The following is a 144,179-nucleotide window of genomic DNA, read 5'->3' on the forward strand; positions in this document are numbered from 1 at the left end:
CCATATGGTACTTTTCATAGGTAGTATTCTTTACAAGTTGGTTTTCTTGGATCAAAAGAATCTGGTTGTTTTGCGGGGGAAAGGAAGTAGGGGACGCTTGCTTACTAGAATGGGATGCACTGTGAAATTGGATAGTGGGCATTCTTAGGTCATGTTAATGCACATCCTCCAAAACCAACACCCTAACCGCCCCCCCCTCAACTTGTCAGAGGTTTTGCATAGCCGAGGAGGGAAGAAAACTATGTGCAAAGCTCTTGGGTGGGAGAGCATGGACTAGTATAACTCTCCTGGTGGGGCCAGTCACTGGCCCTGGAAGACCCTTAGGTTGGATTCAGACAGATACGAAGGAGAAAAAACCACCACCATCAACCCAATATATATATTATTCCAACCCAATATATTTTTATTATGTATCTGAGAGAGAGAGAGAACGTGCGCGAGAGTGAGCACGAGTGGGGGGGAGGAGGGACAGAGGGAGAGGGAGAAGCAGGCTCCCCGCTGAGCAGGGAGCCCAACACGGGGCTCGATCCCAGGACCCTGAGATCATGACCTGAGCCGAAGGCAGACGCTTCACCGACTAAGCCACCCAGGTGCCCGCAACCCAATATAATCTTAATTTAGGTGATGTTCACTCAGTCTTTTCAAAGAACATTCTTTCATGCACGGCAACTACCATTTCCATCTCCCCTTGCATTTCATCTACAAGGTTCACTTTGGAGAGCAGGTGATTCTACTGGTGGTGTCTCACGCCCTGGCTCTCTGGCCAGGAGAGGTTGGGTGTGTGTAGACACCTGCGGGCTGGTCATTTCTTTGGTAATTGCTTGTAAGGCTGGGATGAAATCACTTGTGATAAGAACTTGGTGGTTTTGCCCGCTTCCTTCAAGCTCACGTTCGGTGACGGCACAGGAAGAATCCTTTTAGACAGAAACTCCCGCTGTACAAAGGACACACAGCCACGCCACATTTTTAGCCTTTTATTTAAGTAAAGAAATTCCATTGAATCAAAGATAACAAAATTACAGTTTTTGTTTGTAATGATCTTCGTTTACCACCACACAGAATCAAAACAGAGCCAAAAGTAATATGAGAACATAAAATGATCAAGGACACCGTTGTTTAGTATCATTTCTTAATAAAGGTAAATATCCTCATATTTAGAAAAAATTGCATTGCTAGTTGCAAATCTTATACGCCCCTGTGCTGGAGGATCCCGTACCCCCCGCAAAATCCGGCAGCACGGGGGCTTTCAGAACACAAACTCAAAAACACATGATTTTCAGGGCAGCATCGGATGTTTCAGAAAATCAAACCAAACCAAACAAAAATGAGGAATGTGAGAGTGATGGTTCTCAAAAATCAATCTGGAGGCAGAGCTGCCAACCGAAGAACGTGGTTGAGCGAGTCCAACCAGGGAACGGAGAGATGGAACCGGCCCCCCACCCCCCGGTGTTGCTAAGGCAGGTGCAACAGCAGAAGTCAGAGCTCAGGTAGAGTGAAGGTCTTCCTGAGGCAGTGGGAGAGACCCACATCATCTCTGGAACTGGTGTGGAGAGGTGACAGGACTCTACGTGGACTTGTGCTTTAGGAAAACGGAAGAGGCCAAAACAAAAGCCAGACAAAACCTAAGTCCTACCTCCAGGATGGACCAGGTCCCCGGGACCGGTCTGGGGGAGAAGCGGCCGGTGCTGGGACCGAGGGGGTCAGCAATTATTCTCAGTGACGGGGGACTCCTCAGCGTGGGTGGTCGGGAAGGAGCAGGCCTTTGAGATGAAGGGTCTCTCTGCAGGTGCTAGAAGTGGACTGTGCCCAGTTTATGGCAATAGATTTCTTGGCTAGTGGGGACCAGAATGGGGAGAAGGTAGGTTCTAGATTTCATTACTAACTGACCGGAGTCAAGGTAGAAGACTTACCCCCTGGTTCGAAACGGACTCCAGCCTGTTCATTAGAGATACATGAACGCTTTGCCCACATACATGCCAGGAAAATCAGTTCAGGAGGGTGGGGGGAGGCTGGCTCTTCGAGAAGGGGCATCTGTCTACTGTCTGGCAGGCTGAGAATGGCTGGCGAGCCGGACTCTGCAGCCTGCTTCCCAGGCCACTTGGGGAGGATGCTGGGCTGCGGCGTCCGGGGGGCAGCAGCGGAGAGGCAGGCAAGGGGGAACGTGGTTGTTCCGGATAGCCTCCCAGTTCTACTGCTAGCAGGGGCCCGCTCCCCTGCCCTTAGCTTCGAGTGCAATTTGGCAAAAGCGATCCTAGCTTATGAAGAAGGGGGTCCTTCCTTCTGCTTAGATAACGGAGGGAAAAACCTTTTCCTCCATGGCTCGGCCTCTAAATGCCACAGACAGGCCACATTTCATGGCTTTTTGAAGCCTCCAAGTAATCCAAAGTGGCTTTGAACAACAGAGCGAGGCCCAGAAGGAAGAGAGGCGTTGGCGGGGCGGGGGGGGGAGACACGACAAGACATTTGGCCAGTTCTGAATCATGCGTACTGTCGGGGGGTGGGGGGTGCCTGGCCTAACGAGGAGCACACAGGCCACATGAAGAGATTCTCTGGCTTTGCTGTGGCTTCGCTTCAAACTACCACAGCACGAGAATTTGAATTCCAGGGCCGCGGTATCGTTGGAATACCAGGGGATCCTCTAGGGGCAAGGTGAGGCTTTCCGGGCACAGAGAACAATGCGCAGATGATGCTGGGCATCCTATGCCAGATGATGCTGGGTGGGGGGGTCGTGCTGCGGTGAGAAATGCCTGGAGGACAAAGCCCTGAGTTCTTTGGGCTCCATGTGACGTTCCAGGGATCTTTACTTGGCCTCTAAGAATCGATGGCCCAGGAAAAGAAAAGCCCCCCACATCTCAGACATCTGCTTGCCTGGCAAACACAAACAAGAACCCACGCATTGTTTCTCTGGAGCTGGCAAAGGCGATCTCAAGTCACACAGTTACAAAGAGAGCCCTCATTCAGACGTCAGGCTTCGGAGCTCAGCTATCCAGAAGGCTCAGCTTTAAGGAAGATTGTGATTTCAGAATGAAAGCCTGAGCGGGAAGGATTTCTGCCCTGGGAAACAGGACTGTGAATCTCAACGCTCTGCCTGAGTCCCACGGAAGGTTGGGGACGTTCGCCTTATTCGGATGGTCAGCACCTGTCCCAGTCACAAGACCACCCTCGGGACAGCAAGGATATTGAGATGGCAACGGAGATTCTAAAGAGAAGCCACTCAAAGACACAGGGCTTTGGTCATATCAAGGGTCATATCAAGGGTCTTCACCGGCAAAGGCTTAATGCAGAAGCTCCCTCTCTCCAAGTCCCCCACCCCCCCAAGATGAGGCTGGAGCCTTGACAGGGCCACCACCACTTGCAAGGGCCATGGAAGGCAGGTGGGAACGCTCAGGCAAATGATGTGTAAATAGATGATTGGTCTTCAAGCTGGTCTAAGGTGAGGGCACTGGGGCTCAGCGAGGTGAAGTGATTGCCCTCAATCCAACGTGAATTAGAGACAGTTGGGATGAGAACCCAGGTCTCTTGGACCCTGGCTCCCTAATACCGGGTCAAGAAAGGAAGGCTCCTCTTTCAAGGCATATTTCCCCTCTTAGGGTATGTCACAGGGGCCCCTGCAAGTGCATAATGCTGCAGAGAGGTTAAAAGAATCTAGTGACAACAAACAACTTCCTGCTTTCATTCTGCTCTGGAATCACAGCAGGGAAGAGAAGGGCTTTTCCTGAAGTCTATTAAACTTCCTCCTAACAAAATGTATCAAGGGGACGTGACATCATTTTCTAGATAACCTTCATTTGGCCGGGATCCGTTACTCATTAGTGGTCTTCAAATTGTTTGAGAGGCAGGGAGCACGGCCAGAAGAAATGTGGGTGCTTTTCCTCCTTGGTTTTTAATGTGTTAACCCCTGCGATAGGATTGTCTAGGTCTACGCAACTTCTATCTTTATTCTGATTTTTAAAATATTCGAACACTCTTTGAAAATTCGGCCCTGTGTTAGGCCAAAGAGGACCTTCATAGCAAGAGCGCTCCCATTATCATCAGGAATGAATGACTTCAGGAAGAAAAGCAAAGAAAGCTGGAGGAAGGAAAAAGCTGACCTACATATAAAGTGCCGCTCCCTTGTTTATTAGGCAGGTTTGCATCTCTGTAAATTCAATGCCTCTGTGCTTTCATTCAGGGACAAACAAGAATTTTCCTGTAAGACCGCCACGGTCACATTCTCATTTCCATGCCTGAGAGCCTGACGCCCGAACAAAGGACTTCAGTTAATTTCATGTGAGCCAAAATGGAATGTGAGTGCCATTCAGAGTCACACACTAGAAAGATTTCAGCTGGGAAGCGGCCCCCACAGTCCTGTGGGGTAAATTCCGGTCGTGTGGTGACAAAGGCTAGGCCCCAGGCCCAGCCTCTCCTCCACCGGGCCCCAGGGACTTCTGGTCCCCCGCCAAACCCCCGGGGTGCGACAACAGGACTGTCTTTTCTCTTCCTGAATGGAGCTGGTACCTGGCCACTACGCTGTCAAAACAGATCACGAGATGTGACCTAAGGCAAAGGCAAAGGCCCCTCTTGCTTCCTGGGATGGTGCTTTGGCCCCATTCAGTTACCGCTTTGTTTACGTACTTTCACAAAGGGTCTGTAGGAAACAGGACTATGAATCTTCTAGATTACAGCTGGAGGGGGGAAAAGCAATGGAGGGGAGGGGACCAGCTTCCAAATCGAGGGGGTAGATGATAAAGTGCCAATTTGTGCTGAAAGAACATGGAAAGGAAATGCACCAGAAAAATCACGGTTGTGGGGGGGGTGCGGGGAAGGAGTCACAATGACGAATTTGGTGTGTGTGAGCGATTACAACAAAGAAATGGTGGGGACCACGGAAGTCTCAATCTTTTGAGACGCTGGCTGCTCTCGATGGTATCGATCAGGATGATCTGGTGATTGTCAGAAAACAACGTCAGGTTGCAGACCGTCATAGTCACTTGGACCGACACCCAAACCACATCCACCTGCGGCCGTGAGGGGCGCATCCAGGCCCTCAGGTGGCTCCCTTTACCCCTGAAACATCCACACAGACCCACTATTTATAATCCTATCTGTCCTGGAGCAAAGGAGATGAAGCAAGGACATTAAAAAAAAAAAAAGAAAGAAAGAAAAAAGCGTATCCAGGCAATTTCACTCATAGTTCCATTTAGTTCCAGATAGCAACTGCTGATTTTTCAAAGTGCAGGGTTTTTAGATATTCAAGTACCACAGGACTGGAGGAAAGGAGTACTTGAAACCTCGAATAACATTTTCATTTGAAAAGACATACTTTGGAAAGCTCTATCTAACAGAATATAAATATAGGCCATTAAATTAAAAATCTGGTTTCCAAATAACACCCTTTTCGGTTGAAAAGATCTTTCTCCAAACTCAGATCCAGCTTTCGAATTGTTTGGTTATCAAAAGCCAGAGCTAGAAAGACTTGGGTTAAAAAAGTAAAATTACCATTGAATGTCTAAAAAAACCCAAAAACCCAAAACACCTCTTTCTATGAAAATGAGGGACAGGAAAAAAAAAAAAAGGCAAACGATGACATCCACAGGTGTAGACGAGGAGAGTAACTCCCAGGCTTTCCTGGAGGGATGTTCTCTCAAACCTCAGCAAGCTGAGTTTGTCATGGATCATTCGAACTGGCAGCGGTCTCGGCCATCCGCCTGGTCCAAGTCCCCCGTTTTATCGGTGAAGAAACGGAAGTTCAGAGGGACTTGTCCAGGGTCATACAGCCAGGGAAAGGCAGAGTCCGGCGTCGCCCAAACTCTTCCCTCCCCACCAGGCCCTCTCCCGAGACATCACACTGTGGCCACGACAAGGCAGCTGGACATGACAGGGGCTGCTGCTTTGGAGACCCCTGGGAGCTAAGGGACGCGTCTACCCATACATTTCCATAAAATGAGCTACCGAGATGTTTCTCATTGAAAGGCCCTGCAGTAGAACAGTGTTTCCCAAATTTGCCCTGTGATGAGGATCACCGGGGGCACTTGTCAAAAATTAAAATCTCCAGACCCCTTCCCAGACCCACTGTATGGGCCTCTCCCAGGGGAGGGACCTGGGAGGCTGAATTTTTAACAAGTGCCCCAGGTAACTCTCATCATTGGCAAAGGTGTGGGGAGACTGTCTTAGGAGACTGTAAGGGAGGAACCTGGCTCGTGACTCCACGGAACTTTCTTGGCCACGTGAGGAGCCACACGGCAGCGTGGGAGGCCCAGGTGCTTCGCTCCCAAGCTGACCGGCCTCTTCGGCATCGGCCTAGATGGGCGAGGGCTCACCAGGGTCTCCGTAAGGACACATACGACCACCACAAAATAGCATATACATCCTTCACTGCTCTTGGGGACAAGCCTTTTTGATTGGCAAAGCAAAACTGCTGTTCAGACACATTTGTAATAGGGAAACTAGATGTAATTGGCTTAAAAGCAATCAAATGCTGAAAGTGGACAGGAGGGTGAGAACCCTGTCGCTTGTCACCATGGATAACAATGCAATGGAGAAAACCAGTAACGAAGCACAAAAAATAGCCTGGAGCTCCCAGGGACGGAGGCCTACTCCGGCACAGGTGTGCCTGGTGGGTCACCCCCGCTGATGGCGTGAGGTCAGATCCAGGTCACCGAGGGAGATGGGGGACCTGAAACAGCCGGTGAGGGACGCGGGTTCCAGGGGAGGCGGCTGGACCGCGCCAGAGTCCGGGAGGCCTCACTCCAGCTCGGCCTCCACCTGCTCCGTGTCAGAGCACTGGGACTTGTTACGTTCCCACTGGCAAATGGCGTTGGCGTACTCCACCACCAGCTTATCCATCCACGTCAGGGGCTCGGGGAACAGCACGGAACCCTCAAAGAAGCCCAGGTGGCCCCCGTGCAGAGGCAGCACAAACATGACGTTCTCCCGTTTCTCTGCGGGGGGGAAGGCAGCGGAGTGAGTCAGTGACTGGTTAGCTCCAGGGCCGGGGTGGCCCAGGCTTTCCCCACAGGTGCAGGTCAGCCAGAGGGCATCTGACTCCTACCCACTCAGCTTCGTTCACTAGAGCGGCAGGGAGATTAGGTGGGCTGGGCAGGGCGGTGGGATCTAGCAAGGACCGGAGCAGCAGCTTGGCTCTGGCGCAGAATGGGCACCAGCTTCAGAAACACTTCGAAATCTTAGTGGTTCTCAAACTTGGACATAGATTATAGAGAGAGAGCACTGGTATTGCTAAAGCTGACCAGGTGATTTCAGTGATATAGCCAGATGTTCCCCAAATTTCACCGTGCCTCCAAATCACTGGGATAGCACCTTAAAATGCAGATTCTGCTTTAATAGGCCCGGAGGAGGAGCTGGGATTTTGCATTTCTAACAAGCTCCCAGATGATGCCCATGCTAGGTGCCACGGGTGGGGGCCAGGCTTTGAGTAGGGATTCCTGGCATTTATGCTCTTATTTACTAGAGAACAAGGTCAATTCAGTGGAGGCCCCTCCCGGCACGCACGGTTCTGGCTCTGCGGGGCCCTTTTCTTGTCTGCTCCCCCTTATTCTTCCCTCTCAGTTATTATTTCATAAATTCTGTGTGACAGCATGAGAGCTATGGGTGTTGCTTTGGACATCGGCAGGAAACCGCGCGGCTGCTCTCTCTCACGGCCAAGCGCGGCTGAGCGGGTCGCTTTTGCGCAGGGAGCCTACGGTTTGCAAGCGGGTTGACGAGAGCCGGCTCTCAGGACCCAACACACGTGCATCACACACAACACCCCCTCGGAGCAGGGCCCCGAGCTCCGCCCGCCGTATTATGTACTCCTCCAGCTTGGGGTTGGGGAGAACCAGGAGTGCCCCCTGCTCTGGTGAATACACAGGATATTTACAAGGGAGACCTAACCACACAGGGCTACAGAGGGCGGGGATCTGAATCGCAGCGCAAGGTGTCCTTGCAGGAATTCCCAAGTGTTTCCCTCGGCTGCCCCCCTCTCGTTCCTCCCTCAGCTCCCCTCCAGCGTGCAGCGAGACCCGGCCGGCCGGCCTGAAGCGCAGCGACGTTCCCATGAGCAACGTTCTTTGCTTTCTCAGTTGCTTATATTTTTAATCCTCAAAGCAGATGGAGAGGCTGTCTGTCAGAAGAGGTAGTAGAACTGGCTTTTCTGTTTTGCTTTTCGTGTCAGGTTTTAAGCCGAAATATCTAAGTCCAACTCTCAGACTTAATGGAACCCTAAGCCTGACACGATAATTTCAGAGAACACCAGGGGACTCCCCCAAACCCCTCTTGGCTGTGGATATAAATGAGGGTCGTCTCTGGCACCAGGATAGGACAGGAGAAGGCTCTGCCCAGGCCCCATCACAGCCCCAGGACTATGAGGCCAGGCTGAATGAGAACTCTGCCACGGGATGTCCTTCCCCACAGAAGCTGGCCTTCAGGAGGTGACAGCAGGGTGAAGGTGACAGAATTTACCAGGGCAATGTGCTGAGCGGCCGAGGGAGCAGCAGGAAGGAACGCTTACCTGAAAGAGATTTTGGAATGGTGAGGAGGCTTTCGTGCACCAGGGGGTCATCAGCTGCGTTAACCAGCATGAGAGGCACATAGATCTGCAATAAGAAAATAAGGCAGAAATAAACGATCGATCCCCTGTTTTAGACGCCATTGATTCAAGGCTCAAATTCACTACCGGCCACGTCTTTGAAGCAAAGGGAAGAGGGTCGCTACTCAGTTTGCTGCACGGGTGGATTGAGGGTGCCCCGTCTTCCCGGGCAGCGGCATGAATCCTAACCATGTGCTCTCGTGGCTGCCTGGCAGGGGGGCACAGGAGCAAAGCTCCCGGTGTTCTAGGTGACCCACGTGCTCTGAGGGAGTGAGGGCAGGGCTCAGTGGGGCTCCCTGGCAAAATATTTCTGATGATCCTCCACAGTATCTCAGGTTAGCCTACCTTTCAGAAAAATGACCTTACGAAGAGTTATGTACCTATTCATTCCGTTTATACTGTGGGGGAGGAAAAATGGGAATATGCTCCTCTCCAGACAGGGGAGACTTTCTAGAGGAATCTGAAGGTGAGAAACAGGAGGAGGCTGGTGGATATTGGGAGGCAGTCAACATCCATTTTAGTAAGACAGGCTTTTTCCTTTTAGTGCAGACAGGCTGACGGGGGGCACTCAGACGCTCCTGAACAGCGAGGCCCGGGAGTACAGAGGCTGGTTGTGCCGAGCTGGAGGCCTCTAACACCGGCTCTAGGCAGCTCAACGCCTGTAGTGGCTTAAAGGAAGATGCCCAAAGCCTGGGGGATGATGCTAACTGAGCGTGGGGGGAGGGGGTGGCCAATATGGCAGATGGCAGGACTGCAATTCACAATCACCTGCTTCCACTGGGTGAGCGGTGGGCCAAACCAGCAGGTGGACACTGACGGGGATAAATGGGAAGTCCTGTGTTTGAGTAAAAGGAGCACCTGTACAAAGAATGATGAAAGACCGGTTTGGTGGTGGTGCAGGTGAAAAACATAGGGAGTTTATGGTTGGCCACAGACTTCACGGAATCCACTCTGAGTTGATTGCAGCTGCTGAAAACTGCATTCATATAAGCCCGTCTACCTTGTCAACAGACCTGTTCCTCCTCATTTGGATACAGAAATACATCTGTTTTCCTCTGCGCTCACCAGATCATGGCAGGAACCTTGAGTTTAGTCCTAGCCACCACACTAACAAAATGCACAGGGGCCAAAACAAGGGTCCAAGATTGCAGGAAATCTACACAGATCTATGAGGAGCCATGGCAGGAACGGGGCTAGATTTCACTGCTAAAGGGAGACTGAGGGACAGATGGGTGTTGCGGCAGTTTCCAGGGCTTTTTCACAGCCATAGGAGCAGACTGGTCCCGCTCTGCACCGAGGGGCAGCTCTGGGATTAATATACGGAGGTCACAGAGGGACAGGGTTTGGTTCAGAAACAAAACCCAAGCCAACAGCTGCAGGGGTCCGAGCCCGATTCTTCCACCAAGGGTGTTGGGGAGCGTGCTTGGTGCACGTGTGCTCGCTGGAGGAAGGGCCACTGACTGGGAGAGGCTGCTCGCTCCGAGCTCGGGTCACCACTCACCCTGTGCAGGTACCGCATGCAGCTTTCCTCCTCGTAATATTCCTTCAGGGAGTTATAGCCGTGGAACTTCCTGCGACACACACACACACACACACGCAAAGGAGAAGGACAAAGCCTGAGTGCCTGGCCCACAGTCATGACTCAGGAAGTGCCATCCACAGTATTTACGAGCAGATGTTAACACCCTTCGAGTCAGGATAAAACCAGAGGACTGTGGACACTAGGAAACTGACATTCAAAGGCATTTACGAGAACTTTCTCTTCAACAGAATTCTTCCTGGCAGAGGAACCCCGACCCCTGTGAACTGGAAAGAAACGTGTCTCAGGTAATGGATGCGAGACAGAGATTCGAAGTTGCCAATTCTGCGAACTCATGGAGCAGCAGTCAGAGGGACTTAACAGAACCCTCCCTGTTCCCGCCCGAAGTCCAGCAGCTCGGCTCTGCCCGGTGCTCTGTTCAGCCTGGAGCTCTGACACCAGCCGGCCGACTCAGCCTCAGGCCGGAGGATCTCTGGAAACCTCTTTCTGACACACCTTAGGGCCTCTGGTTTCTGACTGGTGGTTTTGTTCTCTTCTGACAATGAGGTCAGAGATCAACAGTTGCTTTTTCCAGCTAAGGCTAAGCTCAATAAGCTCAATCAGAAATTACATGTACCAGGGAAGAGGACGTTGTCAGGGTCTCAGCCTCAGGTGCCTGAAGGGGGCGGACAGGTGAAGGGTAAAGGAACAAAGTGGGCGGGGTTTGCATAGGACACTCAGAGGAGAAACTTCTTGCCCCCAAAGAAAGAGGCTCTGTTTTCTTGCAAAAGACAGCCCTCTTGGTCTACTTTTGTTTGTTTTGTTTTGTTTTACTTTTGATAGAGACATGGACAGGTACAAGAAATATTTCCTTTTCCTGCCAATGCAAATTATGTGGCAACTGATCCCTGCCCCAGGGTCAGAGCACAACAGGTAGGGTAAGGACTATGAACAGCAGGGTGTACGCACCCCAGCTCCCCAGTTCCAGCTCAGTTATGCCACACAGGAGTGCAGAATGAGCGGTGAGATCCTCCCCTTGTTTTCTAAGAGCAACTAGAAATCTGGATTTTTCTGTGCGATCTTCAGTTTTTAAACACCAGACATTTATTCAAAGAATAAAAAAAAGCCCTGGGGCCCCCGGGTGGCACAGTCGGGTAAGCGACTGACTCTTGGTTTTGGCTCATGATCTCGTGGTTCGTGGGATCAAGCCCCACGCTGGGCTCCACGCTCGGCAAGGAGTCTGCGTGAGTTTCTCTCTCCCCCTGCTCCTCCCCCGTGTGCTCTCTCTCTCTCAATAAATAAATCTTTAGAAACAAAAAACAAAAAAAACCCCTTTAACACTAAAGTGGGCGAAGAAAGCCCTCGTGCTGGGCAGTGCTGGCCTGAAGCCTCCCGCCCGCACCCCGTCCCCGAGCACGCGCATACCTCATCACGTTGTCATCGATCTGCATCAGGGATGTGGCAGTGTAGAGGCGGCTCAAGTCTGTGTCCTCCAGGCTCTGGGGTTTCTTAACATGGTCTCCAAAAAGAGCTTGCCTAGAATGAGACACAACAGTAGACAGAATAAAAAGCAGACGATAAACCAAATCATCATGTCGTACACTTGAAACAGCTGACAATTTTGTCAATTATACCTCAGTAAAGCTGAAAAATATTTTAAAGAACGGATGATAAACACCGACAGCAGAGCCTGCTTCCTGGCCCAGAGGCAAGCCAGGAGAGAGTCTTTGGGAAGGCATATGGGGGCAAGGTAGACATAGATGCCTTCAGCCTTCAGCATGTCCCAGAGGATAAGCTGGTAATGTTGACTTTTGAATAACTGCAAAAAGATGATTGTCAAGATCTTCTTTTCCTTTTCAGGGGCAGCTAGGCAGAGACTGGGTTTGAGCCTAGGTGAATACAGTTGACCCTTGAACAATATAGGGGTAGTCACAGTCAAAAATCCATATAGAGCTTCTGACTCCCCCCAAACCTAACTACTAATATCCTACTGTTGACCTAAAGCCTAGCCCATAACATAGTCGATTAACACATATTTTGTATATTACACATATGATATACTGTATTCCTACAATAAAGAAAGCTAGAGAAAACGTTATTGAGACAATCATAAGGAAGAGAAAATACATTTATGGCACTGGCCTGAGAAAAAGCCACGTACAGGCGGACCCACACAGTTCAAACCCGCATTGTTCAAGGGTCAACTGTATTACAAATCCTTCGCTGCAGGGGAGGTCTTAGGGTGGGCTCTGTGGTGAGTGGGAGGTGGTCAGCCAAACTGTGAGGGGGCCTTCATCTACGGTTGTGGGGGCCTGTCTTCACACTGGAGCTGACACTGCCCCTCCCTTTCTCTTGAGGAGGTGTTTTTGTCACTTAACAAGAAAGCGGTAAACCCATCTAGTGTTGGGGCAAGTCAATGGCTCTCCAACATGTCAGCTCAAAAGCTTACGTATACTCAGAAGAGTCATCATTTCTCTTAAGAAAAAGATCCATCTTGAGAGGATGATAATAAGGGTAGGGATCAAAATGTGCACATTTAGACTTTTCATTCCCTGTGAGGTCTCAGGCACACAGCTGATGTAGGACTGAGTTTGCGGCCTGGCCCAATGGTGAGAAAGGTCGTCATGGAAACTAAACGTTCTGGTATCTACTCACAACCTCTCTCAAAGAGGAACACATGTCCTTAGCATTTGCCCCCCAAAGATTATTGGGAAGATTATATAGCCAGAGTTTAGAATTCACGGCTTAAAGTGGCCCTAAAATTTCTAAATATTTCGCTGTCTGTAGTAAATTTAAAAAATGTAGATACACCTAGAACACATTCAGAGGACTCTCTCAATTTGTTAAGAATTACATGTTGGACCTTCTGGACTAATTAATTAGTGGCAAGACTGGGCCCTGTAGCAAAACAAACGTTCTCTGGGAGGAAACTGCTTCCCATTCCAGAGGTGTGGAGAGGCTGACAGAGGCACTTGGTGTCAGAGGCTTGGCTTGGTCCCTTCTGGAACCTCAGCAAACCTCCAGTCCCATCTGAACCTCAGCTGAGCCACGCCTGACTCAGGGCCCAAACACCACGAGCTGAGAGAAGACCGTTTACATCCAGTGAGCCCAGGGGACAGAAGTCTCCTGTCCTCCACCCACCCGTCACAAGGACCCAGCAGCTTGGCAGCCTGAGGAGTCTGCGAGCATCAGCCTTGCCCAGACTCCCCGTGAGCCCCGCCCACAGGAAGCCCAGTCCGGGGTACTTGGCTGGGATGGGCGGTACCCTATTTTCTTTGAACCACTGAAATAAATAAGCAGGTGATCATTCAGCCAGATTGCCTTTCCCAGGATGACATCAACCCCCCACCTAAAATTGTATTGTTTGAGCGCCCATGATGTGCCAGGCTCTGGGGAAATCAAAACCAGCCCAGACCCTCCCCAGTGCTTTACAGTTTAGTTCAAGACGCAGGATTCACACCGGGGAAGCGACAGAAACACAACTTGGGGGTGGAGGAGTTGGCTTCACGGAGGAGACCTGAGACGGACCTTAGAGTGTGGGCAGACGTGATGGGAGGGGCATTCTGGGCAAGGCCCCAGCGGTGTGGGAGGGGCCAGAGGGCGTGTGAGCCTCCGTGTGGCCCAGTCCAGCTAGAGGGAAGGCAGGTGCGGGGGAAGCGGGAGGGACGGTATCCATAATAACAATCATAACAATAAAACCATCGCTAATATTTATTGACTTCTCTAAGCGGTGGTCAGAGGCTACCCCATGGAAGGATTCTGAGCAGGACTGAGGCAAGACGAGCATGGGGAACATGCAGAGGTGTGAACAGGGCAGCGTGGACACTATGTGGTGCCCAACAGCTAGACTCCCGTCCTGCAGCTGCTGGTCAGAGCCCCACGAGCCCACAGAGGATGACGATGCTTGATCCTTCAGCACAAGAGTAGCCCAAGGAGAAAGGTTCCTAAACCATGACAAGCCACCCTCAGGATTGCTCCAACTGGGGAAAGAATGGTGTAGAAGGGTTTCTCGTGTTGGATGTATCGGGAATCATGAAGGCAGGATGCAATCTGGTGGATTTGGCAGCTCGGGACAAGTTTGTTTCTAAGCAAGTCACAAAGCAGCCGGCAGAGAAGCGGAAGCACCCCTGCCTTCATTACATTTTTCTGGAGAAACCAGAGTTCTGGCTTTTAGTGACTCGAAAATAAGCTCAGAAAGGAACCGTCTCCTGGGGGAACGTGGGAGGCTTGGTACCTGTGTGAGAGGATGATCTTCTTCATGTTGTCAGCCATGAGGAAGTTATAGAAGCGTCGGCACTGATCCCACTGCATGAAGGTCTCCTGGGCCCTGAAAGAACAGCAGACCAGAGTGAGAGACCACGCCTGGAGGGACGCGCGGGCGCCCCCACCCTGGACAAGGTGCTCGAAGCACTTCTACCCCGGAGAAAGCGGCGCTGGCTCCCGACCCCAAAACACGGGTTTCTGCGCGTGGACTCAGACTCTCCGTAGAGACAGATGGAGACACCAAAACAGCCTTGCTGAACGTGAGGCCCCAGCGAGAAAGTTCTCTAGCGGCACAGGCTTTGGGGGGTGACAGTCCCGACACCCTCGTCCAGCACGGTGGCCTTCTCTTTGTCACAGAACCTGCCAGTACTCGTGTTTGAACATTTCTATTCGGCTTCCTACTCTGCAGGAAGGTTTTTCTGGCTTAATAATGGGAGTGTGTAAGGGGAGGGTGGGTGTGGAGAGGCACAGTGCAGGGAAAAACCTAAAAGAACTTCTTTTGTTGCTGTTTGAGAAGCAAAGGGAAATCATACCATATGAGCTCTGTTTTTTTTTTTTTTAAGATTTTTACTTATTTATTTGAAAGAGAGAGAGTAAGTGAAAGAGAGCATGAGCAGGGGGAGGGGGAGAAGCAGACTCCCCTGCTGAGCAGGGAGCCCGATGCGGGCGGGACTCGATCCCAGAACCCTGGGATCATGACCTGAGCCAAAGGCAGTCGCTAAACTGACTGAGCCACCCACGCTCCCCATTTGAGCTCTCTTTTGATTAGCCTTAGAACATTCAAGGGGCAAGGAAACGGAAGAAGTAGAGCGGTGATCCACTCCTTCTGGGCATGGCTGCCGGGGCTGGTTCTGAAGTCTTTTTGCCCCTAGAGCTAGTGTGTGCAGTCGGCATGACTCGGCCTACCTGACATGAGGGTCATCGCCTGACACCCCAACAGCGGCACTAGGCAGGTAATATTCTCCCCACTCCAGATTAGGAGACCACCATGGACTCAGAGAGGTCAAGGGACCGGCTGCGGGTCACACCAGGGCAGTAAGGTGCAACTTTCTCTATGTGCCGGCATGGCAGATTTCCTTGGCCACGTGGCAGGTGACAAATAAATGGCAATGTGCTACCTGCCCCCCTCCGCTCCCCCAACCCTGGATCAGCCCTTCCCACTCAGTGTTCTCTCCCTGCATGTGAACCCACAGCTGCCACGGAGTCCATGCTAACCCCCACTTTGCAGATGTCTGAGTCTCGAGGCCTGCTCCAGCCCTGGGAATGAATCTGGGTGTCACCATTCCCACACATCATCCATTGGTTTCATATCCCAGATGGCCAAAGAGGGGAGTGGGTGGTTCACAGGTATTTTCAAAAAATCCAGGGAGTTTATAAAGTCATTTCCCCAAGGCTGCCACATTTCAGTTTTGGAATGGCAAACATTTCCTGTAATATTGTGGTTAAAAAATAAGAGGTAATGGGAGGTTAAAGGTGAAAGGGTTTGTGGCTTTCATGGTCTGTGACATGCTCCTAAACCATGGGCTAAGGCTCAGAGGGAAGACTAAGACTGCCTTCAAAGGTCAAAAGGCCATTCTATAAATGCACAAGGGGCTCCCCAAACATTGCAGAAACAGAAAGGATGGGCCAGATCACTGGGAGCAGGACCCTGACTAAGGCAGGGATCTGGACCCTTGCCTCATGGTCTGTCTGAGCAAGGAGGGAGGAGGGAAGTCACCCGATCCACGAACCAAAACCTGCTTCCTCTGCCAGCACCCCGTCCTCTGACCTTGGACCCAGGCTCCCCTTCCTCAGAGAGCTGACAGTCTCATTGTCCCAGCTTTCTTTGGCCCTGGGCTGTTTCTGCCTTTGCTGACTTCCTAACTTTGGTTAGTATGTCCTGCGTATGGATGGGATGCAGAGGGAAGGAAGCAGGGGGGTGGGGTGGGGGGCTGGTCATACACGTAAGACATGAAAGCAGCCCCAGCACTGCAGAGGATCTCGAGATTGACGACCACCACAGGGGCCACTCCCTGAAAGGCTCTGGGGACCCCCGGGGGCCCAGGGCTCAAGGAGGACCGGGATGAGGGTGCTGCAACCATTATCTCGCTCAGTGCTGGCGGACACGGATTCCTAGCATCTCTGCTTTACCACTCAGCATACGTAGGGGCTTTCACCACCTTTGGGTATAAAATTACGGAACTGAAACTTAATTTTATATTGGCTTAATAAAACCTAATCAAGAGTAATGTGTTATAAATACATTCATTCCATATATTTTTTAAAAGGCCTGATTTCTTCAAGACCAATAACAACATATGGAAGGAGATCACGGAGGGGCATCTAGAGACTCAAAGAAACTTCTGAGACAGATCAACAAATGCAACGTATAGGCATTACGTGGATCCTGATTCGAATAAGCCAACCATTAAAAAACTTCTGTGAAACAATCAAGGAAATCTGAACCCTGAGTAGAAATGGGATATTAGGGAATCATTCATTTCTCAGTATGATAATGGTATTGTGGTTATATTTAAGAAAAAGTCCTTAGAGTCTTTTAGTGCAAACTAATGACGTATTTTCAGATGAAATGATATGATGCCTGGGATTTGCTTTAAAATAATTCAGTTTCGGGGCGCCTGGGCGGCTCAGATTGTTAAGCGTCTGCCTTTGGCTCAGGTCACGATCTCAGGGTCCTGGGATCAAGTCCCACATCAGGTTCCCTGCTCAGCGGGGAGCCTGCTTCTCCCTCTCCCTTTCCCTCCGCCTGCCGCTTCCCCTGCTTGTGCGCTTTCTCTCTGTCAAATAAATAAATAAAATCTAAAAAAAAAAAATTCAGGTTCTGGGAAAGGGGATGTGCATGAGGTGTAAAGGGAACAGAGCAAGAATCCCAAGCAGGCTCCCCACTGAGCATGGAGCCCCATGCAGGGCTCAATCTCATGACCCTGAGATCATGACCTGAGCTGAAACCAAGAGTTGGACCCTCAACCGCCTGAGCCACCCAGGCGCCCCAGGAGATGGATTTTTAAATCATTTAGAAGAGGGTCCAAATGAAACGGGCATCTATAGTCACGTCCAGGGCAATCCACTAGGACAAGGAAGAGCTGAGCCAACCGCTTCATGCCGCTGGGGGGCTGCTCAGAGAAAGCTCAACTTCCCAACTCATATTTTGCACAATGAGTGGACCAAGCATTGACTAAAATGAACTGAAGTCAGAAGAGAATGAGCTGGGGAAAGAATTCAAATCTGACTCAGGTAGGATCTCAGAGTGCTGAGAGGCTGTGAGAATGGCCAAACCGCTTTTCTGGAGTCTTCGAGAAGACATGGAGGGTGACAGTGGGAGAGAGGTTCTGTGAGACTAGGTGTCCGTGACTCTAACAGTCCAGAAAGGAACAAGAAGGCAGGCGTGCTGCAAATTAGAGCAGGTGATGAATTTACAGGGTGTGGATGTAGGCAATATGAAAACACACCTTGAAAGTAATATGCTAACAAAACTGCAAAATCACGGTACATTAAGTATTTTCCCAGAATGTTACCACACCAATGTAAGAAAGCTGTTTTTATTTGCGGAGGGTAGTTTCTCTTCCAGGCTTTGCCCATCTACAATCTTTTTTTCTTTTTAGTTTTTAATCATGGTGGTAAAAAACACATAAGTCTTTAACCTTCTTAACCATTTTTAAGTATGCAGTTCAGTAGTGTTAAGTATATTCACATCGTTGTGTAATAGATCTCCAGAACTTTTCCATCTTGCAAATCTGAAGGTCTATATCCATTAAAGTAGGACTTCCCATTTCCTCCACCCTACTATCATACTTTTACATGGTTGCCTTCCTCACTACATTTCCCCCCATCTTACTATTTTATTATCATTATTTTTAAGTAGGCTTCATGCCCAGCATGGAACCCAATGCAGGGTTTGAACTCACGACCCTGAGATCAAGACCTGAGCTGAGATCAAGAGTCGGAAGCTTAACTGACTGAGCCACCCAGGCGCCCCCCTCACTACTTTTAATATATACATTCAGTCATGTTACATATTTTCTTGATTTTTAAAATATAAAATCTTCCTTGTTTGCCACTGTACTTTGTGGATCATAATTTACGATTATCTCTCATGCTGGACCTGTGCTGGTTATCTCTAGCTTGGCCCTACAAGAGAGTCATACCGTAGTGGAGGCAAAACCAAGACCAGCCTTGAACAGTGTGGCTTTTGGGAGGAAGGAGAGTGGAGCCTCTGGACCCGAGAGACCCAGGCAAGGGGGCTCCGGGGCAGAGAGGTCAGCTTGAGAGTGCAGGCAAAAGAAAACCATCTCTGTACTGGGACTGGGTCCAGAATCCTTCATTGCAGCCTAGCTTTGGGGCAGGACGGGGCTTGGAGCTCAGACAAAGGTAGGGATGGCCACCCACTAACCTGCTCTCTGCCTGATCAGGATATTTTCCCTTAGGATGTACTTTTATAGGAATGTGATTACTAAGTGAAAGGGTCTGTCACACACCCTCGTTTTTCTGATAGAAAAAAATTAGCAATAAAAACAATAAGCAAAAATCCCCAAGATGCCATGGGCAAGCCATTTGGTCAGCTTCACAGCCCACTGGTGGAAAAGCCAAGCTGTGTCCCAGGTTGGAGTTCTGCCCACAGAGTTTTGTCTAAACTCAGTGGATTCTCCCCCTTCGCTTGGCTCTGATACAAAATTACTGATTGCTAAAACTGTCATACAGCTCTTCCACTGTAAACACAGGTTTGATGGAAGGGGTAACTGGATAGAAGGACTGTATGAATAGCAGCCCTTGCCCCTTGCTCCTGTCATAAATGCACCCACAGTCTGGAGTCGCCCATTCAGAGCAAAAGAAAGAATATACACACCATTTGGCCAGAAACGTGGGGCCTGTCCTTCTCTGCAGCAGGAAAGCCTGCTTAAAAACACCATGCTAAGACCCAGCGGTGCTCAGACACCCACTCAGCCAGGAGGAGGACGAGCTGTAGGGAGATCTGGTAACTTCTCTATTGCCCTCGAAGGGCCCCCCTCTCCCCCCCCCGCCTGGGTCCTACCCCACTGATCTCTCTACCCTCACCTCCTTCCCAAATCCCTCCCCACTGGACTGAGGACTTTCTCAGCACCATATGCCTAGTGTGTAATATTTTATTTTACTTATTTATTTATTAGAGAGCGAAGGGGAGTGGCAGAGGGAGAGGAAGAGGGAGAATCCCAAACAGACTCCACACTGAGTGTGAAGCCAGATGTGGGGCTCGACCCCATGACCCTGAGATCAGGACCGGAGCTGAAATCGGGAGTCAAATCTCACCAGACTGAGCCCCACAGGCGCCCCACCTAGTGTGTAATCTATTAGTGACATGTACTTGGTTTGCTGCTTTGCAAACATCATTCTATAGTCGGGAAGTGCTGTGAGGTCCTCAGACGCAGACTATCTCCCATAGCCGGCAGATTCTGCAATGCAAGATTGTTGAGGGCTTCCTTAGGAATGAAGAATGGATTTTACCTGAAACCGGTCCAAAAAACGCTTTCCTTCCCTTTTCTTTAAGCCCCATGAGGGCAGGGAATTTTTCTGTCTTGTTCGCGGCTGTGTCCCCATTACCCAGAAGGGTGTCTAGCTGAATGAACCAAATGAGTCACGGGATGATTTATCTGCAGGTCATCTTCTGGTACCACTTCTTTTCCCTCTCACACTCCTGTCTGGTCACCACTCACTGGACGAATTTATAATCAAAAGTCTTCATAACAAAGTTTCAAATGATGAATTCACCCGGAGTTAGGCTGAGTCTGACCACACACATTTCCAGGACTAGCGGGCAGCGGTTTGTGCTGAGGGAAGGCGGCTAAGTCTGGGGGACCTGTACCCCCCTTTCGGTGGCTCAGCACATCACAAACATGGGCTTCTCTAGCGGCAGCGAGGCTTTGCTAACTACGGCAAGCGGGCGCTGGCTTCTGGGCCTCGGGTCGGCTCTGGGGTGAGAAGCCAGCGGGTGGGGACGGGTCACTGACAAGCGGTTCCCGGGACTCAACTAGGCGAGATTTACCAGCGGCATGGACTCCCGTGCGGCCCCTGCTGAGGCAGGCGAGCCCTCCCCGCTCCGCCTCGGCGTAAACGAAGCATGGCTGCCACGTCCCAGTGCTGAAAAGGCTCATCGCCCTCAAGCCTTGGCAGGAAAAAAAGGTGACACTGGTTTAAAGTAAGGCACTGTCCTTCGGTGAGTAGGTCTGGTTACGCTGTTGAGGGCACCTGAGCCCTGGGCAGCGCCCACATACCCAGGGCCCACCCCTTCCAGTGTGTCGGGGGACAGAGCTGCCGCTTTCTCTCCTCAGTGGACGAGGTGGATGTGACAGTAGGTAATCAGGAGTCTGAAGATCTCGGAGGTCTCAAAGAGGGGTGGTGGGGACAGCGCCTCACAGACTCTAGAATCCCCGTTTCCCACCCGGAGTTCACGAAACACGCATTTCACGTGCTCTTGCCAACGGCAGGTGGCGCTCGTGCAGCAAAATGAAATGCAGCTGCTGTCACTTAAGATTTTGGGCTTTGGGGGGGAAAAAAAAAGAAAACAAACTGGTCCCGCATCCTCCTACTTATCAAATGCTGTGCTCTCTGAACACAAAGTCCGTGCTCACAGTGATTTCACACCACTGGGTTTAGGAAGGGACCCGAGCGATTCCCATTTTACAGGTGATAGCAGGCTTGCTGAAAACTGGGCCATTCGTCAGGTGAGAGCAGGCAGGGTCTCATGCCAGGCCCTGCTCCCCTGAATCCTGCGGTAGGCCCTTTACTCTCCCAGCGACTGGGCACGGTGGGACTTCGGTTAACCCCGGTTACATAACGGCTACGAACTGGGAACTGGATATTTCTAGTCAAGCCAAGATAAAGGGACGAGTCCTTTCAGCCGGCTCTCCAGAGCACAGAGGCGACAGAAGGGGAGGATTCCCGGCAGGAGGATGAGGGGACCAACCTCGTCCGGTGACAGCAGAGCTGGAGGGGCCACTGAGGTCCCCAGGCCCACTGGCTGCTAAATGTGGCTACATAACAGGAGTGGCCTGTGAAATGTGTCCAAATGCAGATTCCTAGGCCCATGGCCCAGATTCTTGAGTCCGAATCTCCAGGGCTGGGGCCCAAGAAACTGAATTTATTTCTAAGATGATCCCCCAAGTGATTTTTAATGAAGTCAAACAGTCACCAGTTCACCAGACTGGTCTTTGTGACCCACTGGCCTAACCTACACTTCTCGTCTCACAGAGACTGAGGATCATTACCGGACACCGACTTACTTTCTACGCGCCTGTCCTGCCTACGCATTCGCTGCTTTGACGCTCACCACAGCGCTGAGGTGGGTACTACTTAGCATTACTGTCATCCCCATCGTGCAGGGGAGGAAAACCGGAACCCAGGCCTTGGCCCTTGAACTCAGGAAAGGCTCCATCGGGGATGTGTTTCAAGTCTTCTTTTGGGCACATTTAAATCCTCCTTTTGGGCCAGCTGGATGCCTCATGGGCAGAGCCTGAGTTCTGGGCCCGCATTTGCCCTTTGGACGTGCTAGCTTCCAATTCCAGTAACATATATTTCTGGAACTAACAGGCAGCCTCTAGCTCTCAGAAAATGCTGAAACAGGTTGAAACTCTACAGAGAGAGATACAGGTGAGGCAAAAAGGGGCAGGAATCACTTATTAACTGTAAGGACTGTTTGGCATTAGGTTGGCTCAATAAGGGAGACTTTCTTATGCAATTCTGGATTTCTTCAAGAGATCTTTAATAACTGGTCATACCCATTTGAAATATAGAAGACATTATCGTGAAGAGGGAGTACGGGGAAAAATGTGAATGCATTTGAAGAGTCTGGAGAGGTGTGTGTGAATGAAGGGGTGTGTGTGTGCGGTGACTCTCGAGAGATCTGGGACAACACTGTTTTCGATGAGGAGGCAGAGCCGATAATGCCCTCCTAGGGCTCATCCTGTGGGGCTCTGCTGGCAGGAGACTAAGGGGCGAGGTAAACCTTTATCCGCCAGGTCATCTCCTTTGTGGTGATGTCTGGGAGGTCTATGAGAGATGGACACTTGAAGGTGAGGGCACAGATTAAGTGGTTTCGAGAGACCCCTTCCCCATGCCATCTGAGACTCAACGCTCCCGTAGGCAGGAGGGCTCTGCCATCATAAGGCCCAGCTCTCAGATTCTGGCTCTTGAGTTCTTCCATAAACCCACAGTCCTACAAAACTCCTGGAGCATGAACAGGTTAAGTCACCTCACAGAGACTCCATAGGGAAACCGCAGCTGTTATGGGGGCCTTTGGCTTATTCAGTTACAGATCTGATCCCCAAATATAGCTGCAGATCGGGCTTAAGGAGTCTGGTAAGACAGCTCCAGTGTATGACGTGAAAGCAAGACAGGGTGACTCCAGGACCCACACACTTCTGCTCGCTCCGCCACCGCGTTTCCTCTGGTCTTCACAGATGTGTGCTGGTGTCCCGGGGCATCTCAACAAAAACCCGAGGGAGGGGAGAGGTGGGGGCGCGGACGTCACTCACCTCAGAGCGCTGTACCCTTGGCATACGCTGACGCAGCACAGGACCTTCTCTTGGTTTGCCTGAGTCTCCCCCAAGTATTTACACACGATGTTACCACCCAGGCTGAAGCCCACGACGACCAGCTGGGTCTGGGGATACGTCTTCTTGATGTAGTTTACCATGGCTCCAAATTCCCAGGTGCAGCCTGTGGGCAGAGAGGTAAGACCACTCAGTCATTTTAGGTGCAACAGAATGACTGCCCTGGAGAGAGAGCTGGAGGGTTCCTGAGTGCGTGCCAAGATGCTAACAGAGAGGTGTGTGTGTGTGTGTGTGTGTGTGTGTGTGTGTGTGTGTGTGTGTGTATGGGTGTGGGTGTGTATGGAGAGAGAGGAAGGGAGGGAGGCATAAACACAGACAGAGACACTTCTCTTTGGCTACCTGGAGAGAAGTTTCCAGGTGCTCCTCTGTGTAAGAGGAGACCCAACCTCAGTGGTGCCCATGAGGGGAGGGACCATGTATCACACAGATGTGCAATGCTCTCTGAAGGTGGGTTGTGGAAAAACCTGTCTAGAGGCACACGGAAATGAAAACAGATATCCAGGGTGTCGTGAGCACAGTCGTTCGCACACAGATACAGAAGCAACCACAAAACCCTTTGGGATTAGCTTCTTCGGCTACAAAACAGGATGCTATACCCATGTGTACGATGACTCATGGTGTCAAGAAAAGAACCAAGTGGATGTTATTTGCGGGAACTTCTTGTCGGCGTGGGGGAAGGAAGGAAAGACAAACTTCAGTCTGGAGGGACGGCCAGGATGCTCTACAGGATTAGGATAAAATGTCCTTGGTGACGTAAGGACAGAGTGCCGAGGGAGGCAGGCTCATTGAGAAACACACAGGGGAGACCTCTGTGCAGAGAGGGCCTTGTTTGTCTGGGAGGCGTGATCTCAGTTGGTCCCACTGGGAAGCCTGTGAAGCCGTGTTCTCTCCACAGCTTTGCTAAGAGGAGGAGGTTAGTGCCATCCACGGGTGAAGGGATTTGTCACATCCTTCTGAGACCCGACCCCAGGCTCCTCGGGGAGCCAACTTAAAATAAAACCTAACAGGGAAAGTTACGGATGTTGGCAAGACACACGCACATGACAGACCAGCAACGAGGAGACTGTGGGTTTATAGTGGAAACAGGCTGCTGACCCCGGCACGGGCTCAGAGGTCTGGCCGTCCCTCAGGAGAGTTGAGCAGCTTCTTCCCTAACCAGCAAGCCATGGGGGATACTGCCTTTTGAGCCTCGGGCAAGCGCCTCTTACAGCTTCCTTTCATGGAGGGACACAGCCTCAGGCGGGCCAGCACAACCCCAGGTTGGGGGGGCGGTTCTCAAACTACAGTGGGTAGAGGATCACCTGGGAGGACATTGGACATGGGCAGCCCCGGGCTTCACCCCCAGACGAGCTGATTTAGTAAGATGGGGGCCAGGCCCAGGAACCTATATTTTTTGAATAGGTAAAACATGCATATGGCACAAAATTCAAATAACATTAGAGATGTGGTAACTGGTAATTTCTCATATTCCTTGAAAAAATGTCAGTGGTAGCACACAGATTTAGTACCGTGTTTACTTTTTCTTTCTTTTTTTTTTTTTTATTTTAGATTTTTTTTATTGTGGACATCTTTTTTCTTTACTAAAGTAGCACTGGAAGTATTTCTAACATGATCAAGCATGCGCCATTGCTTTTATAAACCTAAGTTCATACTTTCTTTTTTTTTTTTTAATTTTTTATTGTTATGTTAATCCCCATACATTACATCATTAGTTTTAGATATAGTGTTCCATGATTCATTGTTTGTGCATAACACCCAGTGCTCCATGCAGAACGTGCCCTCCTCAATACCCATCACCAGGCTAACCCATCCTCCCAACCCCCTCCCCTCTAGAACCCTCAGTTTGTTTTTCAGAGTCCATCGTCTCTCATGGTTCTTCTCCCCCTCCGATTTCCCCCCCTTCATTCTTCCCCTCCTGCTACATTCTTCTTCTTCTTTTTTTCTTTCTTAACATATATTGCATTATTTGTTTCAGAGGTACAGATCTGAGATTCAACAGTCTTGCACAATTCACAGCGCTTACTAGAATACTTTTTCTTTTTTTAACAATGTCTTGGAAGCCACTGTATAACAATACACAGAAATCTGCCCTATTCTTTTTTTTTTTTTAAGTCATCTCTACCCTCAACGTGGGGCTCGAACTCACGACCCTGAGATCAAGTATTGCACGCTCCACCGACTGAGCTGGCCAGGCGCCCTTGCCCTGTTCTTTTTTATTTTTATTTGACAAGGCATAACATAACACTCAGGAAAGTGCACAATGAATTTGTACACGCTTACACCCATGTAAACACTGCCCAAACTATGTAAACCATGGTTTAAATTACTTGAAACAAGTCATTGTAGCTTAACAGTCAAAAAGGCTAATCTAGGTTTCTAGATTTTTCTCCAAAACAGTGTTCTTCAATCCGATTGCATTGATCTGACGCCCATTAAAATCACCCAGGGATCTTGTAAAACACCAATACCTAATGCCTGCCCCCCCCCCCCCCCCCCACCGGCTCATTGAATCCGAACTGTCTGGGCGTGGGGCCTGGTCTTTTACCAGATCTCCAGGTGCCTCCGAAGTGCAACCAGGGCTGAGAACCACTGATGCAGGAACGGGGAACACTCTGGCTCCGACAAATCTGGGAAAGGTGTTTCCGGAGCTACTCTCTGCCTCGGGGCCATCCCTTCACAGACCTCCTTTCCTGTCCGCCTGCAGTAAGCGACCTTCCCACAGGGAGGCACTACTCCACCTTTTGGAAGTTACCGCAGCGGGGCTGTTGGCCTGGTAGCAGCTTTCCGAGTATCTCCTCAAAGCCAGGTTTCTACACAACCAGACACCTCCTCCAGGTCCACCAAACGCCCCCCTGGAATGGTTTTATTATGTACAGACACCAGTTTTTCAATAAAATTCCAGCTAGTTAAAAAGCCCGGCGAAAATAAAGAATACAAAAAATATGTTTAAGTCCCTTTAGGCCAGTCTCAGCTAGGCTCCAGACACCCAGCGTGTCCCTCATGCTGGAGAAGAGGTTTGCACAGCTAATGATGAGAACGTCATTTGCTCGCATGAGAAAGGGTATCAAGGGACTTATTTTAAATTGTTACTAAAATCCTCACTTTTCCACTATTTCCTTGGGGTTCTGCCTAATTTCATTCATCCCTTGGCTGTTTTTAACTCTATGTTTTGTTCTAATATGGAAGGAACCTCTACTAGGTGATGCGCTCCGTGCAGTAAAGACATGCTCGGTCTTGTTCCCCACTTCATCTGTGGGGCCAGGTGCAGGGTGGCCACTGGGTCAGTACCACCTAAATGAAGGGACGAAAGCCTGGGTGCACTGTGCCCCAGGCCCTGTCCTGGGAACGTAAACACAGCGGAGGAAGCAGATCCAAAGGGATGGAATGACTTGCCCGACCTCACACAGTGAGCGGGCGGGAAGCGCAGGACTTTGGATCCACATCTAACCCCAAACCCAAGTCCTTTGCCTCATAACACAAACCGACACAAGTAATAGTACTGCAGGGATTTATTTTTTCATTATTAAAAGTCTTTGCTTTCTCATCACCTGATTCCTTTTAGACCGGTCTTTTTCTTTTTTAAATAGTATTTAAAAAAAAATTTTTTTTTAAATAGTATTTAAAAAAAAATTTTTTTTTTTTTAAGTTTGATTTATTTCTGCAATCTCTACACCCAGCGTGGGGCTCAAACTCACAACCCTGAGATCAAGAGTCATGTGCTCCACCCAATGAGCCAGCCGGGCGCTCCTGGACCCGTCTGTCTGTACTCAGGTTTGAGACTAATTATTTGAGGCCTAGAGCAGATGTTCAGATGTCACTGGGGCAGGTACAAAACTCAGATTTGCTACACTACCGGGGAGCAATTACAGCTAATCGTGTAGGCACCTGGGGAGCCTCAATTTAATTAACTCCAAATATACCTGATCTGGGTAAAGGGCCAGCTCTACCTAACGCTGGACAAGCTGTTGGGTGTTGTGTGAAGAGCTGCTCTCCCAGGCAAGGGTATGGTGTTCGCCCAGCGCCAGGATCCGCCTTCTGCTAGGCGCTGGGTCCTCCTGGGATTTCCACCTGATGAGAGTTTACCAGACACTCTCAATGGCTGGGAGCCGCTCCCTGGACTGTTCTACTAAAAGCTACCGCGATCTGTTATTTCATATGAGGAGGATTTTAATGAGGCTCTGGGTATTTAATCCTTACGGGATTAGCACCGGTAACAAGATTTGGGTATCTAATCTTGCGGCAGCTTTTAAAGGCAAGACGAAACATGAGACACTAACCTGGCTTTGAAGAGATGCGTACCACAGGGCCATCTTGGAAAGGCAACCTGCTGAGAACAGGAAAGACCTTTTCTTCAGCCTCACACCCCTCAAGAAAAATAAGGCTAAGGCTACCCGAGAGCTACTTTCATGAAAGCCATTTCCCAGTGGCGCTAACGTGACTAAGTGGGCTCGAATACGGGGATGCAGAGTCGGTGCTCCTTGTGGATGGAGACTCTGAGTCATCTCTATGTTTCCCATGCCAGGCCCGGGCCGGGAACGTGGTGGGTGTGTCACACGTGTTAGCAGCGTAAGGAGGAGGTTTGAATCCCCTGGCACGGAAGCACACGACACTGGCCAGTCTGAGTGTGGTGACTGTGCTGCGGACAGGAAAGAAGTAGCTCAATATCTTTCCCACTAAGTGTAAGCCAAGAGAATGATCTGGACAGGCTAACGAGGTGGCTCCCGGCGGGCGTCTGGGGGCCAGCAGGCCCTGTCGTTTCTCAGAGCTGTGAGAGCCACCGCACAGCTGAGTCACTCAGGAGGAGAACAGCTGCAGGAATAAAGCGAGAGCCCTCTTTGTGCAGTAGATGAGCTGGGCTCGTCCTTATCTCTGAAACGGATTTTCACAAACGAGTGCTTTTAGCTTCGTTTGCACACGTACAGAATTACCTAACCCCGCCCTCTTCGGGTTAAGTATCCAGATCTGATGCTGGAAGCCAGAATCTGCTTCTCCACAGTTCTACTCTGGATATTTAACTGCCTCCCCCCCACATTCCCTAACGTTGGCCCCTTGGCACCATCTCAACGCACAGTGACTCCCAGCATATGATCTCGCCAGATGGTTTACCAAGATGCTTGAGCTTCTGCAAATTCACCACCTTCACTGTCACGTTCTCTCTCTCTTCACCCATCTCCTCCTTCCTCCTCTTCCCACCGTGTCCTTCTGCCGTCACAACACTCAACTGTTGTAGAGGCCATGCGACTTGTGGTTGTCAATCTGGAATCATGAATACGACTCAAAATTGAGTCTGCATCAGTTAAAATGGTAGATATGAGAAGCTTATCAAAACGTCTATGTTCATGATCTGATCAAAGATCTTCAGATTGATTGAGCAGTATAAAAACAAAATAGAAGTTCCTTAAAAATCGCTGTTTGCACCTCCTTACAGCAAGATGTCTTGGATCCTGGGTGATCTCTACGGCGTGCTAAGTAGGGTGGCTGTACATCCTAGTTTGCCTGGGAGAGTCCTGGAGTTTGTCATTCTAATGCAGTCATTAGTAAGGTTCTCTTTCACTCTCAAAAGTAATGCAGTTGGGATGTTAAATTATGGGGTCGCCCCAGGTACAGGACCTCCCTCCCTTCTAAGACTGACATGCTGCCTTCTGAGCAAGGCAAAGTTTTCTGGCCTTCCCTTGTGGTTCCAAAAGATAGTTCACAAAACAAAAATTTCCAGTATTAAACTCAGCTGGACATTACAGAATTCCTCCTCCAAGCCACAGAAGACAGTGCTGGGATTTCAGACACCTCTTCTCAGCTTGACATCTGATGCCAGAAATTCAAGTGTTTAGAAATAAGGGAAGGGCCCGCTTCTTTGTATAAACCCCTAGGGAAGGCAATTTAAATCTTTGAGACCATGTTCAATGTCACAATGCCCCGGCTCGGTGTTCGGTCAGAGGCTTGTGACCTCAGGACTTGGTCATCTTGTCGGGGCCAATGCCCAGGCTGTTTTTATTCCTTTCACCTGATACAGAAGTGACTTTAAAAATCCTCAATTTTCTCTCTTAAGATCGGACTCACGGTCTCTTTGTCACCTGGCTCAGTTTCAAGAGCAATCTTTGAAATGGAGGTCAGAATAACCACAGCTGGATGATGCTGGTTTCCAGTTCTTTCCTTGGCTGGTGGACTGGACGCAGCTGTACTCTACTCTGAACGTGAATCCTGGACGATTAGGATAAGGCATTTAGCCAAAGACAGAAAGATGAAACAAAATGCTTCCTTAATTTACCGGTCTCCTGCATTACCACTGACAAAAATACTTATATTCCAAACAGTGTCTGGGCTAGAAAATCAATTCAGTCAACAAACAGTCAGCCAACACGTCCACTGCTATAGTTTTTCCATTAAAGATGGGACGCCTGGGTGGCTCAGTTGGTTAAGCGGCTGCCTTCAGCTCAGGTCATGATCCCAGGGTCCTGGGATCGAGCCCCGCGTTGGGCTGGCTCCCTGCTCGGCGGGAAGCCTGCTTCTCCCTCCCCCACTCCCCCGGCTTGTGTTCCCTCTCTCGCTATCTCCCTCTCTGTCAAATAAATAAAATAAATCTAAAAAAAAAAAAAAAAAAGATTAGGCTCTTTAGAATAAGTACACTTCAGAAAAATCTTCAAGACTTCTACATCTTCTATAATTTTTAAGTGTTATTTATTTTGTTTTATTTTATTTTTTTAAAGATTTTATTTATTTGAGAGAGAGAGAGACAGACAGAGAGAGAACACAAGCAAGGGGAGGGGAGAGGGAGAAGCAGGCTTCCCGCTGAGCAGGGAGCTCGATGCGGGGCTCGATCCCAGGACCCCGGGATCATGACCTGAGCCGAAGGCAGACGCTTAACCATCTGAGGCACGCAGGCACCCCTTAAGTGTTATTTATTTCTCATCCACGTGATAGGGTTGTGTACTTGGTCTGATCCAGTACGGTACCCAAGCTCAATAAGAAATTTAAAAGACTGATAAATTTCACTCTTGTGGGTTCCACTCTTGTCATCCTAATGGTTTCACATTTTATTTATGGTCAGATCAGCTAATGTCATTTCATTTAATCCAATTTAATTCATCACAAAAGAAATACTTAATATTTTCTAGCTTAAAAAATATATGAACTATAGGGGCGCCTGGATGGCTCAGCCGTTGAAGCATCCAACTCTTGATTTCGGCTCAGGTCATGATCTCAGCGTCATGAGATTGAGCCCTGCATTGGGCTCCATGCTGGGTGTGGAGCCTGATTAAGATTCTCTCTTTCTCCCTCTCCTTCTGCACCTTCCCCCTGCTCGCTCTCTCTCAAAAAAAAAAAGATATATATATATATACAAACTATACTGCAGCAAGTGGTGAAAAAAAATTTTTAAGAATGAAACGAATTTTTAGAAGGCTGAAATACAGCGAAAAGAGCATGTGGTACAATAAAAACAACTCGCCCATAGTGACTCTCAGAGCTGGCTGTGTAGCCAGCAGCCAGCAGCACTGAGTTGGAGGCGGCTGACCCCAGCCCCAGCCCCAGCCCCGGGGGGCAACACAGTCAGAAAGCACGAACTGCGTCCTTCAAGGTCACCGCCAGGGCCTGGCTGTCTCTGTACAGAGTTCATAACTTAGAGCATACTCAAGCCAGAGAGAATTCTCTGCTTGGCAAGCACAGCTTCTCAACGGGTCCTTGCAAAAGTTCACATGCGCTCAACTGCATGAGGTTGAGGCAGAGGCAAGATCATCTGGCTGTTCACGTCAACGTCCGCCTTTTCTCCTCTAAGTTGGTTCCCGGAAAACACAGAGCGGAAAACAGAAAAAGTCATTGCTATTTACTGCTACTTGCTGGACTCCGTGCTACGCACTTTTATATTAATGCTAACTTTCTCAACAACCTGGGGGAACTAGGTGTGCAAACCCCCATCTGCTGGACTCTAAAACACAGGCTCTTCCCTTATGCGGACATTTCCTGAGCATCTCTAAGTGATATACCACCTGCGGGAGACGAATGTAAAAAAATCACATAAGAATTGAAAACCAAAATCTGGTCCCTGTTCTTGAAAAGGACAAGGTCTGGTCAACGTTCTTTTTAGACAAACGCAACCAAGAAACTCACACTGATTCTGAGTGTGCTCCCCACCTCCCCATCCCATGTCGAGCAGCTCCTCAAGCAGCCTGGGAGCATCAAGGTGGCAGGTACTCTGCACGCCCCCTGTGTTCTCCTCACAGGGGCTGGCCCCACGAATGTCCCTCGGATGCCGGATGAACAAAAGAGCAGAGCCCGAACCCACCAGGCCCACTGCTATGGCTCTGAGAAGCTCCCAGATACACTTTTGCCTTCAACCTAAAATGTGTCTGAGTGGGTGGGAACTCTCTCCTTGCTCCTGAGAAGTGTCAGCAGGATTCGGTCTATCACATAGAGAGGCGATGTAGCCCGTTGTTCAAAAGCACGAGCTTCAGGACTCGACTGTCTGGGTGGGAAACCTGGGCCACCTGCTCATCAGCTTTGTGATCTGGAGCAAGTTGCGCAACCTCACTGGGCCTCGGGTTCCTCGTCTGTAAAAGGGCAATGGCTCATTTAATACATCCTATCAAGTACTCAGAACAGTGCCCGCCCCACAACAAACATTATTCATATAAACAGTAATGACCACTGCCACCAAAGTGGGGGAAAAGTCTTTTGAAATGCTCAGCTGCCTCCCTGCTCCTGTCTAGTCCTCACGAACAATATCCTGCGTAGGACATGTGCACCACCCCAGAGCTGCTGCTGACTGGGGTTGAGGACCACATAGTCTGAAGCCTGGTTCTGTCACTTACGAGTGGTGGGACCCCGGGCAAGCCTGTGGAGTGGGGACACTAGCACCCACCTCCGGATGTCAGTGGGGTTCAGGCGAAGCAGCTCATGCACATGCTCAGTGTGCCCTGGCCCTCGTCAGTCAGTGTGAGCTACATGGGAACTGCTGTCATGCAGGATTTTCCTTAATGACTTCATCCTTCAAAGGCAGCATGAAGGACTCTAAGTCACAAGAATGTGAAATTCTTCTGTTTGCGAGAGATCTGTTTTTCACAATTTCTAATCACATCAGCCAAGACGTCCAATGGCAAGGGACTGGTGCTTATGTGGTCTGTGGAACAGTCAGTCTGATATGTGGGGAAAGGTCCTCTACGATGTTCTTGGAGAGATCTGAGGGGGGTTGTGTAACAGGAAAAGAAGAATGGAAGGCTTCCTGTTAACACCCTCTGTAGTTTTCCTCTGGTCAAGATCAGTCTCCAATCGCCATAAAGAGGTGTCCGTGGTGACTTGATGGCCCACCATCTGCTCAAGACCAGCGTGGCTTGCACAAGGGAAGGCTCTTATGACCATCAGGGGCATGGGTTGGAGACGTGGTTTGCCAAGATCACCTTACAGACAGTCATTTCACGGCCCTCACCTCCGTCCCCAGTCAGCACCGATGCAGCGAGCACCTTCTAGGGGCTGAGCAGTTTTCTGGGCACAAACACCACTGGCTCCCATGGAATGGACTCGGGGAGACCGGGGATTAGAGAATGGGGGGTGAGGGCAGGGGACAAGGACCTTCCAAGAAGGTGACATCTTAGCTGAGACCCGAACGACAAGAAGAAGCTAAGTCAAGACCAGAGAAGAGCCGTCCAGACAGAGCTGGGGCAGACCTATGGTCGGCAGCCCTCAGGCTGGTGCCTGGTGTCGGCGGACGCGCTGCATGTCCTGGGAACCAGAGCCCCCTTAATGTCACATCCGGTCCTCCCACACGGACGAGGCCGACGTGGTTGGGGGTCTATGAAAAGTGAAGGGAAGGAGATTCAGAAGAGGCTTAAGATGGCTCTGCTTTCTTTTACCTTTTCCACTGAAAAATAGAGGAAGGGAAGAAAGAGGGAGGGACAGTAATACTAAAAATAATAACAAAATAAAAGAGGCTTAAGAAACCTATCCCCCAACTGCAACGTATGGAACTGATTTGGATCCTGAATCCAGTACAAAGAAAGAAGTCAGTTGGGGAAACTGAACTGCTATTAAGGAATGCTGGAGTCTCAGGTGTGATGGTGGCATTGTGCTTATGTTCTTTTATGAGCTGAACCGTGTCCTCCCCAATTCGTACGTCGAAGTCCTAGCCCCGGCTGCCTCAGAATATGAATGTATTTGGAGAAAGGGCCTTTAGAGAAATAATTAAGTTAAAACAGGGTCATTAGGGTTGAGCCCTAATCCAACCTGACTGGTGTCTTTGTAAGAAGAGGAGAGTAGGACACAGACAGAGGGAGACACACACACACACACACGGATGCACAAGACAAGAAGACAGTCACCTACAAGCCTGGGAGAGAAGCTCAGAAGAAACCAAGCCTGCCCACACCTTGAACTTGAACTCCCGGCCTCCGGAACTGTGAGAAGATAAATGTCTGTAGTTTGGGCCACCCAGATGGTGGTATTTTGTGAGGGCAGTCCTAGCGAACTAAAACAGTTTACAAAGAGTCTGCGTAGCTTAGCATCATACACTAAAATAGTCACAGATGGAAGGAAGGGCTCTCTGGGACAAGCTCCAAAATAATCTTCGAAAGGGAAGGAAAGGGCAGGAAGGGGGTTGTGGATGAAACGAGATTGGCCATAAATTGAGTAACTGTTGAGGCTGAATGGTGCTCATTTTACTATTCTCTCTACTTTTGTATATTTTGAACATTTCTCTAACAGGAAGGTTTTTTTAAAAACTGAAGAGGAAACGTATCTTCTAGGTCATCCGCCTTTCTGGAAAACTACTGGAGTACAACAAACTATAGGCATTTACTTCTAAAATTCGAAACAAACTGTTAACAACAAATGAAAGGAAAGAGTTAACTGACTTTGAAAACCTTGGGGGCTGAGCTCTCCCTGGACGGGCTGACTTCGCCCCGTGGATTCTCCTTGTTGGGATTCAGCTCACCAGCCCCGACATACCACACTCTTAAGAGGCAGCTATGTACGCCGTCCTCCCCCGGAGCCCACTCCCTTTGGTTTAGGAGCTCCAACCCATGGGACCCTGAAGACCCAGTTCAAATGCTGTTCCTGGAAGAATCCTTCCTTCCGCAACACCACTGCTTCCCTACAGAGACAGGCTGGTTTCCCTCTGCTGCGGCCTCACCCATCACCCTGTGGTGTGATGATTTACTGATGGAATGTATCTTATTTATCTGGGCTGCAGAGAGCACGGCTAATCCCTCGCTCGCATGAACAGATCTTCAAGTATTTGAAGAATAAACTGAACATTTAATGGATGGCTACTATATGTGAGGCGCTCAGCTACCTGCTAAGGCCTTAGTAACCCACGTTTAATTGTACAGTTGTAACCCCCATTTGGGGCTGTTGAAGAATCTGGAACTGAGGTTAAGTCAGCGGCAGGGCGGGGGCAGGGACCGTCTCTGTGCCACACCGAGCCTACTCTTCTCTGCTCCTTCAGCCAATCCCCCGGCTTGTGTGTGAATGTTTCCCAATCTAGTGTCCCTTCCTCACGGCCCCTAGCACGGCACTCCTGGGGGCAGGGGACCTGGACCACACACACCCAGCGCTTCTACTAGCTCTGAGATGATCCTGGACCCTGGAGCAGCCAGATCCAGGCCCTCCTCTTAGCTCTCCTGCTTACTGGCCCTATGTGTTGCCCCAATTACTTAACCTCTCTGTGCCTCTGTGTGCCTTTTCATCACAATTTCACTAAGTGTCCCACTGGTTGCTGTGCAGATTAAAGGGATTATGTCTGTGTAAGACATCAGCACTGGGTTGGGCACACGTTAAGTGCCCTCGGTGGCATTTCTTGTCTTGTTTTTGGCAGATGGTGCAGTTAGATAGCACTCCCAAGTCTGTCTCTGCCTGGGGTCCCGAGTGAGGCCAAGCCATGCCTCCCTATCCTCAACTTGTGCAGACGGATTTTTATATACAAGTGTGGGACCTTATAATCATTCCCCATTGTTTTCATTTTTGTAAGATTCTGCCTGTTTCTGCCTTTTGGATCCGATCCGTCTCCCACATGCTCACTCTTCTCCTTTTCCTGAGTTGTCTGTACGTCTGGATCTTCAGGCCACCAACCACACTGTTGAACAGAAGAGTGTGTAACATGGTGTCTTTAGTCGTGGGAGTGAGTGTGGAGAAGCAGTAGGGTGCAGGACAGCCTGCCTGGTACGAGCAGGTGCCCCCGCTCACGCTCCCCTACCCGCACCCTACACATCACCGGTAGCAGCATAAAGCGCAACAACCTTGCTGGAGGACAATCTGACAATATGGACAAATAGGCATACCAAATGTCGACTCTGAAATTCTAGTCCTGGAAATTCGGCCCAAGGTAGTCATTAAAGAGAAAAACAAATTCTAGGCGAAAGATATTTATAGCATCATTATTTAAAATGCTGAAAAACTGTAAATAAGCTAAATGGACTACAAAGAGGAATGGTTAGATAAACAATAACAGAGTAGTAACAGCAACGCGGCCCGTAAAAAGATTAAATGTAGTGACTACGCACCTTTATGTTAGTGAATATAAGATTATTTAAATTAAGTCACCATAGATATACACACTCTGACTGCATCTAAATAAAAACTATGTACACACAGATGAAGGAATGGGAAGATAAACAAATAGGAAATTATAGTTATGGTGAGATTGTAGATGCAATTTTCAGTTGTTTCCCATTAAAACGCACCGTAATTTATTTGGTTATAAGCAACCCCAGTGTTTGTGCGTATTCAAACACATATTTTATGTATTTATTATTTATGTGTGCATCTATAATATGAAGGGAGATTTAAATAAGAATCAAGGACGGGCAATCTGGAAGACAGAGCCTTCGCCAATGCGGGACTTCAATTAAAGGCAAGAAGCATCTGTCTCAAGATGAGATCCAGTTCCTCTCTTCAAGGAACTTGGAATTCAATGAGTTGTTGATGTGCCAGACTCCCTTCCCACGGCCACACGTGTGTCTCATCACAACCCTTGCCAGCCAGTCACAAGAGTCCTGAGGAATGGGCGTCAGGATCGCTCAGTGGTGCAGGGCATGGGCTATGGGGCTCCTGGCCCTGCTCTGACACCTACCTACCAGCAGGGGGCCCCGGGGGAAGCCCTGCCCCTGTGATTTTCACACTCTGTGTCCAGGAGGCAGGATGAGCTGGGGGTAGCTCCGGGGCCCATCGGAAAGGCTGATGTGAAGCATGGCATCATAAACGCCCAGTACACCCTGGCTGCTGGTATAACCACGTGCCCCACTGCCTCTCCAGATGGGCGTAAATTCTGAACTCAGAAAGGTAAAGCAGGACAGAAGTAACAGCACACTTGTGGCGAGAACAGTCAGGGGGACTCCACTTGGCCGTGCCGGTACTTACCGTAGGTGAACATGCGCGGTGAGGTCAGCTCAATGTTGGGCAAGGCGCCCAGGTGGTTGAGCACGGCGCACCGGTAGCCGTTTTTCTGGGCATAGTCGACGAAGGTGCGGATGTACTGCTTCTCGCTGTGATTGGCAATTCCAGGGCAGATGACCATGGTAACGTCATCTACAGGGTGAAGAAAGAGAGCCCAACATAGCCGATGAGTAGTGATGATAAATGGCCACGATGACACGTCACTGGCTTAGAAAACAGTAGGAGGGAACCTGACATACATCTTTTTACTCAATTCTCTGGGAAGAAGCATCTTTCCCTTCTGGCTGGAGTTGTCCCGATCAGTGCCTCTCAAACTATTTATGCTGAAGGGTCAGTTGTTAAAATTTCCGATCATGGACAGATAATTTTGAAAAATGCGATAAAAATTAATTACTCGAAAGATGAAATGAAAACAATTTAAATCTCAATTTTTTATTATTAGATTCAGCAGATACAAAATTACCCGGCCACACTGCTGTACAAGTTTCCAAACCTTACTTTTAATTTCTGTATGAATGACAGGATGCATGAGCAGAAAAATAAAAAGTAGTGTTTGCACAGACTTCTTTGATCAAGCAATTTTACTTCCAGGTATGTGTCTACAGATACATCTGTACATAAGCAGAGCAAGCTACGTACAGTACAGGTGATAATGGCAAAAGAATGAACACAAGCTAAGTGCCCAGAAACAGAGGTCTGGCTAAATAAATTATTGCACATCCAAGTGATGAAATGTTATGTAGCCCTTAAAAATAATGAGAGACATCTTTACATGTACTGATAGGATGAGCTCTCCAACATGTATTAAGTGGAAAAAAAGCAAGGTGCAGAAAAGGGTTATGATATGCTGCCATTTGCATGGAGGGAAAAAAAACATCTATGTTTAGAAATGCATCCACTAGCTCTGGAAACATACACGAGAAACCTAACAGTGGGTACCACTGGGGAAGAGCATGGGTGGGGAGTAGGAGTGGAAGAGAGACTTATACTTTCTCTGTATTACCTTTTTTTTTAAATATTTTATTTTATTTATTTGACAGGGAGAGACAACAGTGACAGAGGGAACACAAGCAGGGGGAGTGGGAGAGGGAGAAGCAGGCTTCCCGCTGAGCAGGGAGCCCGATGCGGAGCTCGATCCCAGGACTCCGGGACCATGACCTGAGCTGAAGGCAGAGGCCTAACGACTGAGCCACCCAGGCGCTCCTTCTCTGTATTATCTTAAAGGTACCTTTTGAATTTTTTATCATGACCATGAATTACCTACTGAGGGAGTGGCAGGTACTCTGAAGGACTAACGCAGGAAGGTATGATGGATTTATTGGGAAGGGAGCACTAGCGAGGGGAGGCAGGGGCCGTCCCTCTGAGGAGGTGACATCTGAGTTGAGACCCGAACGACAGGAGGAAGCAGCCATACAGAGGTGGGGGGATGAGTGTTCCAGACAAAGGAAATATCAACTAAACCTTTGTCACCAGCTCGTCAGCAGTGCTGGTTACTGTAAAGAATTGGAAGGTACAACAGGTTTACTGGAATTTCCTCCCAAGTAGTTACCGAGCTCCTATAAAAACCAAGGTGCCTTGGGATGCCTGGGTGGCTCAGTTGGTTGGGCGTCTGGCTCTTGATTTTGGCTCCGGTCATGATCTCAGGGTCGTGAGATAGAGCCCCTCATCGGGCTCCACGCTCAGCGGGGAGTCTGCTCAGGATTCACTCTCTTCCTCTGCCCCTCCCCCACCCCTTGTGCATGTATGCTCTCTCTCTGAATAAATAGATGAAATCTTTACCAAAAAAAGCACAACCCCCCCCAAACCTAGGTGCCTTGCACACTACAGAACGGAGCAGACATGTCCTCCTCTACTAGGAGTGGCAGTCAGAGGCAGGTGCCATCCTAAGTCCACTCGCTCGTGAGTCCTCACTGCGAAGCTCTTTATCACGGCTGCTTACTATATAGGCTGGACAGAGCAATGCCGAGTTCCAGCAGCGGCAGCGATCGGAGTGGTTTCTGACAGACAGGTATCCCAGAGCCCTGCATAAATGGACCCGAATGTGTCTTTTTGTCCGCGGCAACCGACGCAGAGGGTGCCTGAGAGCCTCCGCTATCTGCTATTGCCCAACAGACAAGACCACCCGCTCCCGTATCTCTGAGCTTTAGTTTCTTCATCGGCAGAGTCGGGACAATAAGGTCCCGACCTCTCAGGCTTGCTGGAAGGCTTAACTGAGGTAACAGTATCTATAAAGCTCTTAGATGAGTCTGGCTTCTATTGCTGTCATCAAACCAGAGGCCTGGTCCTGAGGGGCCTGGGCTCCACGTTCTCCCTTGTCCCCTTACACTGAGCTTCTGTATTTCTGAGAGGACTAACAGTTGCATCCAGCATTGCTGTCTGAGGGGCCCAACGTGGTGACTGGCAAGCACGTGACAGCGCGGATCCTTGCGGGCTGCCCCTGAGACAGGTACCGCGGTGGGCTTCCTCCCGGCCCCCGGGTGTGATGTGGACTCGGTGGCACGAGCACGTACACCATGCTCCCTCACTGCCCAGTGTCCCCTTTCCAGGTGATGGCCCCACCGTATTCCTGCGCTAGCTCACCTCCAACACAGTGCTCCGCCAAGGGCTCGAAGAGGTCGAAGGTCGAAGTGGCTCCGTCGGACATGGTGATGAACTTGCGGTGCCCGTAGGGGTGTGGCGACCTCACCCTTCCCATCTTCCCATACAAGGCGGTTTGGATGTGTCCACTTTTCCCCCAGATCAATGGTGGAATGTATCTAAGAAAGCAAGAGAGGAGAGCTCAATTTCCACCACCCTCCTTGAACAATGCATGGAAACATTTTCGAGCAAACATCTTTCAACCTACTTGAGGTCTTTTCCTGACAAGTTCTGCATGCGAAGCGTAGATATGGGATTTTCTTTACCTTACATCCATGCCATGATTGGCCTCCTTTCCCCATTTACTAATACAGCCTGTATCAGATTAGCTTTAGAAATCACTGGAACATGCTTATACAGACAGGATTTCAAATTTACAGTGTTAAGTAATTCAATATGAGTTATTTCTGTAATGTAGATGAAAAAGAAAGCAACTAATACATTTTGAACACATGCTACGTGACAGAGTTAGCCTCATTATCAAATGAGCTAATGTATATAAAACAGTTAGCACACTGCCTACACTCAGTAAATGCTCACTTCTTTGCCTTCCCCTGACAAGACCGGCCCCAGCTACACTGGTTACCCTGTTAACCAAACCTGCTGCTCTCCCAAGAGCCTGTCAGTGCCTTGGGTGGGTGTTGCGGGGTGCACTCTACGCTCTGGAGAACGTGCTGGAAGGGCAGAGCAGTGTAAATATTTGTTGGGCTAAATGAAGGGTAAAGGCTTGTTAGCCTAAGCAAGTCATGACGCCACCCTAACAACCATCTTTCGTGAAAACACGGAGTGACTCTGGTCCCCGGGAGTCAATGCAAAAATCCCAAACTAGTTAATTACTGGGAAAACAAGGTACTCTGTTAGAACTAAGAAATGATTATAGTTCACAACCACAGCACAGGATGATCCCATTTCCTGAAACTGCCACTGTTTTCTCTTGCCCAGCTTTGAGCCCAGGCCTGGTGGTTGGCCAGGATTTGTGTTCTATGTAAACTAGAGTCATAGAACATAAAATATGGTAATGACATCCGTCCTTCATCTCTGTATTCTAGCACAGTGGTGAGCACTTTTTTAAACATTTATTTTGAGAGAGAGAGAGAGCAGGGGGAGGGGCAGAGGGAGAGGGAGAAGCGGACTCCCTGCCGAGTGGGGAGCCCGACGTGGGGCTCGATCCCAGGACCCTGAGATCGTGACCTGAGCCGAAACCAAGAGTCAGAGGCTTAAGTGACTGAGCCACCCAGGTGCCCCGTGGTGAGCATTTTCTTAAGGGTTTACCTTAACCTATTTCCCAATTCATGCCTATCATTTCTATCATACCAGTTGATCCTAAAAACCCTCCTTAAATTAAACCAGATTTACTTTTTTTTTTTTTTTAACTAATTCAGGAAGTCTCCACAAATTTAAGAGAAGTTAAGCTATCACCTTAAACAAGCCAATTCCCAGGCAAACTTCCTCGGTGAGGGTGGGGAGGAGAGGAAAGATTATTTTAAGACCTTACGACATGAAGCCACTTGCCAGCATGACACCACAGGTACAAATCTTCGTGCCAAGGCGACGGCATTTGGGAGGCAGAGAGAAGCGTTTATAAGAGATGAGTGGATTATGACAGCAACAAAAAGCAAGCCTATAAAAATAACATCAATTGGACAACTCAGTATTACACAAGATTTAGCTACAGCATTTATAAAGGGTTTCAGACAATAAATTATGCATAGGGGGAGAGAAGTGATCCAAGAAACCAAATTCCTGGTTGCTCCTGGAGGAAAATTCAAAGATAATTTTGTTTATAATATAAATTAAAAATAGAAATGTGCCGAGGTTAAACAGGACAGAAGAAATATGAATTAAATTTCATATATGTATCTTCTGATCTTGTTTAGAATACAATATAATGTCAGAAAATGACAAAAGAACAAAATAAAATCTTCTCTTGGCTAGTCCCAGATTTCCCATGTAATGATGACACGTGTGGTCATCCTGATACTGCCCCCGTGATTCAGGGTCATGTCACCTCTCTGAGGTGGCCTCCAGCCTCTACTCTCCGGCCTCCGCCTGCCCATGGAGGGAAAACAAAACACGTGAGCCCGGCCATCCCCCTCCACAGCACGGGTCCTAAGTTGGCCTAGGAAGCCCTCCATGCCCTTCCTGCTTACATCTTTCTGTGTAAGTTCCGATAAACCTGAGCCACTGGCCCGTCCCCACTCCAAAGAGGCACGCCTCCTACTGCGCTATTTTTATCCCAAGAGCCTTTGCTCAAGCTGTTGCTTCTGCCTGGAATACTCTCCTCTTCTCCTTGCACACCCAATTTTTCTGCTCCCCAGCTACTATCTGTTTTTCAAGACTCCCTTCCAATCAGGCTGCTGGGGGAGCTGCCCCTTCGCTGTGCTCCCCCCCCCCCCCCCCCGGCAAAGCACCCTGTGCATAGCTCCGTCCTGGCATCCAGAGGGCCTGATTGATATGAGGGCTCTTTTCAAGCACATTCCTCCCCACCACCTGCAGGAGCCAGGCTTGTCCATCTTTGCGTCTATCCCCGGGGTGCTCCATACACTGAGCATGAAGGGAGGACGGCTGGATGAACAGACAGCAGACCCACATAGTAGATCTGAGAAGGCACAGAAAAAATAACATGCACCCTAACAATATGAGTTGGACTATAGCACGATTGGTGTTTGGTTACTGTCCTCTTTCCAGGCCACCCAGCACCATTCTCAGAGAAAATCCTGAGGCGTGCGTGTGTCTGTGCGCATGGGTCCGTGTGCGTGTGCACATGTGTGCGTGAGAACACGTGACTGCCTCAGGATCACTTGGGGACTTTCTCACTTCAGTGTGAGGTCAGTTGTGCACAGTGGGCGTTTCCCAATCCACCTACTGATAAAACGCCATTTTCAGTGAACTTCACAATAACACGACACCAGAGTTTACCAAATTGAATTTTTAGACAGCATTTACTGGGGCGAAGTTTTGCTGTGTGTTTTCATTTGTTTATATAAGTTATCCACAGGTCACACGAAAAAATTAAAACACGAAAAACCAGAATGGGTATAACTGGTTACATGGTTTGGGTCAAGGAGGAAATACGGACCAAAACAATAGAATATTTTGAAATTTGTATAAACATATAAGCACTTAAGAGATGCTGGCATCGGCTTTACTCTGGGTCTGGCCCTTCAGAGAGAAGCCTAGCAGCTTCTGCCTTTACCTCCTTGGGAACCTGGCGCCATGCTCTAAAGGAGCCGGGGCTTGCCTACCCGGTGACGAGAGGCATCCCCTAGGGGGCTAGAGACACAGAACTGAGCGCTGTGTGCGTTTTAAATTCCCAGCACCATCAAACTGTCTTCCAAAACAGATGGACCAATTTACATTTGCAACACTTTTGCACGGAAGTACCTGTCTTCCTCACCTTCATCAGTAATTAGCACTGTCAATCTTTCACATTTTGGCCATCATGATGGGCAAAAAAATGGGCATTTAACTTCAATTTGTGTTTCTTAAGATGGACCCAATCTGTGGAAAACAAGTTTCTTATTTGAATTTGCATCTTCCCAATTCATATGTTTACTGGGCATTCCTATTTTTCTTATGTAAACTGTTGTACCCTTTGTCCATTTTCCTGTTATATATATATATATTTTTTTTATTTTTTTAAAGATTTTTTTTTATTTATTTGAAGAGAGAGACACAGCGAGAGAGGGAACACAAGCAGGCAGAGCGGGAGAGGGAGAAGCAGGCTCCCCGCTGAGCAGGGACCCCGATGCGGGGCTCGATCCCAGGACCCTGGGATCATGACCTGAGCCGAAGGCAGACGCCTAACGACTGAGCCACCCAGGCGCCCCTTTCCTGTTATATTGTTTATCTTCTTCCAATTGATTCATAGGTACTGTTCTTATCACCCCCTACACCGTGTCATTTTCTATTATATGTTGCAAAGACTTTCTCCCAGTTTATCGTATATTTTAATTTTATATTATATAACTTTCATATTTTGTGGTTAAATTTGTTAGTGTTTTTTTTTTTTTTTAAGTAATCTCTCTACCCAGCAAGGGGCTCAAACTCACGACCCTGAGATCAAGTCACACGCTCCTCCGACTGAACCAGGCTGGTGCCCCAAATTTGTTAGGTTTTTCTATTAAAACCTTTGTGTTTTACATTTTGTTTTAAAAAGAGCTATTCTTGGGGCACCTGGGTGGCTCAGATCGTTAACCGTCTGCCTTCGGCTCAGGTCATGATCCCAGGGTCCTGGGATCGAGCCCCACGTCGGGCTCCTGACTCAGCGGGGAGTCTGCTTCTTCCTCTCCCTCTCCCTCTGCCTCTCCTACTGCTCATGCTCTCTCTCTCTCTGTATCTCTGTGTCTCAAATGAATAAATAAAATCTTTAAAAAAATAAATAAAAATAAAAAGAGCTATTCTAGCACCCCTTTTTAAATATATTCCCCAGTATTTTCTTCTATTATGCCTATAGTTTTAAAAAAATGTATTACCCTTAAATCTGCTTATTTTTGTAAATGATGCAAAGTAAAGACAGTTCATTTTTTCCTGACAGTTAGCTAATTAACTATACCATAAATGGTTCATCCTTTCCCTACTGATTTTAACTGTCATCTTTAATATATACCAAGTTCCCAATTAAACATTTAGATATTTTTCTATATTTTCTTTTCTGATTCATTGATCTATTTCTCTATTCTTGTGCCAATATGACTCTGGCTTAATTAATACAACTTTCTGGACTATTTCGAGTATTGACAGTGCAGGCCTGTACTTTTCCTTTTCAAAATTTTCTTGGCAGATTTTCGGCATTTTATTTTCCAGATGAACTACAGGATTAGCTTGTTCCATGAAAATTTCGGGATTTCTAATTGTTAACGCACCAAACTTATATATGACCTTGGGGAAAACTGACATCTTTACAGTTTTTACTTGTCCCATTAAAAGACATGCTGTATCTCTCTATTATTCAGGCATTTATGTCCTACAGTAAAACTTTATAGCTTGCTTCACATTGCAATACTGTTTTTACTATATGAATTTGCATGCATTTCTACATTTTTTAAAAAAGCTATTCTTAGAGTTAGCATCTGGGCATGTTTTACTCCGAGCTCCCTGAAAGGAGAGGCGATATCTTGTGTACTAACACTTAGGCTAGGCTGTCCAATGTTGTGCTGTGGCCAGTGATTAATAAATGCTTGTTATAAATAAACGATTGTTACGAAGAAAGAAGCTAGACCACAACAAAATCTAGAGGCCGGCATGTCCTGATCTTCTGAACCTATCTGTAGGCAACACCTGGCTATACTAACAGAACTGCCCAATGGGAAAGCCCACAAGGGAAAATCGGGAACCCGCCTCCCACCCATGTCCCTCCATGTACACACACACACACAGCGTTCGGGCACATGGAGTTCACATCAGCAAGGACAGATGGTTGCTGGGCTGTTTACAAAAGAGCTGGAAAAAAAAAAAAGTTGACTACTGCTTATCTTTGCCCTCAATCTGTGAGTGACCAATCAATTCTTTCCTATGGGACCCAGGTTCTTTGGTTGACATCAAATGACTTTATAGCAATCAGATCCAGTTAGCTGTCATTCCCTCTGATTCTCTCCAGCAGCCCTCTAGCAAACTGGCAGAGGGCTGGCACCCATATGTCATCTGAGACTGTGCCCCCCGCCCCCTCTCCCCGCATGCAGGTCCCTTTCCGTGAACCAGATGCTCAGCAGCAGCTACTCCTTGGCTAAAATTTTATGTTTGTTTCAGACAAGATACTAGGGTTAAAGTAACACAATCCGGGGCGCCTGGGTGGCTCAGTTGGTTAAGCGACTGCCTTCGGCTCAGGTCATGATCCTGGAGTCCCGGGATTGAGTCCCACATCGGGCTCCCTGCTCAGCGTGGAGTCTGCTTCTCCCTCTGACCCTCCTCCCTCTCATGCTCTCTGTCTCTCATTCTCTCTCTCGCAAATAAATAAAATCTTAAAAAAAAAAAAAATTGCTAAAGTAACATAATCCGACCCCAACTAACTTAAGAAGGGACTATGCTGGGGTGCTCACCAAATGGACAAGAGGCTGGAGGACCAGGCTTGAAGCGGGTAAGCTCTAGGAAAGAAACTGGGGCTGCTGTATGAATGTGCTGTTTACACACTCAGCAGCACCCCCAGGAGGCATGCTCCAGGAGTGGGGTGTCTCAAAGAAGGGAATTGGGGGGGGCGGGGCACCTTGATTTATTAGCTGCATGCAATAGGAGAGAAGGACTTCCCCAAGAGGAAATTTGTGTGCCCTTGGAGAGGAAGAATGGATGCTGGGCAGCCAGAAAGTGACACATGCTTCCCACAGGTTTTGGGCTAGACTTGTCTTTGCTTCAAGAGGCTGCTTTCGTGCCCCTGATATCCCACAGCCCTCTTCAAACCATCATGTTCCCATCTAATTCCTCCAAAGTCTCTTCTTTCGGTCCTTGTTCCCAACGTTGGTCCCAACTCAGCATTTCCCATAATTCCCAAATTTACTTTGAAGCATCTGCTTCCCCTATAACACAGTGGAGATCAGAAATGGGCACCTCACTTGCTCAAGTGCTCTTTTCTCGCACATACCCATCTTTCTGAAAGCAAACTTACAAGAGTTTGTGCTGTTTTCTTCAAAGGAGAAATCTAGAAAAGTAGAGTTTTTATGACTCCTGGTCAATGATCTCTGCTGTCTTAAAGTAGCACATTTTGTGCGACCCATCACTTTGCCCCACTATTTTTTGGAGGTAAAATTCACAAAACATGAAATTAACCATTTTAAAGCTCCCAATTCCCTGGCATTTGGTACATTCACAATACTGCACAATCATCGCCTCTGTCTGGTTCCAGAACATTTCTTCGCTCCCAAAGGAGACCTCATAGGTGTTAAGCAGTCACTCCTCATTCTCCCCTCCCTACCGCCCCTGGCAACCACTCATCTGCTTCCTGTTTTATGGAATTACATATTCTGGATATTTTACATAAATGGAATCATTGAATATGTGACTTTTGTCTCGTGAGTTTTCACTTAGCATAAAGTTTTTGAGGTTCATCCATGTCCTAACATGGACCAGCACTTCATTCCTTTCTATGGCTGAATAATATTTCATCATATGCATACACCAACCACTTTTTCTGTATCCATTCATTAGCTGATGGATATTGGGTTGTTTCCACCTGTTGGCTATTGTGAACAGTGCTGCTGTGCACATTTGTATACAAGTTTTTGTTTGAATACCTGTTTTCAGTTCTTTAGGGTATATCTAGGAGCAGAATTTCTGGGTCATATGGTCATTCTATGCTTCACTTTTTGTGCAACCTCCAAACTTTTTTCCATAGTGGCTGCACAATTTTACATTCCCACCAGCAATACATGAGGGTTCCAGTCTTCCCACATCCTCACCAACCTTTGTTATTTTTCTGTTATTTTTTTTTTAATTGTTATAGCCATCCGAGCGATATTGAACATCCCTACTACTTTGACTCAAGGCCATTTCCTTCCACTCTGTCTCTACTTCCATCTCTACTTTTAATATTTATCACAATTTAAAAAATGAATTTGTTGATAAATAAATACACATAACCAGTCTTGTTCACTTCACAATGGCTATTGTCAGTAGAAAGGATTGAATCGGAATAAAATTGGCAATAGTCAAAACTGCATGTGGTATAATTTAGCACTGTCTAAAAATTGACAAAAGAATCCAGTCTTCAAAAAAATATTAGAATCCAGTTTTCGTAAAAGCATTTAGACTTGCAAAATTTAACCTAGAGAATGGGACTTGGGAATAACAGCCATGAGAGAACTTGCTACAGCAGAAGCTTTGGCCAGTAGCTTATAAGATGGACAAAAAACCGATTCCAAGCTTTGTAGAAAAATTTAAATGGAAAACAAACCTGATGAAGATAAAATTTAACTGTATCATGTTAAAAAAATCATCACGGAATCAAATTGTCTCAGTAGAATTTGTTCCAGAAAATATTCTCTGAAATGATTTGTTAGCCTAACTTTGATGAAAATAATTGTATTTTAAATATCCTTGGGTTCAGGCCCTCCTGACTTTTCCCGATGGGAGTGCAGGTGGTTGGAACTCAGCTCACACTCTCTTCCTACATGTTCCCCCTTCCCGGGCCAACCAAGGCAAGAGACTCGGGACCAACAAAGAAGATGATAGGAGCTGGAGAGTAAGGAGCTGGATAGGGGAGAAGGTCTATAATGCAGGGGCCATTCGGGGTCTGTGGAGGGGTGGCTGGGCAGGCCACTTGCTGAGGAACTCCAGGGAGGTCACCTGAGTAGTCTTGCTTTTACTCTATTAAGAAGGAAATTAGAGGGCTCATGGTTTGATGGAGACAAAGGGAATGCAAGGGAAGAGTTACCATGCTTTAATTATCTGCAAGAATGAGATACAGGCGAAGGCCAAGGCCTCTGGAATCTTAGTACAGCTCAGAAACATCACCTGGAGTGAAACGTGGACCTCTCCTTTAGTGACTGTGGGCACATTAAGGGCGTTCCCCCAGGCCCTTGAACAGAGAAAGTCAAGGGTGTATGAGGTAATAACCGTGGCTCTATCACCATGAATATATTGACCTCCTTCTTTGAACACGGAGCATGATAAATTAAACTGCCATTTTATTTATCTGTAACACACTTTATTTATCTGAAATGGCAGATGTTGTTAGCCTCGTTTTATCATGGGGACCCGGAGGCCAGACAGTTAATGGCAAGGCCCTGGTCACCATGCTAACCAAGGGCAGAATTAAGACTTCCCCTGGGTCCTTGCCCACTGTGTCCACAGTGCTTACTTGGATGAGAAAATAGGCACGATGAGGACAAGTAGATGTTGTCATTACAGAAGGTCCTATGACTCCATTAGTCATCCTTTAAAAATATTGAGTTATCTAGAACCAATGCAAATGGGACTTCACATATCTTAAATAGTCAACAGCCAGCCTCTAGCTTTAAAAATACATCCAATTAAACATATGCATGTTCTGGTGTTGTCCATTTTTAAGGCCGCTGACAACCAGACACTTTTCAACAACATGGCAAGACCTGTTTTTGTTTTTTTGTTGTTTTAGATTTTATTTATTTATTAGAGAGAGAGAGTGTGTGTGTGAGCAAGGGGAGGAGCAGAGGGGGAAGGACAGAGACAAGCAGACTCGGCGCTGAGCGTGGAGCCCGATGTGGGCCTCGATCCCAGGACCCCAAGATCATGACCTGAGCCGAAACCAAAAGTCGGACGCTCAACCGACTGAGCCACCCAGGTGCCCCGAGCCCTGGTATTTGTTCCTGATATAGATCTGCTTATTGAGAAACAATGAATAAGGTTTCCAAGCGAGAAGCTGACAATAAACAGGAGAAAGGACAAACACTCAGACCAAGTTCTGGGGCTCCCACAAGTACAAGACAACAATGGTCATGGTGAAGGGGACCATTTGGGAGTGACCCCTTCCTCCACTGCAGTGTGGTGTGGTCATGTCTCACCCACAGCTTGGTCCTCAAGTTAAAAGGCGAAACTACGAACTATAGTCAACTAGCCCCGAACATCCCTGAAGGAGAAACACACTGTCTCAGTAAGTGGGGCTCAGGCGGCTCTCCTCCAGGGCTGGGCAGGTGGCTGGGGCTGCACTAAGCACAGATGGCACGGGGGGCTTGAGGTTAGGGCTGTGCTGTGGGACAAAAAACCGTGTCTTTAAATGCAAGGCCTGCTGAGGGGCCAGCACGAATACGGTGGTGTATGAGAGTGTGCATGTGTGCATGCACGCGCACGTTCCCCTCTCTCGGTGTACAGTCTGAATCTGCAAATGTGAAAAGTACATGGGCTGCAACTCCACCGTATACTAGAAAGAATACCAGGGTAATACTGTAATGTTAAAAAAAAAAAAAGTAGTAAGGAGTTCCTCTTTAATTTACACCCTGCCTAAATTCAAAGGCATTGGGCAGAATAAGGAACCCTCAACGCAGAACAATCTCTCTGCAGGATTCCGTGGGGCATCCACGGCCACCTCGGCTATTCATCTAGAACTTAGTTGAGGCTTAGAAGGTCACCCAACAAAATGGCCCTTTTCTCAAGCGTTTGTGACTTTAAAATGTTAGCATTTGTGAACACAGCACTTGACTGGAAGCCTCACACGTCCACAGGCCTTGACTTTGTTCCCTATGCGGGCTGCTCACTCCACAGACACGGGTCCGCCATTTTATACTCTGCTCCTCATGCTTCCCTCTCCTTCTGCAAGCCCAGACCAAAGGGACACTTCAGTGACCGGGCAAAAAGCAGGGGAGTTACACTGTCCTGGGAACCTCGCTTTCGGGTGGCTGATAGTGTCCTTGGCTGGCTTTGTGCCAAGCACCAGCCAGGGAGCAAGGCAGGTGCTGGGACTGTTCAGGAGACATGAGCTCAGGACCCTTCCTCAGTTGCCACAGAGAATGCCCATCTCAAAAGGCCCTCCGCTCTGCTCAGAGCCCACACACAGATAAACAAATTTTCCATTTCAAGGAAAGTATCTGTCCACTGAGCAGAAAGAACTCTGACCAAGAAATTTGTTTTGAGAGCGACAACATGGACCAGAAAGGCCTCTAGGCTGGAATCTGGGACCAAACCAAAGACCTGTTATCGGGATGGCCTGCCTCGGCCTCTATGTTCTTTTGGCTCTTAGAAATTGAGTCAAGCAAATTCAGAGATTAACAAGACACAGTGCCTGCCCTTGTAGGGTTCCCAATCTGGCGGTGGAAGCACGTGAGAAATACACAGACAATCCCTGTCACGGAGGAGGAGTGGGCACTGGGGTCAGAAAGGCAGAATGGGGTGATCTGATGGGGAGGCTTAGTCACGCAGCTGAGAAGTACCCGTTTAACTCAGCGCATGATGGGGAGCGTTGAGGACTGAATGTCTGTGCCCTTCAACTTTCATGTGCTGACGCCCTGCCCTGCAATGTGATGGAATGTGGAGGTGGGACCTTGGGGAGGTAAGCAGGTGTAGACGAGGTCATGAGAGTGGAGCCCCAAGATGAGACTAGTGTCCCTATAAGGAGAGGGGGAGAGACTAGAGCTCTCCCTCTCCGCCACGTGTGGCCACAGCATGAAGGCAGTCAACTGCAAGCCAGAAAGAGGACTCTCACCAGGGACCGAATCTGCTGGCACCTTCTCTTGGACCTTCCAGCCTCTGACAACAGTGAAAAATAAATATGTGTTGTTTAAGTCACCAATTTTATGGCATTCTGATATAGCAGTCTCACTTAAGACAGGGAGTCTAAGGTCCTCAGAGAGCAGGGACGTTTCTGAGCATCTAATCTCTGTGTCAAGTACTGAACTAGTCCGGTCTCTCACCGAGTCCGCACTACGGCTCTGAGTGAGGACATCGCCCCCAGTGTACAGACGAGGAAAACAGAGCCTTGACTTGCTTTGTGTTGCAAGGTCAGGATTAGAGGACAGGTGTCTAGCTTCAGTTCAGAGCCTTTCTCACTGCGCCCCAGTCAAGACACATCAACTCCCTCAACCAGAGGCTAAAGTAACAAACATCTTTGCGCCTGGTTTATCCTATCTGATCATTTGTCTGACTGTTATATTAAACCATGTTCCTCTCAATCGAGAATTGAATTTGTTGGAACTTCTCTTAGGTTTTCTTCACATACATTAAACAAAAAACCATTTCTTTGATTTTACATGTTTTTCACAATTGTAACCGACTCCCTAATGTTAGTGAAGTTTTTTCATGCCGGAGATCCATCTGGAGGGTAACTAATTTGAATATTCACATTTGATTATTTCTAAGACGAGGCCAGAATGTTAATAAAATCATACTGAATATTCCCCAAAGGTAATGAGACCCAGGAGAGAGGATGGGAGGTGCTGTGGGAAGGCGAGAGGTGTCCGATTTGGGGAAGCATTTTTTATCCTACATTAATGAGGGAGAATAAATTAATTAGGATGAGCATCAGTGGGGGGGGGGAGGTGGAGGGTGTGCACAGAGGAAGCAAAGCTTTGTGGCAGCTTCAGAAGTCAGAAAACTGAGCTCCAGGCCTTCCTCTGTGTGTGTGTGTGTGTATGTGTGTGTGTGTGTGTGTGTGTACATGCTTGTGTGCACACAGGGGAGGTAAGGAAGCAGGGAAGGTGTAGAAACCTTTTGAGGTCAGGAGGACATTTTATACATACTTATCCTGGATCCTGACCTTCCAGAGCTTCCTCTCCACAGGCCTTGGTTCCCTTTGTGGCCTCTCTGCCCTCATCCAGCCTGGCTGACCAGAAGCCAGCAGGTCTGTGTGAGCCCACCCCACTGGGCCTCGGCCTTCTCCAGATGTGGAGCAGACCGTGAACACACCACCCTAGTCCTGCGGGGGAGGCAGGGAAAGGACTTCATCGTTTGCTTCGAGCCTTTCATCTCGAAGTGGCATGTGGCATATTCAGCTTCCCAAACACCCATTAATAGGCTCATCAGAAATCTGCTTTGCACACAGCATTTTCCCCCACTGGAGGCAAATAATTCTTCACAGATGTCACACATTACATTTTCACTGTCGTTGCTAGATGTTCTATTCCTGAATTGCAGGATGATGCACAGGAAAATTCCAATGCAGAGATGTTTTGTTTCTGCCCGAAATGACCAAAAGTGGCCTGAGGAAACAAGAGAGGAATCATCTTCTGTTCCTGGAACTGGCTTCTAAACATGGGATGGAGGCCACCAGGCTGCAGGGGCACACCTATGACCCATCCTGTATCCTGTGCGAGCTATAAAACGTGAATGTTAGGACGGGCACAGGAATTACAATAAAACCGCTTAAAAAGAAACCACACTCTTTTGTTTCAAGGAAAAATAAACTCAGTTCTAAAGTTCAAAGAAAACCAGTTAGAAATCCTCAGAATTGTATTCCCAAGTTATATGCATCCGATCCCATTATCTTTCTGCTAAACAAACAGCTCTTAGGACTGGCCACACCCCCGGAGATGAAAGCGCGATCCTCATTCCTGTCTATCCCAACCTGGTCTTGACACTGCTTTCAGTAGGCTGGGAGCTTATTAAGAGGCTCCATCCAGGGTTCCACCCGACAAATGCCATCCATGAAAGCTAGTCCCGCCAAGAGCCAGTAGGAGACTGTAGTGCAAACTCGCTCGGCTCACCCATGCTTTGCCCAGAACCCGCTCCTTCCTGGTCTCACCCTTCCTGTTGCTAAATTATGGATTTGGAAAACCTGCTCCTGCTGACCGAACAGGACGTGTGCTGACGCACAGCCCACGGAACACCTCTGTTTTGTCCGCGTCTCCCCCGCAGAGACCCCTCTCCTGTCACCCACACAGATGTCAACCATCTGCTCTTTGCCCAATCCACGACTGTCTTTTGTCCGCTTCTCAGCCCAAGGCCACCTCAAAATCTGTGCCCGGCCTGGGCAGGATGGAAGATGGAAGCCAAAAAGTCCCACTGCGTTTGCTACTATTCCGAGTGGGGGAAACCCAGACTCTCTAAATGTGAAGTTCCTGGAAGATCCACCTGGGATGTCCTTTAGAAACCCTTGAATCAAGAGATGGCGTCTAAGAGTTAAAGTGTTGGCACGCAACATCAAGCACGTGTCTTGCTTTTCTTTCACGTGCAGAAAATAATTCACAAAATGGCAAGCCGTGACATTAGAAAAAAGAGGGGTTCTTAAAAGATTAAAAAAAAAACAACGCTTCTTTGGTCAGTAATTATTGATATCATTACTAAAAACCCACATTCAAAACCTGACTCCATCCCTGTTCCCAGGGAGTTCACAATCACAAGAAGGTAAGAAGGAAATTGCGTAAGGCTCCTTCGGGCTCTGGAGAGATTGGAACAAATCAAATAGCGTTGGAAAACCCAGCACTACAAACATGTTAATTCTCCCTAAATTATCTATAAGTCTAACAGATACACAGTAAAAAAAAAAAAAAAAAAATCGTATTTGGAATCAAACAAGCATTCTAAAGTTCATATGGAGAATTGAACGGGCTATAACTGCCAAGGAAATCCTGAAAAAGCAGAGTAGCAAGGGGGGATTAGCAGCACCCGCACTGCCTATAGTAAAACATATTTAAAAAGTACAAATCTGCGAATGGTATATATTCAGGATTATCAACAGAATGGAACACACTGGAAATGTGCCTAAATACATCCAAGAAATGTAGTAGGAGAAAAAGGTGGCATTTCAGTAAATGGGGTAAAGTTGGACTGTTTAATAAAGGGTGTTGGGTAAAGGGTAGCCACTGATGAAAAATTAAGTTGGAGCCACACTTCGTGCCAGGATACGTTCCAGAGAGACCGAGCGTTTCAAAACAGAGAATAGTACCATACATGTGCTAGAAAAAAGTGTGGAATTAAAAAAAAAAAAATCGTACAATGAAGGCCTTTCTGAGAAAAAACAGAAACACCCGAAGCCAAAAGAAACAATCAAAAGATTTGACTATGCAAATATATATATATTTTAAATCTGCATGGCAAATACCACCATACGCAAAATCAAAAGACAGAGGACAAACTGAGAACAGATATTTGCAACTCATCCCACAAAAGGCTAATTTCCTCAGCACATAAAGAACTCTCCCAGGTGATTGGGAAAAAGACCAATGACCATCAGGAAAATGGGTGGTGGCTCCCAATAGGCAATTCATAGAAATGGAAATAAAAATAGTTCTTAAATGTAAAAAAGATGCACAGCCTCTTTCATAAGAGGAAATACAAATGGCAGGAAAATATTTTTTACCTACCAGATTGGCAAATAGAAAAAAGTAGGAGAACCCCTTCTGTTGGCAAGGTGTGGGGGGGAAGAGACGCTTCTAGTGTATCCTATATGGATATGTGGGCATCATAACATAAATGCAAAATTACGTTACAGCACTGCGAAAGTAAAAGGCTAGAGACAAGTGAAGCCTCCATCAGCAGACGAATGAAACAAAGGGCTCCCCACTATGGAATACCAAACAGCCTAGACGTACATGGTGGATACGCTTCGTACACTCGTGTGGAAGAGTCCTGCGGTGATATTTCATGAAGAAAAGCAACGTGCACAAGAGTATGTATGTGGTATGCTACTCTGTGCAATAAAAGGAAAAGAAATAAGTGAGTGTGTATTGTGTACATAAGTGCTGTTTTTGCGTGGAATAATCACAAAACTGGGAACACTGGTTCAAGGCATATGCGGGCTGATTATAAATTTCCTCTGATAAGCGTGGGAGCCCACGGACAGCGAGGCCAACACTCAGGAGAGAACAAGGTCACACACTCTGCTGCTTGGGGAACTTCTGGGAAACAGCCACTGCTTCTTGAGCTAGGTGAGCCCTGAGCTGAAAGTAAAAAGAAGGAAATGATGCAGCTGCTCTGGAGCTTTCAATGAGAGGAACACGGTTCCAAAGAAGCTGAAAGAAGCCACTGTTGGCGGCTGTGGTTGAGCTCTGTTAAAATGGCCGCCCTCTCCTACGGCATGAGAACACAGAAAAATATTTCCTCAAAGAGTCAACAACTCCACCCTCGTGAAGACTTGCCGCAGCTCAGGCACCAAACCTTCATTCTTGTCCACGTGACAAGACGGAGCGCCGCAAGACCACACAGATAAGCACGTTCTAGAAAGTTCTGCTAAAGCAAAGTCTATCTCTCTTTGCACGTGAAGGACAAATGCGAAAGGCAGCAAGTGGCTGATGTCACTGCTTATACTTATAACCGGCAACGAACTGCACAGGACTTTCAAAACCACGAAGGATGAAACGTATGTTCAGAGGCCTCTTGATTTTATTTCGTATCAGTTTGAAACAGCTAGAAGAAATAAAAAAATTAAAATTCATCCAAATCCTCACGACCTTTACAAAACTATTTTTTGTTTCCTTTTTACCTGTGTCTATTTGAATACAGAGGATTTAACGTAGTTTTAATAATAATATGTATGTATTACGTAATTTTGTCTTATGCTTATACCCCCACTTTGTCCGTTTTCTCATACACGTGGTCATCATCCTAAGTTCTAGATGACCACACACAATTCTGTCCTGCTTATCAGCTACAGTTTAGGGAGCAAACATCTATGCAGCACCTTCCATGGGCGCATTACATAATCTGACTTACCCCTTACAGCAATCTTACTGTTGGGAACCAACCCCCCCTTCATTTATGGACTAGGAAACCGAGTGTCCAAAGATCTAGTAAGTAGTAGGCCCTGCCTTTGAACCCCGTGGTGTGTCTGACCTGAAACAATGCCGGGAGGAATATCTCCCCATATTTCGTTTTTCTCTTTCTAGATTTTTTTTTTCATTTCTGCCAACATTTGTGTCCAGAGTCCAACAAGATGCCGCCTCACCTTTCTCCACTCCCAATTCCTGCTTCTGAGAGACAGCTATTTTCAAGTCTTTTAGGGTCCTTGTCACCCCATCCTTGTCTCCGTATTTCTGGAGGCCAGGCTTGGCCTGCTGGCTCTTCCATGCCAGTTTCTGTGTCACCTCCTGCATTTGCCACTGTGGAAGCTGTCGGCTCTCTTCCACCGCCCGGAACATACAGTGTCTCTTCCTCTGCTCTTTTCAACCTTGTTATAGCAATTATCAGTGTTCATATGATTATGTAAATATTAGTCACAACTAAGTCATGTATTGTATCCTTTTGTGTGTGTGTGTGAAGCTCTTTATTTCCCCCAGGTTTTCACTTTTGGCATTTCCTCATTAGCTGAGCACACCAACCACCAGCTTATTTCCAAACTCCGAGCGACAGTGCGTTTCTGCACAAAGGCATGAGGCAATCAATCTGGGGAGCCCTCCCTCCATCCTGTGAGGCCCCTCGTCTCCTTCCTCCATCTTGGGCCCCATGGCCACTCTTCCTTCCTTCCTCTGGTGGAGGCTGGCTGACTTTCACTAGCCTCTTGAGAAAAAATGAATTGGGGGGTGGGGAAAGCCTTTTTTTGAGAGCAACGCTCCATGTCTGAAAATGCCTTTATTTTACCCTCACACTAGGGTGAGTCTGGCTGGTATAGAATTTTAAGTTAGAATCCATTTTTACCCCAGGATTTTGAAGGCCTTGCTCCACTGTCATCCAGTTTCTGGTCTGCTGTTGACATCTGGGGTCATTCTGACACCTGATCCTCATGTGCCATCTACGTCTACCTTCTGCAAGTTTTGCGATTTTGCTTTGTTGCCAGGGTTCCAAAATGTCATCAAGTGCCTCCACTGGGTCTTTCTTATTCTCTGGATTTCAGAAGCTCTTTCAGTCTGGAGTTTCAGGCCCTACACTCATGGGCCAGCAAGGGGATACTTCTCTGATAATTTCTTCCCTTCCGCTTTCTCTAGCCTCTTTCCGGAACTACTATTATTTGGATATTAGATTTCTTAGGACTGATCCTCTGATTTCTCTTTCACTTTCCATCCTTTGTCTATTTATTCTACTTTCTGGAAGAAATCCTCAATTTTATCTTTGAATCCCTCTATTGACCTTCTTCATTTGTGCTCCAAAAGCTCTTCCTGTTCTCGGAATGTTCCAATTTTAGTCTCTTCTTGCCACATGGATGGCAAGTATGCCCATTACAGGTTTTCTTTACTTTGGCTCATTTCACTGTGTTTCCTCCACTTCCTTTCTTCCACTTGCTTTCGATCTGTCTTTCTTGTTCAAGGCTTTCCTCCTCTGTCCAGCGACTCCTGGTTGTCTGCTCCTACTGCAGGGTGAGGTGCTAAAAAGCAGATGCACAGTGCGCTGACTACATGGGCAGACCTGTCCACCTGTGGGTTCCAGCCTCTCTGTTAGAGGACCCTCAAATAATAGTATCTCTGGGACTTTTCTCCTGGGCTGGTCAGTTTCCCCAGAGGCGAAGCCTCCCACCTCCTGGGGGAACCTGGTCGTGGCTGCGGCCTTCAATGCACAGACTCTATGGCCTGGTGCCTCACTCTCACTCTTAACCTGTCATCACCTAGCTGTGTGAGAGGGGAGGAGACTGGGGAACTTTCCTCCAATCTGCACATTTTCAGATGTGTTTCACGCCCCATCCTCAGAGGTACCTGGAGCTTCTGGTTCCTGAGCCTTCAACTCAGCCCAATTCTTGTAGGGTTCTTATTCTGCGGGTCTGGGTTTCTGCTTTCTCTGGCCTTCTAAGTTAGTTTCTGCTCGTTCATCTGCTTTCCACCCATCTGCTCCTATCTCCTCTCCTGTTCTCTATGTTCTTGAGAATTTGTGCCTTTTTACCCTTTAGTATCACTTTGGTGGGGATTCAGGAAGTGGTGAAAATCAACATGTGTTCAATCTACCACTTTTAATCAAGACTTCTAGCTTTCCCTGTGTTTAAATGATTCCTTTGGGTTAAATTCATAATAATGGAATCAACAGTTTTACTCCTTTATTTAGGATCTGTGTATTCATGTATTCACTCAACAAACACTTTTGGAGCAGCTGCTATGTGCCAGATCCTACACTGGGCAGTGAGGACACAAGGTACAGGGAAAAGAACAGAGACTACAGGGTCCGGGAGACCAGGGTCCAGTCTCAATTCTGACACTTTGCGACTCTGGGCAAGTCAATTCACTTTGTTGAGTCACATTTACTTATTAGTTAAAAACAAGCGTGGAGGTGGGATGAGGAATAACGACAGCCGTTCATCCATTGTTTAATCTGAAGATGAAAGGAAACATACTGAGATCCCTGAACTTCACAACTAAAGGATAGTAGCCACCCAAGTCATGATAGTATTTGCTATTTTTGTTGTTGTGAACAGTAACTTACTTCACAACTTATCATGGGATACAGACTAATAGAAAACCTTAATGCAAACGAATGTGCTTCTGTGATGGAAGTCCCAGATGCTGTAAGACAACAGAGAAGAAGCACACACTCTGGGTGTGGAGGAGGATGTCCAGGGAGCCTTCCTCCAAGAGGTTTTCTGTGTGCTCTCAAATAAGGAGGCTGTGCAAAGGTGTGGAAGGATCCCAGGTGGAAGGATCGGCAAGTGTGAGACCCAGGAGAGAAATGTAGGGGGACCTGATGTGTTTAGAACACAAGGCGTGAGGAGAAGAAGCCAGGCTGATGCTGGACCTCACCCTACAGGCAGCTTAAAGCAGGGCTACGACACCATCACATTTGTGCATCAGAGGGTAGCTTAGTGGCCTGTGAGGTGAACTAGAAGGGGCAGCGAACAGAGACGCGGCTATGGCGTCATTCCAAACAAGGGATGGAGGCAGAAGCAAAGGAATGGGGAGGAGAGGCAGACCGAGGAGGTTCAGCTTAGGACGTGGTGACTTTTGTTGCCATTTCGCCCCACCCCCCTAGTATTTCCTCTTGCGAAAAGTACCTAGGCATATGCTGTACCCACTTATCCATGGCGGTCTCACCAATGTTCAAGCTAATAATACTCTTAGGATAAAAACAGCCCCAGGAGTGCCTGGGTGGCTCAGTTGGTTAAGCGTCTGACTCTTGATTTTGGCTCCGGTCAAGATCTCATCAGGGTCCTGCGATTGAGCTCCGCGTCAGGGTTCCCTGGCTCGGGGGTGGGGGGAAGTCTGCTTGAGATTCTCTCTCTCCCTCTGCCCCTCCCCCCTGTTCATGCTCACACACTCTCTCTCTCTAAAATAAATAAATAAGTCTTTAAAAAATAAATAAAAATAGCTCCGATAATAGCAGCTATGCTTACTGAAGTCTTACGCATGCTAAGCATCCTAGAAATCATTTCACATGCTGTCTCTCCTTATCCTCATACCAAACCTATGAAGTACTATGACCTCCATTTTACAAGTGAAGAAGGAGAGACTCGGCGGGGTGGGGTGGCCTGGCCAGTGGGGGGCAGAGCTGGGGCTCTGGGAGGCTAACTTCCCCCTGGCACCTCGCCCGCCCCTTCGCGATCATGGTGCCAACTTCAGCTAGTCTGGGTTTCTTCTCAGCCAATCGGTTGTCTGTCTTTCTCCTTCCTTCCTCAGCTTTTGTTCCCACACCCATTTCTTTGGTGGCTCTGAGCTGACTTCTCTCCTCACCCTACCTTGGAACAGTCAGCCTCAAGATCCCCTCATCATTCCGGCCCAGCTCAAAGGCCTCTGGTCCACCCTCGCCCTTCCTGACTTTTTGCGCTTGATGCCTTCCTTCTCTGGCTTCTGTGACACCCAAGGTTCCTGGTTGCCCTCCGAACCTATCTTCCTGCCTGTCTCTGGCTCCCTCACTGGCTCTTCCTCTCACCCGAACCTGCCGTAGCCACCAATCCTCAGTCTTGCTCCACTCTCTGCCTTCCCGGGCTGGCGGCTGATCTGGGACCTGCACGTCTGGCCGTCAGCTCACACCTGAGCTCTGCTGCCACATTCACGCCTGCCCACCTGCACGTCCCACAGAGCGCCTGAAACTAAACCACTTTCCCTCAGAAGGCAGCTTCCCTGTGACTTCTCTATTTCTGTTCCCCAATCTATTCTTCTCTCAGCTGCTCAGTAATCTTAACATTCTCTGTGATTCAGCCCTCTCTGCCAACACCCAAGGACGTCCCATTATCCACCACACCTACTGATTCCCATTCCTTCCTAATGCCACAAGTGCTCATGGGCTCAAACCCAAACTTCTTTCTGGAAATGTGAGAGCCCATGTGATCTGACCTCTTTCTCCCCCAAAGACCTGGGGCTCTCAGCTATAATCAGACAGCTCTTGGCATGCCACATCATGACATAGGGACTTGGCAAGGAGCTGGCCAGGAAGCAGCTGCGGAGACCAAGCTGGTGATGGGGCAAGAGCACATGAGCAAACAGAATCAAGGCACAGTGAGCAAAGGGCAGAGAGAGTGGCAGGTCCAAAGGCCACACAAAGAGCACCAAAAAGATCTTTAGGAATCACAAGAGAGATGGTCCGAGTCCAGCCAAATGAAGATCCATGGACCTGGGGGGAGTGGGGGAGGAGCAGAGTGGCTGTGGGGTCAGGGCAAACCAGTGACAAGGGGGAAATGTGCCAAATCATCACCCAAGCAGGCTGGCTGGAAGGCTGACAGGACAAAGAAAGAAAAGTGGGTAGATGAGGAGTGCTGGCCTGGAGAGCCAAGTCCGTTTTTTACCAGAAGTGCTTGCCTAAATGATCAACTCTGCTGGCTCCTGCTCACGCTGACCTCTCTACCTTCTCCCCTATTGCCCCACTCCTCCCAATCAACTCATCTCACAGGGTCACTCAAAACCTCAACATCCAAGCCTCCCCAGTACTTTCTCCCTCTTTCTCTAAACTCCTTTAGCATTTAACTGCATTGCTCGTTCTGACACTTCCTCACATGGGTTCCTACCAAAACTATCTCCAAACATTAGTGTGCGCTCAATGTGTGCGACGTAGCGGCCATAGAGAATTCAGAAAATTTGAAGATAGTCGCTCTCCTTAAGCCTTTCAGAATAGAGGTGGCCTGAAGAGAGATACGCACATGGAAAGATATCATTTACCTTCCTGTTGTTAGGTGGGAGCCACAGGGACGGCACAGGGTAAGGGCGAGAGAGTTCTGGAAGAGCCGGCATGTGAGGCGGCCTTGAGGGACGGACAGGATTTTGATGGACATGGAAGGTGAAAATATGAGAAAAAGGATTATGTGTGTGAGAGAGGGGATGAGTGTGATCGCCACATGGTGAACAGACTGGAAGAGCAGGTTACTGAAGAGTAACTGACTAGCTCAAAAAATACGTATGTCTATTTATTCACTGAGAGGAATCTTCCTTTACTGAAATGCCAAGGAACGAAAAGTCCCAACTGTTATGGCTTGGCAGATTTCAAATTAAAAAGAAACATATACAGTTTCTCAGTTCCTATTAGTAAGGAATTAGTGTTCAAACTTTTGTGATCTGGCCGAAAACACGAGGTCGAGGGTCTTGCCAGCAGGAGAACCTGGTGCTACCAGTCACAGAAACGTCAGGCTGGTTGTGGCAGCGGCATTAGTAGTCAGCGGAAAGGGGTGGGGGGGGATATGTGACCTGCTGCTTCGCATGGATCTCTCCCCTCCCAGGAGGCCACAGATGGTTCTGGATCAACCACTGACCTCCAGGCGAGATGGTTTCCCAAATGCTCTGGGTGACAGCCTCTTTTAACGGCTGCCTCAGAAGGGAAGCTGTCTGGCTTTATGCCGTGCACACATGCTGACCGAGAGTCCTCCCTTCATGATTAGAAACTGGCATGGGCAGAGATTTAGGGTGGGCTGACTCACTTCCGTGGCTCATGGTGACACTGCACCCCAGACAGCCACCTTGGGCAGCGGAACAGCTCTGAGGGGCGCAGAGCCCTGGTGGACAGTCATTTGGGGTGACCACAGGGGGGACATCACACCCAATCACACCAAACATCAATCCGTCAAGGATTACAGCTTTCTGTAGCAGTAAAAGCTTCGTTTCCTAGGATCTTGTGGAGGGGCAGATCTCCATCAGAAACCTTGGAAAATTCCTTCCTTGAGTAAATATTCTGCCACCTGGTAGACTGTGATCCCAAGGCCCCGTGCCCCCCACAGAATCCATCTGCAGGGAAGTTATTCTCCAGGCTGTTGAGGACTGGACTTCCTGCATTTGTGCTTCAGACGAGGACGAAGTGCAAACTGCAGTCAGTTCTTAGCCCCACAGCGCTGCATGGAAGCAGTGATCCTACTCGCTCACCCTCTAGAAAACACTGTCCACGTTATTGTCTTAATTATATTTTACCAATAAAGTAGATACTGTTCTGGGGCGTCTGGGTGGCTCAGTCGGTTGAGCATCCGACTCTTGATTTGGGCTTAGGTCTTGATCTCGGGGTCATGAGTTCAAACTTGCATTGGGCTCCACGCAGAGCCCACTTAAGAAAATTTTTTTAAAAAAAGCAGATACTGTTCTATAGTATGAAGCACATTATCTGTCATAATGAAGGGAGATGTGCCAGGCAGTGGGCAGAGAAAAAGAACAGTTTGAGATCAAAATTGATAACCACTGAATTTACCGGGTCAACAGAACACGAGAAGCTGATAAAAGGTGGCCACTCTTAGAAATGTTAGATTTCTAGAAAATAAGGTTCATTTCCTGCTCCTGGATATTGGGCCAAGTTTCAGCCCAAGTGAGAAGGACCACAAAATGGATCTGATCCCTGGCAAGTCCTATAAAGTAAATTTGGTTTAGTAAAGTAGTTTAAGTAAAGTTAAGGATGATTGGTGGACAAATATGGACTCTGGATCCTAGTCTGGGAAAGACTGGAAGGGGGGATGACTCAGCGATGAGACAGGGTTGCTCGGAGCAGAGGCCCATCTGCCCATCTGTAGGTGCTGGGTCTAACTCTGTGTGATGGCATCAGTTGGTAGCACATGACTCTTTTGCTTTTTAAAAGACATAGTAGAGTCCTGAAGAATAAACCCAGGCTGACAACGGGGCAATGGGTTGGTCATAAATTTTTGGAAACTGGAAGCGATTGCTTTAAGGAGGGCAAGGCACATGGAGATGAGCCTCTTTCCAACTGAATTAAATCAAGGGAGTCTTGAATAGTTTGGATTCTGAATCTTTTAGATCTTTTAGCAATTCGTGCATGAAGGCACAGTCTCTAACAAGAAGCTACAATCTCGGGGCGCCTGGGTGACTCAGTCGGGTAAGCATCTGACTCTGGATCTCGGCTCAGGTCTTGATCTCCGGGTCATGAGTTCAAACCCCACATTGGGCTCCACACTGGGTTTGGAGCCTACTTAAAAAAAAAAGAAGCAGCAGCAGCAACTATAGTCTCTACCTAGGTTAGGGAAAATGTATGAATTTCTCCATAGCCTCAGCTTGGTCATCTTAATTCAATACAAGTAGCCCCCAGGATGACAGCACTTTCCTCCTGGCCCCCTGGATAGGTGACCTGCTAGGGCAGAGCCAGGGCAGGAGGGCAACATCTAAGAGTTAAATTAAACCTGGCCACTGCTGAACTAACCACCTGCTCCCAAATGCATACCCACTTATCAAAACTTCACTATCTGATGGCAGAAGACGGTGAGTAACAGGGAGAGGGACCAACTCATCCCTGTTTGGTACTTCCCCGGTTTTAGCATTGAAAGCCCCATGTTCTGGGAAAACCATCAGCCCTGGGAAAACCGGGATGTTTGGTCAGCAAAGGCACAGAGGATGGTATCCCGGGCTTAGTGATTCTCATCTTGACAGTTTGGGTTGGGGTCCTTTCATTAGAAACACAAGCAATTTTAAGATGAAGTCACCCGAAAACGTGACCTGACTGATGCTGACCATCAATAATTGGTCGCAGTAAAGATGATTTTGAGTCTTTCATCTTCCAGGTGCTCTTCTACAGTGTAGACTGTAAATGTGCTCTGAAGGTCTGGCGCCTACAGCAGGAGCGCACAGGGAGCACTACAGATCGACTTACCAATTGTTAATGGTTCACCACAAGCAGCTAAGGAAATATTTGCACAGTTCTTAAAATGGGTAACGTCAGGTCAATGGAATTAAGCCACTTGGCAATTAGGAGTTTATCCTATAAAAAGCACAAAGCTTTAGTGTTCGGCCAAGGAGGAAAGGCTGTAAATCCAATCTGGAATGTCTCTGTGAACAAGAGGGAATTAAGAAGAATTTAAGCCCCAAATAATGAAATTCTTTTCAACTTGAACTCACTATAAATAAGTTGCGCTGGCTCCAGAATTTCCACCCAGGAGGGGGCATAGGGGCGGCAATCTGACTGGAAGGGAATGTGCGAAGCTGCATTTACACAGTGTTTTATGGACGACTGCAAACGTCAGATGTCCGTACCCAAGCCCCTTGCCCTAACGTCTCCCCTGGCACCACCCTGCAAAGAACCTTATCAGAGGAGGCAAGGAAGGAAAATGCAAGGAGTGGAGGGTCTCTAATAACTCCATATATTGCACTATCAGAGCGATCTGAATTAGTGCTTTTCTCTGGAGTGTACTTCTATTTATTTATTTATTTATTTATTTTAGAGAGAGAGAATGTGCACGAGCAGGGGGAGGGTTGGAGTGAGAGAATCTCAAGCAGACTCCCAGCTGAGTACAGAACCCCACGCGAGGCTCTATCTCATGACCCTAAGATCATTCCTGAACTGAAATCAAGAGTTGGACTCTTAACCGACTGAGCCACCCAGGCTCCCCTCTAATTATTTAATATGACCTTGGTACATTAAAATCATGTATCTTGCACATCTGTGACAAATACAGTGTCTTTATATATAGAATCAGGCTTTTATTGGGGGTAGATAAAAGAAAAATGAATATTTACTGTTAGGAAGTAGAAGATGTATGAAGCAATAGGGATGGAATTGATACTGTCTGAGAGAAAAATCAAAAGCTGATCTGCTCTGCTGTCTCAGAAATAATTAGGAAGCACAGCTGTGCAGAAACCAAGTTAAAAAAAAAGTGCCTCTGGGAAGTTTCTACAGTGAAAAATTTTTAAAAATGATCCTCCTTGGGGCACCTGGGTGGCTAAGTTCGTTAAGCCTCTGACTCTTGATTTTGGCTCAGCTCATGATCTCAGGGTCGTGAAATCGAGCCCTGTGTTGGGCTCCACACTGGGCGCGGAGCCTGCTTAGGATTCTCTCTCTCCCTCTACCCCTCTCCACCCTCTCTAAAACAAACAAACAAACAAACAAAAAACCCAAAAAACCCCACACATCCTTCTTTAACACCTCCAACAATGGAATCCGATGAGCAGTTCCTCAGATGTTGGTTAACAAAGACTCGTGGCAGGAAACCAAACATGGGGACTAATTATAATGAACAGAACAGTTCAATAGGATTCTTGTTTGGAGTTTGCACTCCGGTGAGTGAGTGAGAAGAAACTGGGAAAAGCACAGAACACAAACCCATGAACTGTCTGTGAAAAAGGTCATGATGTTTCTGCCATTCTCTTCCAAGTATCTGAAGCAGCCTCAAAGAGGAAATGCGCAGGGAGGGCGCCATGCATGCAGAGGCAGCTACGATGTTCAACTTTCAGCTCGGTTTGGAATGGGTAGGGCCCTCAACCCCACCTCTCAGGTACTTCCCCCGCACAGAGAACAATAACACCCAGCTCTTCTGAGTACAGGGGGCAGCTGGTTGCAGCAGAAAGCTAGTACGTTTTAGTCTCCAGGAAAGAAAGGGCCCACAAACATGTGGCTGTGGTTTTGATCACACTGCTTCCCTTGTCCAGACCCTGCAGGGGCTCCTGGATGTCTCTTGTGCCCAGTGAAATCTCAACTATCTGTTTCTTGGCTGGTCTATTAGCTAAGCACTCTACCACGCTCCTCCTGAATGCCTTCGTCTTTAGCTAGACCACGACCCACACCGACAGGCTTGCTCATGAGTGAAAAACCAGAAGCCTGGATTCCCATAGGGAATCTGTAAATTTCAACAGCAGGCTTCCAGAGATGGGGCACCTGCTTCCTATCTTCACTTCCTAACCAGGGCCTGGTGATGGGAACTTCGAGGAGGCCCAAGGGAAGGGTGGAAGCTGCAAACTGCCTTTATGCCTATCTGGGGTTGCCCTGCTTTAATTTAAGACTGAGACAACAATCCATCTTCTTTCAGAAACAGGGTGAGTGACTTCCCCCAAAATAAAATTCCATCAGAGCTAAAGGCACACCTGATTTCCTGGAGCTCCTGCACCCTGGGCAGTGCTGGCTGCATGAGCAGGAGACAGCCATGTGGTTTCTCCTGCCCAGCCACCCAAGACACTCGCCAAAAGGGGAACATCCCACACCTACGCCTGTCGATGGAAAACAAGAGACAGCATGGCATTATACTTAAGATCTGGGAGCGCTAGGGATCCTGTTCTGTCTCAACAAGAGTGTGGCTCTGCATTTGGGATACACCTCCTTTACTGACGAAGAAAAGAGAGATACGAATTCCCCCAAAACAAGGAAGGATGTGCTACATGGACACAGAAGGTACACGCTGGGGAAACACACAGGTAGGAAGAAGGAAGAGGGGCTCCTTCTGACCGAAGAGGAGAGGGAGAAATCAGGGAAAGGTTCTCAGAATAGATGCTAAGGTTTTCTTACAGGAGAAGAGGCACTTTGGTAGAGAGAGAAAGGAGGGGATCTGGGACCAGCCCGGGGCGGGAGCTCAGGAGGCGGACACTCAATGGGCAATGGGAGAATGCCCCACAGGTAGGTTGGGGTCACCCTGCGGCACGTTAGGTGCTGGCCTGCTTGAGGAAGTCGATTCAAGTGGTATTGTGACACATGGGTGGGGCAGAGGCAAGGAGGTGACTCAGGATACTCCTGTAAAAGCCCAAGGGAGTGGTAGTTACACAAGTGAATACATATGCAAAAGGTCCTCAACCGTATACTTAAGGTTTGTGCATTGTACTTTATGTAAATGATAGCTCAAAATACCCTTTGTATTTAGAAAGAGAGGGAATGACCCATCCCCCTCCTTTAGATTGCATAACCCCTTGGGTTTTTCCGGGCCTTACACAGAGCAGGCTGGAAAATCTGGGAGGGGAGATGTTATTTCCAACTAATAAGGCATGTGGAGCTTTAAGGATAAAGTAGACAAGGAAGAGATGCGATTGCATAAGCTGACTTGTTAAGTGGGTCACAATATCACCTTTTCAGACTCTCTCTCTTATTTGTACTGAATGTAAAGTGATTGGCTTGATGTCTAGCACAGAATAAGTCAATGGTGGAGGGGGCAACCCCAGGAGGGGCTGAAAGAAGCCACAGGAAGACACAGAATGGCAGGTTACTGGAAAAAACTCCCACCAGGACCTTGGAACTTCAAGCTTCTAATTCTTTATATAAACCATTTTCACATACTATTGCAATCTGTTTTCCCAACAAGCCTAGGAAGTGGGCAAGAATTGTATTACTATCATTATTCCTGTTTTGCAGATGAGAAAACAGAGGCTAAAATATGAAGAAAAGAGAAACCAACTATGCTGCTGAGATTATAACCTGTAAAAATCCCTCTGGAAAACAGTTTGGCAATATATGTAAAATTCCTTAAACTGAGCACATCTTTTTATATAGCAAATATATTAACAAGAATTTACTCTAGGAAGCAATCAGATCTATATATGCATCCACCACAGCAATGGTTATAATTACAAAGATGTAAAAATGGAAAAAAAAATACCCAATAAAATAGGAAACTGGTTAAATATGTTATGATGCCTTATACAATGAAATGGCATTAAATTTATCAGCGGAATTTTTTACACGATATGTTTCTAACTGAAATTTTCAAGTTACCCAACAGTTTGTATAAGTATCAATCAATTTTGTTAAATAATAAACATGTATGCACAAAAAAGACTGGGGGGAAAAGAAGTCCTTAAAAAAACAAAAGTCAAAGGGGGCTAGTGACAGCCCTTCCTAGAACATGGGGGATGGAAACAGAAGAGGGCAGATATACAAGAAAACCTTCTCTTTGTCCTTATTCTGTAGCCACAACCCCCAGCCCCAGGATCCTTCATCTAAGTGGACTTATCTGATGCTTGGTGACAACAGTGGTACTAGACTCAGGTTCCTCGTGCTAAAAGGCATCACAGGAGTGCTGCCTATTTCAATTTACACAGGAGGAAACCAAGGGCCAGGAGGGCGGTCATTTGGTCCAGGTTTCTGTGGCTAGTTTAGAAGTAGAAGACCTAGGTTTCCATTCTAGTTCAAATTTCAATTCAAGGCTTTTTCTCTACACCACTGCTGCCAACAGCCATTAGGAAATTTGAATAGTTGACAGAATTCTGCAGCTGTTAAAAATCAAATGTTAGAACATACACAGCATTGTGGGCAAATGTCCATGGCATAAAGCCCGCCACCCAACACTATATAGACCCCTGATTTGGGCGGGTGAGGGGGAGTCTGCAGAAGAAAGACCCAAAGGGATGATCACCTAAGTAATAATGGGATATATCTCTGAGTAGGAGAATTATAGATGATTTTCATGTGCTTTATTTTTCAGTTTTAGAAAATGAATACACATTAAATTTTTAATTCAGAAAAAAGTGGAGATTTGTAGCATCATCTAGATCTTCTCATAATTTCTGAACCAAGCTTTAGTCCGCCGGTTCCACTGAAAGCAAACATTTCTTGAGAACAAAAAAAGTGAATCACTAGGTAAATATTGATCTGTTGCTAAGTGAACAAGAGAAACATCATCCCATGTAAGCAAAGTTTTCCTCCAGACATTAAAAGATGCATTTCTAATGTATCTTTGGATAGATAATCATAAAACAGATTCAAAAACTAACTTTAATGCAGAAAGGGAGGAAGAAAAAACTTTATTCTCATAACATGTTTTCAATCTTCACCTTTCATCGGCTTTTTTTCTATACCAGAACAGCAGGGGGATATGCTCTGATTCCACACATAAGTCATAATAACCGGCTGCCTTCAGTCAGGGTTATTGAGTAACACCATTAGCTTGCGGTAAATCAGTTAACTGAACTTTCTGGGCCAGAAAATTGTTTGTGAAGGCTGCAGACAGGCTTCCTCTAGGAAAAAAAATCTTCAAAGTCTCAGGAGAAGCACTTTTACCCATAACAGACATGTTTCCTGCCCTCAGCTTCAGATATATGGGAGGCTGTTTCAGAAATGTGACACAGAGAAAGAACATCAAGGACAGTGGCTTCCGACAGAGTGATTAAAATAGAAAGAGGGTCACGTGGGAATTAGAAGGCCACTCTGGGGCCAGTCCTGCTAAAGACTCTCATCTCGGGCTGGCCCCTTACTGCTCTCTGCTCACTTCTCTCCTCTGTACCCTGAGAAGTCAGTCCACCTCCCCATGGATAAAAGGGGGACCAATGCTGGTTTTAGTCATCCTCTCTGCTCCTGGGAAGTTTCCTCAAAATGAGAGGAAAAATCAGTCCAACCTCAAAAGTCATTAAGAAGATTAAATGCATAATATCTACGAGAGATACGAAACAAATTTAAAATGCAGGAACAAGGACAAAAGAGGGTAACGTGAAAATATTCTGCTGAGAAGCTACATGAGTGGAGGATATAGTTATTCCTAAAATTAGAAGCTAAATAAAAAATAAAAGGTTAGTTGGGGCATCTGGGTGGCTCAGTTGGTTGAGCATCCAACTCTTGATCTCAGCTCAGGTCTTGAGCTCAGGGTCGTGAGTTTGAGCCCTGTGTTGGGCTCCAGCGTGGAGGCTACTTAAATAAATAAATAAAATAAGAGGTTGGTTAAAAGATGGAAGGGAAAAAGTGAATCCTTTTGTCCTTTGATCATTTGTCATGTTCAAGTCAGAGAGCTCGGATGTTTAGAATTTAGCTGTTTAAGTAATGTTCCAACATGCTCAGAGGAGGCTGGTCCTCTTCTCAAAGGGATGGGTCTTGGAAGGGAACAGTTTCTGGGCAACTTGTCCCTTTGCACCTACCCTCAAACCATAGCTAAGTAACTAAGGCTGATCTCTACCCTTCCCTAATTTGGGTTTTACCAGGAGGGGGCAGGTGACTGGTTAACGACAGGGGTGGTGCAGTGGTGGACACCGCCACGAGGTTCAAGGAGATCTGTGGCCAGGGACACACTTCCACACCAGGAGAGTGGGTGCGGCCATCTCAACAGAGTCACATGGCGCCATACCAGCATCTTAGGCTCAGGGAGAGAGTGTGCCAGGGAGGAAAAAGAGCAAAGAGAACTGTTGGATTTAATGTTTCTGGGTTGTTTTTTAAAAGGAAAACATGAAAAGAGGTAAAAACCTGCCATAATCAACTTTTTTTTTTTTTTTTTTTTTTTTTTTACTTTGAACAATTAGTATGGGATCAACCATCCATGATGTTTTTCCTGAGCCCGGACATTAGCGGCTTTTCCATGACTTCCCCTAGCTACTCAGGAACCCATGCTGGGTAGAACTTTGCACTCATCTACGTTATTAACTTACATATTGACCCAATACTTTCACTTTTTTCTTTAAAAATGAGATAGCCCAGGAACTTGGGTCTAGCTGGGTCCCACTCAGTATGAGAATAGGTGCAAATGTCACTTGCCAGTCAGGACTAGTGAATTCTCTAAATGAAGTAAAGAAGAAAAATGCCAGCCGAAGTGGAAAGCACACAGATTCTGTGCACCCTATTAGATGAGGAGCTTTTTCAGTGCATACCCTGCTGAATAAGAACGCCTGGTCTAATGCCCGGTTGTGGGGCTACTCTATCCACACGGTGATATAAAGCGCCCCCCCAGGAGGGGCAGTTCCAAAGTCAACATGATGACACTTATCCCGTACGCAGCACTCCCCACAAGTATCAGGCAACGTGACTGACTTATGAGTCACTCTCGACTTCACAGTAACTTCTGGGTCCTGATATCACTCTTAAAAGTAAGAAAACTCCACACAACACCCTAAACACCCAAAGCCCATGATGGCAGCTCTTTGGCCTTGGCTAAGAGCACATAAAAATCAACTAGACAATCGCACAAGACAAAGCAAGAACCCAACCTCTCGGGACGCCTGGGTGGCTCAGTCAGTTAAGCGGCTGCCTTCGGCTCAGGTCATGATCCCAGGGTCCTGGGATCGAGTCCCACATCGGGCTCCTTGCTCGGCGGGGAGCCTGCTTCTCCCTCTGCCTGCCTCTCCCCCTGCCTGCCTCTCCCCCGCTTGTGTTCTGTCTCTCTGACAAATAAATAAATAAAATCTTTAAAAAAAAAAAAAAAAAGAACCCAACCTCTCAGATGCATCTGCTGCCCACTTGTCCACTCTGAGAAGAGAACCATTTACCCAATGTCACCAACCCCCTAGAGGGGATGAAAAGTTATACCAGGAGAGGGGGAACGCCCCTACTACTATCCACTGAGTATGAGAAACTCCACTGAGTTTAGTCCTCATGCTGAGCGGACACCGTTTAGTAAGACAGTTCTAGAAGCAGCTGCCAACTTAAGGCATCCGTTTGAAGACGCACAAACAGTGCAGGAGCCATAATCAGCAAGGTGGAAGGAATTCAGACCCAGGAGAGCAGGGAATGCTTCATGCCCCAGGCTTGGCCTGAGCCCTGAGGGAAGACAGATTTACTCGGAGGACATCAACAGGGACACAGTGTGTGGAGATTCTCTGCACACTGCACCGGCCAAACAGACCAGCGGGTGGGCATACGGTGGGTATGGGGTCTACTCACTCTTTGGTCAGAAGAGGACAGGACTTGAGCAGAAAGCGCGAGAGCCCCGAGTCCTGGAAGTAGAGGTCAGGCGGCGCTGTGGGGCTCTTCAGATTCAAACAGCGGACGATCACGTACAACACGGCAGCCACGGCAGCCAGCTTTACCCCGTCAAACACGGCCGGGAGCTCGGGGGTCTCTAGCATGGCATTCATCTTGATCTGGGGAGCAGAAGCACACAGCTAGGGTTAGAAGCACACTGAGGAGGGGCGGAGCCCACCACACTAAGAGGCAAAGCCGATGACAAGTCACAATCCGGATATGTTCATAGGGCCACCTAGGGCGATGGCCATCAGCGTCTTCAGGCCACCAGTGGCCTGGCAACAACCCAAATCACAAACAGGCTTGTGCACTGATAAACTGGGTAAGGTTTTGTTTTGTTTTAAATCGAATGAGCTCTTCTAAGAGAAGCAAATTAGAAAATGTTGAGAATAGCATCCTTTGGGGAGCGGGAGAAAGAAGTCCCGCCAGAGGCTCAAGCTGGACTAGAGGTGGCCCACTGATTTCCGTGGGCTGGCAGCCCTGAGTGGTTCTGCACCAGGTGTTTGTGAAGCACCATGTTTACAGCCCGGGACAGAAATGTGGGAGGGACCGCTACTGTCCACAGGTGTGACGGTACTGCTCCCCGACCCCCCCGGGCCCCCCACTGCCACAGGAGGAGGAAACAGAAACAGAGCAAGCTGGGTCTGACTCGGCCATCTGCTCCTGGTTTGGGGGGGGAGGGGGCAGCCCCGGTGCTGGAGTCAAGTTCAGACTCGGCCCCGGGGCGGGACAGCGATCCTTGAGCCTGGGTTTCAGGCAGTGTGAAATGGAACTCGGCCAATTTCTTTCCCCACGGAAGGTATCTGACGATAGCCATTAGTCCAAAATCCAGACCAAAATTAAAAATTGGGAGTGCAGAAAACGTGTATGCAGGTCTGGCTTTGCCCGGAGCTCTCCTGATATTTTGTTTTGAGGTGGCTTTACCTTATACACAACACACACACACACACACAACCTTCCAAACATCAACAACAAAAGTAACAGCAACAAAAATCCAGTTTTTTCCTTGCTGCTCAGAAGAAAAGCAGAACGTTAGGTGTTACCTTAAAAATCAGGAAAACCACGAGCTTAACGAAAAGGAGAAAATGGTAACTCACAGCCAAGGTAGCTATGGCAACAGCTTCTCTGGAATGGTGTCAAGTAGCCTCTGCTAAAAACAGTCAGCATGAGAACTCTGGTGGCCCACAGTGCAGCCACAACGGGCAAGACAAAACAATCTCCCGAAAACGTGTGCGGGGCATGACCGAATGAACTCTCTACAGACCTGCAGTGAGGCCAAAGGGGTCCGAGAAACCCTTCCCTGAGGTCAAGGTGACATTGGCAAATACAGGACTGAACACACTGCCGATGACCTCTGGCAGAGGTCCCAATTCAGTGAGGAAAGGCAATGAAAGATCAGGGCTCCACTAGCCTTCCACCATGGGGGCAGGAAAATAATTTTAAAATACGGATCCTACATGATTTTGACTCAAAATATACTTTCAACTGTATCAATCTTTGAACCTTTATGATCTGAAAGCTGCCTTAAAACCTAACTTCTGGAGAAGTGTCACCTCGCTCCTGCGGCCACGTCCCCGAAAGGCTGGCTATTTATAAACCCTTCAAACAGGATTCTTCACTTGGGGTCTGTGGGTTCCCTACAGGATTCCAGGGTCCAGGAACCCCCTGCAATTAGATGTAAAGGTTTGTGTGTATGTGGTTTTCTGTGGCAAGGATCTGCAGATTTCAAGATTTATTTATTTGAGAGAGAGAGAGCGCACGAGAGCATGTGCTCTGGGGAGGGGCAGAGGAAGAGAGAGAATCTCAAGCAGACTCCTCGCTGAGCACAGAGCCCGACGCGGGGCTCGATCTCACGACCCTGAGATCGACGATCTGCAGATTTGATCAGGGTCTCCAAGGGGCGTGTGGCCTAAAAACACAGCTCCCAAAGTGCTCCACAGGTTTCCCCTGCAGCTCTGGTCCCCCACCTTTCGGGTGCCCCACCACCTAAGCCAGTCAAACCGGCAGCGGACAAACACCCAGGACGCTGCTGTTCATTAATATGGATTTTCAAGGCCCCAAACAAGGTCCAGCAGGAGTTCCAAAGTCTCTCTGACACGAAGCTGGTAACACGCTCTTTCCCGTCCCCTTTGTTGGAAAGACAACCGAGAAACGCAGCAGGTGGTTTTACAGGTTTCCTTGTTGGTCAAGAATTGAAATTTTATGGAATTAAAAAAAGAAGTCCCTCCCACCATCCCCACTTCCTCTCATTACTTCCTAACATAAGGGGAAGTGAAGAGGAGAAACAAACAAAAAAAAGTCTGGGCCATACATACCTATGTCCCTTCTTCCTCTCTACTGCAAATATTGACTGTCCTTGAAGAGTTGTAGAGCTGGGCCACTCGGGTCAGATCTCCTATTCAAATTAACCTAAAAGCTGAAAAGATTGGATGGTCACGTTCCATTGGATGAGAAAGAAGCAATTTAATTAAACTAACAGTACGGTCTAAGTCGCTCTTCATTTCAAGTCTTTGGGGAGAGAGACCATTTCTTTCGTTGATATGAGTGCCACACTCTTGGCCGCTTGGCCATCTGAACAAACCTGCTGGGGGACGTCTTTGTGGAGCCACAAACTCACAGGCTCTTTGGTTTCCAGGACGAGTTATCTGCTGCCTTCAGAACTCTGGCTAAAGCAAACCCATACGGCTTTCACGCTTTATCTTAGAAAGTCCTATCTTCACCAACGCCTGAGAGTTATCATCTGGGCGACCGAGGAGATCACTTATTAGCAAGGCCTGAGGTCAAGACAGCAGTGGGTTGACGCATCCCTTGTGTCCCAAACACCGAGCAGTGACAGATGAAATGTGAGCTGAGAGAGAGAAGCCTGTGAGCATGGATGGGCTTGGAAGCCCAGCACCGGGAGCAGAAGAACGCTGAAGGCACGGAGTGGGAAGTCACACCGCCTGCCAGGGGTCTGGGTCAGGGCTGGGGGCCGGGGGCTGGGCGTGCCAGGAGCTAAAAGTGCTCTCTGTGAGTGGGGACCCAGAGCCGGGCCCACCGTGCTGTAAATGCATGGCTTCCAAAGCAGAAAACAGAAAGGGGTGGGGGTGGAGGGGACAGCTGGTATTTATATAGCGCTACCTATATGCACCAAGCCCTGTCTGGGCTACTTTACCTCTGCCATCCTTACTGCACCCTGTGGAGCCGGTACTGGTCTTATCCCCATTTCACAGACGAGGAAACTGAGGCATAGGAAATTTGAGTGACTTGCCCAAGGCCACCCAGCTAGTAGGTAGAGAAACCAGGATTCCTATCTGGCTCCGGAAGCCCTCCTCTTCACCACCACGCTGTGCTATTTGTAAGGAGGAAAAGTAAAGAGAGAGAGAGAAAGAGACAAAAGCAGGCAAGAAAGAAAACCGAAGGGACAGAAGAGACAGAGGAGACACCAGCGGCTTGCCCAAAGTCACACAGCAGTGAGAGCGGAGCTGGGATCCGAGCCCAGGGTTCTCTGATTCCATCACATCAAAATGACTTCAAAAGGAAATGAAAGCCACTTGAAGGGGAGACTCAATTAACCTTCAGAGGAGTCTTGCTCAACCTCAAATTTTTATTATTTCTTCATATTCTGAGACAAATTAGCCACAGAGGACCAGGCTTTGTTGAGGTGGGGACCAAAGAGCAAAGTCTCCAGCCACATCACAAGGCACTTGACCTTTCCCAGGCTCGGCTGCCAACTGGAAAACAAGGATGGAACAGACCAAAGATCCTAAATCAGCAGCCCATGGGATTGCATTGTGTTCGACTAGCATTTTAAAAAATTAAGTTCATTAGCCACCAAGTTATAAACACCAGGGGACTTAAAAATCTGGATTTCTGGTTCCTCTTGGGAAAAAAAAAAAATAGAAGATTTGGCAACACTGAGCTTGTGTTCTCACCTGAGAACAAGATATGGAGCTGAAAGGCAGCTGCCCCCTCCAGACAGGGCCTGCGATCTCTGTGCTGCCACAGTCCCCACCACTCCCTATCGTGGCCCCCAACACTGGACCCCCCCCACCCCCCGCTTAATCATTCATGGTGCTGGAGTGGTTCCTGTGGCCATCCGAATACGGGACCCTTGGAGAAACCTGTGTTAAGATCCCTCTGGCCCTGGATAAGTCTGTGCTGACTGAATATTCAAAACATACACTCATCAGTATATGTATAAATAATAAATTCACAGAAAAAATTATAGAAAGACAGAGTGGTACATAAGATGTGATGTGTTTTGTTGTTATTCACACGGATGTTTATCTATCTTGACTTTCTCCACAAACTATTTGAGGAGGTTTCAACAAAATGCTGAATGGAAATGCATGTAGAACAACCCAGAAATGTGGCAGACGGCTGACTGCTTCCCAAAAGTCTCTCCTTCTCCCTAGTAACAGAGACCTGTAAAATGAGCCTGCCTCACTGGAAAAAACTGTAGATCCCAGCTGCCCTTGCAGGTAGGTGAGTCCATGTGACTAAATTCTAACCAATTCTGAAGGTGCTGGTCTGATTTCTCTGAAGCCTCCTTAAAAGGCAGGAGGTTAACTCTTCTTCCACCCTTTTCCCTTCATGTATTCCAGGAATGCAGACGATGTGACTGCAACCCCAGCAGCCATCTTGGGCCATGAAGTGACCTTAAGGTTGCTCTAGGAGCCACATTAAGAGGATGGCAGAGTAGAAAGACAGAAGCCTGGGGTCCCTGATGATTTCATCGGGCCACCATGTCAGACCTAGACTGCCTACCTCCAGGTTCTTTTATGGGAGAGAATAATCCCTCGCATGTTTAAGCCATTGTTACTTCTAGACTTTTCTAGTCTGCAATTTTTTAAAAAGATATTATTTATTTATTTATTTGAGAGAGAGAGAGAGCGTGCAAGTGGGGAGAGGAGCAGAGGAAGAGGGACAAGCAGACTCTGCGCTGAGTGTGGAGCCCAATGTGGGGCTTGACCCCCAGATCACAACCCAAACCGAAACCAAGAGATGGATGCTTAACTGACTGAGCCACCCAGGCGCCCCTAGTCTGCAATTTCTAAAAACACAGAAGGAAATACTATATACTCAAATCTTTCTGGATGCTACAATCACTGGGTCATTAGAGTATAGGTAATTTTTCCTTTTTTCTCTTTTCCAAAATTCATAATAATAATATCGTTCTCAGAAAAAAGCCTTAAGATAGCAACTAATAAAATCTAAGAAGGGGGGCGCCTGGGTGGCTCAGTCGGTTAAGTGGCTGCCTTTGGCTCAGGTCATGATCCCAGGGTCCTGGGATTGAGCCCCGCATCGGGCTCCCTGCTCAGGGGGGAGCCTGCTACTCCCTCTGCATGCTCCTCCCCCTGCTTGTGCTCTCTCTCTCTCTCTCTGTCAGATAAAAAAATAAAATCTTAAAAAAAAAATCTAAGAAGGTATTACGAACATCTAGACAAGAAAAACGCCTCTGTCAACACACACAACAATTACGGATGTGAGTAAGCCTAGAACGGACCTGAACTTTCTGACTACAAGAGCAAAGAGGGGAAACCCAGTCAAACCCCTGGTTCTCCAAAGTGGAAAGAAAGGTACTGTGATTGTGCTCTTATCCCACAAAGCAAGACAGATAAGAAGGGGAAGCAGGGCTTTTCTGACACAGAATCACTAAAAAAACAAAAACAAAAACAAAAACCTCTGCGGGACTTTATATAAGGGGACCTTGAGCGACGTGATAGGCAATGTCCTCCTACAACGTTTTTTAACAGCAAATGCAGTAGAAAATTAATTTCCTCAAGCCTCAAAAAACACCAAGAGTTTTGAATGGAATTCGGTTCAGTGAAGGCAATCCTATGAGAGATTTGTAATTATTATGGTCCAAAGATGCACCCTTGATCCAAGGCTTGAACCAGAAGTCCCAAGAAGCAGGGCAGTTCTACCACATGTCCCCAGGGCTACGTCCCTTGAACTTCCGTGGCTCAAGGACCCAGCAACCTACCGTGTGCCTAGCACTACACTGAACATTGCGTTGGACCACAATGAAGTAGAATTCTCATTTTACCTAGGGAGAAAAGAAGTTAACCTTTTTAAAAATTTTTATTTTAATTTCAGTATAGTTAACATACAGTGTAATATTAGTTTCAGGTGTACAGTATAGTGATTCAACACTTCCATACAACACCTGGTGCTCATCACGACAAGTGCCCTCCTTCGTCCCCATCCCCTATTTCACCCATCCAGCCGCCCACCTCCCTGCTGGTCACCATCAGTGTGGTCTCCACAGTTAAGAGTCTGTTTCTTGGTTTGTCTCTCTCTCTTTTTTTCTCCTTTGTTCATTTGTTTTGTTTCTTAAATTCCACATGAGCGAAGTCATATGGTATTTGTGTTTCTCTGACTGACCTTTCGCTTAGCATAATACTCTCTAGCTCCCTCCATGTTGTTGCAAGTGGCCAGGGTTCATTCTTTTTGATGGCTGAGTAATATTTCAGTGTGTGTGTGTGTGTGTGTGTGTGTGTGTGTGTGTGTGTGTGTGTGTATGTATACCACATGTTCTTTATCCATTCATCTACTGGTGGACATTTGGGCTGTTTCCGTATCTTGGCTATTATAAATAATGCTGCAGTAAACAAAGGGGTGCATGTATCCCTTTGAATTAGTATTTTTGTATTTTGGGGGTACATACTCAGTAGTGTGATTACTGGATCATAGGGTAGTTCCATTTTTAACTTTTTGTGGAACCTCCATACTGTTTTCCAGAGTGGCTCCACCAGTTTGCATTCCCACCAGCAGTGCATGAGGGTTTGAAAAGAAGTTTATCTTAAGGCTCTCTATACTTCAGAAACTTGGGGACAAGAATATATTCGTCTAGGAAAAAATTAAGCAGGGAAAGACTCATGGAGCAGCTAGATCTACAACTATAGATAGACTCCTATAGTATAGGATCTACAATCCTATACTTGAGTATAGGATTTAGAAGAAGCATGTATAAGTGTGAAAGAGAGTGTGTGCATGTGCACTTACAGTTTATATCAATTATATATAAATACATATTTAATACACATATTAAATCCATATATATACGTGTGTGTGTGTGTGCGTGCGTGTATAAAACCAGGCATTAATGAATTGGCGATTTCAGAACAAAACCCTTGACATTCATTTTAATTTATCTTGCAGCACTTGATTTTATGGGGTTCTCTCTTCCCAAGTTTGACCTGCCACAAAATATTAATATTCTGAACTTGTTCCAGACATAACAAAGTAAGCTGCCATTGTACTATTTCATATGCCCCCTCTCCCTTTTCTGGGCAGGCAAAATCCGGTTAATAGGAACATCAGGCAGCCCAGGTGGGGAAAAGAAGGCACACAGAACAGCAGGGGGGCTGGGTGTGTGCAAGACAGAAAGGAAGCATCGCCCCACCCCCACCCCACCTCCTCGAAAGGAAGAGCTAGGGCTGGGCTCACTGCACACCAGAGAGCCACACCTCCCCTTCTCCCACCGGTCATTTTATGAGTGCATTTACTCATAAAATGCTGTAATTGATAGTTAAAATTCTGTCTGTCGGCTCTACATTAACGGGGGCCCCTAAGGTGCAAAGGGCCACGAAATGCCCACCCGTGTAGGAACTTTCAGTAGTGCCTCAGTCTCTAGGATGTGCTTGACTAGTCTTTCCACCAGCGCGAGGGCCCAGGCTTCTCACTGCTCTCCCATGGCTAAGGGTGTTATTTTGAGATGGAAACACAGATGCAGGGAGAGGTGGGGCCCCTGGGCTGGGAGAAGCTCCAGCCTTGGGGTTCTGAGACCTGGGTCCTCGCGTCTGCTCTGCTCCTTCCTAGCCAGTGACCTTGAGTAAGTCACTTAACCCTAAGGACCTCATCCGTAAAATGAGAGGATTAGGTTAGAAGCAGATGATGGCAAAGGTCTCCTACGGCTCGAAATTTCTGAGATTCTAGGGATAGAATTGCAGTCCTTGGCTAAATAGCACAGGAAAATCTCTCTCTGCTCTGTAACAAGAGACAGCCCCCGCCTCCCAGCTTACTCTGTGGACCATTAACAACAAAACTCCCAAGAACGACACCCCTCATGACCTTTGTTCTTCCTTCAAGTAAGTTAAACAGTTATACATTTTCAGCCGTGCCATTTATGCCCATGATTCTGTCATATTCCTTCCACCTGCATGGGTGAGCGATGATTTCAGCCTCAGAATATTAATGTTCACTGACGATACAAAACTTACAGTGAGGAAAGAAAGAAAAAACCAAGCAGAGACCTCAAACGTGGAAAATTCATTACATGGTGTGTGGGATGCAGAGTGTCCCCCGCCCCCCCAAATTCACGTCTGTCTGGGACCTGTGAATGTGACCTCCTTTGGAAATCAGTCCTTGGCAGATGTAATTAAGTTAAGACGGGGTCACACTGTTTAGAGTCGGCCCTAACCCCAGGACTGGTGTCCTTGTAAGGGCCGGGAAGTTTAGACACAGAGACACAGACATGCAGGGAAGACCTTTTAAAGGTGGAAGTGGAGACTGGAGCGGAGCATCACCGAGACAAGGAATGCCAAGCATTGCCAGCAACCAAGAGAAATTAGGAACAAAGGCCCGGAACAGACTGTCCCTCCGAGCCCTGGGGAAGGAACCCACCTTGATGATACCTTGATTTCAGGCTTGCTCAGAACTGTGACAGAATATGCCCCAATGACCTCTCATGACTCCGTAATTTCCCACCTCTGTCCTTCCAGGCTGAAGAGACCCTCTGCCACGTCCTCTTGAAAGGTTCCTTGTTACCCAGACAAGCTCCAGCCAATTCAGACCCAAAGCAGCTAACTGACATGAACACTCACAGGCTACTTATTAACACAATACAAATGGGATTTTGTGCACAAATATTTATTGGCTTGGCTTCTTTGCCTCTGTGACTTAGCTGTCAGACCACCCTTTCCTCTCCTAGTACCAGTGACTTATGGAAACCCTGAGACAGAGACATCTGGGGAGGGGGTGTCTCCTTCCCTTGCAACCCAAGAGGACCTGACGAATAAGCTCCGCTACTTCTGTGGGTCCCACGGTAAATACCTCGTAAGGAAAACCAAACCGAACCAAACTCCTAAAGAATTTCTCTCTTCCTATTCCACTCTGGTGTGGATGGGGATTTCATTTAGGTCCAGGCCCTGCACTGAGTTGGCCCAGTATCAGATCCTGGCCCCACCAGTTACGGAGCTTGTCCTTGGGCCTCATCCGAACGTGCTGATACAGAGATGGGATTTTATAACACTCCTCAGATACGGTAAGTGCCCCCAAGTATTAGCTGTACCATCACCACTACTAAGCTGTCCTCCAGTTTTCCTTAGTGAACTCCCCCATCTGGCAGAAGTTAGCCCAAAAGAGATTCTTTCCTACCTGACACAGAGGTACTATGAGGGGTTACTGCACCAACAACAAGTAACTGGCTGGCTGACTGGGTGGGCCTCCTCTAACAAGTCTGCAATTACCCCCAGGACACACTCTTCTTGATTCTTCTACCGGGGAACCATGTTGAACTTAGTGAATCACTGGATAGTAAGTGTTCTTCACCAAGTTGTGTTAACAGTTCCGAGATGTGTTCTTGTTTCTGTGCTAAAAGGGGTTCCAGCTGTGCACAGCCCGGAGCCCTCTCTCTAATGCTGGGGCCGGGGGGGGAGTCCCTCCTTTCCCACCGAAGGGCTGTCCCCTCACCCCACCCCCTTCCTGCAGGTAAAACTACTCTTTTTTTTTTTTAAACAGGTAAACCTACTCTTGCCTGGCTTGGATCTGCTGCCACACCTCTTCAGGGGCCTGAAATAAGACCCCAGGCCAGCACTGGAAGCCTCGGACAGGCTCCGCTCCTCACAACGGCCCCGTGAGTAGTGTCAGGAGAAGGACAGCGGAAGGCCACAGCACACTGCCGACGAAAACCTCACGTCACCCCAATCCGTTAGCTTTGTTGGTGGCAGCTTAGGAAAAAAACGCCGTCGACCCTAGATGGAGGCAACATGACATCTTTGAGGAGAAGGCCGGGAGGAAGAGGGCCAGTCTCTCCCTCACTTTACCTGCCATTTCCCTAAAGAAGTCACAGCAGTTAGAGAAGAGAGAAAAAATAAAATAAAATAAAAATGAAAAGCAACTCCCTAGCAGGAGAGAAACAAGCGCAGAGCAGATGCTAAGAGAAAGCCCAGCCATGCCCTCACGGCCACGGGGCCGGGACGAGACAGAGGCATGGCCGGAAGGCGCCAAGGGACATCCTGGGCTACCCAGAACCGTGCCCTTCCGACAGCTGGGCTGCCTCAGGCCCTGTTCTCGCTCACAGTGAGCTCTCAGTGCCCCGGGTGAGCCCCTCTGCCGGCAGCTCACAGAACCATCTCGGCATGTGCAAGCTGTGCCAGGCCTGCCTGTTCTCCCCAGGAGGGTTCTGTTGGAGGAGTCCCCAGGGTGACCGCCTCAAGCCCGAAGTGATGGGGGGGCCCTGGCAATGACGGGGCCAATCCTGTTTCCAACAGACGCCACGAGAAGTTTATTTATTTCTGAATATCGAGCACTGCGGACCTCGACTAGATCTCCTTCAGCAAATCAGACTGGGTGGCCACCGGCACGCGGTGTGATGGCACCGGGGAAGGGGTCGAGGGGAGGGAGACGAGAAGGCCCCTTGGTGATCTAGCACAGCAGCTCTTACAAATCAGGTGCTACAAAATGAAGGGACTGTCCAAAGTCACACACAATTTGGTAAAGAGAAGGGGAGGAATCTGCAGATAATTATATACATGTATGCTCACTTTGTTCTCAGTTGCAGCCACAATTCAGGCCTTGAGATCGCCTCTTCGTGTGTTAGCTGTTTAATTTAACCATAGTCTTCCACAAAATCATAGGGTCGCATACTCAACCTGCTGAAATTTCGGAAAATGTCCTACAAGTTCCTAGTAAGAGGAAAGTTACCCTATGCGAGCAAATGTAAACCTCACATTTAAATGTCAGGAATGGCTACTAACCCACGAGTTTTCCCAAAAGAAAATCACTAACCTAAAAATAGCTGGAGATTGAGTCACAGTTAAGCACGCACATTTAACTGAGCACTTTTACAGGCCCTGACTCAGACACAGAAAGGAGGCTGGCCTCTGCCCTTAGCGAGCAGCCCTGCTGGAACAGTGCTGGGCTTCCCACTGGACACAAAGGGGTAAATAAAGCACTTAGGAAAGTCACCAGCAAAATTGTTTTCTCTACCACAGAGAAGCCATTCAATCCTTACCTGAGAACAAGCAAAAAAATCATAAGCCGGGTGTTTCCTTTATGGAGAGCCTAGAATTTTCTAAAAGGACAGGCACTTTAATGAAGATATTTGATCGCTGTACACATTGTGTTAAAACGGCTATACTGTAGGGCGCCTGGGTGGCTCGGTGGGTTAAGCGTCTGACTCTAGATCTCAGTTCAGGTCTTGATCTCAGGGTCATGAGTTAAAAAACAAAACAAGGGGCGCCTGGGTGGCTCAGTCGGTTAAGCGGCTGCCTTCGGCTCGGGTCACGATCCTGGAGTCCCGGGATCGAGTCCCGCATCGCGCTCCCTGCTCAGTGGGGAGTCTGCTTCTCCCTCTGACCCTCCCCTCTCATGCTCTCTGTCTCATTCTCTCTCTCAAATAAATAAATAAAATCTTTAAAAAAAAAACAAAAAACAAAACAAAACAAAAAAAACAAAAAACAAAACAAAAAAAAACCTTACAGTGTAAGTAAATTCTGTAATATCAAAAGCAAATCTCAGTTTGCCAGAACCCAAGAAACCTAAGTGCCCAGTTTCCTGGAATTTTTAAGAGAAGGGTACAATCGAAGAGAAGAGCCTCTCCAGATTTACTGCACAAAAGAAATTTCCTGAGCATGTCCTGGGAACAGTACAGCTCCCGCCCAGTCTTCTAGGTCTGCAAACAAACTACCAGAAGGAGACTGGAGGAAATGGCGGGAGGGCAAGACCTAGTTCGTGCCTGGCACAGCCCTTGACACTGAAGAGGGAAGTTTCACCCAGAGCTAAAACAGGACACTTACAAGCTACCCTCAGAGAGAAAATAAAAGTAACTGGGAATCCCCATTTCTGAGCACTCTGGTTTCCCAAGACCCCCGGGGCCAAAGCAGAGCATGGCTACGTGGCTAAGACACAGAGGGCACGCCCCACAATGAAAGCATCACACACGCAGCCCACGGTACCTCTGGCATTGGCCCTTCATCACGCAGTGTCAAGAAGTAGGCGTGTGCAATGAATCATGGAACACTATATCTAAAACTAATGATGTAATGTATGGGGATTAACATAACAATAAAGAAATTAAAAAAAAAAAAAAAGAAGTAGACGTGTGAGAAGACCTGACCAGCAGGTCAAGCCCTCTGCCCCGCCCCAAGGGAGAAAGACTTTGCCCGCTGGGCTAGCTCACCAGCCCTCCAGCTCCTCTGGGATCTGGGGCTCTCTGATGATGAATTCTGTCAGTTGTGGGGGCAAGAGCTCCTCTCGGGGCTCAGCCACCAGACCCTTCAACCCAGGCCTAGAAAGCAGGAAAGGTTCTGGGCTCTTTGCCCTTCCAAGACCAAGAAGGTTCTGGAGTCAAGGGTACACAATGTGCATGGCATTTTAAGGCATGCTTTACTTATTTCTGTCTTATAAGTACCTCGGACGCTGTGAGTAGAAACAGGACCTCATGCCAGCTTAGGGCAGCAGGCTTAAAGGTCACATGGATTCCACGTGACAAATGCCCAGGTCTTAGAAGATAAACTCCACTGGTTAAATGCTAATATGAAGGACGGACTCACACTCAGGCCCATGGGCTAAAAATGAAAGAAAGGATATTGTGAGATAATCACCACCTGGGGGTACTAAACAAGCCAGCCCCAACCTCCATGGAGGCTCTACCTAGCGTCTGCCATCAGTCCTGCTCTTTCTGGGCACTCAACGGAGCCTCGTCCCCAGCCTCTAGGTCACCACCACCATTCTGGCTGTGAGAAGAGGGAAGGGATCCCATTTGTGTCTCCACACCAGTGGCTTCCAGGGGCATCTGGAGTTATTCTCTCCTCTAAACATGCTGTGCTGTGCAACTCTGGGCAGATCACTTGCCTTCTCTGGGGATTTTGGAGTTTACCCTAGGAGCCCATGTGCTATAATCAAACAACAGATTTTAGAATCGGAGGACCTGGGTTTGAGTTCAGATTCTGCCAAATGACTTTGGGCGACCCTGGGTGAATTATCTAAGTTTTATGAAAGTTTGCTTTTTCTTCTGTGAAATAGGAGGGGGGTGGGGGTTTACAAACATTACAGGTTATTAAGGGGAAGTAATTAATGAAATTATGTAGGTTAAAAAAAAAGCTTTATGGTTATAAAATACCCACAGATATACTCAAGATTAAAGTTTGTAAAATGCCTTCAGCTTTTTAGAGGAAAGCTGCCTTATTAAATATTTCAAGATTATAAAAATGTTAGTTTTAAAGCAATAGCTAGGGACTTTAAACACATGAAGAGCTGGAATTGGTCCCCCAGGCTGTCCTGAGTTTGGCTTTATCAGATCCTTCACTGATGACACTGAAATAGCTAGAAAAATAAAAATTCAAAAGCTCTAAGACAGAAAGGGTTGATATATCTTGAGGTCTCTGCTAAATAGATTGCTTTTTGAAGTGAACAGACAGAAGTGGGTTCACACCCTCAAATGTTCTGTCTCCTCATTCATCCAACACAAACATCTCACTGTTGTTCCAGGCCTCTCCCAGTCTTGCCTCCTCCTTGGGAAGCAAGCTTTCTCAGCCTTTTTTAAGGCCCAAGGGCAAGTCCCAACTGCTACTCCTTATCCCAGCGGTCTCCCCCTCTGGTTTTTGTCTGTATCAGCCTGTGTTTTACTTGTATCAGCCATGCATCTGCTTGGAGTCCACCTCAGTCTACCTCCACCCAACGCCACAGGAGAAATCTCTACAACCCTGCGTACCATAAGGCAGGTGGGTCTCAGCCACTAGCTCACTTTATGGAGGTTCCTCCTCCCCTGGGCTTCCCCCATGCACACGTGTCTCCTGAGAGGAGGAACTAGCCATCAGGGAAGATTCTTACATCAGAAATGAGGGAACTGCTTCTCCATAACTGGTAAAGAGAGTGATCCCGTTTCTCAAAAATTGATTTACCTGTATAAATTGGAAGCACCCTCATGGATAAAGCAGTGGTTTGTTAAGTAAAGAGGACAGAACTGCCCCCCCCCCAAAAAAGTGTGTCAATACCACAGGGCTGAGGAGGATGTTATGCAAATCCACACCCCTCTTCTGACCTTCCACCCTGCTCCCCAAGGGTACCAAAGGCATTAGCTTCATTCTAATTGGGAAATAGTACAACCCCATGCATATTTTAAGTACAGAATCCTAAAGTGCCAACTACGAATACTAGAGGAATTCAAACAAAGGAAGCAGAAGGAAGGAGGTGGGCTCGGATAGCTAGGGACCCAGGGGAAGAGATGGGACAGGAGAGAAGGTGAGAAGCAGGGTTGGGGTGCAGACATCAGGCTGGGCTCCCAGGCTGAGCTAGCCAAGGCCCAAGAATGCTGGAGAGTCAGGAGACAGGCAGACAGGGCAAGAGGGACTGGTTTGGGAGCAGAGGGAGTGAGTCATCGTGGAATGAAGCGTTAGGGCTTTACTTACGATGAGAAGATAGCGCACGCCTGCATGGCCGTGGCCGTGCGTGCGGCGCATGCACACTGAGGGTCTGGGTGCATGTGGCAGGAGGTGTGAGAAGCCTTTATTTGTAACCCATGGGACGTTGGATGAGCGTTGTCATTTGCCATTTGAATATCACTGCAAGCCCTCAATGGCATCCAAATCGTTTTTCTTTTTTTAACTATAGTTAACACAAAATGTTACCATGCAAATAGTTTTGTACGACCTGCTGAACTATACAGGAATCTTCATTTTGGGGGTCCATCCCCTTAAGGCCCTAAAAATCATACCATTTCCCATCTTTGCATTTTGCAAACACCCTTTCATAACTAAAAAATTTCATAACTAGCCTCATCTCTCCATAAAAGTAATGATTCCTATTCCTTTTGTCTCCGTTGGGGATTCTGGTCCATGCCCTTCTAATTCAATCCTCGTGTAAATTCTACACAAGTTTAAATGTAATGGTGTTGAGCACGCAGTGGGGCGCTCTGCACATATTTATTGGCCGAGTCCGTGGGAAGGCCTAACGCATCACCATTCTGATTCCTTGAGCAGAATTTTCTCACGAGGAGATTATTACATTAGGCTGAAAGGTACAGGTCTTTGTGAGTACCAGCCACACTACGGTGGAGCAAAAGAAAAAGCTCAGTGTGACCTGGGCTGTCAGCAGCTTTTGGATATTTTAAAGACCATCTTGGAGTTCAGGCAAATAATTATCCATCTAAATCAAAGTTTCCCCCTTTCCGTCACTCAGAGAAGCTACTGTGTGATACCATATTTCTTTTACCGATTCCCCTTGTTTGTCTAAAGCATATCTTAGCAGGTCCAAAGAGCTATAAATTAATCTACTTCAAAAACTGCTCACACATAAAGAAAGAGAATTCAAAGCCCAAACAGGCTGTTTTAGGTAGCAGAAGGAAGGAAAGGCACCCAAAGAAAAGGTAGACAGAAAGCTACCCATTGATTGTTGGCAATCAGCTAAATACCGAAATACCACTACAAGACTCAAATTTCTGCTAACTTCCTCCAAAACAACCAATGCAACAAAACTGTCTATGGTATTTTCCAACACACATGAGCTTATGACATAATCCAGAAAATATAAATTTGAATACAATTAATCCTAGGTTAACCTAGATTGAAATGTTGGTGGATTTTTTTTTTTTTAAGATTTTATTTATTTATTTGAGAGAGAGAGAGAGAGAGCACAAGCAGGGGGAGCAGCAGAGGGAGAGAGAAGCAGTCTCCCCACTGAGCAGGAAGCTTGATGCGGGACTCGATCCCAGGACCGTGGGATCATGACCTGAGCCGAAGGCAGACGCTTAACCCACTGAGCCACCCAGGCGGCCCGAAATGTTGGTGGAATTGTAACATAGGGATCCTTCCTGGCATCTAAGGAAAATGGAAAAATCCCTCCTCAAATATCTATGGTATCTGAAACAAGTCTGTGTAAATAGGTCAGAACAAATGTTGTTGCAAAGATTTCTACTTCATCGAGATGCTTTCTGTGGGTGTGCATGATGTCGGGGTAGTGAGGCCACTCACAACAGGGTAGAGGGATTCACAGGCTTTGGGGACAGACGGTCCTGGCCTGAAGGGCAACTGTCCCATTTACTGACGGTGTGACTCTGGGCAAGCCTCTTAATCTCTCTGCACCTCAGTTTCCTTACCCATGAAATGGGGGTAACAGGAATGTCTTGCTATTACAATAAAAATTAAAAACGCAAACACACTGATAACTTGGCAGTGGTGTCCTCACCAGAGAAGGCAGAGAAGGGGCTGGCTTTATCCAACAAGGCTGGAGAATCGCAGTCCAGAGCCACATGTTCGGGGCGTCAAGCCTGGTTAGTCCAGCTCGCAGACTTGCCTGTGAGTGATCACGACCAATCCAACCTAACCATCTCCTCCGGGGGGACGAGTGAGTCCCACGTGTACACACTCCTGTCCCCATTCCAGACCATGAGCCTCTCGTCAGCCACCCAGAGAAAAGATTAAATTTGCAAACCATAGGTTAGGATTTGAAGACCCTCACCTCGGGACCCACTAGTAGCTCTGGCTGGTGCTATGACGTCACTGTATCTTGAAAATGAAGGGGCAGGGGCGCCTGGGTGGCTCAGTTGGTTAAGCGACTGCCTTAGGCTCAGGTCATGATCCTGGAGTCCCTGGATCGAGTCCCGCATCAGGCTCCCTGCTTGGCAGGGAGCCTGCTTCTCCCTCTGACCCTCCCCCCTCTCATGTGCTCTCTCTCTCTCTCTCATTCTGTCTCAAATAAATAAATAAAATCTTTAAAAAAAAATATTAAAAAAAAAAAAAAGAAAATGAAGGGGCAGAACAAGGTGATAGGAAAAATGCCTATTTGTGTAACCCTACAGTTTATCAGATGCTTGTCATTTAAATACATTACCTCAGTTATTCCTCAAACATGTCACGAAATGCCCTGAAGTTGACAGTAGAGACGATTATATAATGTACTGTTTACAAAGTGCATCCTCAGACATTACCTCATTTAGTATTCGCAATAGTTCTGTGAGTTATTATTAATGCATGCAAGGAAACTGAGGCCCAGGGTGGGTGCCAGTCCGTGGGTAAGGCTCTAGGAATACAAAGAGAGAGGCGAGGCACCTATCCATCTCAGAGACCCTTCGTGGAGCTGGGTGGATCCTGACTACCCAGCCCCATCGATGGATGCTCTCTGAGACCTCTCCCATTCAAAGAGAGCCTTAAGAAAAAAATCTGCATTCCTCTTAGAAGCTCCTTGGTGGCAAAGATAATATTTCTCTGGCAACATCCAGCTTTCTATGTAGAGTCAATAAATAGACTGATGAGTGATACTAATGATAGACCCGAGAAAGGGGCTGTGTTTTCCAAATTGGGGAAAATATCCTTCGCTATAAGCTACTTGGCATTTCCCATCATCTTACTGTTTAGAAGGGCACATTTTTCAATGTCATTGACAAGAGAGGGTGACTGCTTTATTTACATGATCAGAATAGAGAAGAGCATGGCAGCCAAGGTATCTGGAAGCTGAGAAGCTAAAGTCCACGGTGGGAACACAGTTCAGGCCACACAGGGAGCAGCTGTGAGGACCTGGAAGCTCAGCAGGCATGGATGGATAGTGGCCTCGGGGCCAAGCATGGGCCAGTGGTGGGGAAGAGGGTGTGCAGGCCCCACGGAAGGGCTGGACGGCAGAGGCCCAGCAGAGAGAGGGCTTGATAAATATTTGCTGAACAAATGAAAGCCTCCAGTACAATCACGCGCTCCTAAGAATACTAGGTTTCCCTCAATTTTTAGTGAGAATAATGTCATAATTAGATACCTGAGAGTGTTAATAGGATGAAGCACAATGCATGTGGAAATTTGCTAAAACACATCATTCCACATTAAGCGAACAAAGCAAGGATGAAGACAACATGCACAAAATACTGCCAGTCATGTAAAAAAGAAAGAGGAGTGCCTGGGTGGCTCAGTTGGTTGAGTGTCCGACTCCTGATTTTGGCTCAGGTCATGATCTCAGGGTCATAAGATCGAGCCCCTCGTCGGGTACAGAGCCTGCTTGGGATTCTCTCTCTCCCTCTCCCTCTGCCCCTTCCCTGCCTGCTAGCACTCTCTCTCTCAAAGTAATAATAATAATAATAATAATAATAATAATAATAATAATAATATAACCTTCAAAAAAAGAAAAGCATTTCTGACATTTCAAAACAATTGGAAATTTGAACAGATAGTTCAAATTTGATTAGATAGTTATAGTAAAGAATCACTGTTACTTTTTAAAGTGTAAGAATAGTATTATAATCATGTTTAATAAAGGGATCCTTATTTTTAGGTGGTATCATGGAAATATTTACAGATACAACATGACGTTTGGGATCTACTTCCAAATTAATATGGGCTAGGGAGTGGCTAGGAGAACAGAGGAGTCAGGAGGGGTCATAAGCTGATCACCGTTGAAACAGGTGATGGGTACACAGGGGTTCACTATATGATTCTATTTCTGTATATCTTTCAAATTCCCATAACCAAAGCTAATGAATGAATGAATGATTACTTAGCCACATTACAAATAGTCTCCCATAGTCCCTGAGGTTCAAGTGCACACCCAACTTCAGCGATAGTCAAGACTCCTTTGTCCTTGGGACGATTATGGTAAATAATAGTCACTCACGGCAAAGAGTCGCAGGTTGCTCCCACTACAGCGTGCAGGTCATGCAAATCTCAATGGAAAATGAACTCCAAAGTTAACTCCAAAATTAAACAAGCCAAAAGAACGAAAGAAATTACTTTTGGAGGGCCCCCTTCTATTAGCGTAGACACTTAGCGTCAGCCGCATGTACAAACAGGCTCTTGTTAAGGCAGGACACCAATGATGCAAACTAACTGTTCATTTCAACTCAATATTTCCAAAGTGCTCAGCACACAGAAAGGAGCTGCGCATGACACAAATATGACTGGAAACCTCTGCTCCACAGAGCTTAGGGTTCTGACACTGGGGTTTTTTAAACTCAGGTGCTAAATGGCCCCCTATGAGGGGAAAAAAAAAAAATAGTCCTGCCAGATCCCCTGAGGGCTTTTAATACAATTCTTAAATTTGAGTTACTTCTATTCAATTATGATTTATTATACTATTTCTTAAAATGTACAAACATAAAACTCGGTATAAATTTCTTTCTGCACTTTTACTATGATGGGGACCAAGACAAATGTACGAAAAAATACAAATAATATTATTCAAACAGTAAAGGTCAGATTAACTACATTAATATAAGGAGGCTGATGCCATTTTTAAAAAACTTTTTAAGTTTCTTTGTTTTTAAGTAATCTCTACACCCCATGTGGGGCTCAAACTCACGACTCCGAGATCGAGAAGCGCAAGCTCTTCCACTGAACCAGCCAGGGGACCCTGACGCCATTTTTCAGACCTGAAATCCCGCAACCATGGCACCGTGTTCCTTCCCCGTCCTGGGCAGGTCCTGTGGCTAAGCACCAGGCACCGTGTGACAACTGCATTCTCGGGTCCCCTCCTCTCTGCTGGGAGCCCTGCTGCACCCTTCATCGGCACAGGGCTCTGCGCTATCCCTTGGCCGCCCCTGATGCTACCCATCTTCTCCACGCTAAGTCCTTCTGTACTTTTCTCTGTAGCAGTTTACCTGGCTCCAGCTCATGAGAAATTCACACACAAATGGGGGGCATGGAGGCCGTGTGGCTGGACCGAGATATAATGAGGTTATCCCAATGATCTAGGACAGGCTTTTGAAATATTTCCAATTATTGTTAACATGAAAACCAAAAAGTCTGAATGTTCTTAATTTAAGGAGGACCCAAGGAATCTCTAGGAAATATCCTTGACTTGGGATGGAATGGCACGGTGCTACTGGAATAGAGCAAAAAGTGCCATGGGGATGCAGATGAGAAGTCACAATCTATCTCAGAAATAATACGAGGCACCACCTGACATAGTAAATTGAGAGTTTAATAAGTTTAAGCATATGCTTCAAAAGACCGACGTGTAAATACACTGGAGGGTCTCAATTCCAATGAGTGGCTGGGGTCCCATCCCAGCCTCCCCCTCTCCTTGTCCTTAAGAACCACAGCATGACACCTTGGACATGAACAAATCAAGACCCCCGGTGCTTTGGCTCATATCGCTCTAAGGTGCTGCGACTACGGATCAACACTGTGTGGTCCATATCACCTGAAAACACTGGACACAAACCCACACCAGACCATGCTGCAACTAGGCCAGCTGGGCTGCATGAATGGCCTGGGGTCCCAGCAAGAGACCAGCTGGCACTGGTTAAGGAAACCGGAAAAGTAGAAACCTGCTTCGGCGCCTGGGTGGCTCAGATGGTTAAGCGTCTGCCTTCGGCTCAGGTCATGATCCCAGGGTCCTGGGATCGAGTCCCGCATCGGGCTCCCTGCTAGGCGGGGAGCCTGCTTCTCCCTCTGCCTCTGCCTCTCTTTCTCTCTCTCTCTCTCTCTGACTCTCATGAATAAATAAATAAAACATTTAAAAAAAAAAAAAGAAACCTCCTTGAACAGAATCCTCTTCTTCAGCACCCCAGCCCCCACCTCCCCCCCAGCCCCCCGCCTACCCCACAACGCCATGATTCCATCTCCACCAGCTCAACCTTTTGACCAATCTAAATCTGTTCTGTTTAGAAGGTTGCTCTTTATCCTGGGACACTGACCTTCCCACATTTTTGGTGTTAAAATATCTTTTCTCGACAGATGGCAACAACAGGGGCGGCTGGCTAGCTCAGTCGGTGGAGCGTGCGACTCTTGATCTCGAGGTCGTGAGTTCGAGCTCCACATTGGGCCCAGGACTTACTTAAAAATAAACAAACAAGGGGCGCCTGGGTGGCTCAGTCGGTTAAGCATCTGACTCTTGATTTCAGCTCAGGTCACGATCTCAGGGTCGTGAGATCCAGCCCCACATCAGGCTCCGTGCTCAGCACAGAGTCTGCTTGTCCCTCCCTCTCTTGCTCCTCTCTCTCTAAAATAAATAAAATCTTACAAAAATAAACAAACAAATAAATAAAAAGATGGCAACAGAGGAGGTGACAGGGCTTTTTTATTTCCTTCTCTGAAAAGATGAACATTTGGCAATCCTATGTTGGACTTCCTGCTTTGTTTTTTATGCTCTGACATGACTAAGGGAATAGTACATGAATAGATGTTTGGACTGATTGTGCACAAATGGGGCGATTTTCAACGCTTCTCTCTTTTACCCCCGGGAGACTGGAAAAGGCAAAACTGATAAGGCCACCTCCCTCTCCTATCACATAGCACAGTATCTAGGGTACAACTGACAAACTGGTTGATAATGTGGACACCCAGCACTGAGCAAAGATCAGAAACCAATGACTCCAGATTAGACTGGCGGACTAAGACCTTAGCGGTTCAGTTCAGTTTGAAGGTGACTCTAAATTAAACTCGGAGGTAAATGAAAGCACGATGAAGATTAAGGCACATTTGAAGAAAAGAGGGAAACAGAACAACAGGCCAGATCTGGGAGCCACAGAAGACCACGGGCCGTGTTTAATTCCGTGCGGTTATATAACACATAAGTGCAGCCATAGAAAATTCAAGTATGAAGAACCCCGAAACTCTTCTTCGAGTCACCGTCAGAGAAAGTTTGGCCAGGCCATATCAGGTTCAGACCTTGGAAATGGTTAAAATGGTTTAGAGAATTTGGGAAACACTCCTGAGAACAACCAAAATTACATTCCCAAATGTTGGTTTAGGAAAGATGCTTCACAGAGTTGCAGGCGGGAGAGCTGGTCTTTCCTGGAGAAAAGAGGGGGGGCACTGAACAAAGCCACCCAAACAGGAAGGCCGGTGGTGAGGTGCGGGGTTCCTTCCGGATGCTCTGGGGCGAGGACCAACAGAGCCAGTGCCACGGTGCAGAAGCCAGGTTTGGATGTGACAGAGGTGCTGAAATGTGTATCAGGAAGGCCAGAAGCCTTCTCGAGACCAGAGAAAACACAGCAAGCTTTCCCCGGAAATTCCAGCACATTCTGCGCAGAGGGCAAGGTGAAGGGCCCAAGGTCCACTGCTCCTCATTCTCCAATGCTCCCATTCTCCCTCCCTAGGATGACCTTTAAGAGCAGTGCTCCACCTCACCTGGCCTCTTCTCAGGCTTAGAGTGATGGGATGTAGAGAAGAAACATAGTTGCCCCTAAATATCCACAAAATGCTTTAGGATCTCCACGTGAGGCTGCTGCCTAAGTAAGACTGGTTCTTAGCATCCTTAGAAACGGAAAGGAGACATCTAAAATAGACCACCTTCATAAAAAATGACACCAGAGCTCTCTTTCCATACTGCCAAGAAATATTAAGTGAAAAAAAAAGCAAGGTTCCAAATAGCATGTATAGTATGCTACCATGTGTGGGAAAGGGAAGGGGATAATCGTGATGAATTTGCTAATGGCTGTATATAATGTCCTGGCTGTGCGTGGAACACCCCTGGAGGAGAAGAAATCAGTATCACTGGTCGTCTCTTAAGGAAACAGAAGTAGGTAGCAGGAGTCAGGGGAGGACAGAGATGTGTTTACTGTCTCGCCTTTTGTGCCTTTCGAACGTTTTCATTCATCATACAAATGCATTACCCATTTTTTAAAATTTGAATTAAAAACATTAAAAATGTGTTCAATGTAAAGGAAACGCAAAACAGTCCTTACGCAGCAAACGGAACACACAGCTGTTTTCCTGGTGCACACCAGATGCTCTGTTTGTTGAACTTAATGAACATCTACTTAAAGGCAACAAAAGAAAATCAGAAACAGGGCAAACCCAAGGTATCGATGTTCCAGTTCTCTAGTAAGCGCTTCACCTGTCTGCTACTTCACTATTACAAAAGATGGGAAAAGGAGGCCTTGCAAATGGGGTCTAGTGCCCAAGCTTCATGGATAACGACAGGCCCGATCACCTGTCCACACCAGCCATTTTATAAAAAGAAAACGTTTAATCCCAAAAACATGATGCCCTGGAACAAAGACAACAAAAATAAATATGCAGATATGAAAAATGATCCTTCGTGGAGATGATGTCAGCATGCACACAGTGTCGACACAAAAATAGCAGCACAGGGGTTAAAAATGTCCATGCATGGACAAAGAGATTGGAACATGGAAAGCTGCTATATGCAATTCTCAAGCCAGACCACATCCAGAGGCAGCCTGAACCCCTAGGGCTCTGTTCCTGGGGACAGTTTAGTCCAAAATGGAACAGGAAGGCTTCAACACCCCATGCTCGAGTCATCCACACTCTCAAATTGGTCAAGGAGTAATCAAAACCCACACTGCAATAAACACCAGGATACTGCTAGCAGAAGATCATAGCAGAAATTCTGCCACACGAAATTCTATTACTTTGGAAGTCTCCCTGCTAGGGTTTTTCAAAGAATCGGGATTTAGGCAAAAAATAAGACAGATGCCACCCCTGTCTCCCACAGGACCAAAGAAAACTATCTTGTGTTCTGGGCAGAGGGGAACCACTACACTCTTTGTGGGCTCTGTTGGAGATGACCAGGAGAAAGGTTTAAGTGGAAGAATTAAGGAATAACAGCAAACGAGAAGCCTTTCGCCAAGATGTTATGGAGAAGAAAGCGAGGTAGAGAGAAAGGGGCCCATATTAACACACAAAGAAACTAAAACAATTATTCTAAGATGGCTGAGCTCTATAGAATGTCCGGAAACAAAACCCCAAAACTCAGAATCAACTCTTAAGAAGGTGCCAGGGGCGCCTGGGTGGCTCAGTTGGTTAAGCGACCACCTTCGGCTCAGGTCATGATCCTGGAGTCCCGGGATCGAGTCCCACATCAGGCTCCCTGCTCAGCAGGGAGTCTGCTTCTCCCTCTGACCCTCCCCCCTCTCATGTGCTCTCTCTCTCTCTCATCCTCTCTCTTTCAAATATATAAATAAAATCTTTAAAAAAAAAAAAGAAAAAGAAGGTGCCAATCAATGAATCTGATAATCTTTGGTACATCCTAGAAAACTCACAAAAACAGAGAAGGGAAAGCCAAAGGTGACCGGATTCCTGCCGGCAAATAAAGGTGACAGGTATCTTCCAATTCAAAGGGAACTGGCTGGTAAACCAAGAGAAGGTGTTTATCAAAACCGTGAAGACAATAAAGGAAACGAAGCTGAACAGAAGAAAGAGAAGAAAGGGAACTTTTCCAACTACAGGGAGAGGAAAAGCTGTTCCGTTGTACTTGCCATCCCGTTTATTTCAAGCTCGAGAAGAGAAGAGAAAACCCAGTGAAGCTACATTACCAGCAGAAATCAGTCACACACTTGTGTTCCTGCCAGGGAACGCAGCGCTGCTGGTGCTCCCCCTGCTTGAATGACTAAGTAACTTGCTTAAATGCATTTGACACACGATCCTTGAACTTCCAAAAAGCACTTAATACAGTGGCTCATGAAATCTTAATCTAAAAATGTTCATCCATTTATAATCAAGCTGCATCACACTGACAAATGGGCAGGAGGGCCAAACAGAGGGAACTAATATTTGGAAGGATGCTGTGAAGACTGGTATTATCAGGGACTTTGTTTATCACTTTGAAGGATTTCTTTCCGTCTTTTTAAAGAGAATAAGAGAGATTTGTCGCCTAAAAGCAGTGTAATTACAAGTAGAGGACTAACAGAGAAAATGAATGATATGATTTTTTAAAAAATGCAGTGTGACTTAGAAAAAACCCCACAGACGTTTATGCGACAATGAAATCTGGAATATGGTTAATGAATTGGGGGCAGGAGACAGGAAAAAAAATTAGTTCCTGATAGAAAATACTGCGTGGTAGATATGGAAAAAAAAAAGGCATAAAAAGGCAACAGAACATCGTATTTCGCAAATCGATAGTGGTTACTATGTGCCAGGCACCGTTCTAAATGCTTCAGATATAGTAACTCATGTAATCCTCAAAACAACCTTCCAATCTAAGTACCATCATTATTCCTGTTTGACAGATGAGCAAACAGATGCATGGAGAGGTTAGCTAACTTGCCCAAGGTTACAGCTTGTAAGAAGTAAGGCTAGGATTCCAATCCGGGCACTCACACCAAAATCTGTGCTCCTAAACTCTCCGGACCCCTCTAGAATTTATAGACCGAGAGTGCAAGTAAAATACAAGTCATGCACTGGCTAACTCCAGGGTCAACAGACCATCCCTTAGTCATGGCTCTGCAATGACCAGTCAGCCCTGTGACCTCTGCGGGCCTTAGTTTCCTCACCTGTGCATTGAAAAGACAGATTAGGTGAGCTCTAACTAAGGGATCGTCAGCTCTAAAACGCCCCCAAGTCCATGCTGACCATCCACAGTCTATGACCTGGTCTGCTTTCTAACTGGTTATTCAAAGATTAATTCATCCTGAAATAAGCAGCAAGTTATGTTCAGGTTCTTTCTCTGCCTCCTGACCTTCAGAAGATTACTATGTCCTCTCCATTCAGGCAAATGACAGGGAGTAATGAAAGGGGTACTGTATGATTTCTCCTTTGGACTCGACTTAATGCGGTTGTAATGAAACGGCCCTGGAAAAGTTCTGGGCGCAGAGCACATTAACTGTGCCAGACCTACAGTGTCCAAGGCCCCCTCTCTTGAGCCTGTTCTTGGAACCTACCCTTGGATGTGGTTACCGGGATGCAGGTGAAACTGACCCACTGGAGGAGGGGGGCAACCAAAAGAGAGGAACTGGGGGAGATCAAGAAATGCAGTCCAGGGTAGTTCTAATTACAGAGTTTCATGACGGCTAAATAAACCTTATCTTCTTGGTATACTCCATTCTCTTTGCTGACACCCACTCTTCAGAGTTGAGACCACAAAATTCATTATGGTGAATTCAACACCCAGTTCCCAACTAACAGACCCCCAGAAATAGCCTTCTCAAGCTAGGCATTAAAGGTCACCCAGAGTGCATCTGTGAGTGGAGAAGGGCCTTACAGGTGGGTCATGCAGCCCTCCTTTGAGAGTCTTTTCTAAGCATCCCTGACAGGTGGCTGTCATCTGGCCTCTGCCTGGACACTTCCAAGGTCGAGGCACAGCGGCTTGCACTGCTGGACAGCTCTCTGTGGGTAAAGCCCACGAAGCGCCTAGAACAGTGCTTGGCGTGGGGCCAAGCTCAATTAAGTGCGCCTCCGACTGGGTCAAAAGCTGCCTCCTTACAACTTGAACCCATGGGTCCTTGGTGCGCCCCTGGAGCCCTGAAACGCAGAGGGCCCCCGGATACCCGGAGCTGTAATCAGGCCCCTCGGCCCTCTCCTTCCAGGTGCGGATCCCAGACCTCTATCACCAGGCCTGGGTCGGCAGACCCCTTCCCCAGACCCCAGAGATCCCAAGAGTGAGCACCGATGGAGGGATGGCCGGCAGGGAGGCCGCAGTCAGGGATGTCCCCATCCTCGGTACCCGAGGTAGGAGGGGACAAAGGGCTTTCAGAAAGGCGTACCCCATCCGCTGCGGTCTAGGCTGCCTCCCTCCCCGCCACTGGGCGAGCCGGCCCTGGGGACCCCTGCGGCGCCAGGTGACAGGCCCGGGAGGATCACAGGCGCAGGCAGCGGCGCGATGGGCCGAGCCACGACGGGGACCTCGGGGCTCAGGGGTTTGGCCCGACGGATACCGGGCGCGATCCCGGCTTAGCGGAGTTCGCTCAGCCGTGGCTTTACCTGCGCGTGGTTGACTACCGCGGCCCCGCTTGCTCCCAGCCCGGTTCCTGCAGCTCCGCGGCTGCCGGCGGCGCTCATGGAAATGCAGCCGGAACCCCTGGCCAGTGCAGCTCCCGCCGCTACCGGCCCCGCCCAAGCAACTGCCGCCACGCCCCTGACGACCGTTTCTGCCACGCCCCTGACACGGAACCCGCCCGCTCATTGGGCAGCCCAGCCGTTGCTCTACGAGCCCCGCGAGCTCATTGCACCCGGCGGGTAGCTCATTGGTCAGTGGAGCTGCTCCTCAGAGTGGAGGCGAAACCGTCGGCGAAGAAGCCCTCCACAATTGGTTAGCTTTGACGTCTTTAGCCCGTGGGCTGAGACGCTATTGGATAAGGCCTGCCCGGAGGGGGCGGGGAAAAGGGAGGGGACTAAAGGATGGGTCGTGTTTGATGTTGATGGGGGCGGGGTGCGGAGAGGGAGGCAATTGTGACTGCGAGCTTGTTTTGGGGGCTGGGTAAGGTCAGGTGTCTTGTGAAGTTGAGAGAAAGGTGGCCGACTAGGTAGCTCAGCTGCGGAGTCTGCCGGCTCCAGGCCGACCCACTAACTCACCCGTAGCCCAGAATACAGCGCACAACACCGGTCGTGACCGGGAGAGAGGAGGGGGGAGAGTGAGTCACCGAGCCGCATGGAGAGGAAAGGATGTGGAGAAAGCAGCCTCTGGCTCCTTCCAGCTGGGTTAGGGTGATGGGGACATGCCGGGCAGTGTGCACCACCTGTCACTGTCCCACTGCCCTTCCAGCTCTCAAGATGACCCTAGCCCAGTGGGAGGCAGCTGGAGGAAAGTAGCCTGTAGAGTCAGACCTGCTGTTGACTCAAGACTGGTTGCGTGGTCTTGAGGAAGTCACTTAACCTTTCTGCATGCACCCTGATTTCTTCGGCAACTGGCAGTAACAATAGTAGTTGACCAGGAGATTTAAAGAAACCTGGTAAGCACTCAGCAGGCATGTAATCAAGACCGGTTCCCCACCCATTCACCTCCATGAGTCCATGGAACTCGGCCCAGTTCTAAAATTCTATGAGCCTGGAACTGCTTTTGCAGTGGCATGTGCTTTACCAAGAATAGAACACTTGACGACTTGAAATGCAACCCCTTTTAAGGATGGACAAGGCCACCCTACCAGAGCACGGTAGGGCTGGAAGAGAGAGAGCAGGGGATGAGATGGGAGAGGAGCATTTAGTGAGAGAAGGGAAGTGGTATTCGTAGCAATGTTACATTTTTTCCAGAACATTTCAGGACTATGACAAGGAAAAATGGAACTTTCCTCCTCCTGTTCAGCCTTCCAAGTGTCCAGTGGCTCAAGTTTCATGGAGGATGACCAAATAACCCATAGAAGGGTGATCGGCACTGAGCCAGAAACCACTGCATAAAATCTTTCAGGGACTCCTGAAGCCCAGTCCCCATTCTGAAGGCGTGGAAGTCCTAGAGTGTGAACAGAACTAGCCTCTTTGGCCTGAATTTAGCCTCAGACCCTTTGGGTCTGCCTTTGAGAGAACCCACACCCACGGTGTTCCAGGGTGAAGGAGAAGGAAGAATCCTTTGCCAATGCTGTATTTTTCAGTCAGTTGCCACCTTACCTAAAAAAAAAAAAAAAAAAAAAAGTCACAGGTCAGTACTAATTTATTCCTCTATATTCTCTTCCAGCTTGGAAAAGAAAAACCCAGGCTTCAGTAGGACCCCCAGGGTTCTGACTCTTGCATTAACACAGCTTGGGCTACCAGAAAAGAGCTTTAGATCTGTTGCCAGTCGTGTGTGTGTGATGCTCAGGCACACACACACGCACATGAAGGCACACTTGTTTCCGCTTCATTTTCCCAGTTCTCGTGTCTTTAAATAGTACTGCTTGGTGGTCATACCATGTCTGCACACGTACTGGGGAAACTGGCCCAATACAGGTCTGCTCCTGCTTGTGTTTGCTAAAGGAGACGGAGATGTCTCGTTAGGTCTGGCAAGGCATTCAAGTGGCTCCTGAGATCCGGGAAGATTTCTCTGGCTTGATTCAGAGCCATAGAAAGCAGCTGTTAGGAGTAGATTGCTCTACTGGATGGATTTTTTCCCCTACGTCAGGGGCACAGCTTCAGCCAAGAGTTCCAGAAAGGGACATCCATCCAGTTCAGGAATTCTAAAACACAATTGCATCACAATGGCTCAGAAAGATGCACAGGGAGGTGGGGGGCACCTGGGCGGCTCAGTCAGTTAAGCTTCGGATTCCTGATTTCGGCTCAGGTCATGATCTCAGGGTCGTGAGGTCTGGCTCTGGAATGGACATGGAGCCTGCTTAAAATTCTCTCTTGCTCTCCCTATGCGCCCCCCTCTAAAAAACAAAAATGGACAGAATGAGCCCACTTAAGAACCTTTCTCTAAGGTGATAGTTTTTTAAGTCCCTCAGAAGTGGAGACCATAGAATTCAGGGTTTGTTTTCATATACACTTTATTTTTTTAAATAGTTTTAGATTCGGGGCGCTGGCTGGCTCAGTTGGAAGAGCATACAATTCTTGATCTTGGGGTTGTGTGTTCGAGCCCCACATTGGGTGTAGAGATTAAGTAAATAAAATTAAATAAATAAACAAATAAATAGTTTCAGATTCACAGCAAAGTTGGGTAGAAAGTACAGAAAGTTCCCATTTATCCATTCCCCCAACACAGGCAGGATTACTTTTTTTAAGGTTTTATTTATGTCAGAGAGAGAGAGCACGTGAGTGGGAAGAAGGACAGAAGGAAAATGAGAGAATCTCAAGCAGACTCTGAGCTGAACACAGAGCCCAAGGTGGGGCTCGATCTCACAACCCTGAGATCATGACCTGAGCTGAAATCAAGAGTCAGACGCTCAACCAACTGAACCACCCAGGCACCCAGGATTATTATTTTTTAAAAGATTTATTTACTTATTTGAGAGTGTGAGTGTATGTGAGCATGCACATACAAGTGGGGGGAGAGGGAGAGAGAGAATCTCAAGAAGACTCCCCGCTGAGTGTGGAGCAGACATGGGGCTCAATCCCACAACCCCAAGATCATGACCTGAGCCAAAACCGAGAGTCAGACGCTTAACCAACTGAGCTACCCAGATGCCCCACAGGCAGGATTTTCTTACTAGCAATATCTACCAGCTGGTGAAACTTTTCCTTTAGAATATCCTTACCAAAAGAGGGTTCCCAGGACTGAGTTAAGGTTTTTGAGACTAGACCTCATCACCATAATCAGTGAGAGGGAAGTCGAAAGGATGTGGCTGAAAAAAACAGTGCTAAAAACTGCAGCCTGGATGCTCATGAAATTTTTCAGAGGGCCTCAGAGCACCAGCTCTCAGGAGTCAAAGATTGCTACATTCTTTTCATACCCAGAGCTGCCTGTGTAAAGTCTAGGAAGGGAGGTCAGAGTTCTCCATGGCCAGACTTCCTGGCTAGCTGCTCATTGATAATGGAGATGAAATTTGTTTGGAAGTTCTAAGTCCCAGTATGCAATAATTGCATGAGGACAAACTATGATGAAATTCAAGGGTTTGGCTTGTTTTGTTATGGGAAAAAGCTTCCCACTGGCTATTTAAAACAGTGCTGAATAGCAAGTTTATGTTTTAGGCTGCTTCCTTAAACGTACATGTGAAGTTGTCTATAAAAAATGCATAGGGTGATTTTATGCCCAGGAGAGTCTTGGGTTATGCCTCTTGCCCTGGAAAATTTTTAATAGTGCCCCCCTTTCATCTCAAATGGTCTCAGTTTGGATGATAAATGATACGGTAGTACTTACATACATAGGACCTAGCACTGAAAATGCTCATAAAACGCACTCACACACACGCAGGCTGTTCCAGCCTTATAATCAGATACAGAGTATCAGACAGGTGTTTGGCTAAAGATGACTTCTTACTCACCATGCATTCCTCTTCTTGACGTCATCCTTAATTACAGTAATAAAAATTGAGTTCCTCATGCTATCAACTCAAAAGGAGTCAATAAAACTGGCACGTTAAATAAGTGCATCACACACTCTTTCCTGCATAATTTCATGTTATTGAGCTATTTTAAAGCTGTTTACATCCTACGAGAGATCCCTATTTTATTTTCCCATATATGGAATTAATTAACAAGAGAGTAAATATTTTTACTGCACAGGACATAGAGTACGAATGAGATAGACAGAACAATAAGCCAAAGTCCCATCTCAATATAGGACAAATACTTGAAGAGATACCAAAAAGACTGAGCAGTAAGCAATAGAGTATAATGAACATTGTGAACAATTATGCAGAGGAAGGAACAATTTCTCCTGTTTTAGATTCTTGGAGATTTGAACTGGGCCTTGAAGTTGGGGTGGGGATGAGATGGCATTCCCAGCAGGTGAGGACAACAGAAACAGAGGCCTTTAAGTGGAAAAACACAAGTTGTTTCGTCCGGAGAAGAGTCCAAGTGGAGAATCAGCAGGAGAGAAGATGAAAAGGTAGATACGGCTCGTGATAGATGGCAGTTAATGCCTTCATCTGAGTTCATGGCCTCATCTCAGCTGCCTGAGTATTTGGACTTCCTAGCACAGTATAGAGCGTGCTCCAGGCATCTGCATATCACCTGCATAATTTTGAACCTATCTCTTTATTACCTGGTTATTATTAATAGTTTCATTAAACTCACCCACTTTTTAAATTACATACCTTCTTCTGCCTCATACTAAATCAGTGGTTCTCAACTGGGGGCAAGTTCACCCCCAACCCGGGACATTGGCAATATCTGGAGCTGTTTTTTGGTTGTCACAACTGAAGAGAGTGCTGCTAGCATTTAGTGGGTAGAGGCCAGGGGTGTTGCTGGACAGGACAGCCCCCACAACGAAGAGTCATCTGGCCCCAAATGTCAGTAGCGCTGAGGTGAGAAACCCTGAACACCTGAGCAATAATGTCTGTGATTTTACAAGCTTGATGTGCTGGTTCTATTTTATTCTACTTTACATGAAAATAATGTCACAACTATTAAACTTTAAAATGTTCTTCCCTGTGCTACTTGATTCAAACAGATATTTGTACACCCACATTCACTGCAGCATTATCCACAATAGCCAAAAGGTGCAAACAACCCAACTGTCCTTTGACGGATGAATGGATAAACAAAGTGTAACATATGCATATTATGGAATATTGTCCAACCTTCAAAAGGAAGAAAATTCTGACCCATGCTCTACCATGAGTGAACCTTGAAGACATTACGCTAAGTGAAATAAGCCAGTCACAAAAGGACAAATGTTGCATGATTCCACTTATAGGAGGAACCTAGGAGAGTCACATTCATGGGGACAGAAAATAGAATAGTGGCTACCAGGGACTGGGACAGGGGGTAATGGGTTGTTATGTGAAGGGTACAGAGTTTCTGTTTTGCAGGATGAAAAAGTTCTGGCGTTGGAGGGTGGTGATGGTTGTACAATGATATGAATGTGCTTAATATCACTGATTGTACATTTAAAAGTGGGTGAGAGGGTAAACTTTATATTTTGTATATTCTACCACAATAAGAAACGTTAAGCTTTTTCTCAAGATCGCCTGTGATACATCTCAACCTGCTTTCAAAAACATGAGGCCTAGCTCACAGTAGATGGTCAGTAACATTTGTTGAATGAAATGGAAAGGAGTTAGATTTATCTTCTTCTAAGCCATAAGAAGGAATTGAAGAACATGTGCTTTAGAAGTGGAAATATCTGAATTTAAATTCAGCCTGTGGCATTTATTGGTTGTGTTCTCTCAGGGAAGTGAACTAAGACTTTATGAGTCTTGATTTCTTCATTTATAGAATAAAGAAAATAATGCCCATCTCATAATGTTGGAAAATGACATAATGTGCATGAAATGCTTAATTACAGTATTCAGTATATTGTTTGTACTCTATGAGTGATAACTATTGCTATTATTATTATTATTTTTTAACAGTTTTATTGGGATATAATTCACATGTAATTTACCTATTTACCTATTTAAAGTATACAATTTACCTATTTAAAGTATACAATTCAACAGGTTTTCATATATTTACAGAGTGTGCAACTATCACCACAATCGATTTTAGAACATTTTTATCACCCCAGAAAGAGTCCCCTTGTCCACTAGAAGTCACTCCCCATTTCCCCCAAACACAAGCCCTCCAGCTCTAGACAACTCAGTCATCTACTTTCTGTCTTGATAGGCTTGCCTATTCTGGACATGTCATGTAGATGGACTCATACAGTATGTGGTCTTTTTATGACTGGCTTCTTTCCCTTAAAATAATGTTTTCAAGGTTCATCCGCATTGTAACATGTATCCATATTTTATTCCTTTCTTTTTAATTGAGTTGTAAGTGTTCTTTATATATTCTAGGTACAAGTCCTTTATCAGATACATGATTTGCAGATACTTGCTCCCATTCTGTGAGGTGTCTTTTCATATTCTTAATGGTGTCCTTGGAAACACTGAAGTTTTTAATTTTGATGAAGTTCAGTTTACCTTTTCTCTTTGTGCTTCTGTTGTCATACTGAAGAAAGCTTTTCCTAATCCAAGATCCATGAGGATTTACACCTGTATTTTCTTCTAAGGGTTTTCTAGTTTTAGCTCTTACGTTTAGGTCTATGGCCTATTTTGACTTAATTTTTGTGTCACGTGAGGAAGAAGCCCAACTTCATTCTTGTGCATGTGAGTGTCCAGTTTGTCCAGCACCGTTTACTGAAAAACACTTCTTTTCCTATTGAATGTCACACTTGTCAAAAATCAGTTGGCCAGAGATGTATGGGTTTGCTTCTGGGCTCTCAGTTCTAGTTCTCTGATCTATATGTCTCTCATTAGGTCAGTATTACACTCTCATGATTACTGTAGCTTTTGCGGTAAGATTTTAAAAATTGGTAAGTGTGAGTCCTCCAACTTTGTTCTCTTTTTTCAAGGTTGTGTTGCCCCTTTGGGTCCTTTAAAGAATTTTTCATTTCAGTTATTGAACTTTCTGACTCCAGAATTTCCATTGGTTCTTTTATAAATTCTCTTTACTGAGATTCTCTCCTTAATGAGACACTGTCATCAGACCTTTCTTTACTTCTTTAAACAAGGTTTCCTCTATTTCTTTGACCATATTTATAACAATTGCTCTGAAGTCTTTGTCTGCTAAGTCTGACATCTGAACCCTCACAAAGGCAGTTTCTGATATCTGATTTTTTTCTTGTATATAGGTCATACATTCCTGTGTCCTGGCACGTATCATAGTATTCTTTGAAAACTGGATATTTTAAGTAACTTTGGATAAAGATTCCTCCCTACTCTGGGGCTTGTTGTTGTTGTTTGCTTGCTTACTTGTTCAGTGACTTGGCTTGACTGTTGTAGTGAAATCAATTCCCTCATAGTGTGCACTCTGATGTCACTCCTCAGAGGGTACAGCCTTGGATATGTGCCCAGTCTCTGGGATGACAGTGGTCTTAACAAGACTTTGTCTCTTGGGGCGCCTGGGTGGCTCAGTCGGTTAAGTGTCCAACTTTGGCTTGGGTCATGATTTCAGCATCCTGGGATCAATCCCCATGTCAGGTTCCCAGCTCAGTGGGGAGCCTGCTTCTCCTTCTCCTCTGCCCCTCCCCCTGCTTGTGCTCTCTCTCTCTCAAATAAATAAATAAAATCTAGAAAAACAAAACAAAACCCAACAAGACTTTGTCTCTTTACCTGATTTCTCTGTTAAGCCATCTGCCTCCTTTGGTATCACATCCAGCTGTTAGCCTCCCGCAGATGCTGGCTGGTTACTCTACTGGGTTTAACATTGTCCTGGGGCATAAACTCCTCCACACTCTTGTCCAACTAAATCTGGGCCCCTTTCCAGGGGTAGTCTTAGAGGCTTATTCCAGCCAAGAGGGCTCTCCATAACTGTCTCTTTCCCTGGTTCTCTCTAGTATACATCTAGCTAGTCGGCAGTTTAACTTCTTGCTCAAATGGAGCTCCCAGACTCCTCTTAGCTGTTTACCAACAACATTTCCATTGTTTTTGAGACTAGTCTATTCTTGAAGTTCTCCACACTGTATTCCAAATAAAGTCAGTTTCCTTGGGGTGAGCTTTGGAGCTCTCTGTTCTTATGGCCTGCTTCTCCTCCTAGGCAAAACCACTGCTCCAGAACATGGGGAGCGTGGGCAGGGACAATGGCCTTCTTCTCTTAGAGCGACGACAATGCTTTATGAATAGAGTGCTGGACAAGGGCAATAGACTCTACTGTTGTCGGCTTGCCTCCCCTCCCCCCGCCGAATATCTACCCTGTGAGCAAGCTGGGGCCAAAGGTGATTGAGGCCCCAGTATTTTCAGCCTGTGACTCCTGGGGTGGAGATTATGTCCTGTGAGTGGAAGCAAGGTAGAGGCGATGAGCACCATTCCTCTCAGCCAATCTTGCTTGGAATAGACCTTTTGCAACATGAGGCTGGAGGGGATGAGAAATGCTGGCAGCCTGCCTCTCTGGGGGACACTGAGAGCCAAGGGAGGAGGGAGCCAACCTGTGTTCTTGGCTTCACCTGCCCAGAGTGGAGCTTCCACCACGCCGAGCTGGGACAGGAGAGAGGTAAGGAGAGGTTTGAGGCTCAAATGTCGCTGACTCTCACTGTTCTCACCGAGATTTAGTGAATTTTCTTGAATAAAATTTCTTAATTTGCTCTGTGCTCTTAAGATGGTTTTCAGAGACTGTGAATTGTTATGGTTTTGGTTTTGATTTTTTTTTTTTTTTTAATTTTCACCAGTTACTGTTGTTTCCCTGTGGAGAGGGTTCATGGAGCAACTCATGCCACCATTCCAGAAGTCAGGCGCCCTGTTGTGATGATTTATCATGAGGCAGTACTTTAGTTAGTCTGGAGGTAGTGTTCAGGGTAATATAGAAGTAGGAGAGACTGACGCCAGGTGGAAGAGGCGGCGGGCACCGCACCGGCTCAGACGGAAAGTGATAAAGATCTGAATGTGACAGAGGGAGTAAAAAGGACAAGAGTGGGTGTGGGTACAGCCAGATTCATCAAGACCTCCCTGCAGATTAAATCTGGGGTGCCCGGAGGGGAGGGAAGGGTCAGAGAGGATTCCAAGGTGATTCTATTATGGAAGAGGATGTGCTCTCTTGAGATGGTGGTAGTAGATCTATTCGAGGGAAAGGGCAAATAGTGCATTGTGACCAAGAAAGTAGGACTGGAGAGTAGGCGAAAGGTCGAGCTTTCTATTTGTAGACAAGGAATTTTGCCATCACACGTTTTGTGTAACACTTTGCCACGGTGCCCACACACAAGATAGCAGAAGTCACGAGAATAGAAAAGTTCCAGAGAAAGAGAAAAGCAGACCAGGTCACCTTAAATGTGGGAGAACAGAACTCTTAGCAGGCAGGAGTGAGGGAAATTGAGAAGTTACCGCTGGAAAGGTAGAAATCATGAGAGCTAATGCTTATTAACCCTGACTAAGAGCCAAGCACGGTTTTAAAAACTTTATATGTTTTCTTATATTTAATCCTCGAAGTAATGCCACAGCGTTAATGATAATTACCCTCATTTTACAGATCAGAAAACTGAGACCAGAGAGTTGAACCAATGGGCTCACACAGGTGGTATGCGATAGAGCCCAGATTAAAACCTAAGCAGCTCAGATCTGTACCTCTGAAACAAATAATGCAATATATGTTAAGAAAAAAAAAAAAGAAGAAGAAGAATGTAGCAGGAGGGGAAGAATGAAGGGGGGAAATCGGAGGGGGAGAAGAACCATGAGAGACGATGGACTCTGAAAAACAAACTGAGGGTTCTAGAGGGGAGGGGGGTGGGAGGATGGGTTAGCCTGGTGATGGGTATTGAGGAGGGCACGTTCTGCATGGAGCACTGCGTGTTATGCACAAACAATGAATCATGGAACACTACATCTAAAACTAATGATGTAATGTATGGGGGTTAACATAACAATAAAAAAATTAAAAACAAAACAAAACAAAAAAAACCTAAGCAGTCAAGGACATACATACCATTCATTCCCAAGTGTGCACCCAAAGAAACGTGCATATGGCAATGTTCGTGGTGGGGCTATTTGTAATAGCCTAAGACTGTAAATAGCCCTCACGTCCATTAACACTAGAACGGATACACAAATTGTGGCATCTTCATATTCAATGGAATATTTTACAACGGTGAAAATGAAAAACCCATGGCTAGAAGCAGCAACACGGACATAATGTTGGGCAAAAGAAGCCAGTCACAACAGAGACCGTGTTGCATGATTCTACTTATATTGAGGCAAAACGAATCTATAGTGTGAATAAGTCAGCTCACCTCTGTGGGATAGTAGAGACCAGGAGAGGGCATGAGGAGGGGGTCCAGTAATGTTCTGTTTCCTGATCTGGGTGGTGGTTACGCAGGTGTGTTCATTTATGAAATCTCACCAAGCCGCACACTTACAGATCATGTACTTTTCTGTGGATAGGTAATACTTCACTACAAAGTCTAAGACAAAAGAAAGCAGAAGGGAATGAGGCCATATGATTAGAGGACATACCCTTTTAACCAAAGAACTGTCAAGATAACAGCTGCACTGTTTCCTCTTCAACGAGTAAAATGCAAAGAAAAACGCAGAGGGGATTCCAGGAAATTATACATTTAAAAGAAATTTAAGAGGCAAATTGACCGAATGCAACATATGGGACTTGTTAGCATCCTTATTAAGACAGACTGGAAAAAAAAAGTAATGAAACCATCAGAGACTTTGAACACATTGCATCTCAGATGAGATATTAAGGTATTGTTGATTTTAGGTATATTAATTGTATTGTGATGATTTTTAAATGGCTGTATATTTCAGAGGTACATATTGACATGTTTATGAGTGAAATGATGTGACATTTGGGATTTGCTTCAAAATAATGTGGGTGTGAGTGTAGAGATGAAACCAGATTGGCCAGGAGTTGATCACTGTTGAAGGTGGGAGGTGATTACCTGGGTGTCACTGTACTATTCTCTCTACTTGCGTATATGTTTGAACATTTTTTTAAATAAAGATTTTATTCACCTATTTGACAGAGAGAGAGAGAGAGCACAAGCAGGGGGAGCGGCAGGCAGAGGGAGAGGGAGAAGCAGGCTCCCCACTGAGCAGGGAGTCCGACGCGGGACTCGATCCCAGGGCCCTGAGATCATGACCTGAGCCAAAGACAGACGCTTCACCGACTGAGCCACCCAGGCACCCTGTAAATAAGAAGTTTTTTTAAAAAAGAAGAAAACTTACATTCAGTGTGCCCGCAAAGTAATTGATGTCCATGGCTCCATATTTTTAAGTTTGTATCTGCACTAAGATGGACAGAGGAGAGCTCAGGTGCACGGTCACGGATACCAAGGGAGGAGGGAATGTTCTTGTGGCACCCATGGCTGAGGTTCTGCTTCTCCCCCCACTGCACCACTGTCACAGTTCTGGCCCAGGTCACCATGACCCCCAGTCACTGCCACACCTAGCAGTTGGTTTCCAGCCCCCCTACTTGATTTCTGGGTAGCCTGGGACTAGTGGCAGGCACCCCTGCTTTCCCCTGCCTCCCCATCAGGCTGCACTACAGACCCTTCTTCCCGCGGCTGACTCAGCCATGCATTCTGTCCTCAGGCCTCTACTCTTCTCCCCCATACACTCCTCCCAAGTGGTTTCAACCCCTCCTAGTAGCTTCAGTTGCTGCCAGGCTGTCTTTCTGAAATGCTACTTTGCTCCCCTGATTCCCTCGCTAAAACACAGGAGCGGCTTCCCATTCCCCAGTGACCACGTTCTAACTCTTCGTAGAGGCACAGGAGGGCTTTCAGCATCTCTCTGCTCCTCTACCTCCTTTCCAACTACCTCCCAGCCTTCCTCCTCCCATTCGGCTTCACACCTTCCATGTCCACCAGTTACATCACCGACACTTCTGGAATGTGCCATGCTATTTCTTGCTCCCATACCTCTGACTCCATCTGGAATACCTACCTATAGACTACCTCACCTGGAAAACTCGACTCATCTTTGGGACTCTGCTACAGGGTCATTTCATGGGTAAAGCCTTTCCTCATCTTCCTGTGGAGTTCATTCAGTCAGTCAATCATTCATTAATTCATTCAAAAAATATTTAGGCTCAGGGCCCTGTGCTAAGGTCGGGTGCTGAGGTCAAGAACCCACGTAGTTCACACTTTATGTCATGGCTCTTATCTCACCAATAGGATTGACTTATATAATAGCCCCTAGCCACTCCTACCCCTTCACCCCACCTCTTGAGGTCAAAGATAGTGACTTAGTCATCTTTATACCCCAGTGATAGTAGGCATTGAAGATGGTTGCTCAGTTGAACTAAAGGAGAACAGTCACTGAGAAAAGGACTTTGGGTTTGACTATTCACTCTTGCTTATCTTTGGGTGTCTATGTGGTAAAGTTCAGGATCAAGCGTAGACAGAATAAGCCCTTTCCCCCTCGGAAACACGATGGCAGCAAGATTGAGTGATGGGGGTGGTCAGAGTATTTTAAAAGGCATTGGGAAGAGCCAGTAGGAAACAGACTTCAGACACTAGTGAGGGGCGCTTGGCTGGCTCAGCGTGTGGAGCCTGTGACTCTTGATCTCGGGATCGTGAGTTCGAGCCCCATGTTGGGTGTAGAGATACTTAAAAACAAAATTAAAAAAAAAAAAAAAGATGCTAGTGAGAGGAGGCAACCGTCCAGAAGCAAAATGACAAAGAAGATGAGGTTTGCCATTTTTGGTGGTGGTGGGATGCGAGGGTGGGCCTTGGACAGGCCCAGAGACAGCAGCGATAAAAAGGGGAGTAGTTGTCACAGCTCCCTGGAGTGGCTGTACCAGGCCAGATCCTTTGCATCTTGTTTTTTGGTTGTTGTTTATTTTTATTTATTTTTAAGTGATCTCTACACCCAACATGGGACTCAAACTCATAACCCTGAGATCAAGAGTGATGTGCTCCTCCACCTGAGCCAGCCGGGCGTCCCTACATCTTTATTTTACTTAATTCTCACAGTGTTCGTGTTGGAATGAGGAGATGGTTCAAAGTGTGTCAGTGACTCTCGGCCCTGGTTACACGTCGGAATCACCTGAGGAACGTGTAAAAATGTGATTCTGGGTCTCCCAGCTTTTCTGGTTTAATCTGATCACTGGCATCTGATTTTTTAAAGTCCTTCAGGTGATTCTATTATACAGTCAGAGGGAGAGCAAACGTAAGGAATCTGTCAGCCCACTTGCTGGGATGGAATTTAACTCCTGTGGGCCTGATTCCGAAGCCTACACATCTCCCCCTAGAGCTGTGCTTCTCAAGGTGTGGTCTCTGGACCATTAGAAATGCAGACCCTCAGTCCTCACCCCACACCTCCTGAATCAGAATCTGTGTTTGGCAAGACCCCTGTGTGCTTCCTCCACGCATTAGAGTTTGAGAAGCATTGCCTTAAACCTCTAGTTCCCAAATGTGACAGACAAACAGCATCAACTCTGGAGCTTTTGGTTTTGAAGTACAAATACTCAAGGCGCCTGGCTCAGTAGGAAGAGCGTGCGACTCTTGGTCTTGGGATCATGAGTTCAAGCCCCACATTGGGCGTAGAGCTTACTTTTAAAAAAAAAAAAAGGTACAGATTCCGGCTCTGCCTCCAAGAAAACACCAAATGGCCAAAGGCGCTGGTGCTGTGCTTGGGCCCTGGCTGGGGGGGCCCTGGCTGGGGGGCCCTGGCTGGGGGTGGGGCTCGGCCCAGAGCTGGGAGCTGCAAGGCTGAGGACCAGGAGCGGATCCCCATCAGCAAGCTGGGTCAATGACAAGAAGGACAAGAAGATCAGGTCCCCGGAAGAGATTGATCTCTTCCTGCCCATCAAGGAATCTGAGATCACTGACTCTTTCCCGGGGACATCCCTCAAGGATGAGGTCTCGAAGACTCTGTGCAGAAGCAGACTCGTGCTGGTCAGCGGCCCAGGTTCAAGGCGTTTGTTGCCATCGGAGATTATGTTGGTCTGGGTGTTCAGTGCTCCAAGGAGGTAGCTGCTGCCATCATCGTGGCCAAGCTTGCCATCATCCCTGTGTGGTGGGCAAGGCTCCCGGGGGAACAAGATGGGCAAGCCCCACCGTGGCTCACGCAAGGTGACCAGCCGTTGTGGCTCTGTGCTGATGCGCCTCATCCCCGACACCAGGGGCACTGGCATTGTCTCTGTGCCCAAGAAGCTACTGATGATGGCCGGTATTGACGATGGCTACCCCTCAGCCACGGGCTGCCCTGCCACCCTGGGGAGCTTTGCCAAGACCCCTTCTGGTGCCACTCCCCAGACCTACAGCCCTCTTGCCGCTGACCTCTGGAAAGAGACAATGTTCACCAAGTCTCCCTATCAGGAATTCACCGACATCTTGTAAAGACCCACACCGGAGTCTCCGTGCAGAGGACCCAGTCTCCACCTGTGGCCACCACACGGTTTTATCCAAGAAAAATTCAAGTGAATTAAAGCCTCTTAAAAAAAAAAATAGGGGAGCCTGGCTGGCTCAGTCAGTAGAGCATGTAACTCTTGATCTCGGGGTCATGAGTTCAAGCCCCACATTGGGTGTAGAAATTACTTTAAAAAAAATAAAATCTTTAAAAATAAATAATTAAATGAATTTTTTAAAAACCACACACACAAAGTACAAATTCTCTAGGTATCCCACCCAGGGTTCAAATTCATTAGGCTTGAGGTCATGCCTAGGTTCCTTCTTTAAAAACCCCCAGTAGGGGGGCGCCTGGGTGGCTCAGTCGTTAAGCGTCTGCCTTCGGCTCAGGTCATGATCCCGGGGTCCTGGGATCGAGTCCCACATCGGGCTCCCTGCTCAGCGGGAAGCCTGCCTCTCCCTCTCCCACTCCCCCTGCTTGTGTTCCTGCTCTAGCTATCTCTCTCTCTGTGAAATAAATAAATAAAATCTTTAAAAAAAAAAAACCCAGTAGGGGCACCTGGGTGGTCATGGTCCTGGGGTCCTGGGATCGAGCCCTGTGTCGGGCTCCCTGCTGGGGGGGACCCTACCTCTCCCTCTCCCCCCTGCTTGTGCTCTCTCTTGCTATCTCTTTCTCTCAAATGAATAAATAAAATCTTTAAAATTTTTTAAAAAAAAATAAAAAATAAATAAAATGAAACCCCCTGGTAAATCTGATGGTCAGTTAATTTTAGGGACTATTCCACTCCATGATGTTGCCTCTCTGTAGAAGGAATTTTCTGAGTGTTCTTTTCCAAGGCACCTCAGAAGGTTGCCTAAGCTGGCCAGATTTGACAAGTGAAAATACAGAACATCCAGTACAATTTGAATCTCAGATAAACAGGAAATAAATTTTTGTGTAAGAATGTCCCAAATATTGCTTGGAATATACTAGTTATAATTATTTTAAATAGTAAAAATTTTAAATTTAGAGTATTTACTAGTAAAAAAAAAATTAAATTTAGTAAATTTGGTCAATTTAAATTTGGTAAAAATTGCTTAAAAAATTATTGTTTATTATTTAAATTCAATTTAAGTTCAAATTGAACTGGGTGTTCTGAATTTTTTCTGGCAACCCTACTCACAACAGTCCCGGAGTTTCAAGGAGAAATTCAGCATAAACTTAGGGAGGGGAGGATGAGGCAGAGCTTGCCAGGACATCCACAGTGAATGGATGAATGAATAGGTGAATATAAAAAACACTGTGTCATGCTCTCTCAGTCAGCTTAAGCTAAGTTACGTCTAAGGCTGCAGAAAAATGACTCTGACATCTCAGTGGCTCACAACCCCAAAGGTTTATTTCTTGCTCACATTACATGTCCATAAAGGTCAGCTGCATCTCCTCTTCATTCTGTGACTAAGGCTCATGGGAGGCTTCTAAAACTAGAACATTCCTGGCCTCATGGAAAAGGATAAAAGAGAATGGTTGACCACAGAATGATTCTTAAAGCTAGGATGACCAAATGTCCCATTTTGTCCAGGACAAAGGGTTCCTGGGACCTAAGACATCAGCCCTAAAACTAGAGTAGTCCTGGACAAATCAAGATGTTTAGCCACCCTAATACAGCTTCTACTTGGAAGTGACTCTGGTCACTTGTGCTCACATACCATTGGCCAAGAGAGTCACATTACCAACTTTGTCATCAATGGGACGAGCACTTAAAAGCCTCCAGTAGTGAGGGACCCACAGAGAGGGGCAATTAATGTTTTTAATACTAATACAATCTTCCACAAAAAAGCAGGTTGGGAAAACCTCACAGTCCTCTCTTTAGGAAGAATATAGAACAGGAAGGACCTCCAAGATGCCAGAGCCAAGGGCCATGAAGGACAACAGCCTAAGGATCTCCCCTCTCCCTGGGAGCAGGACTAGGACCTAATCAAGAAACACTCCCTACACCCAGGATCGGTAGCAGCCCAGGGGAATTTCAAGATTTCCATAGACCAGTGACTACTATGTTCCCCATTCTTTCCTTTCTAAATGGATTGGGATTACTCCATCCCTGTTGTTCCTTTGTTCATCGAAAGGAATGGATAATGTCTTTTTAGTTCTATATCTCCAGATCTAGAGGAACCACATCCAGACCTGATGTATCATGAAATGCTGGGCTTAAAGTCTGGTGCCATGTTTAGATGAGAATTTAAGTTGTCTCCTGAGAGGAGTGAGTTTGTTTTGCAGAAAAGAGGGAAACAAATATTTGCGAACAATGGGGAATACTAGAGTAGATTGTGTTATTATCCAAAATATTTGTTGTTTCTCCAGGGCTACTTCCTTTGGGATCCCTACCTATATAAGGATTATATTTGCAACCCCACTGACTTTAGGCTTAGCCATGTGACTTGCTTCGGCCAACAGAATGTAAGTAGAACTGACACAGGTCACTTCTGAGCCAGAGTTTGAAGAGCCAGCCCCTGGCCCACCATCTTCTCTTTTCCTTCTGCCCTGAGATTAGCCATCTTCCAGACAGAGGTTGCTCCTTCAGCCTGGATCCCAGAGCAGAATAGCTGCCACTCCACACCAACTATGTAGTATGAGTGAGAAGCAAGTGCTTGTAGATGTAAAGCTGCTGAGATGTTGGTGATGTTTGTAACCATAGCATAACTAAGCCCATCCTGCCAGGTACAAAAGCAAATGAGCAATATCACCCAAGAATACCTCTGTATGATTCTGTTTTTGCCAAATTTGCAAACAGGCAAAGCCAAAGAGTGTATTATTTAGGAATAAACTTGGGGTGGCAAAATTATAAAGAAAACAAGAGCACGATTAACGCAAAATTTAGGGGAGTGCTTACTTTTGGTTGGGGGTCAGGGAGACATAAAATTAGAGAGTTCTAAACTATTCCTGTTATATTTTCTCCTTTGTGTGTGAATTATACAACCTAAAGAAAAAGAAAGCAAAAGCACGGCAGATTGTGTTTGCCAAAGATGGACACAGTAACTCCTGTCGACGTGTTCTTTTGGAAACTTGCCACTCTCCCACGCCTTGGCCCTGGGCAACTATATGACTGCCTCCATCAACACACCATGGCAGGAGTGATGCTCTGTGCCTCCTGAGACCAGATCATGAAAATGCCATGCACTTGTGCTTTGCTTTCCTGGACACTTTCTCTTGGATCCCAACGACCAGCCCAAACTAGTCCATATGGAGAGACCACGTGTAGGTGTTCTCTGGCTGACAGCCCAGCTGAGGTTCCCGCCAACAGCCAGAATCAAATGGCCGGACATGTGAGTGAAGACACCTCCAGATGACTCCAGCCCCCAACCATTGAGACACCCTCCAGCCTTCCAGTCTTCCCAGCGGAGGCCCCAGACATCAGGGAGCCAAGCCACCTCTGCTAGGCCCCGTCTTAACTGCTGACATGCAGAATGCACAATAAAATGGTTGTTTTATGCCACTAAGTTTTGAGGCTGTTTGTCATGGAGCCATTGATAATTGACACGGTTAAAACACGCACACACATTTTGAAAACTGTTTCAATTCCATACTATAAATCTCTCTCCCTGGGCCCTCCTAAAGTGAGTGTGTGTATGTAAGGTGCCAGGCTGCCCACAGAATGCCCTGCAGGGGAAGAAGACAAAACAGACCACCAAGTCTAGGGCCAGGGTCTTTGAGAAGGAAATTCTCCCTTATTCCGTGGTGAAGGAGGTGGAAGCTTATTTAGTAGATGTGACCAGAGAGTTGCCCTGAACTATGATTCTTGTACTCTCTTGCTTACTCATTTACAAATTAATTCATTCACGAAGCAATTGCAGGTCACCCAAAGTGCAGAGCCCAGGGAGCCATGGGGAGTTTGGCTTACCTTGGTGGTCTGGAGACTCAGAGCCATTGGGCCACGACCTGGGTGAGTTCTCCATCACCTGCAAACCCGTGAAGCACTGTGCGTCCCGGGCACGGGAGCCCCCCTCACTCCTCCCGCCTCACCTCCCCTCAAGTCGCCTGCTGGGCTAACAAAACAGACTTCTCTAATAAAACAAAGCAAAACAAACCTCCCTCCTTGGCCCTACAGAATTTGGAGTGGAAAGAGTTGTGACTCTCAAGACCTTTTGCTTCTTTATTATTCAGAGCCCAAACTCCCTGAGTCCTGTGACCTCACAAGGGCCCAGCCACATTTTCCGGAGGGCAAGGCATCCGGAGGAGGGATGACTACCACAGCTGGGCGTGTCACCATCACTGTGTCCTCAGGAGCTCGGCTGCGGACACCAGAGGGAAACACTTCACCCTGGGTTTTGCTCAGTCTCTCTGCTGGCCTGCTGGCTCTCTTGGACTGCAACAAAGAGGTCTCACTCAGTGGCTCAGCACATGTGTGTATCCAGCACTCCTGTTGTGGATTTGGCTCTGGAAAGGGGTCTGGCAACTCCTGGAAAGGATATAGGGTAGGAGGATGGCTTGCTGAGAAGAATGCCCAGGGTAGGGCGCCTGGGTGGCCCAGTCTGTTAAGTGTCTGCCTCCGGCTCAGGCCATGATCTCAGGGTTCTGGGATTGAGCCCCGCATGGAGCTCCCTGCTCAGAGGGGAGTCTGCTTGTCCCTCTGCCCCTCCCCCTGCTCGTGCGTGCTCTCTATCTCAAATAAATAAATAAATAAATAAAATCTTAAAAAAAAAAGTATTGTGTCCTCCAAAAAGATATGTTCAGGTCCTCACCCCTGATATCTGTAACTTTATTTGGAAGTAGGGTCTTTGTAGATAGTTAAGATGAGATCACACTGGGTTAGGGTGGACCCTCGATCCAATGACAGGTGTGTTGGGTGTGGAGATTACTAAAAAAAAAACAAAAACTTAAACGAGAAAGGAGAGGAAATTTTGGGTAGAGAGACACAGGGAGGCATAGGGAAATAGGCCCTGGGACGACAGAGGCGGGGGTTGGAGTGATGCACCGCGAGCAACACTAAGGATGGCCAGCAAATGCTAGAAGTTAGGAGGTGGGGAAGAGATTCTCCCTCACAGTCCTCGGAAGGGACCAATCCTGCCCAAACCTGGAGTTTAGCCATCAGGACTGTGGGAGAATAAAGTTCTGTTGTTGTAAACCACCAGGTTTGTGGTACTTTGTTACAGCAGCCGCTGCTAACTAATACACTCAGGGGGGAAAATGTTGGCTGTTGCATGACTTTAACCCTTTCCAAAGAGAGAGTATAGAGCATAGCGGTTACACACAGACCAGATTCGAATTCCAAACTGGTCATCCACCAGTCAGCGTCTTTGGATGCATCACTGAACCTGAGTTTCCTTATATGCAAAAACTAGTGAAATGCAGTTTTCAGATCATCTACGTAAAGTGCCAGGAACATGGCCGGCATGAAGTAAATGGTAGCTAACACTAGCATACTAGCCCAGACTCCATTCTCTGCGATCACCAAGGAAGCTTTCCTTTTTCACAGGGTCTTGCAATAGGACAGAAGCAAGAAGGAGGGGATTTGCAGATGTCTGAGGATAACCAAAACTATAGTCTGGATAGGAGAGTGAGGTAAAGGGGGGACCTAAAACTTCTCTGAATAATCATGAAAAAGCCTATATTCATTTGGGATAGCAGAAATTGTAAGCTGTTGTGTTTTGGGTTTTTTTTTTTTTTAAGATTTTATTTATTTACTTGGGAGAGAATGAGAGAGGGAGAGAGAGCACAGAGGGAGAGGGAGAGGGAGAGGGAGAAGCAGAATCTCTGCTGAGCAGGGAGCCTGACGTGGGACTTGATCCCAGGACCCCGAGATCATGACCTGAGCCGAAGGCAGATGCTTAACTGACGGAGCTCCCCAGGCACCCCATGTTGTGTTGCTTTTAATTAAATGTCTCCTCAATGTGCATTTAAAAATATAGTGTCCGAGATACTATTCTTAGGAGAGGAGCATTTGTGTATTCATTTTACCCTAGAGTTATCTACAGGTTGTCAGGAAAAGGATCAGGAGGACCTCAGCAGGAAGGAGGAGGGCTGTCCTACCTAAGAGGAGGGGTCTCCAAAGTGATGAGTTAGGGATGCCAGAGTCCACTCTGGGCAATTCTGCTGAAGCCCTCCAGTATAGTGTTGTTCTAGACCCATCATTCAGATCTCAGGAAAATATACTCTGGGAAATTATTGTTCCTATGGATTTGCCCTAATGGTTGGATGGGAATGGGGTGGAAGACGGAGGGATTCTAAGGTGAAACCAACCTAGCTGGGGGGGGCTTCCTTGAACGAGGTGGAAAATCACACCGATGAGGGAGAAGGGGTTCTCTCAAATAGAAAGAATTATACATACATTTTTTAGTAAACTCTACACTCAACATGTGGCTAGAACTCACGACTCTTGAGATCAATAGTTGCATACCCTATCGACTGAGTGAGCCGGGTGCCCCAAGAATTAGATATTTTAAGTCTGGAAAGGAAGGCCAGGAACCGAGATGCCCATAGCACTCTTGTTCTTTTATCCTGTAAGTGCATATTAGAATCTAGTCTTTTGAGGCAGAGGATATATACTCATATGACAAAATTATGGAGAAAAGCATGGGAATGATGAACACAAACTTCAGGATAGTGGAACCACTGGGGGTTGAGAGACCAATAAGATGGGGCAGGGCCTCCAGGGGGCTCCTATGGTTATAATAATGTTCTATTTTTAAAGCAGGGAGTGGGGGTACAGAGGCGTCCATTTTATTATTATCCTTCAAAACTTATATATCCATTATATCCTCTCATATATGATATATCTCTCAACAAAAATCTGTAAAGATTGTTCATCACCAAGAGAGGACCGGGGAGTTAGTGTTTCATGGGGACAGAGCTTCAGTTTGGGAAGATGAAAAAGTTCTGGAGGTGGATGGTGGTGGTGGTTGCACCACAATGTAAATGTGTTTAAGGCCACTGAACTGCACACTTAAAATGGTCAAAACGGTCAATTTTATGTTTTGTATATTTTGCCACAATAAAAAACAGCTGTATGTAAAATATGATTACCTTCCTCTTTCCCTCTGTGTGTGTGAGAGACAGAGAGAGAGAATGTATAGGAAAAAATCCAGCAGGATTTATATCAACATGTCCACAGTAGTTATATTTTGGTGTTTGGTGTTCAGGTTACAAATGATCTTTATTTTCTTCCTTATACTTCATGTTTTTCTATATATTACAGTTTTTGGCTATGAGTAAGTTTTAATGTGTAATCAGCAAAAAATAAACCTGATTTAAAAAGAAAAGGGGGGGTGATGCCTGGGTGACGCAGTCAGTTAAGCATCTGACTCTTGATTTCAGCTCAGGTCATGATCTCAGGGTGGTGAGATCAAGCCCCGAGTCAGGCTCTGCGCTCAGTGGGGAGTCCGCGTGAAGATTCTCTCCCTCTGCCCACCCCCCGCTCTCAATAAATAAATACATACATACATACATACAATCTTTAAAAAGAAAGGGATCCCATGTTCTATCAAGAAGCATTGTGATTGACATAATCAAATGAACAAGATAAAAAAAATTAAAAGGAAATTATTCTCCAATCAAAGTGATTCATCCAGAAAGCAGTAGAAATCAATAAAGGTGACATGGGCCAGCCTTAGATCGCTCCTTTGACGTATGCATGCCCATCTTACAATCCAGCATCTTCGGAAATGACCCCATTCTCTTCTTGCCAGCCTGAGAACCAACCACCAGCCTGAGTCCATTCCCAAATGGCTTTTTAAGAAAATCAGTTCCTTGACCTCCTCCAGACTTACCTCTGGTGCCCATCGTGCCCAATCTAAATGAACCACAATACCGGAGTCCCTAAACACCCTTCTTTATAACTGTGCTTTTTCTTGGACCTCAGTATGGCCTCCACTTTCCTTTCAGCCCTGGGGTCCAAAGGACTTCTCTCTTCCTATTTGTGTGCTTTATCCTCCAGAATTCGTGTCTTAAAAGTGCAGGCTTCAGGGATCTCTGTGAGCCTCGACCTTGAGAGTTCTGCCTGTTCTTGCTCCCCAAGCTGAGCTGTGCCGTAGTCACTCCTTGCTGGTGTGGCTTTGTCCTTAATACCTGGTGGGGCTTAGACTTAGGTCTTGCAGAGACAGCCCTTTACTCAGCTGGTGAGTAAAACCTTCCAGAACAATCATTTGACAATATGCAAGAAGGCCCTGAAAATGTTCATTGCCTTTGAGACTCTGACCTTCTAATTTCATTTCCAGGAATATTTCCTTCGGAAATGAAACTGATGGACAAGGATTTATGCAGAAATATGAATCAGATCATTTAAATCAGCAAAACAATAGAAGCAACTTAGATGTCCAAGAGCAGGGAATTGATCAGGCAAATTAAGGCATTAGGCAAATGATGGACATTTGTTCAGCCATGAATATGTTTGCAAAGTGTTATTAACATCATGGAAAAATACCTTGATCGAAATTATGTATTTGGTATGATTTCTTTTTTTTCTTTTAAAGATTTTATTTATTTATTTGACAGAGAGAGAGAGAGAGAGCACAAGTAGGCAGAGCGACAGGCAGAGAGAGAGGGAGAAGCAGGCTCCCCGCTGAGCAGGGAGCCTGACATGGGGCTCGACCCCAGGACCCTGGGATCGTAACCTGAGCCGAAGGCAGACCCTTAACCGACTGAGCCACCCAGGTGCCCCGGTGTGATTTCAAGTGAAATTTAAAAAGGCAGAGAGCAAAAATAGGAAAGAAATATGTCAAAATATTGATAATTTGCCTCTGGGTAGTGAGATTATAGAATCTTTCCCCACCATTTGTCTTCATACTTATAGTTTTCAAGTGTTTTATGTGAGTACAAATAATTTTTATAATCTGAAGGAAAAAACCCCAAAAGACTTCTCACACGTAGAAGAAAAAATCATTAAATTACACTTGAACTTGGTATCCTAGTGTGCTATTGTGATTTATAATATGAAACACATATTTGGTCTTCCTTCATGGTTCTGGCACAGAGCTCCTAAAATCATTGAAATTTCCTAAGTAATGAAAGAAGTCAAAGTATCTTTTGTGTGTGTTAATGAGATGACTTTGGGAAGCACCTAAAGGTGGGGGCTGGTTTCCAGGGGAGCCAACCATGTCATTAGAGAGTTAGAACTTATGGTTCCATTCTCCAATCTCTGGGGAGGGGATAAGGGCTGGAGATTGAGTTCAATCGCCAATGGCCAATGATTTACTCCACCATGGTAGCTAATGAAGCCTCCATAAAAACCCAAAATGAGGGGATTCAGAGAGATTCCAGGTTGAGGAATCAGAACGCTTCCATGGGCAACCATGCTAGACCCCAAACTCCACAGGGACAGAAGCTCCTTTGTTTGGGACCTCGCTCTAAGTATTTCTTCATCTGGCTGTTGACTCAAATCTTTTAATATCCATTGTAATAAATCAATAACCTAGCAGTAACCAGGTTTACTCCTGAGTGCTGTGAGCTGCTCTAGCAAGTTAATGGAACCCAAGGAGAAGGTCTTGAGAACCTCTATACAATAGTCAGTCAGTCAGAAGTACAGGTAACAATCTGGACTTGTGATTGGCATCTGCAGTGGAGGGTGGTCTTATAGGACTGAGCCCTTTACCTGTAGAATCTGAGTAGATAAGGTCAGAACTGAGTCCAACTGTAAGGCACCCAGCTGGTATTGGAGAATTGCTTGTTGGTGGTATGGAGACCCCCACCCCTTCGTGACATACACACGTTGGACTTTGAAGTCCAGAACCTTTTACCTGAACTGCAAGGCTTCCAGGTCTATCATTGAGAACTTATGTTTTATCTTTTTATTGATGTAGTGTGAGGGGTCCCTATTCCTTTTGGGGTGGGGCTGTGGGCAAATAAGCCTGTAGGTTTTTGAGATCTGTGCTCTCCCCTACAGATCTCTAATATGGAGGAAATGACTGAACAAATCCTTCGGGAGAGTTGGAGTTGAAAAGCAGGCCCTGGGGGTGGTTCTCAGGGACCGGAAGGTGGGGCAGGGTTGCTTTGCAATGAGAGGCAGCTGCTCAAGCCACATCCCTCTTGGAATGGGAAGGGCTGCATGAACGCCTGAAAAAACTGGCAACCAAGAGCCAAGGCATTGGGAGCCTGGGAGGGGCCCCAAGCTCATGGAGGAGGCTGTGTTCTTGTGAGGGTCCCGGCTGGCCCGGCAGGGGACAGTGGAGTGAGATTTTCCTACAGCGACCCCTGTGGCGGGGAGGAGGCATAGCAGCTCTGCCCCAATAGACTCAAGTTCCCTATTTCTCACTGAGAGTAGAGTCTGGTGGACTTCCTTTGTGGCAGATTCCTCTCTGATGGCAGCCTGCCCTCCTACCCCATTTCTGCCCCAGTGCTCACCGTCTCTGGGATGGTGTCTGTGACTCTTTTGCCATCTTGCATATCATAGGCTAACCAGTCACACTTCTCAAACCCATCCCTACCTGAGAGTCAAATTCTCCAGCTCTTATGGTTTGAGAATTTTTTCCCCCTTTAACTCTATCCAAACCATTGTATGCCCAGCATGGTGACAAGAGATCCAAGGCTTCCTTCACAAGTTGAGTTATGACCATCTGGCCAACCATACGAGTTTTGATCAGATTTGTGGGTTAGGGCATTGGAACAGGAAGTCATATGTAGGGTCCCCCCAGGAGACAAATAAAAGCCAGTTTGGGGCTTCTCCAGGTCTGGGGATGGCAGTGGTCAGACCGCCAGCTTGCTCTAGGATGCACATTTTGTTGAGGTTGCTGGCAGGGGCCTGGTCCCGGTAAGGAGAGGTACCCTCTTCCTGAATTCCCTAGCCATATGGGTATTGATGGTGCGGGTCCAAGGGCTCAAATGAGATGGAAGGGGTATGACCAGGTATAGTAGAGAAGGGAGCCTCCCCTGAACAAGGGGAGCATGACCGGAGGTGCTGGAGAGAAGAGAAAATTTCCATTTGGCTTTTCGAGCTCCTTGCCATGTCCCCAGAGGACAGCAACTTGGCAGCTATCTGCGTGCGTGATCCCTAGTCTTTCTTCATGAATTTTTTATTTCAGGCAAAGAGCCTTATCTCTCTCTGGAGCTGCTTCAGGAGCCTGCTTTCCCATCAGCTGGAGACTGGGCAGATGAAGAGTTGCATTAAGGCACAATTATCTGTCCCTTGAGAAAGGAAGGGCACTCTGTGCTTTTGAAAGGAGAGCTCCTACCCACCCCACTCCCCCCGCCCCGGTTACTGTAGGCCTCTATTGTCCATATAAACGTTAGGCTGCTGTTTTTACCACGATATGGTTGACGGTTCAGAGAGAAAGGTTTTGGGGGCAGCTATTGTGGTCTCATCTGTAGGGCGAGGTCTTTCCTAATGTGCCACTCACTGAACACGAGGGGCATCCACAGCAGACCCTAGGAACCAAGGGGGGACTTGGCCTCTCATAATTCAGATTTCCAGGAGTCCAGATGTCTAGGGGCATGCCCAAATGGTGGTGGGGTTAGAGATGTCATCTCTCCCTACCCCAGAGCAAGAGGACCCCCTGCTCTGCACCTCTTCAGTTTGACCCCCTCCCCCCACCCGTTATGGGTTGAATAGTATCCCCCAAAATGTATGTTGAAATCCTAACCCCCAGTACCTCGGAATGTGACCTTATTTGGAAATAAGGTTGTTGCAGATGTAATTCGTTCACGTGAGACGCGGACACACGAAGGGAGAGAGCCGCGGGAGCACAGAGACAGAGACTGAGGTGCCACGGCCACAAGCCACAGAACGCCATGGATTGCCGACAAGCCACCAGAGGCTGGGAAGAGGCAAGGAAGGATTCTCCCTTGTGGGTTTCACAGGGAGCATGGTCTTGCTGGCACCCGGATTTTGGACTTCCATCCTCCATATCTGAGAGGAAAAAAATTTCTGTTGTCTTAAGCCACCCAGTTCATGGTACTTTAGTATAGCAGTGCTAGGAACCTAATGCACACTCGCAGACTGGACTCTGGGTACCAGAACCCCGAATTCCTGCCCAACTGGCACCAAGCCCTCTTCCAAAGCCTGCAGGGGCCCCTTCTCTGGGTCTGTCTGCCCCGGGGTGGTTCTCACTACCAGTGTGCGTGCCCCAGGTCCTCAGAATAGCCAAGGGGTGGCTATTCGTGCAGGTCATGGTTATTAGTTGGTTACTATATCTTTATCTATCTATCTATCTATCTATATGTATATATATATGTATATATATATGTGTGTGTGTGTATATATATAATTATTATTGTTTATTAGTGTAGGTGTGGTTAAAGATTATATGTATGGGCTGGAGTATCCACAGCCATGCATGCGAGGGTGCTCACAATGTGGGAGGATCAGGGGTGATTTGGGAAGAGAAGGGCTGAGTCAAGGGCTGGAGGTGGGGAGCCAGGAGCCAATCCTCCCAAGCCACAGTATTCTGACATTGATCTCTAAATTTAGAGTCTGAAAAATCCTACATCAGAACCTAGTCTTCTAGGTTGTTATGAAAGGGTATAAATATCAAGGTGGGAGGATGGGACCTAATTTATTTAACAGCTTATTAGCCTGATTGAATAACTTAAAAGTCTTTGGACACAGAGTACATGAGCCTCCACTTGTCCTCTTGCCCAGAGCTCTGCAGAGGGAGTTGGCCTAAAATTTGGAGGTGGGGACCAGGGAGTCCTAGTCCCTCCGGTTGGAATGGGCTGTGAGCTTCAGGACACAATCCTGCAGCGAGAGTTGTAGCCCATGATGCCCTCTGAGTCTATTTTGTTACTCCTCAGCTTTTAGGACGGTCGTGTTGGAAAGTTCCAGCCGGTGTTACAGTTCAGATGCACGGCCAGCTCACGACTGTTGCAGAGGGAGCAGTGCCACCCTGTGGCTAGGTTGGGAATGGCAGCAGGAATCTCTGAGTGACCCCAAGGAGGATTGCTTCTGAAGGAGCCTGATGCACCAGACGGGTGCCCTCCCTGTTTCCACAGCCACAGCTAGGTTAGAGATTCTACTTTTTGTTTTCTTACCCCAAATACCATTTTCCTCATAGAAGCTCCCCAGGGGACTCTCAGCTGTTTGCTAATGGTGAAAATCAATCCTGGAAGGTTCCAAGGATTGCAGCCCCCAGCTTCCCAATGGCCCCTGCGTAACCCCTTTTCTCCCCATCCCCAGAGACCCGCCCGCCACGCTAAGCACCAACACAATTTAGAGATGAAAGAAGGGAATTAGCTATGAGGAGCTTAGGAGAGCTAATCTAGGGGCAGCGTCTGAAGCAGAACTCACATGCTCGCAGAGGGGGTAAATAGCTCATTCCCCCTTCACTGAACATTATTTTAAATTGTACCAATGGTGGATTAAACTGGATTAAGTGCGTACAAAATTGTTAATGCCTATTTGCTGTCTTCCCTGGCATTGCCCTTACATCAACCCTGACAGGTAGAGATTTTTACCACCTCCACTTTACAGACAAGGAAACTGAGGCATGGGAAGATTAATGACCTGCTCAGGGTCAGGGAGTAGTAAGGGGCATTGCTAGATCTGTCTGATTGTGTGGGATTTTTTTTTTTTTCATTGCACCGTTCTGCAAGCATCTCTGAAAGGATTAAACATTCAAATTCCTCCTGCAATCCCTGCACTGGGGCATGGCGTTCTTTTTTTCTGTTACTTCTTAAAAAGTCTCCCACTATATTATTCAGGTTGCAAAATCAATACATAGTTATTGTAACTAGGCAAATATCTTCAACACCACCTCCTGAGGTGAACAATATTAACAGTATTGTGAGTTATTTTCCCTATGGAGATACACATAGATGCAAATTTGGAAAAATGCATATAGGGGTTCCCCACCTCCATTTACAAAATTTAAATCAAAAGCAAAAATCATATTATGCAATTAGTTTGTGACATACTTTTTCGATTAACAATATATCATGATTATTTGTACAAATAATATTCACCCATCTCACCCCTAATAGCAGTCCAAAATTTCGTTGTACAAATGTGCCTTAAGTTATTAAACCACTCCCCTATTGGTGGACATCCAGGTTGTCCCGGTGATTTTGCTATTATCAATAATATTGTGGGGCGCCTGGGTGTCTCAGTCAGTTAAGTGTCCGACTCTTGGTTTCGGCTCAGGTCGTGATCTCAGGGGTGTGGGATGATTGGGCTCTGCGATCAGTGCTGAGTCTGCTGATGATTCTCTCCCTCTCCCTCTGCTCCTCCCCCCACAGGCATGTTCTTTCGTGCTCTCTCTCTCTCATAAATAAATAAATAAATAAATAAATCTTTAAAAAATAATATTGCAATAAATATCTCTGTAAATATGCTCTCAGAAACCAGTCCTTCACTCTTGTGGGATATATTTCCAATGGTAAGATTGTTAGCTCAGAGGGTATGAACGTGAAAACTGGGAACAAGTCAAATTTCTAACAACAGGAGATTGGTTAATGCACATCCCACACAACGGAACATTGCCTACAAATAATGGCAAATTTTTGTTGGTTTTGAAAAATGTCTAGGGACACCTGGGTGGCTCAGTTGGTTAAGCATCTGCCTTCGGTTCAGGTCATGATCCCAGGGTCCTGAGATTGAGCCCCATGTCGGGCTCCCTGCTCAGCGGGAAGCCTGCTTCTCCCTCTTGCCTCCTGCTTGTGCTCTCTCTCACTGTCTCTCTCTCTCTCTCAAATAAATAAATAAAATCATAAATATTTTTTTTGAAAAACGTTTATTAGAAGCTAGTTAGACAAGAGCCATGTTCTAAACCAGCATATATAATACTACCTTATTTTGTAAAAAGATGTGTATAGAATAAAAGACCAGGAAAGGAGAACACTGCAATACTAATGGTTCTTTCTCAGTGGTGGGATTACAGATGACCTTTACTTTCTTGTTGTGCCTTGTCTGTTTTTCCTGTACTTTTTACAGGGATCACGTGCTGCGTGTCATGATGTGTTGGGTTCTCTCGGGTTGCAGAGGGGTAGAAGTCAGGTGTCTCACCTGGCAGGGGTGAAATTAGCCTAAGGCTCCCCAGGGGAGTGGGTGAGGACGCCAGGCATCTGGGGGACTGGCCCATTATTTGGGATATCGGGGCTCTGCCAGCCCCCTAGGAACAGGGGTGGTGAGCATCTTCTCACTCTTCAAGGGCGCTGGGGGATCATGCACGGTTCCTCCTTGCCTTCTGCTTGTGGAACTCTCGGTTTCAGCTCCTCCCTGCCACCTGTGTTCTTCTTCTCTGAGGGTTTTGTACTTCCTTTTTTTTTTTTTAAGATTCATTTATTTATTTTAGAGACAGAGAGAGTGAGAGCACGAGCAAAAGGGGCAGAGGGAGAGAGAGAGAATCCCAAGCAGACTCCAAGCTGAGCGCAGAGCCCAACGTGGGGCTGGATCCCATGACCATGAGATCACGAACTGAGCCAAAACCAAGAGCCAGACACTTGACCAAATGCACCACCCAGGTGCCCCTCCTTTTTTTTTTTTTTTTTTTTAAGATTTTATTTTTGAGTAATCTCTACACCCAACGTGGGGCTCAAACTCACAACCCTGAGATCAAGAGTCGCATGCTCTACCAACTGAGTCAGCTGGGCACCCCTCTTGCACTTCCTTTAAACCCTTCAAGAAAGCCGATCTGCTTGAGGGCTGGTGCTGGGAGCACGTGCTGGGCATAGCTCCAGGAGCAGCCATGTCATCGGGCACTGGTCCTGCAGACGGCTGCCTTTGTTGGAGACACCCGGCCCAGCTGTAACAAAGGTGGTGGGGTTACGTTGTATATTACATTATCTATGACCATTGTAATGGCCGTCTTTGTCTCTAGAATTGCGGTGACCAAGTACCACAACCTTTTTTTTTTAATTTATTCATAAGAGACAGAGAGAGAGGCAGAGGGAGAAGCAGGCTCCCCGCTGAGCAGGGAGCCCGATGCGGGACTCGATCCCAGGACCCTGGGATCATGACCTGAGCCGAAGGCAGACGCTTAACCATCTGAGCCACCCAGGTGCCCCCAAGTACCACAACCTTAACAGAAATGTAATACGTTACAGTTCAGGGGGCCAGAAGTCTGAGGATAAGGTCTCAGCAGGATTGGGTTTTTTTCTGAAGGCTGTGGGGGAGAGTCTGGTCCATGCCTGTTTGAGTGGTTTGCTGGCAATCCTGAGAATTCCTTGGCTCAGAGAAGCATAACCATAATGGACACCGTCCTCTCGTCTGGCATTCCCCTTCTGTGGGTGTTTGTGTCCACATTCCTTCTTTTTATAAGGACACCAGTCATACTGGATTAGGAATTAGGAAGCATTTACATCAAACGGGACTCTTTTGGCCAGTGTAAAATTCTAAAACTAGCCCGGCTGCTGATTTGATAGCAATTTAGAACTTATTTCATCTCTACTTCCTGCAAACTATTCCTTTAATATGTAATTATGAATGTATGTCAGCGGATAGCTTTGTTATTAAATACAGTTAAAACTAACCTTATGCCTTTTTAAATTTAATCCCTTCCTAAACCAAACCAAAGCACAGACATGAAGACCACCTTGGCCTAAGGCGGGTCCGGCCCCCCAGAAAGGATTTGTGCCACAAAGCTTCCGTCTCTCTCAGCCCTGATCCGGGGAATAGCTATGAGTAATCTCGCTGAATAACATTGTGGGGTAAATCAGCTTCCATCCTCTGGCCTGAGAACCCAGCCTCCATTTACGGTATTGTTCCCATGGGAAAATGCATTCCAAACTCCAAACAACTGATTTGTACATGAACTTTCCCTCTGGAGGTTAGAAACTGCCAGAATGCGTTCAACTTGTGGCTCAGTCTCCCGACAGCTTCCCAGGAGTCCTGTCCTCCGTCCCCCTCCTCATGTCCCACCTCTCCTATATATGGTGCCTCTTCTGTGAAGCTTCAGTCAGATCTCTCTTCCTCCCTTGAACCCCTGGATCCTTGGGCCCGGGCTACATTGCTTACTGTGCTTTGCCTGGGTTGTAGAGAAACGTCCGCAAGCATCCTGACCTCTTACAGGAGCTTAAGATCCTTGAGGATGAAACAGTATTTTCTTTATCTTGTATCCTTCCAGGAAGAACATGGGGGGTATAGCATTTATGAAGCATCTACTATATTCCAGGCTCTGATCCAAAGCTTCCCTGCATTCTTTCTTTTCCTTCTCCGTCAATACCTAGCCTAGGACCTGGCACATAGCACATGCTCAGTAGCTAACCCTGAAATAGACTGAAAATCCCCAGCTAGGCCAGCTTTCGTGCAGCCTCCTTTCCCTCAGTCTCCTGGCCACTGGAGCATGCTGTCCCAAGCTCCCTGACTCATGAGGCTGAGGGAACCTGCACGTGGCAGATTTAGCTCCCTGGGGGACTGTCATCTGGTGTCTCTGAGAAAGCCAGCCCCTCCTCCCCACCTCCTGCCCCAGCAGATGGGACCCAGTGAGTTTGCTGGGAACAGGAACAGATTGGATCCCCAGGACTCGCGTTGTAAGAACAGGTGCACCGGGTAGAAATCTCAGTCTGCAAACACAGGTGCCCTTGAGGTTAACTTTGTTTTCGTAAATGGACTATTCTGCGGAACTGGGGGGACACTTACTCGCAGTTCTCCTTGGAGATGAGTTCCCCACTCCCCTGCTCCTCCACGCCATTGTTGCACTCTGGCCCCCAAATCTTAGACTGTGCCAAACCATCTTGTTGGACAGATTCCACATGGTTACTGCTGAGATGTCCATAGTCCCTGCCCCCTGGTCCCTATGCCCCCAGACTCTGCAAATTCCATCTAAACTAGCTCCCGCACCTAGACACACTCTCTTGCCATCCTTCCCTGGGGTTGCCCATGAAGCTTCTGAGGTCTGTCAGGGAGCTAGGCCAGGTCTATGTCAGGACCTCTCCCTCCACCAGGCCTAGTGTCCATCCTAGGGGAGGGGGTGCCCAGCTGCTTTCGCCTTTCTCCAAGACATTTTGTCTGCTCCAGGAAAGCCTCTCAACCTCGAGGACTAGGCCAGACCTATGGAGACAGTCCAGGCAGAGGGCTGGTATTTTGATTTTTGTTTTCTGCCCTGCAACAGTCCTGCCCAGAGACAAATGAGCCCACTTCCTATACATTTGGAGGGATAGCAAAAATAACAATACGAGGAGGAGGGAAAAAACTCATTGATAAGTATATTGAGATATTTATCCCAACCTTGTAGATTGCCCCGGACCTCAACTCTTTTGCTGACAGCAATCATGCCTTGATTTAGGGTGCCAGGAATAGCTCAGGCAGGGTGGACTCCCACCTTCTCAGGGACTCCATATCTTATGGCTATTTGTCCCCTGCCATGTCACTCACTCTTTCCAGGCCACCCTGATGGTGTTATGAAGAGCCCTGGGTGGCCTCCCAATGGTCAGCCCAGGCACAAACACAGATTGTGGCAAGCCCTGGAATGAGAGTGGGAAAACCAATGGGTCTAGGCAAGTTAAGAGAGAAGGGATGCATTTCTGGGAGGGGAGCAAGCAGGAAGTCTTCGTGGAGAAGGTGTCATTCAGTGTAAGGATTTAGATGTACACATCGAAGGAAACAATCAACAAAACTCCAGGGCAACCTACGGAATGGAAGAAGATATTTGCAGATGACATATCTGATAAAGGGTTAGTATCTAAAATATATAAAGAACTTATAAAACTCAACACCCCAAAAACAAATAATCCAATTAAAAATGGGCAAAAGCCATGAATAGACATTTTTCTAAAGAAGACATAGAGATGGCCAATAGATGTGATAGGAGGCAGGGGCAGGGATAATGGCTGGCTGGGAGCAGGGGTGGTGGGGTGCATTGCACCCTGAATATTTGCTCCAAACACAGCAGCTTTCCAATTTTTAAGCTAAAGGGTTGACCTTGTGAAAAGATGTTTGAGGGAACAGAGGAAAAGCAAGACCATGGGATTATGGGGAAGGTGTTCAAAGTTTGAGACTGTATCACTGACTGGTTCTGAGCAGGCTTGGGAGCCAGACTGCCAGGGTTCAAATCCTGGCTGTGCTACTCACCAGCTGCATGTCCTTCACCAAATTACAAAGCCCTCTATCCCATGGATAACTTAGCTGCAACATGGAGATAGTAATAATCCTCATGGGGCACCTGGGTGGTTTAGTCGGTTAAGTCCGACTCTTGATTTCAGCTCAGGTCATGATCTTGGGGTCATGAGATGGAGCTCCGCGTCGGGCTCTGCACTCAGCGTGGAGTCTGCTTGAGATTCTCTCTCCCTCTCTCCCTCTTCCCCTCCCCACTCTGGTGCGCACTCTCTCTCTCAAATAAATAAAATAAATTGGGTATGCAAATGAGTTGACACCTGTAGAGGGTGTAGACTGGTACCTGGCACATAGTAATGGCTCAGTGGATGTCAGCAATGTTGGCGACGATGATGGTGGTGGTGATGAAGATGATGATGGGCTCCCCTACCAACCAAACATCCTAGGGGAGCTCTGACCCCAACCCCCCCCCCACCCCCCCCCCCCATGTTGGACCCCAGCTATGCCTCTGATCCCAGGCAGGGGAAGATCCTTGTGCCCTTCCAGGTCTCAGGTCCCTTATTCTGTGACCATGTCCCTGCTGCCAAGCCCCATCTCTGCTTGTCTGTCCCTCAGGAGTAGGGTCTTGGAGAGGCGAGCCCTGTTGATGGAGGCAGAGTGTCATGCGTGGTCAGCAGAGCAGGCTGAGGGCAGAGCTGCTTCCCCAGCAGGGCACCGGCCCTTGCCCCCCCTCCACCTTCACTTGCTTCAGCTTTCTCCTCAGTGACCTCCTTTCTCCTTAGTGATGTCTCCCCAGAAGCCCTGAGAGAGGCACAAGCTTGACCCAGATCTCATGGCCAATGAATGGCCAAGGCTGGGTTCAAACTCACGTAGTCTGACCTTTAATCATGGCACTAAAAGCCACTGCAGTGGGTCCAGGTTTCAAGGAAGTTCCAGGAGTCTTGAAACCTTAAGTGGTCTTGCCAGGTCAATGCTGATGAGTCTAGACAGAATTACCATAAGTATATCATACATTAATTATAATAAAGCAGAATTCAAGCCCCAAACTCAAAAAAGCAATTCTTTTGATTCCCTTGTAAACCACTCCAAAACTTTGTTGACTTCAAACCACAAAACTCGGGCACCCGGCTGGCTCGGTCAGTGGAGCATGCGACTCTTGATCTCCAGGTTGTAAGCTTGAGCCCCACATTGGGTGTAGAGATTACTTAAAAGACAAAATCTTTAAAAACAAAACAGAACAAAACAAAACCTACAACACTCATATTTGCTTATGATTCTACAATGTGGGCAGAGCTTGGCAGGAGCAGCTCATCCCTGCTCCACATGGCATCATTTGGGGCCACCCCACTGAGTCTGAGAGATAGAGTTCCAGGAGGGTGCACTCACTTGGCTGGAAATTGATGTTGGCTGTTGGCTGGGGGCTCAGCGGGAGCTGTCAGCCCAGGGACCCTCCTCCTGTGGCCTCCCCAATTAGCTAAGTCAAACTACTGCAGCATGACACCTGGGCTCCAAGAGGGAGCACCCCAAGAGGACAAGCCCAGTGTGCAAGCATTTCTCAGATGTCTGCTGGCATCTTCTCGCTAATGCCCCATTGGCCAAAGTCCAGAGTCAGTGTAGGGGGACAACACACAGGCACGAACACTGGAAGGTGTGGGTTATTGGGAGCCAGCAAATTGGCAGTCCACCTCTACTTATTTTTCCTAAGGTTCACTGCTTGTGCTCTTGACCCCTCCCTGCCAGCCCCGCCCCCAAATCCTTGCTCAGTCCACTTACCTCTTTCTCCCCTCAGCCATTGATCCCTCTTCACTGATTTGCCCCCTTTTCAGCCAATAACCCCTTGAGTCACAACTGTCCCCAAACAGCTTCCCTCAGCCTTGCTACCCCCTCAAGCTATGGCCCTGTCTCTCTCCATCCTTCTCCTTTCTAAATTCTTCAAAGAGCTGTTGATGCTGGAAGCAGAAAAAGTCACCTAAATGCAGCCACTCTGGAAAACAGTATGGAGGTTCTTCAAAAAGTTGAAAATAGAGCTACCATACAATCCAACAATTGCACTACTGGGTATTTACCCCAAAGATACAAATGTAGGGATCCGAAGGGGTACATGCACCCCGATGTTTATAGCAGCAATGTCCACAATAGGCAAACTGTGGAAAGAGCCAAGATGTCCATTGACAGATGAATGGATAAAGAAGATGTGGTATATATATACAATGGAATATTATGCAGCCATCAAAAAGAATGAAATCTTGCCATTTGCAATGATGTGGATGGAACTGGAGGGTATTATGCTGAGCGAAATAAGTCAAACAGAAAAAGACATGTATCATATGACCTCACTGATATGAGGAATTCTTAACCTCAGGAAACAAACTGAGGGTTGCTGGAGTGGTGGGGGGTGGGAGGGATGGGGTGGTTGGGTGATAGACATTGGGGAGGGTATGTGCTATGGTGAGTGCTGTGAATTGTGCAAGGCTGTTGAATCACAGACCTGTACCTCTGAAGCAAATAATACATTATATGTTAAAAAAAAAAAAAAAGAAGAAGAAGAAGATAGCAGGAGGGGAAGAATGAAGGGGGGGAAATCGGAGGGGGGAGATGAACCATGAGAGAAGATGGACTCTGAAAAACAAATTGAGGGTTCTAGAGGGGAGGAGGGTGGGGGGATGGGTTAGCCTGGTGATGGGTATTAAAGAGGGCATGTACTGCATGGAGCACTGGGTGTTATACGCGAACAATGAGTCATGGAACACTACATCAAAAACTAATGATGTAATGTATCGTGATTAACATAACATAAAAAAAAAGTCACCTAAAGTCAGTTTGCTAAATTTACTGAATATTCTGATTGGCTCACTTTAAAAATTTCTTTAATATCGTCAATGAATATGAATATATACTTCTTATGAATATATTAATAAATGTATTCAATAATATTCTCTTCATGAATATAAGTGAAAGAAAAAAAATATATTCATAGGGGGCCTAAACTAGCTATAGCCCTTAGCTTTCAGCAAATTGATGTTCCATAAAAAATTATACTCACGTTTTGTTGAGAAAACTTTCTTCAAAATTACGTTTTTTATAAATTTGCCAAAATTGCCACAAATCCCTCAATTGAAAATTCTATCTATCCATCCTTTCATCCATCCATCCATCCATCCATCCACCCACCCACCCATCCAATAGATATTTACTGAATGTCATTACGTGCCCAACACTTGGGACAAATGTGATCAAGCAGACTTGGCCCAGGCCCTCATAGATTTTACAGTCTAGTAGGAGAGACAATTGTGACTCCAACAATCATTTAAAAGAAACAGTGAGGGGCTCTTGGGTGGCTCAGTCGGTTAAGCGACTGCCTTCGGCTCAGGTCATGATCCCGGGGTGCTGGGATCAAGCCCCATGTTGGGCTCCCTGCTTAGCAGGGGAGTCTGCTTTTCCCTCTCCCCCTGCTCATGCTCTCTCTTTCTCTCACTCAATCTCTCTCATCCAAATAAATAAATAAATAAAATCTTTTTAAAAATAAAAAAATAAAAGAAACAGTAAAATTGCAAATATGACCAGTGCTACCAAGTAGAGGCACCCAGTGCCCTGATAGCCCATATTACGGGGTTTGATCTGACAGGTGAGGGTGGGGGGCTGTTCTCCTTAGGAAGGGCTACTGGAGGCTAGAGCTGATGGATAAGGGGTTAACTAGGTGAGGAGTAGCGAGTGGAGCTTCTAAGCAGAAGAGAAAGTCCTTGAGGTGGGAAGAAGCATGACAAGCACAAGGCCCAAAGTCTTCTTCAGTCTTCAGTAGCATCTCTACCTCCAATATCCCTTAGATGTGTTCCTCGGACATTGTTCACTGGCTGAGCCAACAGATGTTTCCAATTACTTCTTGCATACTGTTACCACTACAGAGGTAGTTAAAGGTGACCATGTGACATACTTCTGGCCAATGACGCACACACAGAAATGTCTGCTGAAGTCTCCTGGGAACGTTTCTGCTTTTTTTTTTTTTTTTAAATATTTTTTTTCAAAGATTTCATTTTTAAGTAATCTCTACACCCAAAATATAGGGCTCGAATGCACAACCCCAAGACCAAGAGTTGCATGCTCTACCACCTGAGCCAGCTAGGTGCCGCTGCTTTCCTTTTTCTTACCTTGAACATGGTTGTGATATCTGGAGCTATAGCAGCTACCTTGTGACCATGAAGAAACAGCAGGAGGGAAAGCCAAGAGGATTACAGAGATCCTATCTGGTCTTGACATCACTGGGCCACTTTACCTAACCCCCAACATCCAACCACCTCCAAACTTCTTATTATATAAGAAAAATAAACCCCTATTTGTTTAAGCCAGTGAAAGTCAGGTTTTCTGTTGCCTGCAGCTGAATACACTTGATACATGCAGGTTTCTAGCCTTGGCCTTTTTCTTATTCAACAGACTTTTACAAGGCATTCTTGTGGCCTCACATAACAGCCTAATGTCCAGACACCCAGATTTAAACCAAATCCCTACCTCTCTCTTGAGCTCTGCTCGTGTGTATCCACATCTCCTCAGGCCTGTGTCACAGGCCATGTCTGGTATTTTCGCTGTCAGCATCTTTGCTGCAAGCATTTATGCTGCATAACTAATTGGCTGTAAGGCAATTTTGCCATAAAAGATAAGATCACAAAAAATAAAGAGGGGCATTCATTAAAAAGGACATAATGAAACATGAAAAATGAACAACAAAATTAAAAAGACTATTGGGAAATACAAAATATTTGAATACATTCAAAATGTATAGTGTAGATTCATGGCAATACTGTGCAAATAACTGATTTTATTTTGTGTACTATACCTAAGCACTTGTCTTCAAAGTCTTTCCTTCATAGTTTTAGAGTATTATACTTTTTCTCCCTTTTACTTGATTTGTCCTCCTCATTCAGGATCATGTTTTTTTCCTTTATTCGCTAAACTGTTTCCTTTATTAAGAGAGGTATCAGGTTCCAAATACTAGGATGCATATTTGTAACTGAGCTTTGTATTATGTTGTGAAAGCCTTCCACACTGTTGTTTGTCCTTGGCATATTGTCAAATGTCCACTGATAGACATTCCAAATTTCGATGGGAAATATGAGTTCCATACTCTGTACCACTGCATAGACCATTATGAGGGCTAAGATTTATATAATATAAGACTGGGAGCCAGCTCCTTTAGGGGCACCTGGCTGGCTCAGTCGGTAGAGCACCCCACGCTTGATCTTGGGGTTGTGAGTTCAAGCTCCATGTTGGGTGTAGAGATTACTTTAAAAAAATGGGAGTACTGAGTCAATGGAGAAGTGAAACTGTTAACCAGTTGATGAAACCAACAAACTGTCAACAGTTATTTCTTTATCTCTTACGACAAAATTGCCTTATGGCCAATTATGCCATGAAAATCTTGCGGCAAAGATGCTTATGTTGAAACTACCTAGAACTGTCATTGGCAACTCAAACCCAATATGTCCCAATATGAATCTATATTTTCTCCAAAAACTTCTTTTACTGTGTCACCAGCTTAACTATCTCACTTACTCTTCACTCATTTCCTCACCGTGCCCAATACTTTCCACCTCTTTTTAGGTTCTTGTATTTGAAAGGCAGAAGTTCAGCTGCTGTAACAAATATCCCCAAGTAACAGGGACTAAAACAAGATAAGAGTTTATTCTCTATCACATAACCATAACCATCCTGGAATAAACAGTACAGGCTGGTCTGGAAGATTTATGGTGGCAGGATCTAGCCTCCTTACATTTCATTGTTCTGCCATCACTGAGTCAGCTTCCTTAGCTTGGTCCCAGATAACTTGCCATCACATGTAGATTAGAGCTATTTACAGGTGGTTCTTTAATAAGACCATCAAAAAATTGTGTATATTACTTCTGCTTCCATCCCATTTACTGGAACTTAGTCACATGGCCACACCTTACTGCAAGGGAGGCTGGGAAATATAGTCTTTATCCTGGATAGCTATGTGCCCAGCTAACATTTGGAGATTCTATTGTTCTTTAGAAGGGAGGAATGGATATTGGAGACAACTGCCAGTCTCTGTCACTCTCCCTATCATCTTTGCAGGGCTTTTCCAGTAGTTTCCTCACTAGTCTCCCTGGTCTTTCTCTCCTCAGTCTGTCCTTCATGCCACAGGCAGAAGGATCTCTCTAAAGCTCCGATCTGAGCTCTTCTGAAACCGATTTAAAAACCCTTTGGGGTGCTTGGCTGGCTCAGTCGGTAGAGTGGGTGACTCTTGATCTCAGGGTCATGAGTTCAAGCCCCACGTTGGGTGTGGAGCCTATAAATAAATAAATAAATAAATAAATATTTAAAAAATAGGGTGCCTGGGTGGCTCAGTCTGTTAGGCCTTTGCCTTCGGCTCAGGTCATGATCTCAGGGTCCTGGGATCGAGCCCCGTGTGGGGCTCCTTGCTCAGTGGGGAGTCTGCTTCTTTCTCTCCCTCTGCCCCTTCCCCCTCTCCCTCCAGGCTCCCCCCATGCATTCTCTCTCAAATAAATAAATAAAATCTTTTAAAAAAAAACCTCTTCACCAGAACTCAGTGCTTACAGGTTAAAATCCAAACACTTAGAATAACATTCAAGACCATTTACAGATTCAGAGGCCCCAACTTGCTTTTCCAACCTCGCTCCCTATTATTCTTCCTTCTCCTTCACCAACTCCACACTCGACCTCAACTTTCTCAGCTCCTAGCATGCCCTTTGGCATTTACCCCTTTGACGTTTTGATCACACACTCCCTTTGTTTGCAGTGCGTCTCCTGCTTTCTCTGCTTCCATATACCACTTATACTTCAAGACCCCAGTGGAATAGCACTCACTCTGTGAGTTCTACTCTGGCTCTCATCCCTGGGAAGGATTAATTGCTCCCTTCCTTATGCTATAACAGCATTTGGTATAAACCTGGAGTAGAGAACACATCAAACCGTAATCTATTATGTGTTTGTGTCTTTTCTATTAGATTGCAAACCTAACAGGGTCAGAAATTCTGTCTTCAGAGCCTTGCTCATGGCAGATGTGAAATAAATGTTGTTGTTCTTGTTTTTTTTTAAAAGGCCGTATTTGACATGGAAAAATTCCCCTCAGCACCCATCAGGGGGCAGACAGTCCCATTTATTTTTAAATTCTCTCAGGTCCTTTTAAAGACTTAAAAACTGTCTCACAATATGGACGTTACAATAAACTTGAGGGAAAAATAATATATTTATGTATTTGCTTTTCTATGTACAAGATATCTCTGGAAATATCCACAAGAAACTATCATATTTCATTAAATCTAAAGTGTCATCAATCGCAAGATGTTTTATTGTTTTGTGTACAAGAAAGACATAAAAAAGACTGCCAAATAGAGAGGGAAAAGACCCAGAATAGCCAACACAATATTAAAGGAGAAGAACAAAGTTGGAGGATTGACACTACCCATCTTCAAGATTTATGATAAGGCTATAGTGATTAAGACATCATGGTAGTGGTGGAGGAATAGACAAGTAGATCAGGGGAACAGAATACAGAGCCCAGAGATAGATCCCCATAAATATAGTCAACTGATCTTTGATAAAGGAGCAAAAGCAATACAACGAAGGAAAGATCATCTTTTCAACAAATGGTTCTGGAACAATTGGACCTCACATGCAAAAAAAATTGAATCTAGACACAGACCTTAAACTCTTCAGAAAAATTAACTCAAAATGGATCATAGACCTCAATGTAAAATGCAAACCTGTAAAACCCTAGAAAATGCCATAGGAGAAAATCTAGATGACCTTGGGTATGGTGATGATTTTGTAAATATAACACCAAAAGTGCAATCCATTAAAGAAATCACTGATACTCTAGACTTCATGAAATGTAAACACTTCTGCTCTGTTAAAGACACTGCTGGGGGACTGAGAAGACAAAGCACAGACTGGAAGAAAATATTCACAAAAGACAGTTCTGATAAAGGACCATTATCCAAAATATACAAAGAACTCTTAAAACTCAACAATGCAAAAACAAACAACCCGACTTAAAAATGGGCAGAAGATTTGAAAAGACATCTCCCCAAAGAAGATATACAGATGGCAAATGAGCATATGAAAAGATGCTTCATATCATAGGTCATGAATGAAATGCATATTAAAACAGCAGTGATGAAAAAAAACAAAAAACAGCAGTGATGGGGTGGCTGGCTGGCTCAGTGAGTGGGGCACGGGACTCTTGATCTTGGGGTTGTGAGTTCGAGCCCCATGTTGGGGGTAGAGATGACTTAAAAATAAAATCTTAAAAAAACAAAACAAAACAGAACATAACAACAAGATACTATTAGAATGGCCCAAATCCGGAACACTGACAACACCACATGCTGATGAGGATGTGGAGCAACAGAGACTTTCATTCATTGCTGGTGGGAACGCAAAATGGTACAGCCACTCCGGAAGACAATTAGCAGTTTCTTACAAAACTAAACATAACCTAAACATACGATCCAGCAATTGTGCTTCTTGGTATTTACCAAAAGGAATTGAAAATTTATGTCCACCCAAAACCCTGCACAAAGATGTTTATAGTAGCTTTATTCATAATTACCAAAACTTGGAAGTAACCGAGATGCTCTTCAATAGATTGGCTTTTTGGAATGCTCCATCATATACTGATAGTTCATCTGAGGTTATAGTAAAAAAACAAATAAAAGAAAACAAACCTTCTAAATCTTCTAAGCCTTTTTCACACGGGTTGTGAAAGGACTTATGTCCCTTGTCTATAATGTGTTTGTTTTTTTTTTTCTTTTTTCTTTTTTGGGTTTGGATGGATGGGTGGCTTGAGGAAGGAGGTTTACATTTATCCTTGTTAAATAGGATGCTGTTGGTGGCAGCCCATTGGTCTAAAACTTCAGTTTCAAACTCTTATGGGCATTAGAGCCACCTGGAGGGCTTATTAAAACACAGATTTCTGGGCCCCATCCCCAGAGTTGATTCATTAAGTCAGGGTGGGGACCAAGAATTTGCATTTCTAACAAGTTCCCAGGTGATGCTGATAATGCTAGTCTGAGGACCACACTTCCATCATGGTCCAGCTAGCCTGTGGAAATCCTTTTGAATCATGATGCCATCCTCCAGATATTAGCTGCCCTCCCAGCCTGTTTTCTGCATCGTCATCTAAGTCACTGATAAGAGGTTGAATAGGGTGAGACTGAGAACCCAGCTTTGCAGCAAGAAGCTTCAGGCTGGCCTGGATCCACTTGTTGGTCCTTGTAGGACACGATGAATTTCTATCATTGAGAAGGCCAATAGCCATACTCCTCAGCCTATGCCTTTACCCAGCTTTCTGATTTTTGCCTTTCTGACAGGGGTGCAAGTGATGTATGTTATTGTTTTAATTTTGTATTTCTTCAATTTTTAATACATTTAAACATTTCTCTTTTATTTGAACATTTCTTTAAATGTTTGCTAATTTCTAAAAAAGATCTATTTACAACTTTTGTCCATTTTTCCTTTCAAGTTCCTATAGGATTTTTTTTTTTTTTTTGAGAGAGAGAGTGGGCAGGCAGGAGGGGAGGGGCAGAAGGAGAGAGAGGGAGAAAATCCCAGGCAGGCTCCACGCTCAGCACAGAGCCCTACTCGTGCCTTGATCCCATGACCCTGAGATCACGACCTGAGCCCAAATCAAGAGTCAGATGCTTAACTGACTGAGCTACCCAGGCGACCCAAGGTATGTTCTGTTTTTGTTTTTGTTTTGCAAATAGGTTAGACAAAAAAGGGATTTATTGGAAGGGTATAGAGGTGTGTCACACCTGGGAAAGGTGCTCACTGGCTGGCCATGTGGATCTGGTTCCACCCCAGACCAATCAACTGTGGCCAGAAGGGTGGGCTTCTATAAGTCTATAAGACAGTCTATAAGAATATCGCAGCTTCCATGACCTCATGTGGTTGGAATGTGACAGAAGAGCAGTTCCTTCTTTCCTCCCTCCTTCCTTCCCTCCTTCCTCCCTCCCTCCCTTTCCTTCCTTCCTTCCTTCCTTTCCTTCCTCCCTTCCTTCTCAATTTATCTAAACTAAAAACAAAACCAAAAACAGCTCACCCATTTTGCCACCCCCCCCAGTTATAATTGTTGTTGATCAGAGAATATAGTCTGTGTGAAACCAATTATTTGGTGTTTATTAAAGCTTCCTTTAAGGTCCGGTATGCAGGAAACATTTTGTAAACATCCCATATGTGCTTGAAAGTGCATATATGCCCATATATGTGTACCCTTTGATTTGGGTTGTAGAGTTCTATATAATCTAATACCTCAAGCTTTTCAATTTTGTGTTTTACATCTTCTAGAATTCTACCTTTTCGTCATAGTTTTTTCTGTGGGTCAGAAATCTAGGAGCAGATTGGTTGGGTGGTTCTGGCTCATAATCTCTCCTAAGGTTGCAGTCAAGACACTAGCCAGGGCTGCTATTGTCTGAAGGCTTGACTGGGGCTGGAGGATCTGATTCCAAGATTGCTCATTCCATGGCATTGGCAGGAGATCTCAGTTCTCTTCTGGCTGCTGTTACGAGGGCTAAGTTCCCTCACTGTGTAGATCTTGCCGTGGGGCTTCTCGAGTGCCCTCATGACGGGGCATATGGCTCATGACGGAACAAGTGATTCAAGAGCCTGAGAGAAAGGAAGAACCCATGGTGCCTCCATGACCTAGTCCTGGAAGTTATACACCGTCTCTTCCATTATAGTCTATTCATAAGAAGTGAGTCAGCAAGTCCAGCCCACACTCAAGGAAAGGAGAATTAATCATCTCTTCGAGAGAAGGTTATCAAAGAATTTATGTACATATTTTATAACCAACCCATGTACTAATATTCTCTCCTAGCATTTTGATGATTGTTGCTTTAAGTTCTTATTAATTTTGCTTCGTGTGATATATTTTGTTCCATTTTCTCTGTGTGTATGTCCCTTTTTAAATGGAATATGTATCCCTCCAGTATCTGGTATTTTGGATCATGAACCCTTGTTGCCTTGTCTTTGGGGATGTTCATGCCCTTTTGTCGTCGGGGATGTTCATGCCTTTCGGGGATGTTGCATTTCCCTGTGAGTTACAAAGAGAGGCTTGGATAAAGCCAGGGGTAGAGCCCCAGGCACCACACAATTACTACTGATCCCTGTCCTCCCCTCCCTGTTTGTTCCTGGGCCACCGAGCAAAGCCTCCAGTCAGAGATTCACCCCTAACTCTTAGAAAGAAGCAGTGCTGTAAGGAGGAAGCCTCCCCCATGGGATGCTACCAGCCCTGGTGGTGGGATGAAGAAATGGGGAGAAGCGAACGTCTGAAGGAATCTGATCAGCCCACACCTGTTTTCACTATTTCACACCTGTTTTCGTTATTGGGGCACTGCTGGGGTGCCCTGATGTTAACCCCACCAGCACCTGAAACCTGAATGATTGCTCTCAGCTTCTGTCACACAGAGGCAGTGGGGAGGTAGTGACTATCCCAGCTGATGTGGAGGGGCGCCTGAGTGGCTCAGTCGGTTAAGCATCGGACTCTTGGTTTTGGCTCAGGTCATGATCTCTGGGTTGTGAGACTGAGCCCCGCATGGGGCTCCTCGATCAGCGCAGAGTCTGTTAGGGATTCTCTCTCTCCTTCTCCCTCTGCCCCTCCTCCCACTCATGCAGTCTCTCTCTCTCAAATCAATCGATCAATCTTTAAAAAAAAAAAAAGAACGAAATTTTGCCATTTGCAATGACATGGATGGAGCTAGAGAGTATTATGCTAAGTGAAATAAGTCAGAGAAAGACAAATACCATATGATTTCACTTATATGTGGAATCTAAAAGAGAAAACAGTGGCGCCTGGGTGGCTCAGTCAGTTAAGTGTCTACCTTCAGCTCAGGTCATGATCCCAGGGTCCTGGGATTGAGTCCTGCATTGGACTTCCCGCTCAGCGGGGAGTCTGCTTCTCCCTCTTCCTCTGCCTCTCCCCGTGCTTTCTCTCTCAAATAAATAAAATCTTAAAAAAAAAGACAAAACTAAACAAACAAACAAAAAGCAGAAACAGACCCATAAAGATACAGAACTAATGGTTGCCAGAGGGAAGGGGAATGGGTAAAATGGGTGAAGAGGAGTGAGAGGTTCAGGCTACCAGTAATGGAATGAGTAAGTCTCGGGGATGAAAGGTACAGCATAGGGAATATAGTCAATGGTATTATGGTAGTGTTATATGGTGACAGATGGTAACTGTACTTGTTGTGAACATAGCATAACATATAGAGTTGTCAAATCACTATGTTGTACACCTGAAACTAATGTAACATCGTGTGCCAACTGTACTTCAATTAAAAAAGAAACAACAACTCTTCCATTTCATCCTCTCACTGATGTATCAGGTCGCTCTATCCTCAGGCTGATGCCCAGTCCTCCCAAACTACCACCACACACATACTAGTTGGTCTTCCTTGGAGTTCTCATGGTTTTTAGGTTTGTTTCTCAAATTCAAGCTTCTCTAGTGTTTGCTTGGTGGACAGGAGCCCATGCTGGATTGCTGTTTCATGGGGAATCAGAGATTCTTCTGCCCCCACTTCTTCCCTCTGAATCCCTATAAAATAATGTGGGTAGATTAGATCAGGGTCATATGCTCAAATGCCCTCTAGAGTAGATAGATTACAATAATGAATGAAGCTGGCTAAGAGTGAGGTAATAGGGAATGACGGAGCCTGCTGTGAATTGGAATGTGCACGTACATGCTTTATCTGTTGAGGGTTGTGGTGTTCATTGCCAGGCAACAATGTAGATTGGTGTCATCATGAAGCCAGAAAGGCAGACTTAATGGAAAATTTCCCCATTTATTTAAAATGTCTGAGGGTTTAGGGGACCTGGGTAGATCAGTTGGTTGAACATCTTTTTTTTTTTTTGGTAAGATTTTATTTATTTGAAAGAGAGAGAGAATGTGTGGTGGGGAGGGGCAGAGAGAGAGAGAGAGAGAGAGAGAGTGAGAAGTAGACTCCCTGCTGAGCAGGAAGCCTGACTCGGGGCTTGATCCCAGGACCCAGAGATCATGACCTGAGCCAAAGGCAGACGCTTAACTGACTGAGCCACCCAGGTGCCCCGAGAATCCAACTCTTGATTTCAGCTCAGGTCATGATCTCAGGATCACGAGATGGAACCCCACGTTGGGCTCCGAGCTCAGTGGGGAGTCTGCCTAAAGATTCTCTCCCTCTGCCCCT

At 46.8% G+C, this 144,179-nt stretch overlaps 1 protein-coding gene and 1 pseudogene across 2 annotated transcripts; one reads left to right on the forward strand and one right to left on the reverse strand.

Moving 5' to 3' along the window:
* Window positions 1–708: 708 nt before the first annotated feature.
* On the reverse strand, window positions 709–97,867 carry ABHD2 (abhydrolase domain containing 2, acylglycerol lipase). Of its 2 annotated transcripts, XM_032391838.1 has the most exons (11): window positions 97,744–97,861; window positions 73,267–73,367; window positions 70,871–71,070; window positions 38,885–39,060; window positions 36,269–36,436; window positions 22,850–23,033; window positions 14,317–14,409; window positions 11,508–11,618; window positions 10,065–10,134; window positions 8,486–8,570; window positions 709–6,920 (listed from the first exon to the last, which is right to left on the reverse strand). In XM_032391838.1, exons 3-11 carry the CDS (start codon window positions 71,062–71,064, stop codon window positions 6,724–6,726), a joined length of 1,278 nt encoding a protein of 425 aa, XP_032247729.1. In that variant the 5' UTR covers window positions 71,065–71,070; window positions 73,267–73,367; window positions 97,744–97,861; the 3' UTR covers window positions 709–6,723. The 2 variants fall into 2 exon arrangements, with proteins under 2 accessions (XP_032247729.1, XP_032247728.1); XM_032391837.1 differs by lacking the exon at window positions 73,267–73,367 and having other exon boundaries at window positions 97,744–97,867.
* LOC116624210 lies at window positions 97,820–112,179 on the forward strand (annotated as a pseudogene).
* Window positions 112,180–144,179: the final 32,000 nt, after the last annotated feature.

This window comes from Phoca vitulina, unplaced genomic scaffold (genome assembly GCF_004348235.1).
Source record: "Phoca vitulina isolate PV1807 unplaced genomic scaffold, GSC_HSeal_1.0 scaffold65, whole genome shotgun sequence".
NCBI lineage: Eukaryota > Metazoa > Chordata > Mammalia > Carnivora > Phocidae > Phoca > Phoca vitulina.

What these genes read in the sequence shown, in the direction of transcription:
- ABHD2 (XM_032391837.1), bottom strand. Translation starts at nt 97,821, where the DNA reads ATGAGCGCCGCCGGCAGCCGCGGAGCTGCAGGAACCGGGCTGGGAGCA. An exon ending in TGTCCTCTTCTGACCAAAGA is followed by an intron (nt 39,061 to 70,870) that starts GTGAGTAGACCC and finishes TTGCTTTCTTAG; the next exon opens with ATACATTCCACCATTGATCT. An exon ending in CAAGGGTACAGCGCTCTGAG is followed by an intron (nt 14,410 to 22,849) that starts GTGAGTGACGTC and finishes CTGTTCTTTCAG; the next exon opens with GGCCCAGGAGACCTTCATGC.